The sequence below is a fragment of the Candoia aspera genome, chromosome 1, assembly GCF_035149785.1.
Source record: "Candoia aspera isolate rCanAsp1 chromosome 1, rCanAsp1.hap2, whole genome shotgun sequence".
NCBI lineage: Eukaryota > Metazoa > Chordata > Lepidosauria > Squamata > Boidae > Candoia > Candoia aspera.
The window spans coordinates 281,838,618-281,963,635 of record NC_086153.1 but is presented as its reverse complement, the minus strand read 5'-3'; the positions used below and the strand labels follow the sequence as shown (position 1 = coordinate 281,963,635).

Sequence of the window (125,018 nt, the reverse complement as noted above, 5' to 3'; positions counted from 1 at the left end):
TCAAACAATGGGTGCAATATACAGAACAGCTTCCTCCAGCAGGACATCCTTCGTATGTAGCTGACTTCAATTCCTAGATGACGGGAGTGCTGTCTGAGAAGGGCGCGAGTTATTATCCCATACCTCTAAAACGATAAGACTGGTTACTTATTCTCAGGTTCTTATTGGTGTGAAAATACGAAAGACAACTCACTTAGTAAATAGGAATCTAAATACTATATAATATTGAACCTAAAATTAGCTGTGACCCATCCTAAATAATACTCCAGAAATAATTCACCAAATTTAATTTTGTTCTGAAGGGTATCAGACTGGGAAGGCTGACAGAGAAAGCACCAAGATCTTTCATTGTGCTGAATGGCTACTGACATACTGTAGTTCTACTAGCTCTTGCACAGCTAGAATAAGTTGGAAATGCTCTTGAACTTACGACCTCCTTTCCACTTTCTACACTAAAATTATATGGCATACCACCACAAAATATTAAGAATGTTTGCTTCTTAAAATCAAAATGGCAACAATAAAAACTTCATTAAAAACATTGATGAAAATACAAAATTGAAGGTTCATTATCATCCATCCAAAGCTTTAATAAAATAAAATAAAATAAAATTGATAATAAAAGGAAGTTAATGTCTGCATGAGACATGTATTTCTGCAGAAAGCATGCCATAGTTGGAACATTATCCTCAGGAACACCTTAGCTTCTATCATGAGCTTCATGTCATAGAGAAGCACTGGTCACAAATGCACATGTTTCTGCCCTAAATATTTGAAAATAAACCCTAGTGAACACATTCAAGCCAACTTCCTAGTAAACATGCATAGAAAAGATTGCCTGTGCCACATTATCTCTTGAGGATAGGACTTCCAGTGCCATATTTATTTATTTGCAACACATCTCAAGAGGGACATTAATTGTAATAGACTTTACGCCAAACATGTCTTCACTTTAATTAAGGATGACCCAGAGAACGACACTTATTGAAACTCCAGAATGAGTTGATTGTTTTTTGGATTTGTTGGATCTCTACTGAATTGTTTAGAGGTGAATTGCCTGAATCAAGAATTCCCAAATGAAGACCTAGTTTAGATATTCATATCTGTTCTTCATAATAAAGTCATCATGATTGATTGCAGCCTTCAAAAATCTGCTAAGTGAAAAATATAGTGACATGTTTATAGAACCCTGTCAAGTCAATTTGCCTATATATTTCACCTGCTTTCTTAATTTTCATAACTTCTTTTGAAAGCTTCACAATAGAAAGAGCCATTTAACTTCAAGTAAATATTGCATTATCTTTTTGTCAGATGGTTTATTTTTCTGTGGAACCCTAGTAAGCAAGCTTGGATCTGTCAACTGCTGTCATTATAAACCAGCAATTCCCCATATAAACCAGCAAGTTTATCACTTAAGCAAGTTAGAAAGCTTCTTTTGCTTGAATTCAATGATTGGGACAAATTTCTCATCTGCATCTTCTAAGTTGTGGTTTAAAACTAACCTTTTCACTCCATCATATCAAGTACAATCCTATGAACACTTATGGGGGAGGGAGAATTAGGTCCTGTTGAACTCACTGGGATTTGCATAGAAGGTATGCAAAAGGGTGCTCTCTGAATCTTATTATCTTATTACCTTAGAATAAGAAAATGTTCAGTGTGGCATAATAGAAGGGCTTCTGTTCTTTGCTATCTTAAGACTTCATTAAGAAAGGAAGGGCTTACTTTAACTGCAAGTGAGTTGCTAAGTTTTCACAGCTCCAATAGTCTGAAAAATCTTCCCCCATCAGTTGTGGATTCTCAATGTATGAGGAACAAGGACAGCGCTCTTGTCAGTAGGGAGTAATGCCAAGGACCCAAGAGCTGCAGCTGCTATCATGAGACAGAGATGGTAAAATCAAGATGAGTTTTGCTATTGTTCTCAGGGCATCTATATTGTCCTCATGCATTGTGAGGACATACTTCCTTATTGTTTAATCTCTAATCTTGTAATAGAAAACTACTGTTTTCTGGCTAGACTTCAGATAGATTTTGCATTTTGTTTTATCCTGCAATCTTACCTGCAAGAAATATTCAAAAACCGAATCCATCAAAATGTTTTAAAGACTGAGATAAAAATGATACCATTACAGGATGCACAATAATTGAAAATAGTAGAAAAACATATTTTCCTTTATGCTTTCCTTGTTACACAGTTACATGAAATGGAACATTGCTTTGTAAGAAGCTTGACCAGCCTGGCACCTTCCAAATGTATTGGACTACAAACCCCGTTATGCTAGTCAATACAGGCAATGGGCATGTAGTCTGAGGCCCAAGGGAGATGTCCTTTAACACATATAGAGCTTTGGGTAGGAGGATCCTACTGTGGACCCATCAATAGGGCCAGCCTCTTTCTCTTTACAGCTGTTGGACCACGTGGCCGACTCGACCCGGTCTCCTCCTCGATCAGGTCGCCCAAGATTAGCGCACGCGCCGTGTCAGTGGCGAGAGTCGCTGCTGCGGCGTTGGAACGAGCTTCAGCACCGCGGAGCTGCGGACAGCGCCTTCCACCCGCCCTAGCTGCAGCCCCCAGAGACGCCGCAAGAGCAGAAAGGGTGCGAAGGGCCATGGAAGGCGCGGCTGGCTCCCGGGCGCTGGTCCAGGCGACTGCCGGCCAGAGGGCAGAGGCAAAGCTCCCTGAGAAAGAGTCCTGCTCCTCCAGGTATGGCTCGAGTACTGGGCGTGAGCTTCGCCTACTAGGCGGTCAAGGAGGTGGTGGGTTTGCACCCTCCATTCCCCTGGCCCTTCATCTCCCTGGGGTTCGGTTTTCCTTTCCAAGGCTTATCTTGAGCTCCCTTGCCATCCACTCCTTCCCTGCATCGCTGTCAATAGCATCCCCCAAGCGAGCCACTCATTTCCCAGACAATGGAGGCATCTCCCTTGGGCAACGGAAGATGGTGCAGGGGGGGAAGGGAACCTGTTTTTTCCAGCAATCTAAGCATCCAACTGGTACAGCTTCCCTGCCAGGGCTCACACACACACACACTCCACCTCACCAGACCACCCTTCCTTGAAAAGTTGCTGTTGCAAGATGCAGGGTTGGTGAGGAAAAGCAATGAAGAATGTGCTGCCTTTGCACAGCTGGTCAGAACGGGCCATTGAGAAGGTCCTGCGACTGAGTACAGATGATCCTTGGATGTGAGATCTCTTTCTTTTGCTCCATTCTCTGGGTGCAGAAGAATAGACAGCTGCAAGAGACGCTATCCAAAATGCACCTTCTGTCCCTTTGGGAAGCAATATGCAAACAAGCCTCCTCTTCAGCCAGCTAATGTCTAAGCTTGTTTTCTTACACTATGAAATGAGCCCCTTTGCTCATCTATCACCAGGGTGATGCCTGCCTTCTTATCCTCAATGTGATGACACACACATCCTTGAGATAACTGTCACTTGTGTCAAAGAACACTTCTTCCTACAATCCAGCAAACAACAAAACAGTGAGGTGAAGCCCTGTGCTGTGGCACCACAAACAAAGAAACAAGACAAATATTTTTGCACAGAAACTCAAGCTTGTTAACTGTTTAAAAGGTGGAGCCAAGGCAGGACTGGACAGATTTTTCTTTTCTCCTCTTTCTTTCTCCTCTTCCTCCATTTAACCAAATTAGTTCAGTGTCCTTAATGCTGGTGGAAGAGGGGAAAGTGCTGATATATAACAAGCAATAAACATTGCCACCTGGAAAAATTGCATTCTTAAAAATATTTTCTCCCTTTAGGAGAAAAATGAGATATTGTCAGAAGAAGGTATCCTAACAATAGTTCTAAGAGAAGAAAACAATATGTAGGGTTTGAAAACTTTCCCTGTTGGGTTACCTTCATACAGTACTCTGTTGCTAGCTATGAAAGAGCGTTATTTTCATAACCAATGACGGTAAGTCCTAATAGCTGGGGCAATGTGAATGTCAGTCCTCCCAATCTGACACATTCAAAGTATGTTGGGACAACTCCAAAAATTCCCAGCTGGTTTGGGTAGGGTTAATCTTGATACAGTATTCTCAGCTGATTAATCATGTTATAACTAGGCATAATGGAGCCCTCAAAAGATCCTCAAAGCCACTTTCCATTCTAGATGGTTTCAAATGATTTGGACTGATGTTCTGGATAGCAGAAGCCACACAGTTAAGAAGGGTTGAGGTTTCCTTACCATTGTCTGAACCATTTATTGGCCAAAGAAATGGGTAGTCTGCTTTATTATCTTTGCTCATACCATTCCCAAATTGGACATTGCATTCTATTTTTGCCTGTATATAAACTAATGCTTAGAGTTTGGTGAAAGCTAGTTTGGTGTAGTGGTTAAGGCATCAGGTTAGAAACTGGGAGACTGTAAGTTCTAGTCCCACCATAGACACAAAGCCAGCTGGGTGACCTTGGAACATTCACTCTCTCTCAGCCCTAGGAAGGAGGAAATGGCAAACCACTTCTGAAATTTTGCCAAGAAAACTGCAGGGATTAGTCCAGGCAGTTGCTAGGAACCAAGACTGACTCGAAGGATATTATTTTCTATCCCGCCTTTATTATTTTTATAAATAATTCAAGGTGGCAAACATACCTAATACTCCTTCCTCCTCCTCTTTTCCCCACAACAACAACCCTGTGAGGTGAGTTGGGCTGAGAGAGAGTGACTGGCCCAAGGTCACCCAGCCACACACACACACACACATACTTGAATTACTTTTGTAGAACACAAAAGTTTGAATAAATCCTTCCTTCATATAATATATTCAATAAAAACAGTTGTTGTTGGATTAATACTTATTAGAAATCACTCCAGGACAAGTATGAACAATCCACAGGTCATGGGCCTCATGGAACCCCACAGACCTTTTTGTCAGTCCTTGGAATTGTCCAAGGTCACCTTACAAAATTTCAGTAGCAAATTTAAGAATATGGAAGAATTTTCTACTCTTTTTTTCTAAAAAAGGAATAAAAGAGGTGTCCAACAAGTTTTATCCTACCAATTTATTTTAGCCCTGCCCCTTCCATTTAGTAACATGTGCATTCTGGCCTGAAGCACTGGAAATGCTTAAGAAGCAGTCCCTGAGCATTTCCACAATGTAGTTGTGTCTCTATTCTAACCTGCTATGCATTCTTACAGCACAATCATTAGTGAACAAGCCTCAAATATTGCTATTGTTGGCTCTTTCTCCACTGGGCTCCTTTAATTTTCTTCATGCTTAATCACAACTTGACTTGTGGAAAGTTGGACAAAATTTGTCCTACTTGCTAATATTTATCCACATACCAGCACTTAAACACTACCAGATTTTTGTGAAATGAGTTATTTTTCACTCAAAGAGGAATTTTCAAGAAGCATGTTCACAGGAGATGTATAAAACTGTGGGGGAGGGGTGGACCAGTCTTTAATATGGTAAAAAATATGTGATAGCTGAGCATTATACTATAATATTATATCTTATTATGCCTTTGGCTGCTTCCAAATGTTGCAGCTTGGGATAATTTTGTATGCAGAAGACAGGCCAAATAAAATCATTGGTCTTGGGAGCACTTTAAGTCTTGGCGGATATTTGTGCCTTGTGTAAATCTATAAATCTATGCCCCAGATGTTCCTCAACTATGATTGATTTGGTTTGAATTGCCATGTGAAGTTTCAAGTCTGTCATCCAAATCTAATGAAAAATTGATGTGCATATACTTATAGCTTTAAGTATCATCCAAGAAAGAAAACTGAGAACTATGACTGTAGTACTATATTAAAAGTCAAAGCAATTCCACAAAAGGATGCATAGATGTAGGGGGCCATATTGTTAGCATAATTTCTGTTGCAAAACAGTTTTCTCCTTGGACTTTATGCTTAAAATGTAGCCCCATCGTATCAGTGTTTCACTGGACGAAATTATTCTTGCTTCATATTGAACCCTCTCTATTTCAGGTGTTGCACTCATTCCATTCCAGAAATCTATCATTTGTTTCTCTGTTTTTATAAATTCCATTACAAAGTCCCATTTAGAAAGTTCTGCCATAAATCCCTTACTCCAGAGGGGAGGGAAATCATTACATCTTGGCCAATAATGCAAAGCTGTATATCAGCAGCGCCTTTTTTAACACTGAGGAAATAATTATCAACATCAATATATGATGAGGAATCTCATTGCAGAGAGAAGCCAGTTGAGAGGCAGGGAGGTGACATATTAAAATGTTGCTGTCAGTTTTGGGGATTATGATAAAAGGCTTTTTTTTTAAAAAATTGACTGGCTGTTGTGATTACAAAGTTGTAGTCATTGTTTTAATCATAACAAGTTTGGCAGGCCAGAATACATCATTGTTTTTTAAAAAATGGAACTGCCAGGAATTGAATAATTCACAATCAGTTTCTAAATTGCCATGTCTGGAAGAAGAGATTGGGGTGCAAACTTAGGAATTTCTGGATAATTAAGGTATTTACCAGACCGGCTTCAAACTTAGTTTGAATATTGAAACGGTCCTTCTAGTAGTGAATGGCTGACTCAGTTGATTATTTTGATAATCTGGATGTCAGTCCCACTGTGACTTTCTGGCCAATTAGATGAAAAAGAGGAGGAGAGACCATATTACAAAAGATCCATTTCTACCATTTAAGAAAGAGCTAAAGGGCTGCTGCCTTGCCCTGGGAATCATGCCTTAAGAAGTTCCACAGAGTTTCCTTGTATCTTCCATGATTTTAAAACATCTATACATGAAACTAGGGGAGATTTGGAATGGTGTGCTATTTATGTTCAGCTTTATTTCCCCCTCTTAATAAAGATGGTTGTCATGGTAGAACCCCTAAACAATGGCTGGAATAGAATGGAAATCTAGTCCAGACAAGATAGATAGATACTCATTGTGGGAGGGCTAACAGTCCTGTAAAATACCGCTTTCTCTTTACGTATTCCATTCTCTTTGAAGAGTCATGCACACAAATTTGAGGATGTTTATGGATATGGCACTGCTTCTGGTACAGAAAAAAGAAACTTCTTAAAATTCCTTTAATGACAGGTTGAAACAACAGCTGCAACCATTCTTAGCAAATTGTGAACTAACTACCATGGCATATGTGTGAACAATGTCTAGTTTCAACTACTATAGCATGTTTGATCTGTCTTGAAATACTGTTCAAAAATGTCAATTAATTCATACTATGACAGCCTGCAGACTTGAATCAATGGGAATATTTAGGGGAGTATATTGAAAGATTAGCATTGCTTCCCATTTGGCTTCAGGCATTCTTGCTCTAATGTGTTATCTTCTGAATGAGCTAAAATCTTCAGAGGAAATCCTGCACTTATTTTTTTCTGAAATTAGGGGACTGATAGAAATGAGGAGAGAAGCTCAACAGGATGCCCATGTTAAGTTATTCCAACCTGGGGGGCTGTATTTGATATTTTATTAGATTTTGAGCTCTTTCAATATTTTAGGTATTGTATGAATGGGTATGGTCATTGTATTACAGCCAAGCAGCACTACAGCTGGCATATCCTGTACTTGAACTGGGGTAAAAGAACAAATTGCAGATGATTTCCATAGCAGCTCTGCAATTCCAATTGTTTGTGCATCTTCCCCCATCCACCACTATCTTCTCTTTCCTTGTTCTGCTTCTCAGATTATTTCTGGTTTCTGGTATAGACAGACAGTTTTTCTGCTTATGAAAATGATAGGGGAGACAAATCAGGGAAAGCACTCAAGCAGCTGCATTGCCAAATTTGAATTGTTATCTCCCACTTTTTCTTCTGTGTTGTCTGCTTCGCTGATTCTCTTGTTTCTTGGCTGCAACCAGCTGGGCAAGACAAATGAAGCTGTGAGACCAACATTTGAAAGCTGCTGCGGTTACTATGCTATGAATGGGGGAACGTTTCAGCTCGTGCTACAGTGTCAACATTATTATTGCAGGGCGATAATAATGGGAGACCTCACTGTCCATTCAGATCTTTTTTCGTTGCTCTTTGTGATAGGTCATTACCCACAAATTAATGGATTAATTTAAAAATGACAATCTGAGAGGGTAATGAAGGCAATTGTTTCCTTTGGTTAAATGGAACTTGCATATGATCTGTTGTTAAAAAGTCATCCTAACATGACACCCAAAGGAAAGAATATATAGATTGCCTCTGACAAATAGTCCTAACGGCATTACTATTTTATGAGCTAGAGAGAAAAAGTTAATACTTTTAGCGTGCAGTTTAAAAAATGGGTTTGATGTTTTTCTTAAGGTATGAGAGTATTGTTGGCCAACCATTTGCTATCAACATGTAGCCTCAGAGATAAGCCATATACAGTGTCAACCCTATTGAAGAGAATATCTGTAGCTCAGGGTTGAACTGGGAAGTCCTTGGTGCTCTCTGAGCCTAGTTGTTTTCTTGCAGACGTTTCATTGCCAGACTAGGCAACATCTTCAGTGGGAAGAGGGAGTGGGCCTTGCTCTCAGTTTATATACCATGGCTTGTCTACTCCCTCTTCACACTGAAGATGTTGCCTAGTCTGGCAATGAAACATCTGCAAGAAAACAACTAGGCTCAGAGAGCACCAAGGACTCCACAGCATCAACCCTTTCTGGCATTTTCCCCTGATTCACTAATTGGGCTGCCCTTATCACTCACACACCTTTGGCTAAAAAGGGAAGCATGAAGTTGGATGGGATCTGAGACCATTATAAGAATCTAAAGAATATTTTTAATATACACATCATTACATCAATATATCTTATGACATTATACACAACATGGCATCTTAGCCACTGAGTGCAGTTCATGAGAAGAACAGGAAGGGCATGTGATATCAACCAGCAGGTGAAAGATGGGATGTTAGCATTTATGTGTAACATGAATAAAGATACTGATCTACCAGAGTTGAATAAAAAGTAATGCCTCCACCTCCATAATTTTAGTTTCTAGAGATAGCTTAATAAATGAAACAGGAAAGTAATCCTTGAAATGAGCTCTGTTGTAACCTGTATTTACTTCTCCACACAATACTATTTCTATACACTTCTGCCAGCAAGGGAAAACTGCTTAAAGCCATCATGAAATAACTTCACACTTTGTCTCTTTAACCAAGTCCTGACAGTCCTTTCTGCCTCTACATTTGAGTCAGATAGATGCCATGAAGGTTTTCCTTCAATTTAGGAAAAAGGTAAAGTTGCATGGCACCAAGTCTGGACTGAATGGTGGATGGGGTAAGATGGTGAGATCTAATTGTGCAATTACCTCTTAGGTGGCTTGTAGATATGAGAGCCAATGTTCATCATGTTGCAGCAAAATTCCATTCTTATGTTTGCAAACTCTGCTTAATCAATATTTTAAAGTTTTGTGTGTTGCAATGTAGCATCCTGAGTTGATAGTGGTTCTAGGTTCAGGGAAATCCATGTGAATAACTTCATCTGTTTCCTCAAAAACCTGTAACCCTTAGTTTTCCTGCCAAAGCCTAGGTTTTGAATTTTTTTTTTCCTGCAGTTGAAGCTTTTTGATGATACTTCATGGACTGATGCTTTGTTTCTGGGTTATAATGATGAGCCCATGCTCCATCAGCTATCAAGATGCTGTGAACAAGTCCCTCACTTTCATTCTAGCAGCATGTTAGTGATTGCTAGCAGATTTCAACTCCTGAAGCTTTCAGCTCTGCCATCAGCATGTGAGGAACCCGTCTTGCACATTCCTTCCAGTAAACATCAACAATGTGACCCACACATTCCTGTGAAATGCAACTGACAGCAGTTTCCCTTTGAATAATCCACCTATTGCCCTTAATCAGTTCATCAACCTTTCTCATGTGAAACCTATTGGTTGTTGTTATAAGTTATCCACTTCATTCTTGATCACACAGATCAGCTCTTCCCATTTGTCATCTCTGCATTTTCTGTAAAGCAAGGCGTAGTACTCACATCAACACAGTCACCACCATAATCAACCTGAATCAATCATGGCACATTGCTTAGAGCGCACTGATGAGAACACACTGTAGGTTTCTGTTCCACAAGCAATAGCAGCACAAACTTTCCTCGCAGCAACTTTCTGTGAATTGAAGTGAAAGTACAGAAGCTACAGAATACTTCAGAGCTTCTAGCACATCAGTGCTGCCACCTGCTGGCAATTTACGATATTGGAGGTATTACTTTTCATTCAATCCTCATCGTTTATCTTTCTTCAGAAAACAGTTCATTTTAATTAATGATCATTTAATTAATGATCATCATCATTGTATGCTTTCCTTCTATGAGCTTAAAGTGGCTAACTATCAAGAATACTGGTTAAAGGTATTGTGTGTTCACTTCCAGTACTGTATAAAGCAATTACAGAACGGGTGAAATAAATGATTTTGGTGTGGCTACTTGAAAAATCTACTAACTGGACTCATTTGACTCATCTTTCTCTGGATTCAGAAACCTAGGTTTTTAAAGCATTGACAGTATATATTTGTGAATGATAATATTTGCTAATTATTTTGATTTTCTCTCAAGATGAGAGGTGCCTCCAGATTTGAGAAGTCACAACAAAATTGGCTTGGGCAGGGGGCGGGGCTTGCCTCTTGATTACCCCATCTCTTCTCTTCCACTGTGGATGCTACAGTATTATTGCATTCTCCTGTTCCACCACTGCTGCTGAATCCTTAATCCTTGCCATTGCCTCCTCTTCCTCCAGAGTGTTTCCCACACACACATCTCCAGAACTTCCTGCACCAGTCAGACTATGGAGGCTGCAGCTGTGTCATTTCAAAGTGCAAATGTGCACAAGTGTGATTTATATAAAAAGGGTCAGACATGACTCGGTGCTTGCACAGGGGGCCTTTCACTTTTTCAGGTATATACATACTCTTTACTCAAAATATAAATTGTCTTGGGATAAAGTTAGTATAAAGGACAGGGGAAGTAAGGTTTTTCCATGCAGCAATTGACTAGGATGGCCTGATGGGAAGACTAGAGTCAAAGGAGGTACACTACCATCTCTGCAATCCCATTCTTCAGTCATTCCATCTGAGGAGCAAAGGATTTGGTTTGGAGCCCTGCTGCCTGCATAGTACAAGTGTAAAAAATATACTGGTGGAACACGTCTTGATGGTCCTACGCTAATTGTGGAAGATCCAAGTCAATTCATCCAATGTTTAATTAGGTCATGACAACTTTTATTTTTACGTGAGGGATAATATTAATTGTTATATATTGTGTATTATATCATTTATTTCTTGTAAGTACATTTTGTGTGAAAAGTAGATAGAAACAGAAAGGCAAAAAGCAAAGTTAACATTCTTCTTCTTGCAGAGATAAAGCAAACCCAGAGCTTTGTCAAGCCTGTCTTAATGTACCAGAGATCAGGAAGGCTGAGTCAAGCCCCAGTGGAATTTCCTGGGAAAGGAGATGCCCGGTCCATCACTGTCTGCTCAATGCTTCTCCCAGCACAGTGAGGTACCATCAGCCCACTTCCAGTCATATGCTTGCACCCATCTCCACTCGGTCCAACGGCCAGGTGCCAACTGGATCTCAGGACGCCTTCCAGCCTCACCTATATTATCATTGCAACCACCAAGAAACCACCAGAAGCAGCTATGCCTTGCCCCCTCTGCCAGGACATGGGGACCGAGCTACTCTGTGCTCCCATCATTCGAGTGGGGATTCAGTATCAACTCCCCGACATGAGGTTACTGAGAGTAGATGGAAGCAATGGCCACATGACCAGCAGCATTTACGGCCAATGCAACACCATGTTGTAACAGTCAGGTAAGAACCACACACTCTGGCAGCTCAGAATGTCTCTATAGAGTGATGGGCCTTGTGGAAGGCCATCTGTTCTGCCTTACGCAGGATAGTCTGCTATATGAAAGCATCCTCTCTTTTAAGGTCTGTCTAGTAGAAGTCTGCATAAAAGATAAGAGTTTAAGAAGGGGAAGGAAGGTAAGGCTGCCCATCCATGGGTAGCACCAGACAGCAGGAACTTATACCACCTGCTCACAGTCTTCCCACTATGGTGAGCTGTACTTTATTTTTAATGAAATCATAGTAGGTATGTCTACATGTGTATCTTTACAGATAGATTTCATGCAAGTTCATTTCTTCTTTGAACTTTTTGGGAGGAATGGATGTATTTTTTTCTAAAATGGCCTTTCCATATCTATCTTAATTTTAAAAGCTCTTCATAAGTAGCTTAATTTTAGAGCATGTACTTTACATGCAGAGTGCAGTAGCAGTTGAATTTTTTGAGACTTTGGATGCTGGTACCAGTTCAAATAGCTGAAATACTGAGTCAGGTAAACAATCTGAGTAAATATAGTGAAGATGTTCCAATTTCCTTTGGAAATTAGGATTGAGTATGTCTCCTTAGCCAAACTAAATTCAATGGTAAAGCTTGAATTTGACTCTACAAAGAGTATGAAAAGACCCTCAGGATTCAAGACGGTTTATAGGTTGGCCTTATTCTCATTTAATAACCTTCTCCTTCATTAATTTCTCATTGGACCATACATAATGACAATAGACATTTTATTTTTATCCAAAGGCAACGTTAGTTGCTAAAGTTTAATGATCCCTTTCCTGGCATCAGGCCAGCCTAAGGGTTGCTTGTTGTGTTATTTCTAAGCATTAGTGCACCCCTGGGAGCTAAGTCTACCTCTAATCCTCCATGTATCATAAATCAATACATCTGTCTTCTCCAAGTGGTTTTTGCAGTTTTATTCCTTGTGTGTTTTCACTCCAGAGAAAGTTCTGTACATTTTAGCTTAAAGATCATACTTTTATGAAGTTTTAGAGGCAGAAACTAATTCTGGAATATTCATTTTAATTTTTAGGATGCTGTATGTAATATGTGGCTACTATGGGCTTTTCTCCTGGTTGTGCAAGCAATCCGTTTCTATTTTAGAATAAATTGGATAGGGAGATTGGGAAAAGAAGTTATTTCTCTTGACAAAATTCTAATGGAAAACTTCCTAATTTGAATGCAATTTTCAACATTCTCAATTTCAGATCTTGAATGCTGGTGTTTTTTAAATAGGTACAAATCTCAAGCTGGAAAGCTGATATTTATCTTTTTATCTTTTAAAATATTTCTATGCCATCAATAATACTGAGCATTATCCCTTTAACATTAAGGAAAATGGTAAATCCAGTTTTTCACCAGCTTCTTGGCTGTTCCCTAGCATGTTCTGCTATGTTTGCATAATCTTCCTCCCATTCATCCTCCTGCTCCCCATAAGCCCTCCTATTTCAAGCAGGGTGCACAACTTTGAAGGACATTGTCCATAAAGATATGGTTTTGGTTTGCTCATGGTCTACCTTCCCCAAGCTGGTGCCCTGGAGAAGTGGTGGACTGTAACTCCCACCATATCCAGCCAGCATATACCCTACTGGTGAAGAATGATAGGAGTTGCAAGGCACCAGGTTGGGAAAGCTGCCCTACATTTTCAATCGAAATGCTTGTGATTATATTTCAGAAGCAACATTTGATCACTTGATTCAGAAATCAATCAACTGATTCAGTCAAATCTTATATCTAAAATGGTGCCTATATTTTAATGTGTATCATATTTCACCTCCACTCTAACATAAAAAGTTATGTCAATATTATGGCAATAGTATAGCTTGCAAATTCTTTGAACTTTTGTTCATGCCTGGCTCTTGGTAGAGGTCTTGGCAGCAAAGACTTCTTAGTCTGGACGTTCTTTGTACTTTTCTTGATCTATAAGGAAGTAAGAGCTGGGTATGGGGAGGCAAGATATTATGAATGAGTGTCATGACCCATCCCCTGTATCCCTCTTCTGAGGGGCAATAACAGGAGTTGATATTTTGCCTTCTTTCTGGTCCCCACCAGAAAGACAGATGTTGCTGTCTATGGCCTGCTTTGGAGGCAACTGCAAGTCTGTGGCAAGTATCAAATGTCCATTTGAGAAGTCTTACAAGGCATTACCTTAGGGAGAGGTGGGATCCCAGCAGTCTTGACCTCTCAAAGTTATAGAACAGAAAGAGATCCTTGGAAAGATCCTGAAGACTAACTCCAAATCTACAGCAAAATTCAAGACCACAGAAATTGTATCTCTAAGAACAACAGAGATTTGGAAGTGAAAGTTTATTTCCAAAGAAAGTCTTGTTGAGTTTGAAAATCTAAATAAACCCTTTAACTAACACACACACACACACACAGAGAGAGAGAGAGAGAGAGAGAGAGAGATACAATGTAATTCACCATAAATATCATGATGAGTATTACATATAAATTGTCTGTATTTAGTATGAGTTTGTATTGAATTTAACACAGAGAGGGGAATAAAAAGGACTTTTCCCTTGGATTAGCCTTTGCCATCTTGGCACTCACCAGATACGTTGGTCTAAAATCTCCACCTTAAACCCACTAGAAAGTACCAGTTTGAAAAATGCTGCTGATTTAAGGCACTCAGCTGCTGATCAGATGAATAAATTTCATTCCTGATCAGGGTAAACATAAAAGTAAAGATGCTGCCCATTAGGGTTTATTGACTGGTGCTACATCATGGAATTTTGATTTTGTACTTTTTCTGTTCAGAAAAGTAAAGGGTCACGTCAATAAAGAAGTCTGCTTGGCATGAAATTAATAAGCCAATGAATATCTTTCTCCCTACAGACATGACAAAGTGTTCAGGATGCCAAAGAGGTAGGTTAAAATCAATTATTTCCTGCCCTTCTATTATATCACCTATTTATTGGGATCCTGCCTCCATTCCACTTTGCGGTGGATGTATTTTGCTTTCCTAATGTACTAAACTAAATAGTAATCCTCAGTTCATGGTTTGGGCTTGGCCAGCTGCTTCTCTTTGGATGTAGGTTACAGGACTTATAAAACAAGCCCCTGCATTTTTACAGAGAAGCAATCCATTCAATGGAGCATAACTCCTGTCTATTTAGGACATCAGTTTAAGAACAATTTCACATAGTTACCCTACAATCAGTCCTGATGCTGCATATGGCATTGAATTCCGGGTGGGTGCGTGGGTTGCATGCATGGTGTTTTGTTTGTTTGCACTGTTTTCTTCCATGCCATGGCTCAACGTTTCTCAACCTCAGCAGCTTTAAGATGTGTGGACTTCAACTCCCAGCATGCTGGCTGGTGAATTCTGGGAGTTGAAGGCCATACATCTTAAAGTTGTCGAGGTTGAGAAACACTGCCCTAGCTTGATAATAAGCATACCTGGAATAATTTATGGCTCCCTCAGGGTTTGGAAGTGGGAGAGGGGTCATGCAGCCACCTTGTATTGGCTGAGCTACATGGTTTTTTCACTTTACTCTATCTAAAGCAGACAAGGAGACTGCAAAAAATCAGCCCCATTTTTTTTAAAAAAAAAATAGAAACTACCCACAAGAGGGCATGCAAATTTGAAGTATGCCTCCACAATACATCTGGTCATTTTTCATCATTTCATCATTATTTTTCCTTATTTATTCAGTTTGGATTTGGCTCTATTAATGTTTCAGATTCTTTGTTTAAAGGCTCAAGATTCAGTGTATGTATCTCACTGACATTTTTAGTCCACTTTATCCTTTGCTAGCTGATCTTGGTTTTGTTTTTCTTTTAGCCCTGTGGTAATCTACTGTTTCCTTTCACGGTTTTGTACATCTTCTTACATTCAGGCTTGAGTTATACTAAATTTGTCCAAATACAGCTTCTTATGCTTCAGACTCCCAGCTACGTAGCTAACAATCCCAGTGTCTGGCCGGTGGACTGGAAAGTCTGGAAGCTGCAGCCCTAACAAAACTGCCCAATACTGGAACTGAGAAAATTGTTATGCTATGATGAAAACTGAGGCTAATTGGAGAATTTATGACCCAAAAGTTCCTTTTCTCTTTTATAGAAAAAGGATTGCATCCTGCTGAATATACTACAAGGCTGTCTGCAGAATCTGGTCAAAAAAATCAAGATGGCAGCCATGATGGTGTGTCTGAAGCTCCAGCTGTTTTTCATGTCTGTCACAACGCATGTAAAAAACAAGTGAAGCTTCAACTGCACCATCAAAGCCACTATGTTAACTTTTTGTTACCAGATCCTGCAGATACCCCTGACATACTAGACTGAACATCTTGATTCACTGTATGAAATGAGTCGTGTCTTGACTTCTGCATGCTTCAGCTTCCAAATGATGACAATGTTTATTTATCACAGTAAGGCATCCACTATTAACAATGTAATGTCAGATTGAAGGACTGCACCAACAACCTACAGTACTTATATTTCAGGAAAAAAGAAAAACAAATCTCAGACAATCTTACTTCAGAATTGATGGAGTTTTTAAAGGTTAATAAAAGAACTCCAAGCAGCTAACAGCAATCTTGCAGAGTAGAAGCGTGAACCAATAAAAAGAACTTGCACATTAAGCTTAATTATGTTCAGAAATAAATTCAGTCTTCACACTGTAGTTAGATGAAGAAAACAGAGACAGCTTACTTTTATTCAGTAGATCTGGATACAGGTAGGTTCATAGTAGAAAGCACTTAATCATCACTGGTTCTTTGTAGACACCTTCTATGGGGAATAGAAAGTCTGTGTGCAGGCAAGATGGTAGGGGGAGGGCTGCGTTCCTGCAGCACCTCCTGCTTGCATGTGTGCCAGAAGGGTAATGGAGAGTATTAATTCCCAAGCCCAAGAAGGAGGAGGAAGTGGAAATCAGGTGGCCCATGTGACATCCCACAAGCACAATAGAGATGCGTTTGCTAGAGAGACCCCCTTATGCTTATGAGACAATGCTGAGTTGGCCCCTGATAATTTCAACAAGAATATAGGTGTGTGGAATGTTGGAATATTCCCCAATAATGTAAACAAAAACTAGAAAATCCTCATACATACGTAGAGCTTCAATGCATTTGGAAGTGGTACCTAGATGCCAATCTCCGTTACTGTCCATTTGAGCTTCTTGAAAACATCTGGTTGACGATTGTGTGGGAAAATGCTGGACTAGATGGATCCTGGACTGATCTAGTATGGACCTTCTTATGTTCTGGGTTTATGTAGCGGGACAAGAGAGGCCAGCAAATGTGATCAGATGGGGGGGAAAACCACTTATCTGTGAAATCCTTAAAACAAAGTAAGAGTGTTCCCCAAATCTAGTAAAAGACTGCATCAAAGGAAGGAAACATGAGAGACTGGAGTTAGTTCTCACAATGCTTTTTGCTTGTTTGCTTCTGGGTGACTAGACATCCATTAAATTTTGTATGATAGTCTGGTGCAACTTCCTTGATCATCTGCCCTGCAGTGTGCTATCCTCGTAGCTCCCATCCTATGGGGATTATAGTAATTGTAGTTCAGTACAGATAACAGACACTTGCTTGGGAAGGCAGGTGTGGGAAATAGCACACTTTACTCTCTTTGCAGAGAAGTCATCAGATGACATCACTAGATTTTTTCAAACTCCATCTATTTGTTCTGTTTGTCTATTTACTCTTCTATCCTGTGACAGATAACAAAATCAAATAAAATGGAATAGAAAAAGAAAGAAAAGGTAGTTGCTTGATTTTCTCTTGCTTCTTTTTAGTTTATCCCAAGTGATTGCTGAGTGGCCAGTTGCTGTCTTAGCGTTCTGTTCAGTGACTGTGTTGGTCTGTACTTTGGTGGGCCTGTTAGTAGGAAATGTGCCAGATTTTTCTGAGCCCTTGTCGGTAAGTTCATACTGATTACGTGACTTGGGGTTCATTTGTGATTTCAAAGAGCCATGCCCAATTCGATGCCTTCCAGGCTACAGTTGAACTACATTTCTCACTTTCACAGGGCTGGGAGATGGTGGGAATTTTAGTCTTTCAGAGTACCTCAGCTTGAGGGTGCTTATTTTAAAGGTTTGCTATCTCCTCCCAATGCAGTAGCATGAAGAAGTAAATCTCAGGACAACATTTCATTTCACCATGTTATCCCAGAAATTTGATTTTAATGATTTCTAAATGCTTTAGGATTCCATAAGCAAAAATGTTAAGGGAAGGGCCATATAGTTCTGTGCTTTGTATAGGTGCTAAACTCAGTTACCAGATAGAACTGAAAGAATGTTTGAAAGCCTTTGGTCAGACTAATTAATACTGAACTAGATTCACAGTGCTTACTTCTTAAGTTCTTGTGTATTGTTAGCTACCTAATGCATTTTTCCCCTCTTCCTACAGGGTATCAATGAGAATGCTTGAAAAAAATAGAGATACATGTCCTTTATACATTCTGGGATAAATTATGGGCTTTTCTGTATGTGAATGGGTCCATTATGTAAGATTCCTTGCAGGGTGGCATCAACACAAAAGGTGGTCAGAACAGGCAAGATGGAAGTTGGGCAGCACAGTTTAAGTCCTGCCCACATGTACCCATATAGAACAGGGCCAGGCTTGGATTGTGCCATCCTGACTGCCATCTTGCCTGTTCTGACCCCAGCTCCTGAAGATGCCACTGTTCTTGCCTAAGACCCATTTGAATGAATGAGAGTCACATGGTCTGAAGTGAAAGAACTGAAGGTTATTCAAAACCTTTGATGATAACAATAATGTCTAAAGACCCACTGAAAATCTTGATTAGAATGGAACAGAGCTAGTTTTTCCATCCTCATGAGTTTGGGATCATAAGGCTGTACATATTTTAAAATACAAGACTGATTTGATCATGTACCAAAATACCTGCTGTAGATGATAAAATATCATGCTTTTTAAAAGTATATTTTAAATGTTTTTTAAATCTTCTTTTCTTTGTTACAAATAGGGTTTTGAACCACGAGACACAGAGATTGGCAGAAAGCTCACAGTTTGGAAGAATATGAAAAGCCAGACAGGCTATAAAAAGATGTTTTCTCTTTCTCCCTTCAATGACAACAGGTTGCTATTATTATTGTTATTCTGGTGACAATAACATAATGACATGCATCATATTAGTGAGAAAATTCTTCCCTCCTACCCCTTTTCTGTTAATTATCTTTTGTATCCTGCTTCAAAAGTCCTAAGGCTATTGCCTGAGAATTCTGTGGCTATTAAATGAGTGCAGACCTTCTTATTTTGGTGGATAGGCTTTTGGAGTTGGGAAGGACCTGCATGGCATTCCTTGAGAGTGAGGTACAAAATATATATTGGTGTTGATTATGATGACTGCAGGAAGCATGGATTAAGGATTGCAAATGTAAGTGTAAGTGGTTGCTACTAGTAGGCACCATCGAGCCCATGAACAGTTTCTCTCCGTCAAATGGAACTTATGATTTAAAAACACTAACTGGCTAAAATGGCTGCCCAACAGTTAGGTGCCATCTTTCAAACTTACTGAATATTTCTGGGCCCCGTATCTGCATTTGAGAAAGTGTGTAAGCATGACAAACTTGTTCTTGAGAGATCACTGAATTTTGAAAGAGATAAAAATGACTACGACGAGTATGGCTCCAATATGCCGAAAGTGTGGGAGGAAAGGCCATTCTTAATGAGAGAGAAAATGGTGTGTTCAAAGCCTGACTTAGTATTTTGAGGCTCAGAACCCACTTTTGCTGTGCATTCATTTACTAATTTTTAGTTATATTCATTTGCCTTTTTGTCGAACAGGTATTTTACAACTGTCCACATCCTTCATGACAACCAGTGTATGAATGGGCATCCCTATGGTAGCCAGTTTTGATGGTGCTCACTCACAAAATTGTTGCTCTTGTTTGCAGAATAGATGCTCATATATCAGAAAAGCCAATGGCTGTCCAATATTGACTATCACATTATTGCATAATAATGCGGATACACTCAGCTATCAGAAATGGAATATAAAATCCTAACACACTACGTAATTACTCTAATTACATTTTTATCATAGCACCATCAGTATTTATTAATACATGATACTTCCACACTCCAGATGTAGCATGTAGCTCCATATCAGTTTTCATTTTAGTTAAGGCATGGAAGACAACAAACATTAACCAAGAATTGAGCATGCAGGAGAAAAGGCTTAATATTTTCTTTTTTCAATTAGATCAGAATTAAAATGCCCACTATTAATGGAGTACAATGTTGAGGAAAAAAGGGGGCTTTTCTCCCCACTTAAAAGACCTTGCTGCATGATAGAAGTCACTTTCATTTTGATTGTGCTGGAAGCTACTTCTATACATCCAGTATATTCTGAGGAGGATTGCTGCCACTCACATAGACCCTGTAATTAATTAATTGAAATAAAAATAAGATACATGATGGCATTCTATGTAATTGGGCAGTTTGGCCCTCACATTCCAAGCCAGGGAGATCATTTGGATTAAGAATAGGAAAGCCATATCTTCCATTTCTGTGTAATGAAATTATGTCAGTCAGCTGAGCTGGTGGAGAAGATGCTCAGTTCCAGAGCTTCATAAAGATAGCCTTATCTCCTTTGTTAGCTTTGGAGATCTGGGCATCAACAGAGGGCAGAGATCTTTACAAGGAGAACGAGAAGCAAGAATGAGGAGGATGGTAGAGCCAGACCACAAAAAAGATGGCTTCTTCTGTAGCCCGCCAGGTAAGGATAATTTTAAATGAGACTTCAGAATACAAAACAGCAAGAATGGAGATGTTTTACTTAATAAAAGAATCCTAGCAATGAAATATGCCATTTAGGCCATTGAACTACCCCCCTACTCTATTCAGGAATTCAAGGTAAAGACCCTGGGCAGATGGCTGTCCGTTCTCTGCCTGAATACATCCTGTGAAGGAGAGCTCAACATCTCCCTCAGGAACCAGTTCCACTACTGAACTCCTCCTCTTTGTCAGTTTTATTTCTGACATTTAACTGTAACCTGCCATTTTGAAATGGAACCCAATTACTCTGCATTCTGGACTGACAGGAAATAAGGAGGATGGTAAAACCAGTCTGTCAAAAGAGTATCTTTTTTTGTGATCCCCCAAGAAAGTGTTGTAGATTGGTCCTCCAGACCATGAAAAGGCAAGCATGGAGGACATTTATTTAATACAAGATGCTTTCTAAGAGTGTCATGTACCCATCCAATAGCATTTATCTTGTATAAAAGCATTTATTCATTTATTCATTTATTTATCATATTTTTATCACCGCCCATCTCCCCCACACGGGAGATGGATCTATATTTAAATATAGATCTAGAACCAAACAAATGTTACTGTTTCCTAAGTTACAAGCAAAGAAACTAAGGGAGAATTTGCATGCATATAGAGGAGGAATCAATATCAGAAGGTTTTGTCTTTTCCTTAGTTTAAAAAAAATATTGAAAAGTTGATGGAATCCTTTTCTTCAACTGCACCCCACATTTGAAGGCCCCAAGCAAGGCGCTTTGAGAGGCCTTCCACAAAACGCCTCCACTGCCACTTCCTCCAGCTTACTTGCCTGATGTCTCCTGTCCCACTCACTTGCCCATTGCTACCTCCCACACTTTACTTTGCCTTCACTGGATTTGTATAAATTTTGCCTAGCAGACATTATCTCTACCTCTGCTACCACCATTAAAAGCAATAATTCCTGGAAATATAAAGAGCAGTAAAAGGTTTGGGTGCTTAAAGGCAGTGAAGTACTGGATGCATAAGGGGTTGGGTCTAGGGCTGCTCATTGTGCATTGGTTGCCCATCCCAAAAGGTAGCATTTGAATGGTTCAGCAACAAACCATTGAGGTTTCCAGGCCCAGTAGTCTGCCATTATTTCTTGTCTTTGGGGTCTTCTTGGACAGTAGAACTCTGATCCAGCACCTCTCAAACTAGACATAAGTGTGTTTGTGATCCCACTTAAATCCAGGAACATTATTTCAATACTAACCCACTTCAACAAGAAATGACTGCACACACCTCCAGGTTCTGGATCGTATTTCAGCAATGATACGTATTTTTTCATGCTGATAACACACTAGGTTGTATATGTGCATGCTGGACTATTCTAATTAAAACCAGCATTATTTAAAAATTTAAAAACCTAACATTTAAATGAAGCAATTTCATAATCTTTCCATAACTTGATAGCAGTCCTACCACCGTTATCTATTAATAATTCACTCAGGTCCTCAATAGCTAAAGTAGGGCTACTGGAGGAAAAAAGGGGAAGCATCAGCCTGTTTAAGAGGACCTCAGTGTTTTTAGCAGGAAGAAAACTCTAAGGAACCACAACAATAAAAATCATATCAAAACAGCTCAGTTATGAGTGAACGCATGCAGTGAGCAGAAAACTCTCTGCATGATTCTATGTGGATATGGTAGGAAATGGAATAATGTATCCCAGATGAGAGCATGGCTGGTTGGCTGGCATGCAAATTTCCACTTGTATTTTAACATTTTCAAACGTTTCTCATTTTAACTTGCTTAGATTGCTAACACTGCTGTTCTCAAAACATTCTATGGCAATTCCAACAGGACCTTATTCCAGAGGCTGTCTTCAGATTTGGGTGTAGAGTGCATAACTCACTCACTCACTCACTCACTTATTTATTTATTTATTTATCTATCAAATTTGTCACCGCCCATCTCCTCCAACCGGAGGGACTCTGGGTGGTTTACAGCACAGAATAAATATACAATAAAAACTCAAATAAAAACACAGTAAAATTCCAATAAAATGCCATTAAAAACCAAAACAATTTCTTAACTACCCCAGCTCATAAAATCCAGATGGCTATGATCTCTTCAACCATCATGTAGGAGGGGCACTTCAAGGCACCAGCCAACCCCAAATATGTCGATTCTCCTCCCTGCCCCAAGCCTGGGGGCAAAGCCAGGTCTTCAATTCCCTCCAGAAGGCTAGGAGCGATGGGGCTAATCTTACCTCCGGTGGCAAGATGTTCCAAAGGGCGGGCACTACTGCCAAGAAGGTCCGCCTCCTGGACCCTGCCAGATGGAATTCTCTTATTGACGGGGTCCAGCATGCCCTCTCTGCATGAATGGGTGGGACGGGCTGATGATACGGGGAAGAGGCAGTCCCTCAGGTAACCTGGTCCCATGCCATGTAGGGCTTTAAAGGTGATAACCAACACCTTGAATTGGACCTGGAAGCAAACTGGTATCCAATGCAGCTCACGTAGCAAAGATGTTATGTGCGCCCTTCTAGGGGCGCCAAAAATAGCCCGCGCAGCTGCATTCTGGATCAGCTGAAGCTTCCGGATACTCTTCAAGGGTAGCCCCATGTAGAGCGCATTGCAGTAGTCTATATGGGAGATAACAAGGGCATAAGTGACCGTCCGAAGGGCTTCCCGATCCAGGAAAGGGCGCAACTGGTGCACAAAACGAAGCTGTGCAAAGGCCCTTCCGGCCACGGCTGCCACCTGCTCTTCGAGCAGGAGCCGTGAGTTCAGGAGGACCCCCAGATTATGCACCGGGTCTGTCTGGGGCAGTGCAACCCCATCCAGAGCCAAAGATGATGAAGTCCCAGATATGGAAGAGCCATTAACCCACAGCCACACCGTCTTACTAGGGTTCAGCTGAAGCCTGTCGTTCCCCATCCAGACCCCTACAGCCCCCAGGCACCAAAAGGGGGCGGTCATGGCATCACTTACCTCACCCAGGATGGAGATGTACAATTGAGTATCATCAGCGTATTGATGATACCTCATCCCATGGTGACGGATGATCTCACCCAGCGGTTTCACGTAGATGTTGAAGAGGAGCGGAGAGAGAACTGAACCCTGTGGCACCCCACAAAGGAGGGGTCAAAGGTTGGACCTCTCACTCCCTATCACCAATGGGACCGGCCCTGGAGGAAGGAGCTGAACCAGTGCAAAACCACGCTGCCCACCCCCAACTCCCTGAGCCGACCCAAAAGGATACCACGGTCGATGGTATCGAAAGCTGCTGAGAGGTCAAGAAGAGCCAGGATGGATGCACTACTCCCATCCTGCTCCCGCCAGAGATCATCCATAAGTGCGACCAATGCCATTTCTGTCCCATATCCTGGCTTGTCAATGTACCAAGGTTTTTTAGAAGTACTTCTCTCATATGCATTCAAGCCTATGCACATACATATAGAAATAAATCCTACCAAGATCAAGGTGATTTATTTATAATTAAAGGTGTACAAGAATACAATTTTGCCCTGGTTTTATTGTTGCAATCAATAGAAATAGATATAAAATATAGCAGCTATGTACTAAAAGGAAAAGGAATGCAAAGAAACATACAGTAGGACACACACTGCACTAGGAAGGTAACTGCATTTAAATGTGTCACTTTGTGTTTCTTTGTCCATTATATACACTCCTCTAGATTTTCTGGTAGCTAGATCAAAAATTTGAATTTAATTAAAAACACAAGTAACAAATACTATCAGTAAAGGCAGGAACACTGGACATACTTTATATTTAGAATATGAAACAGCTCTGAGTCATTGACTTCTAAGAACAAATACACACTGATAAAGCTACATTAAAACAAGCTATATTTTCTAGATAGTTCTTCTCTTGAAAACTGTTATCTCTACTGATAAGGTCCAACAACAGTAACCATTGTTCAACTTTGGAAGAGCTATGGAGGATTCATTTTTTCACTAGTAAGGATACTCAATGATCTTTTTTCCTGCCTTTGCCAATGAACTAGGCAGCGGGGGCATAACCCAAGCAATAACAACAACAACTTGCATGCTACCCAACCTCAAGGGACGTAAAGATTAGTTCAGAACAATGATGAAGTTTCTTCTTCAATTAATTCTTCACAAAAGGGAAGTTATGCAAGGGCAATCAATGTAGTGTCAGAACTGCACTTTCATCGCAATCCTACTTCCCAGAGACCTTCCCTCCTGAGGAACATTTCCATTTTAATGCTCCACGCCATATAATTGTGGTCACTGAGTCGAACTAACGGAATGCCACCCATCACTGCGAACGCCGCCTCGGCTTCTATGACTTTTGCTGCCAACACCAATGTATGCCTTCACCAGCACGAAATCAGGAATCAAACGCCAACCTCTAGGCCCATCACCTGTCAGAGCTGCGCTTTCACCGCAATCCTCGAGTGGAGCTGGAAGAAATCAGCTTGAGACCCGTTCTTTAACTATTTACAGTCTTTACTATATACAGCACTTTACAAGCTAATTCTTACACAGCAATTATACATGGCAAATTCCTACTCACAGAAACACAATAACACTCAACACCACCTACACTATCCCCAACACAGAACTGTTCATCCATACTACTTATACAACCAATATTATGTGCCGAGTCACTTTACAGGTGTTGGCAGTCACATCTCGTGAGCCTTCTTCCCTGATTACGTACTGCTCTCAGCTGTACAACAGCCTTGGCATTTCCACATTCCCACAGTGAAATTCCTTCAACCTTGGGTATACCCTGACAAGCAGTCTATTATTACTATTACTATCATTATTTCTTTGTGTGCAGTGTTATGCTTATTTCAAGCAGTTTATGAGGTCTCTCCACCTTTATTATTACATGTATTTTGTTTTCCTTTTAGGGAAGAATTATTCTCAGCTGGTTTTCATGTCTACAACTGCTGGTAGCTTATGGAACTTGCAAGCGATACAATCTATGTGTCAAATGGAGCAGAACAAGGTTTGTAATGCTTTGGGGAATAGACACAGTGACAGGTTCCAGTTTCACACTTCTAAATAACTTATGTAATCTATATGCATGTACACATCTGTACACATGCACACAAAGGAACGAGAATCTGGCATCCTCCAATACTGAATTTACAACAAACCATAATGAAGGAATTCTTTTTTTGGTTGATCAGAATAGATTTCTGAAAAAGAGAATATTTGACAGAGAAAAGATAGGCATATTGTAGTAAAAATGTACCATGGAAGTCATCTAGTCTAATTGGGCAGCCAGTAAATTTAAATAAATCTATCCATCCATCCATCTCAGTTCTAGGGAGCAAAACCTTGTAGTTTTAGCAGTCCTGGCAGGTGAATCTATTTATTTATTTGTTGGTTGGTTTTTCAAATTTTGCCACTGCCCATCTGCCCCCAGAAGAGGGACTCTGGGCGATTTAATTATTAATTAACCAACTGTCTCCTTTAATAATCCCAGAAGAGAGCATCACCTCAATCCTACCTAGGCAAAAGAAGACAGAAAAGATCTGTTTTGAGTTTCATTCTGAAAATAAGATAAAAGCACTAGCCATTCTTAATATAGGAAATATCCACTATCAAATAATGCTATTAAAAGAAGCAGATTAAACAAGATCTCTCACCAAATACTAGTTTATTGGCAGAATTTTTTTTCAAGTTTTACTGAAATAGTCCCCAAGAAAATTACTGATCTAGCCATACTATCAACCAGCAAAATATTTTTTAATTTTTAACCAAGCATCACCTATATTTTAATGACTTAGTCATTTAATTAATAAATAAAAATTTGGGCACACATCACCTATTCTTCTAAGTTAAAGAGATTTTTAAGGAAAGATGGGAATGTGATTTTTAAAAAGCTAAAACACATTGTTAGATCAGTGCATTTTTAATTTTCATCCCAAGCCTCAGAGAAATACACCTTTAAAATTCAGTGCCATCAAGTAAAAGTAGCCAATATTAGTTTAATAAACTGATCAATACCATAATTTGTAGTCCAACAGTGAGCTATTCAGAATTAGCCAAGATTGGGACTTCCTTTTCAGTAAGTGTACTGTATATAACATTGCGTTGTAAAGCTTGCAGAGCTAAAAATCAGAACAGAGCATTAACTACAAGAAATGCAGGGGAAAAGGAAAAGGAGAGAAAGAGAAGGAAAGTTAGCCTTTTGATTCTTGGATATTTTTAAAGCAAAAGATCTAAATTTGGGGGTAATATTAAACTGAAAGTACATTTATGCTTTGTGAAACATTTCAGTATCAAAGCTTACGTTATTTCCTGCTTAATGAAAAGTTAAGAGAAACTTGAAAATGTCCATCACTGAAGTGCTCGATAGCTTCTCTTTAATCCTATTGTTCTTGTATTTGACTCTACAAACTACAGGTATATATCTAGTATAAAAGGCAGTTGTCACACGGAATAAAGGCTGCAGTGGTTGTGTTTCTTAGCCCAGGAGAATAAACACCTATTTTTTGCAAGTATATCATCATCGCCATCATCATGATCTGCTGCTTCATGTTTTCTTCTAATCTGAAAGCAGCAAGAGAAGAGGGTAGATAGTGAATTGGTTCCAGCTCTCCCTCCTCTATTACCATCAAAGAAACTTCTGACGGTTTTTGCACACTGATTTCAGTTGCTAACCCCAAGGTTATTTGATTCCATGTTGTCATCAGCACAGCAAAGCCATAGAGTGAGAGGAAATGAGAGTATTGGAAAAGATAAAAGAAGAAAGGAAGAGAGACTTGGAAAAGCCTAATGTCTTATTTTCCTTTTTGGCTATTTTCCAGATCCGTTCACATCCACAATTTGGGAATCTGTGTCAACGTACTGAAGCCAATGAATGCTGTCCAAGCTGGTCTCTTGGGAACTACATTGCTGCCCTACACAACCGATCTTCTTGCTTCGATGTTACCCAGGCGGATGTTTCCCACACCCTGACCCTCCTACGTTCTTGTGCCCCTGACTATCATAAAGGCATTCTTGTTCCTTCATGCATTGGTTTCAAGACTGAAAGAGACAAACATTTGCAGTGTTCTAAAATCCCGGAGAAATGCACTCGGTTTCATGCAGTTTACCAGCTCCTTCATTTCTTAGTGGACAGAGATTTCCTCAGCCTGCAGACGGTGGGATACCAAGTGCCAACCCTGAAATATAGCCTATTGTTTTTGCCAACCATGAAGGGAGCATCCATGCTGGGAATCTACCTAAATAACCTTGAGTCAGGGGACTTGTTTGATAATTACACGTCCATCACAGGGATGGACTTGGGCCTTAAGCAGAAATTATTCCAGCACTACCTTTTCCTGGATACCGTGTATCCAGTCATGGCAATACTGGCAATATTTCTAAGCATATTTTGTTATTTACGCTCGGTCTTTATCACTTTTGTCTTCATAATGATTGTCTTTGGTACCCTGATGATTTCTTATTTCTTGTACAAGGTGGCCTTCCAATTCTCCTACTTCCCTTTTGCAAACCTATCTGCAGTGATCATTCTCAGCAGTATTTGTGCCAACCACACCTTTGTCTTTTTTGACCTCTGGAATCGTAGCAAGAGCCAGAACCCATCTGCTGGGCTGCTGCAGTGGGTGAGAACAACCATGCATCATTTTGGTTACCTCATGATGGCATCCTGCCTGACAACTGGTGCTGCTTTCTACACAAGCTACATGAGTTACATTACTGCCATACGCTGTTTTGCCATCTACATGGGCACTTCTGTCCTGGTGAACTTGATATTTATGTTGACGTGGCTTCCTGCTTCGGCTGTTCTGTATGAACGATTCATAGCAAGGAAATGTGTTTATAAACCAGAACACTACTGGAATAATACGGGGCACAAGAGGGTCATTCTGTCTTTCCATCACATCCTCCAGAGTATCCAGTCTACATGGCATGAAACTTCCAAATTATTATTTGAGAAAGTTCTTCCGTGTGGGGTAATCAAATTCCGTTATATTTGGATCTGTTGGTTTGCTGCCTTGGCTATAGGTGGTGCCTACATTTCCTGTCTCAACCCTCGACTGAGACTCCCAACTTTGGACATGTCATCTGTACAAGTGTTCAGGTTAAGTCACCCCTTCGAGAGATATGATGCCGAATACTGTAATGAGTTCATGTTTGAAAGGTCAGAACGAGAAGACATGCACATGCCTATCACTATTATATGGGGTATACTCCCTGTGGACAATGGGGATCACTTTAACCCCAAGAGTAATGGCACTCTGGTGAGGGACTCAGCCTTTACCATTGAAGATCCTGAAGCGCAAAGGTGGCTGCTGGAATTTTGTCAAAAAGTCAAGAATCACACTTTTTACTATGCTGACATGGAACAAAAATCCACAGTTTGTTTCATGGAGGAATTTCAGCGGTGGATGGACAGCCGACAATGCTCTAAGAGAGATCACAGCTTCAACCTCTGCTGTAATCACTTCTCCTTCCCGTATGGCAGAGAAGTCTTCCTTCATTGCATCAAGATGATGATAATGGAGCAAAACAGAGAAGAAGCTGAAGCTCGTGACTTTGGTCTCCGATTTGATGAGAAGGGAAATCTTATTGCTCTGGTGCTAGAGTTTCAAACAATTTACTACTACAGCTCCAACTATAGCAAGGCCAAACATTTCTACAATGAGCTTGGCTTATGGATAAGACAGGAGATAAAGGTAGCCCCCATGGGGCTTCAGAACGGTTGGTTCACCAGTAACTTGGAGCTCTATAATCTCCAGCACAGCACTGACACAGAGACCATGGTGGTGCTGGGCTTGTCAGTAGCCCTCTGTTTTGTGGTTCTCTTGCTCACAACTTGGAATGTCCTCCTTACTGCATTCTCTATTATCACTATTGCAGGTACTGCTCTAGTAACTGTTGGGCTTCTGGTTCTTCTGGAATGGCAGCTGAATGCTATGGAGTCCCTCTTCATTTCAGCAGCGGTGGGCCTCTCTATCGACTTCACAGTGAACTACTGCATTTCCTACCACTTGTGTTCACATTCCGATCGCCTGAGCCGTGTAGCCTTTTCCCTAAAACAAATGAGCTGTGCCACTATCATGGGAACTTCTGTTTTGTTTTCTGCAGGTGTTCTTATGTTACCTGCCACTGTGCTGGCATACAGGAAGCTAGGCATTTTTGTGATGATGATCAAATGTATCAGCTGTGGTTTTGCCACATTCTTCTTCCAATCTCTGTGCTGCTTCTTTGGGCCAAATAAGAACTGTGGACAAATTCTTTGGCCATGTGTTCATATTCTGAAGGACTACTCAGATGGCCCTAACTCTTCCAACAGAACTTTCACCTGTGGAGGAAATGAGAAGCAGAACCGATTACCAAAAGATCAGGAATCCAATGGTGCAAATGAACAGTACGAACTCCAGCCTTTGGCCAGGAAGCTTAGCGACAGCTTTGACAATAGCACTTCCACAAGCAAACTGTCCAACCGTCCATCTGTCTTATCTGAAGATATTCAGCTCCAGGACAACCGGTGCCCTAGAATGGAAATTCACTCATCCTTTGAAAGAGACAAACAGAAGCTGGAGCAAACTGAGGGATGCCACATATCTCTTTGTCAGTGCCCTGCCTTGCAAACATCTTCTCCTTACAAGCCTGGAAGTAACTCAGGAACAGAAGCGGAAAGTCATCAAGACTGCAGAGACTGCAGATGCCAAAAATATGATCCAAAAGCCTGGGAATATTCCCAGTCAGCCAGCACAATAGATGACAGACTGCTAAATAAATCTCATTATTCAAGCAATGCCAATCAACAAAAGTCAGATTATACCTCAGAAAACAGTAATCTGCCAGAAGCTGAACTGTATGATCTTCACAGATGCCTTTATTCCACTGGCAGCTCTTTCAGTGTTCAGAATGTCTCCAGTGAGACCTCTCTCGGTGATTTTGAACCCAGCATAAAAATTGTGGAATCAGCCAGTTCTTGTCCAGATCATTTAGATGTGGTCGATTCTTGCTGTTCTACTCAGAGAGGTCACCTGAATGGAAAGAGAGACACCTTGAGGCTGGACCTGAGAGAGACTGTCTTTGACACTTCTGCATCAGCATCCCAGCAAAACAGTGGCTTGAGAAAAACACAGTTAGGAGGATTTGGAGGCGTGGATCCAGTTGTTCTACCAAACAGCAAGCCTGATATGCCTGATGTTTGGATCAAACGGTCTGGGGCACAAAACTCTGGCTACTGAAGGCAAAAATCTCAAAGTAGAACAAATGCTATTTCAGGGGCATGGAAAATAAATGTTCAGCTCAAATAGCAAGTTTGAATCCCTTCCTTCTTCAACATGAAAATGAAGTGCATTATTGCAGAAGTGAAAATAACACTTTTTTAAAATACTAAGCCAGCCAATCAGAAGTAGATTAGAAGCAAGTGTTAATGCAGTGTCAGCTAATCAACTGCCTACCCTTGCCATGGTCTCAATTATATTCATTTATCCTTGTTAAGGTTTATCAAGCAAGAGTTATTTGTAACTGTCTCTGGTGTTTTGCAGTATCACTTGATTTTGGAAGCAGTGGAGAGTCCTAGGGATTACAGAAATAAATGACTTAATAATTACTGAACAACAGAGGGGAACTTTATACCTTGGAGCATTTGGTGTGATGAGTCACTAAGATCTTGTATATTGTTGATGTGACAAAAACATTTTAACTGAATCTCTTTCTACCATTATTTATGCAAATCTCTTCAAGAAATTATATTCAGATAGGGAACAGAAAAATATCTCTTGGTAATTTTTCAAATAATCACCAGTACTCTTTAAAAGTAAACATTATTGTTAACAGTTTAATTTATTTCTAACTTAGAAGTGTGATTAAACTTTTTTCTCCAAGGAGAGTATGCTTTAAATTTCATCCAACCTTTTCATTATATCTTTTTAATTCTCTGACATGAGTAATTTGTATTTCATCAAATACAATACATCTTTCGATTTGTATTAATGTTCATGCTAGGTATATTTTATTCAAAGATGTTAGTTTTCAAATTAATTATTTTTCATTCAAAACTATACCTATAATTTTAGCTTAGTATTCTGTGAAACTAACTGACATTTAGTTTCTTTCCACCTTTGCTATGTCACATTCCTCTCCATCTTTTTATGGTTTATCTTGCATCTGGCTGTTAATAATATCCTGGCATAAAAAATAAATAGTTTTTCTCAAAGTGGACTTTTACTTTCATAATGAATACTATGATTTAGAAGAAGCTTCTCTCTATAGACCTTGGAGATTCTCCATGTTCTCACTTGGGTTATACCAGTCCCTCCTTCACTACTTAAATAATACTTAACAGACATGTGTAGGTCAGGTACCACATCAGTTCCATCTCCTGCACTCCCCTTTTACTTAGACCGTTCTCCTTCCTAAGAATGTATCATGGTTACGCTGTTTTTTAAAAAAGCCACCTCTTGAGTCTCCCTTTAATGGTATGCGACATAATGTATTGACAAAACAATTTGTGAGCTTAATAAAACTATATAATTTATGAAGATATGAGCTTCAGAGCCCCAACCCTAAGATATGTGGTTTGGGTACGTGTGTGCAGATATATGGTCGTCAATTTGGCATTTCACATAATCCTTGGAACAAAAACCTCCCCTTTGCTATCCATGTGCTACATTAACTCAGGTTAACAGAAATACTTCCACCTTTAAAGAAAAAAGGTTAAGTTGAAAGACAGTAGCAGAAAGTGGGTCCTCACCAGACAAGAAAATGCTACTGGGAAGAAATGATGATGTAGAAGGAGAAAGACCCTTCAGGAGCCTGAATGCTGATAATGCTTATGACGAACAGAAACGTCTGGGGTGGAAGAAAATAAACAAGACTGGTACATGGAAGATACAAAGCATGAGCCCCAGGAAGCTGGCTATCATCAACAAAGAGAAAAGACAAGGCCCAAAGCAGGCACTCTCAGCACCAGTAAGATCAACTGCACTGCAAATGACTACTGTCAGTCAGATGAATGTATAGTGTACTATTCTAGAAGTGACAACATCAGAAAGAATGGAATAACACCAATAACAAACAAGGAAGTCACCAACTCAGCTGAAGTCTGCCTAGCACTGTATGACAGAATAATGGCTGTTTACATGTGAGCTATACTTCTGACTGTCACCATTTTCCAGATTGATGCACTAACCACAGATGCTTCCAAAGAAGAAACAGAATAGTTTTATGCCAACATTCAAGAAGCACTACAACAAATGTGAAGAAGAGATATAATATATATTATGGGAGATTTCAGTGCCAAAACTGGAAGCCGAGAAGCAGCGGAAATTGTCGGCAGCTTTGATTTAGGAGAAAGGAATGAAGCAGGTGGCCACTTGGTACAGTTTGGTCAAGAAAACCAGCTGGGGATCACCAATACATGATTTATTTAACCCAAACACCACTTGTACATGTGGACATCTCCAAATGGAATGTACCACAACCAGTGATGGAAAAACACTGTTAAAACTTTACCTGGTAGCCAAAGTCCACTTTAAATTCAAATCCTGCAACACCAAAAGAATATGTAGCACTTGGGACATATATTGAAAAAAAAGTCAACTCTGTAACACTCAAGTACACTTAACTTAATGAACTATGGGGAGAAATGGAAAACATTATCAATGAAGCAGCCCAAAAACATATCCCATTCCAAAACGGAAAAAAAAATCAGTGCAGACAAGCAAAAACCTGTCAGAGGAAACCATCCAAATTGCTAAACAGAAAAGTAAAGCTAAAGCCTTGAGTAATCGAGATGGAGCAAGGAGGCTGAGCATTTCAATGTAAAAAAAAAAGTACTAGAATGAGCATTACAAAGAAATGGAGAGAAGAAAGGACACACTGGAGTTCTTTTTGCCCTAATAAAGAAAACATTAACTACACACAAAGGAACAATAAAGGGCAGAGACAGGAAAGAACTGAATGAAAAGCAAATGGAAAAATAAATGAAAGGAATACACTGAGGAATCATATATGTCTAGCAACATTCTTCAACTGCATAACAAACAGAAATATGAAGTACGGTCAGAAATACTGAGATATGAATTAGCCCAGGCACTGAATCAGCTGCCAGAAAGAAAAGCCCCTGGAACCAATAGCATATTATTAGAACCAGTTCCAAAATTATGGCAAAAATATGAGACATCTATGAATGGCTGAAGAACTGGAAAAGGTTAGTGTTCATCCCAATCCAAAGAAGGTTGAAACACACAGCTGTTTCAATTATCACACAATCGCCCTAATATCACCTGCTAGCAACATTTTGTTGAAAAATCATACAAAAATGATTGGGCCCAATCACGGAAAAAGAACTATCTGATGTACAGGTTGGTTTTAGAAGAGAAAGAGGCCCTCGAGTCCACATTGCAAATGTTTGATGGCTCATGGAACAAGTCTGAATTTCAAAAGAATGTTTGTTTATGCTTCATGAAGTTCAGCAAAGCCTTCAGCTGCACAGAATATGGACAGTTATGGAAGTGACTGAAAGAAATGGGTGTTCAAATCATAAAATCATTGTATAACAACCAAGAAGCCACTCTCAGAACAATTAATGGAAACACAAACTAGTTCAAGACTGGAAAAGGTGTGTAGCAGGGCTGTATTCTATCCCCCTTTCTGTTCAATTTATACTGAGGCAGTTCTGAGAATAACTTGCATAAATAGGAAACTGGAATAAAAAGTGATGGCAAGCAACTTATACAGACCACACAGAATGTGAAAAAAACAGGATTGCAGCTAAACATTAAGAACCCTAAAGTAATGGTAACAGCTGGAACTGGTAGCATCAAGATAAAGATTGACAATGAAGAAATTGAATCAGTCCAAACCTTATTTTCTTCAGTTCCAAAACTCACTGAATAGGAGACACTGGACCCGAAATTAAATGTAGAATGAAGTGACTAGAATTGAGAAGATCTGGAAAAACATGGATGTCAGTCTTAAATGCAAAACAGTAAATGCTATTGTTTTTTTCTATACCTTGTGAAAGTGGACAATAAAAAAAACTGATAGAAGAAAACTGGACTTCTTCAAGTTATGTGTTTGGAGAAGGTTACTCCACCTACCTTACGACAAATAAAATGAGATTTTAGATCATATCAAGCCAGACAGCACAGTAAACTAAGATTAACAAGTTAAGGCTGTCTTATTTTGGTCTTGTTGTGCAATAAAAATCTTGAGAAAAATCAGTTATGCTAGGAATGGTTAGAGGTACTAGAAAATGAGGCTAGCAAAAAATATACTGAATAGATATTATCAGGCAAGATTCTGGTTTAAACCAAGAAACATTAAACAAAGTTGTAAAGGATTGGAAAGGATAGAGGGAACTAATCTATAAAATCTCTGAAAAATGGATGTGACTGAACAAAGGAAGATTGATGTTTAGAATGTTGAGAGCATGCAGATGACATAAACCCCAAATGGCACTAGGAAGAAGGTTGTATGACCACCGAAAGGCTGACCAATCATAGAACAAGCATCTACTGGAATGCAAATAAATGGCTTACTCCATACCACCTCTTCCAGTCTGTAAGACTGATGCTTTTCCCTCCTGACGTGTGAATGTTTCTGGGTATATTGGCTCACTTTCAAACAAAGCAATGAACTGCAGCCTCCCACCATTTTTATTCTTTAAGAAATCCTGTGTGGTCTCTATTCATTAAAAAAATTCAAAAGGATACAAAAATATGCAGCCAGTTGAGACAGATATATGAGATAAACCATGGAATTGGATCGAGGCTGATCTAGTTTCTGCTGCCCTCAGATTCAGAACTTGAAAGGAAACATTAATTATAAAACCCAGGGCAAATCTTAAGGAAACAGCAACTGTAATGTTGCAATTAGGCTGCTATTATTACTCATTATGTTCTCAGGTTGATTGGAGATCTGAGGTAAAACCTGTGCAATTATGCTGGTTGGAAAAGATTGTAGCTTACCTATTTCTTGAAAGCTAAACTCCTCCAATTGTAACTGATAGTGGAGAGAGAAATAATAGTGCTGTATGAAGCATCATCTTGACTTGATGGCAGAAAATGACTAGGCATCTGTTTACTCACTTAAAAATTGGCTAAAATTACATCAAAGAAGGCAAGAATGGCTCTTCCTTTCTTGCCCGACAGTGAGTTTCATACATTAATTGATTATGTCTGCTTATTTTACACTGTCTCACACCTTTTTCCCCACCAAATGGGTCAGAGTTAGGGTTACTGATTGATAGTTGACAGTTACCTCTGCAAATGTATGTACTCATGAAGTAACACAACAAAGATATTGCACCAACTGATTATGACCACAGTGGGCAAAACTTTCAGACAAGAGATTTTAATACTAGCGATGGGCAAAAAAAGGAACAAGAGCTGGAACAAGAACGGAAAGAGCAGGGCCGCAACAGGGGGGGCAAGGGGGGCATGTGCCCCGGGCGCCGTACTGGGGGGGCGCCAAAATGAGCACTGGGGGGGTGACAAAATGGGCATAGAATCCATGTTTGCCCTAGGTGACACAGACCCTAGTTGCGGGCCTGGGAAAGAGCAGAAGTTTTCAAAATATTAGCAAAAGAAACAAGGTTTCCAAGTGGCAAATCCTTAAGAGTTTCTTGGAAGTTTGAAATCTCCTGAAGCAGAGGAGGTCACAGTCAGGAGAAGTGTGCCAAAGATGAAGAAGAGGCACTGAAGGATCTGATCGACCCTTCACAGACAACCTCTGATAGAGGTCAAACATGATGGAAGATGAGACATGTCATTAGCCAGAGAAAAACTGGGAGCCAGGCTGACTGACACAGAGACATTGCTGGCCAGTACTGTATCTTTAATTCCTTTCTTAATTCTAGATTATAATAGCTACAGTATTTAGAAACACAGAGGGATATATATATATATGCTAAGCTAAAGGTATATCTTGTGAACATAAATTAACTTGAACTGAAGGCTGGTAAGGGAAGATAAAAGCATATAAAATCACACATGACATGAAAAATGTGGACAGAGAGGATTTTCTTCCTTTAGAACTCAGGGTTATCCATCAAAGCTAAATGTGGTGAGAATAAACATCAATAAAAGTATTTCCTTACACAAAGCATAGTTAAAATGTACAGTTTCCTGCATGAGATGTAGAGATGGCCACCAATTTAGATGGCTTTTAACTATATCAGCTTTTTAAAAAAACTGGACATAATGTGGGAAGATCTGGCTCACAGGCTGCTTGCTCCTCCTCAAGTCATGTTCAGGACATCTGCAAGGGATCAACAGTGGAAGAGGACTATTGCTTGTGAGCCTTCTCAATGCATCTGGTTCGCCACGGTGGGACACAGAATGCTGGACCGTATCAGCCTTTAGCTTGATTCTTTCTACAGCTCTGGGTGTTGCACTGCATAGCATGATTTTGTTTTTATACTTTGTTTTTGTAAGCTGTCCAAAATCTGACTGGGGTGACATATAAATGTGAAATAATACACACGCATCTGAAGACCGCCCATGTATAGTGCAAAATGTGACATAGGGATTTTCTGCGGAAAAGTTAAATCTCCTAAAATCCTTTCTCTACAATTATTAAAGCAGTCTGAGCTATAAATCAAGTTTTTCCTAATGAAGAGAAAGCAGCAGAGTTTAAGGGTAAATAAGGGTTAGAATGAGAGATTCTCAAACTCTGGCCTGCAAGTTCCACTTAGCTGATTAAAATTTCTCAGTATCTAACGCTATCCAGACTTGGCCCTTCATTTGGATTTGGTTTTTTTTCCTTTTTCCCCAACAACGCAGATAATTATCAGTAAAGCTATGTGAGGTCCATACTAATAATTTAACATTCTCAAACTATGCAGTGGAACTTTCTATGACTTATTCTCTACTTCTTCACCTCTTAATGGTGTAGGCCTAAAACCTGAGATATTTATAATGCAGCGTGCATTCTGAAAATGAAGTCAAGTTGAGAAAAAAAGTTATCCAGTGCTCTATCTATCTATCTATCTATCTATCTATCTATCTATCTATCTATCTAATTTGTATAGCCACCCATCTCACAGAAAAGCAACTCCCTAGTATTTTCTTATTACTATTCGTATTTCTTATTACTATTGCTTTGCACATGCAATGGATTTAGTGATGGGAACAGCCCTGCTGAAAATTTGACCTGTTGGAATAGGATGGTAAATAGCCCCCAGCTAATCTTCTCTAGACCTGGATTAGGTTTTTCCTTTGCAGTGAAACTTAGGCAGATGGCATAAGGCTGCACCTGTTGAATTTGGTAGCAAATAGAAATTCAACAGGGGCAGCCTTCCTTATGGCATCTGCCTACCGGGGAAAAAAAATGTTTCACTGCAAAGGAAAAACCTAATCCAAGCCTACAGCGGATTAGCTAGGGGCTATTTACCATCCTATTCCAACTGGTCAAATTTCAGCAGGGCTGTTCCCATCACTAAATCCATTGCACGTGCAATTTCGCCTTCTAAAAGGCCACTAAAACAGCCCTCCCAACGGCTAAAGATCCATCCAGTTCAGCCCATCAGGAGACACGACGCTGGTGCAGCGTGTTTTCAAGAGCCCGGGCCCCTGTGCTGTTCTGAACCGCCCCGATTCCAGTGTAATCGGAACAAAGTCGCATGGCTCAGCTGATTTAGTACGGACTTTCTTCTGAATAGAGACATGATAACCGCTGTATGTCCCGTTTCCTCAACACATTATACGTTGTTTCAGAACAATACTTCTTTTTCGAACAAAAGCAAAGGAATTAAATAACCCACTCTAAATTAACCACACCCCGTAAAATGATGTACCCAACTTTCTCCTAGAGCGCGTACGCAAACCTCGTTTTCCATTCTGCGCACGCGCTTGAATGTCTCGAGGAAGACGTTTGTCCCAACCTAGGGGCTGGGCGTTTGGTTATTCAGCGCATGCGCCTTTTCTTGGCTTTTTGCTGTCGCGCTATCTTGCCCTGGGGTGGAAACGCCTTTTCTGATTCAAACGGCGGCGGGACCGCTGCTGTAGAAACAGCGTTGGTGGATATGCCGGGAGCTTCTCTGAGTGCCGTATTTCACAGGTTAGGAGTTTCGGGAATCAGATTTGGGCACCACCTGAATGATTGTGTGCGTATGTACCTGGTTGGTGGCTTTTCTGCTGAAAGCCTTTATTTGAAACTAAATAATTCTGTATTCACAGCAGTTGTTTCTGTCACGTGGAATCCTGACTGATTCCTTACTTGGAGACCAAACCACCGCAATGTGCTATACAGAGGACTGTTCCAGAAAACTGCTTAGAAAGTGTAAATATTATAGTATGAAGTCGCTTGCATATGAAAAGACAGTGCAGTATATCATGCTGGTCTTTGATGTCTTTGCTTGGTTTATAAAATATTTTTTACTCATCGAATAGTATGCAATCTCAACACACTTTAGAAAATCTTCTTTTCCAGTCCTGTCTATCAAATGAAATGAAATGAAAGCTGGCTGGGTGACTTTGGGCCAGTCCCCCTCTCAGCCCAACTCACCTCACAGGGTTGTTGTGGGGAAAATAGGAGGAGGAAGGCATATTAGCTATGTTGGCCACCTTGAGTTATTTGTAAAAATAATAAAGGTGGGGTAGAAAATAAATAATAAAATCCCATGAAATTGAATGGGATGTACATATTTCTATATAAATATCAATTACATTTACACAACATAATGCATCAGAATGTGGTTTATTGTGTGTTCCTCTAATACAGTTTGTACATTAACCATTGTTATTCATAAAGGTGTAAGTAAGTGAAGTGTTCAGTGTGCAACATGAACACAGCTATTTTTTGATGAGAGAGAGATTTGGAGAGAAAAGGGTTAATGACATAAATAAAAGTGCTGCAAATTACTTTGAAGGCTGTGAGAAATATTTATCTTTTTCCAAAACAGAACCTAGAACAAAAACAATTCTATTTTCAGTTTCTGGAAACGGGGCTTTATAGCCTGTTCTGATTGTAAAATCAGATTTCTAGAAATCCAGAATGATGACCATCTGGAGTTTGAATAACACCCTAAATCAGAAAGCTTGGTTAAAGTGCAAGGCACAGTATAAACCAGTGTTTCTCAACCTTGACAACTATAAAATGTGGGGACAAGGCTGGCTGGGGAATTCTGGGAGCTGAAGTCCACACATCTTAAAGTTGCCAAGGTTGAGAAACACTGGTGTAAACCAAAAAGATTAGGTTCACACCATATGTTAAGCCCAAACCAGAACAAAATATGTTACGGCTTCCTACAGTATATGAACTCGCCAATAATCAATACAGACGAGCAGAACTCTTTGAATTGCTCTTTCTCCCTCTGTCTGTACAAGGATGTTGTGCCTACTAAACTCTTAGCAACCCCTTGGCTTCATGCATACTTTGCTATTGTAGCAGCTGGTGATCTGCAGTACTTTATATCTTTCAGACTATAAATATTATGGAGACTGAAAAATCCAAGATCCCTGTTTACACTTCCCAACAGTCCAAAACAACTGGTGTTCTAAAAGGTCTGTTAACCTGTCAAGATAATTACTCTCTAATTATAGGATAACTTATTTTTTCCTGAGTTGCAGAATCTTTGTAAAGACAACTTCAAATGATTTCCTTAACTATGGTAGCCAAGATTAGATTACCTTGATATGAATTAAAATTTAATCAGAATGTACAGTCAGCACTATGTATCTAGACCATCACTGATCCTTTGAAGTAATGCCTGGTCAGGTGAGAGAGGAACTTTGTATCAAGGTAGTAAGTATCCTGTTATCCTCAAATGTTTTGGACTGCAGTCCTTACGTTTACTTACTGTTCGTCAAGCTGGGTAGAGTTTTTGGAAAATACTATTCAAAATATCAGGAGGGCATCAGGTTCTCTGCACATGTTCTGTATTAAGTTTAATATTGGTTTTGGTTTTGCATGTTTGAGAAAAGGCTTGAAATTCAAATTCAGGCCTTCAGATTTGGTGAAATATAAGAAGTATCTTTGCTGAAAATCAGAAATCAATTAAATCAAGCTTTTGTCAGTGGACTTGAGGAAGAAGTGATGTCTTCTCTTAATCATACAGGGATTTAAAGAAGGGAAGAAGCAATAGAAGCTTTTCATGTTGTCTCTTCCCTTATCCAAAGCTCTGCACAAATTAAATAAGAGTACAGGGCATTGGGAAGAAAGATACAATCTTTTTTTCTTTTCTAGCCATGAGGATGCAGGTCTAGAAGAAACTACCTTTTGGCTGGTGGAATTGAGAGATGGGAGAGGCAGGTGGATATTGTCAGGCATATTGCCTTAATCCATAATATCAAAATTATTTTATTCCTCTGCTATCCCCTTATTCCATTTACTTCCAAATTTCATCCCGCTCTTTCTCTTACTCCTTTGTTGTAATACCTTCCTTTCACATTAGTTCTCATCCTCAGCTTCTTCCCTTTAACATTCACCTGAGGGCAGTAGCTTTGATTAATAATTTGCCCGAATTTGTCTTCTTTGCAGATGTGCAGCTCTGTGATTATTCAAAGCAGCAAAACCAGAACAAAGGGATAGACCCAGAGCCCCTGAAAGAGCCTGTTTTTACTTTTGGTGCAAACAATCCCACCACAAGTGTTGCCTTCAAAGACCCGAATCAAAGGTAAAGGAAAATGCATTCTTCTGCTATGGCAGCAAAAGTATCTACTCCTAGGGCAGCTCCATTCCATATACCAGCAGTTCCATATACCTTCCCTTTCAAGAGAGGGAATTTGCAGCTTCTCTTCTTCCCTTCCACCAAAAAAGAAATTTGGCCTAACATGTCAGGGAGGCTAAAATTAACATCCTTAATCAAAATGCTTTATTTGCGCTCTCTCGTTCTCCATAGTGTTTGTTGTAATAAAATGCTTAGATTTAAAATCCTTACATTGTTGCAATATCTATTTATTCCTCTCATCTTAAGACTCATGAAGACAGGGAAAAAAGCACTGCCACCCCCTCCCAAGAAGGGAGTGCCCACAGTGACACGATCGTGAGTACTTGCAAACAAAATGTCCTGTTCTTTTTGTTTTTCTGCCTTCCCACATTGTGGCAGAATTCCTTAGAATGGTCTATACAGCAAAACATTTTAGGTTTGCAATGTTCCAAATTTCAAATGTCCCCTTTAGATTTGAGAACACTGTTCTAGCTTTATTGGAAGTATTTCAACCTCAAAACAAACGAATCTGACAGAAATTGGAGCAGTCTATTTTGAGAAGAGAACAGGTTTAGCAAGATTGGAAAAGCCTATACCATGAGTAATAGAGCCCAAACGCTGGACTCTGAAATATTTTCTTAACCTCTAATTCTTTATAAGAATGCATTTAACTTAAATTATTGAAATTTCTATTTTATTTTGAAAAACCAAACTGCTATAAGAGCAGCATTCATTATGTAAAATACATAATTGCAGACCATAAATTATGAAAATGTCACGCAGGCTAGGTTAGATTGGTACTGTAGAGTTTGTATCATATAGATTTGCATTATTGTGTGGATGTACACTACAGTTTCCAGGCACTGCTCAAAGTTGGTTGATGAATATGAAGTAGATGCTGATATAGGCTGATCAAGTAATTGTGCTTCTGGATTAAGGCATTACATGGTGAATATCTTAAATTTTAATAATTTCTGTACATTCCTCTTTTCCATCTGTAAAGTAATGAATGTTCTTGATCTGACATTAAATGCAAGCGAAACTGCCATCCATGATGCATCACTAATATGTTTGATTCTATAGCCCTATGAACAGATACAGACGGGAGGTAGAACTCAGAAATAAAAACAAGTTGCTGGAGACTGTTAAGTATGAACTGAGTTTAAAGGTGGAGGAAATGCAGGTAGGAAGCACACTTGGCTTTTATTGTTATGACATGAACTAGGTATGGCATGGGCAGTTCCTATCATTTTCTACAGCCTGTAGTCTAGATTAACACTTTGCATATGTAAGCCCAGTCTTTCTTCTGCTTTGCTATTTTCGTCTGTAGAGTAACAAGGGCTTTGCTGGTTGTACACGAATGGTAAGCTGGAACTACTTTTAAGGTTTTTATATCACCTCACAGTATACCATTTCAGACAGGGTTAAAGTCTTTTTCTTCCATTTGGTGTGGGAAAAATTTGTCTGTGGGTTAATACCTTCTACGACTTGGAAGAAAAAATCTATGAAACTTTATTCTCTATTATCTCTCTGTTAATTAAAAGTAGAGGGAATAGTCTATGGGCTGTTCTTCTTTTCTTTAGCCTATATATTTTAAAAATATGTTTCTTTATATTTTATCTCATGGTTCCATGAATGTAGCGCTGTACAGATATGTGGACTTCAACTCCCAGAAATTCCTAACGTTATCATTGCTGAGAATTATGGAGTTGAAGTCCACATATCTGGAGGGCCCCAAGTTTGGAGAAAACTGCAATCTTCTCTCCTCAGCTCTCTTTCTTGATAGCTCCCACTGCCAGACATGACCAAGGACAAAGAAAGGAAGCATGATAAAATATTTTGCCTCTGTACAGGTAGCTTTTGAAGGAAGATGCTCGAACACATCTCACTTGCTTTCCAAGTGCAGTCCCCTAACCCTTCCTGGGTACTATTCAATGTTTGCATGGCCTCCGTTTGGATATCTCCCTTACCAGAAGGAAAGAGAATTTGGTACTTGCCATTAAGATGTGAGGGCATCCATGCATTTTCATACAGTGTGTCTGCCTTCAGTGCTGAATTACTCAACCATGGGACATGCCCATTTCTCACACTTGAAATTTGCCTGCCTGCAGATTCAGAGATTTATTTTCTTTTATCCCGCCTTCATTATTTTTTATATGGTTAAATGTTTCCTACCACTTCAAGCTAGTCCATAAAACAAGGGAGGAGGGGCTTCCAGATAGAAGCGGAGAGTAGAGACAGATCAAGCCGTCTCATTTCTACTTTCCATGTCATAACACCTATTCCCAAAGTGTGATCTTCTTCCATACCAAAACAAGAATCTTCACAAGGTATACCAAAGTTCCATTCTCCACCCACATTTTGGAAATGATGTAACACAGGGGTAGGGAATGAAATTCAGCCATGGAGCCAAATCCAGCCACCAACATTAAACTACTGTTTTGTGAGGTTAGTGGAATTCCACTTCATGTAACACATTTTCTAAATAATAGTCTAACAAATCAGCTTTTCATCATTGCTGATTTCAGCAATAGCCATGAGAGAACATGTCAGCATTTTCCCCCCAAATAAAAAGTTTCCAGGCACTGCTCTGGAACACAAACTGTGTTATTCTATTGCACAGTTCTTTATCTTTTCTTGCATCCTTATTTATTTCTTGAAGGCCTAATAGAAATAAGTGCCCTTCTTAATCTACCATTTGGTTTGGTCTCTGCAGAAGGATATGAAAGATATGAAGGAGCTTTGTGATAGACTTGAAAAAGAAAATGATAAGCTGAAAAAATTCCAGGAAAGCTGCCTGTTGATATTAGAAGCCAGGAATTGTGACCCAGGTAAATACTACAAGCATTCGTTATTCTGTGCTAATTGTAAACAAGACAGTCATATACTGTACTATTTCTGTCACTATTTTTCCTCCAGCAAAGGACTAAAACTCCTATGATGGTAGGGCCTTCTTTGTGTAATTATGAATGCCTAGACTAATGTTTTCCAAAATGTGATCCATGAACCATCGGTGCTCTATGAAATTTCACCAGGTGATCTGCTGTTGGCTGTTTTTCACTACAGCCCTACATCCCCTCCTAAACTGCCAATCACCTGGTCAGTCTTTCTGATACGAAAGACTCACTGTTCAGAGATATCTGCTGAAGAACGTTCTCAACTGGAAAGTTTGTGCTAAGAGTAGCTGTTACCATATAGCATGGTATACATACAGTAATAAAAGTGATCAATAAATGTTTAAGTTTAGGTTAATTTTTAATACGTCTTTTTAAAAATGCTTTACTGTAAAAATGGAGGGGATGGAACACCATATACAAATGCAACTGTAATAATTGTCTCATCTGCTGAAAACATCCATCTTCCTAGAGATTAAAACACAGGGAGGAAATTTAATTATTTAACTGGCTGGAGCCCACATTTTCCAGATGTTTATTTAATGGTCTCTAAGTGCAGGAAGTTTGTGAAACACTGACCTAGACTACAGTATGTGGTTCAAAGTAAGGAGATGTTGCTCTCCACTGTTTTAGTTATGCATGGACAAAGTTTTAACTTCATACTAAGCCACTTTAAAGTTCAACCACTGACTAAATTACCTATTAGATAATCAGTAATTCTGATTATTAAGCCCAGGACAAGTCTTTCCTATTTTTTGCTGCCTATAATTGAAGGTGTGATGGTTGAATGCTTTTTTCACGCAGGGCATATGCTCTGTCTCTGATATATGATCCCTTCCTCATATGAGATCATTCTGATTCATTTGATACTATTCTGAAACAGATGTTTTGCAATCTCTTACCAAAGGAGACAGCAGAACAAGTTGCTTGCCTTTTATGCTTCCAGTTGAATGAGAAGAAATATAGGCTATATATTTGAAATACAGTAAAATATTTGAAAATCAGTTACAGGTGAACAAATCTTGAAGGAGGAAGAAATGAACAAGAAAATACAGACTGAGATAACGGTGAGAATGTGATTCTGTTTCGCAACTCCTGAAGAGAGAGATAACCTAATCTGAGGCAGTCCAAGATTTTGTCATTGCCTAAAGCAAAGGACAGGGTGGCATGGCAGCTAGACTAATAGTTGAATCTTGTTTCCACATTAGCAATTGTTCTTGAGGGCAGTAGGCTAACGTAGAGGGTGCAGAGTTAAGGCTGCATTTCATAAGGGTCTCTGAATGCCTTTCTGAGTGTGCCCCTTTCCAGCATTGGTTTCTGAGGTGGCTTCTCTATTCTATTGTTAAGGCAAGTTCAGACTATTTATTCTGCTGAATTTAGTTTGTGAACCTAGTCATGGATATAAAATACCTGAAGCTTTCACTTTTAATTATGAATTAGAAGTTGATATCATTGCTATTTGTAATGTCTTTGCCTTTCAGGTTTTGTCAGAGAAACTTAACGCTGATCTTGAATTGTTCATCCAAATGGCTAAAGAGGAAAAAGAAAATCTTCAGGTAAGTCTAGGGTGGTTTTTCCTCTCTGCCCCTTCAGATACATACCTGCACATAAATGCCATACAACATCCCTGCTTAACATTTTTAATGCTTTTATTTTAACCCTATTCTAACAACTTCTATACATCTATAGAAAAAAAAAAACTCTGATTTTTCTTTTGGCAAAGGCATTTATTTATATTTATTGACCACCCAACTCCAGTGGACTCTATCACTTCATCCTGTACACACAATTTCTGACAAAGATTTTGCACCTTACTGACAAACGCAAGAAGGAACAAACCTGTTCCGTTGAAACTGAGGACAGAAGAAGAAGCAACAGGTTGAAACTAAAAGAAAGGAGATTCAGATTCAATACTGTACTAGGAAGAAATCTGTGATAGTAAGACCTGTTAAGCAATAGAACAGTACAGGTAGTCCTCAACTTACAAACACAATTGGGACTGGAATTTAAGTGATGTGGTCATAAAGCAAGTCGTCATATGACCACATTGCTTAGTGACAGCAATCCTGGCAATTCCCATTGCCATCATTAAGCGAATTTCACTGGTCATTAGGTGAGGACCCACCCTGATCCAAATCATTCCAGGCTTGGTCCCTCCCAGCCCCAAGCCTCAGTAAGGTAAAGGACTGCCTTTTCTTTAATTCCCTGCACCCACCTATCTCCCCCACATCTCTTCCCTTTTGGCTGCCCTGCACCCTGCCTTGTGGGATAGCAAGCAGCCCCAGAATCGCATTGCAGAACCATCTTGCCCAGGTCTTGCAAGGAGACTGCCGTGCACAACCTGGGGAAGAAAGCCTCATGTGGCCAGCAGCTGCCTTGCGAAGGGCCGGGCTGGGCATGCTTGGTCAGCAGTGGCAGCAGGAAGACAGTGAAGGTCAGCTAGGGAGGCAGGGGCTGTGGAGTGCAGGGGGCCAAAAGGTCATAGATCGGGGTAGATAGGCAGGTGGGTAGAGTTGAAATGTCACCGCTGTTGTAAGTGCAGGTAGGCTGCCAAATTTTGATCACGTGACTGCGGGGGTGCTGCGACGGCCACAACTTTGGGGACTGGTTGTAAGTCCCTTCAGCGCCGCCGTAACTGGTCGCTGAACAAATGGCCATAACTTGAGGACCTCCTATATACCTAGAACAATAATGGCCCATAGTTGCCTTTTCCTGGAAGTTTGGATGGCCCCTTGTTGGGGTTGGATCAATGGATTCGTGCACAAAGCGGGGAGTTGAACTAGATGGCTTATAAAGTCTGCTCCAGCTCCTAAGCTGTGATTCAGTTTTCTATATTTTAATTTTAATCACTGTAGAGTTTACTAAATTTAATTTTAATAAATGTAGACATTGCTACTTTCCATTTTTTCTTTACAGAATGCTCAGACAAGATGGAAGCAGATAGAGGAGGAAAGAACCCACTTCTTAGAGCAGCAGCAGTCTTTTCATAGAGAAATGGAAGATCTGCTTGCTGCCTTAAATCAGGAAGATGACTTCTTCAATTCATCGTAGACTTGGGTTGAGATTTATTTCTGGTGGCTCTACTTTACTGTTGAGCACAAGAATATAAACCATGCTATGATTTTGGGGGGTAATTTTTCAGCAATATTTCATATTGTCTACTGGATTTTAGACAAAAAGTAGATTGGATTACTCCTTTTAAATTTCAGGGTTGTTTAAAGGTTCTGTCTAGAACATTATTTCTGTATTTGTCAGAATAATGATGTGGAACTGAAGTTTGTTTTATCATCTAATCAGCTTTAGTTTAATTTCTACAGTGGTATGTGTTCATACATATCCTGAAAAATATTGCTAAAATGAAATGGGATAGATCTGTCAGTAGCTAAAGGAACCAAATGTAGATTCTAAATAAATTGGTGGGTATAATCAACAAAGAAGAGAGTCAAGGAGTGAAACAGTGCAAGCTTACCACTGGTCATTTAAACGATAGTTCATATTCTCCAGAGCAGCTAGAAATGTAAGAAGGTATGAAACTTATGATTAAGCTGTACGTACAGAGGAATTTAAACAATACTGTTTGTGTACATTTTCTATGGCTCTGGGAGAAGCTAATTTAGGTATATGAGATGTATGCTCTGTTATCCTACACCGCTTCAATTTTCTGTCCCAGAAAAGGACCATACTCCCCAAATCCTCATTTACAGGCAGTTGTTCATTCTCCTTTTTTATCTGGGTTGAAGTGCTTGTACATATGTCATGTCCAGGCAATTGCTCTTCAGATTGAATTTCAGCTTTCATCAGCCCTAGTTAATATGGGTGATGGCAAGAGACTGGAAGTTGTTTTCCAAACTACCTGGAACACTCCCTAACTACTATATTGTAAAACCTGTAGGCTGTTCCAATTGGCAGGCCATTTTAAAATAATGGGTGGCAAACGAGTATTTCAGTATTGTACTAGTTTAATGTTATGCTCACTCAGACATACTGGGATTATCTGCAATAGAGCTAACAGTAGGGAAAAAAATATTGCCTTATCTTCCAGGCCCTTGAGCCACCTGCACAAACCATAGGTTTGAAAAAGTAGAATATCATTTCTTAATCTTTCTACTGTTCTTAATTCTTCCTGCATAAATCTATGATCTGCTTTATAAATAGACAGTTGCCTTTAGGAGAGAGCTGACCAATGGGAAGAGTGGTTTTTTGGAGGGGGTCTTTTTTGAGGGAATAGAAACCAGCTCTGCTACCTTTAATCTGCAGGCAGTGTCCAACTAAATTCTGAGTGGTAGTCATACAGTTTGGCTCAACGGGTGCTGTATTTATGTTTTTTACTGGTCTGGGTATGGTTGATGTTTTAAGTAAGTTCTTGATGTTTCTGGCAGTAAACAGTTACTGTTGTTTAACTTCTAATTACTTAAGTCGCCTGCTGTCTCTAGGGAGGGATAGAGAACATGTTAGGTGGATACGCTTCTATTTTAATTTCCTTCCTGAACGTATTTTTCTTTGTGGGAGCTTTCTATTCAGCTTGGTTAGGAGAGAATACGTTGTCATATTTTAGAGATATGTAAGGTTTTTGAAGACTTGGAACAATCCCCTTTCAGCTTCTGTTTCAGGTATAAAAGCATTTTATTATTAAATTACATTAGTTTTTATTATTACTATATCTACACAATTATTGTCACCATCTTCTGTAATTGGACTTTTCAATTATAGATACTTTTCAAGTATCTACAGAGTTTGCCCAGGAATCAACAAAATAATCTAGAAAAAAAAATCTAAGCCCTTCATTTAAGTAATGTGAAGTTGTTCTTTTTAGTCAACCTGTATAGAATTGTATTATTGGGCCATTCTGCTGCCAGCAGGGGAGGGGACTCCTAATTAAAATCTGTCGTTGCCTACTTACGAATACCTGGCTTTTATTTACCGGATTAATTTTCCTCCTTCAGTTTTTAAAACTTTAACCCGCCTTCTGTGCTCCCTGTTCCAGAAATGGCGCTAGAAAAGATGCTTTGCTATGTCTTTGGGGAAAAGTGGGAGGGAGAAGTTATTTTAAAAATCATCGCTGAATTCTCGCAGAGGAATCAGGCGGAAAGCGGAACAGAGGAGAGTGACTCCAAGTCGGTCTTAGCCCTTGGGCGGCGCACGCCCGTCAGCCTGGTGACTTTCTTTTTCAACCTGGCCGGGCGAGGAGGCGGAGAGGGATCGCGGCTCTACGCGCGTGAGAGGCAAGGCACCTTCTTGGCGGCGATTGGCGGATTCCCTTCCGTTCGGGAGTTCCCAGTGGACAGTTAAGCCTCGCCCCTCTCGCGGATTGGTCAAGAAGGAGGTGGGAACGCGGCCAGAGCCTGCCGGCCTGGGAGGTAGCTGCAGAGTTCGTGATGGCGGCTGCTGCGCTGATCCGGAAGGGCGCCTCCAGCTGCTCCCGGCGCTGCTTCCTCGGAGGCTTGTTGCCGCTCTGGCGGCGGGGCTGCGCCGGGATCCCGGTGGATGATACAGTGAATGGTCTGAACGTGGAGCAGCGGCAGGTATAACTGGCAGCGTCCTTTAGGGTTAGAAAACAAGCGTCCTGCTTTGCTTCCTTCTTGCAGCCCCGTCGTCCCGCTCCCGAGCTTCCCAACTCCTGTCGTTTGGGGGATTTCTTTGCTTTGTGTGGTCGCGTAGGGATCCTTTTCCATGAGCGGGACCAGGCCTATTCTGGATCCCAGGGCTCCGCTCTGGAGCATATGGGAATAAGAATCCCAAAGACGCGGACGGGATCCTGGATGAAAACCAGTATGCGGCGGCGATGAGAAAAGCATAAACCCTGTCGAGGCCATTAAGAGAGCAATCGAAAATAAAATTGCTCATATCATAATGGCTTTAGATAAAACTGTGGTGCGACTTCACTTGGAATCCTGCATCTCATCACCTTACCTCAAAAAGCTTATTGTAGAATTCGAAAGAGGCAGGAAAAGATGGTCCAAATATCCAAGATGCTGGAGTAGCTCAAGATATGAGAAATGGTTACAACGTTTGGGGATTTATTTCCTTAGAAAAAGGTGACCAAGGGGAGCATAATAAAGACATAGAAAATTATTCATAGGATAGAGAAATTGGATCCAGAACCATAAAAGCAGTATTCAGGATGATTTTATGAAGCTGCCCCACAGGATTCAAAACAGATAAAAATAATTCCTTCCTGTATATAGTGCATAAATCTGTTACGGAATCTGATAACTGGAATGCTGGTAACAACCTCTAACCTGAATGTCCTTGAAGGGTTATTAGACCTATTCGTGGAGGATAAGGTTATTAACATTGCTAGTCACAACAGTTACATTTAGTCTCTAAACCTGGAGACTGTTCTGCGTAATATCAGCTGTTTGGGAACACAAGCAGCATTGTGTTACTGCTTGTGACTGTCTGTTAAAGGAATCTGAATTGAGCACTGGGGAATAGAATGCTGGACTATTAAACTGTCAACCTACTGCCATCAGATGGGCTGATGGATACCAGTTTAGATAGTTTTTAAAAAGACTAAACAAATGCAAAAAGTAAAGGGCTATCGGTCATTCCTAATTTTTGATGGCTGTATGTTACTTTCCAAATCATGAGCAGCACACCATAAACGCCAGCTGTTGCAAAGTAGCAGTGGAAGAGGGCAATCAGCTTTCTGTCTATCCCATGAGTTTCCCAATGCACTAGATGAGTGGTGGAACTATTCAGCAGGGTGACCTTTGCTCTGCTTGAACATTCCTCTTATTCTGGGTGTCTTGACTAATCTTACTTTTGCTACTGAATTGTTGTATCCAGGTTCTGTATTTACAGTCTGTTAGGGCAGAGTATCTACACCATTAAGTCTAAAAAATAAGCTAGTGTAAAAGCATTTTGCATGCTTTCTTTTAAGGCAGTGTGCAGCTATTTGATTTTAACTGGCTGTTCCTTGTAGTTCCATAGTTGTAAGGCAGGTTGGGCATTCTTTATTCTAGAACAAAAGCAGTCTGTGTGGGATTTTAAACTATCTGCTGCAGACACAAACTTGCAACTTTATTATGTCATATTAGCTGTCATTCTTAGTTCTTACCCAACAGTCACAGGAGGCCAATCTAATCTCACCTGCCCCCCAAGATTAGATTGGCTCCAACCCTATCAGCTTTTTGGAAGGCTCACCCAGGGGGTGTTTCTGGGCATGGGGGGCAGGTCAGAGTATTAGTCAGACCCTGTGGTGTGGTTATTACTTGTTTGGACTATTTTGGCTTCTTGGCTGTTGGTAATGTTTTATATTTTATAATATTACTGTATCGTTTTTAATTATTGAAGCCACCTAGAGTTGCTGTTGTGAAGTGAGTGGCTACATAAATTGAATAAATAAATAAACTTGCTTCTCTCACACACACATTCCAGCTCCATCCCTGTAGTTCAGCAACATCTGAGGGGCTTAAGTTTGCCCACCCTCCAAGTAAGCCATTAGGATGCAAAATATCAAAACATATTCTTGAGTCAATAGGATAATTTCCAGACTGAACTACAGAGTAATTTAATGTTATAAAATGTCAGGTAGCAACAAATAGCAGTTTTGATATATAAAAGGGATATGTGTTTTTGCTGCAGGGGGTTGCCTTCTTTTCTTTTTGCATACATGCACACACAAACACACAATTTCTGATTAAAAGCGAAGGCTATTTTCCCTTTTGTTCTTTCAGTTTAAAAGCACCTAAGGAATATTGACATGCTTTTAAAGAAAGGAAGTCAGATTTTACAGATTTATTTTATTCCTCATTGCTCACTTTGCAAAAGTAGTTTTTTCTCATTATTACCTAACAATAGAAAGCTAGTTTGGTGTAGTGGTTAAGGCACCAGCCTAGGAACCTGGAGACTGAGTTCTAGTCCTGCCTTAGGCATAAAGCCAGCTGTGTGACCTTGGGCCAGTCACTTTCTCTCAGCCCTAGGAAGGAGGCAATGGCAAACCACTTCCGAAAAACCTTGTCAAGAAAACTGCAGGGACTTGTCCAGACAGTTGCCAGGAGTCAGTACTGACTTGAAGGCACCAAAACAAAAAAATCCCTAGCAATAGCCCTTGTAACAGATTTAAAATTTGCAAGGTAAGAGAAGAAATGTATAAACTTCAGATTGGTTCCTCGCTAGTTTTCTTTTATACTGATGCCCTTATAGTTCGCCTTTCCTCAGCAAACTCTACTGCAGTCCTACAATTTCCAAATAAATGAGTTTTCATTTGATACTGTTTTTACTCTGTCTTTAGGGCAAGCCAACAACACAATAAGGTATTTAAAAAACTAAAAGGTTAAAAAAAAGAGCATCATCTGATAAAGACATACGTGGAGTGACCAAGAAAGCAAATAAAAGGGTTGTTGTAATTATATTAAAAAATAAGTTTTTGGAATGGATTCCAATATTTACATTAATGACCTGGATGGCAGAGATGAATTTTACAACTCTGTTTAAGGTCATTTGAGTTGTCATTGCTTATATTCTAAGTTCATTTTTTGGTGGTAGAATCTGTGAGAGACATTCAAAATTGGCAAGGTTATTAAATGGAACTTTTGGTGGGCAGGTGGGCACGGATGGTACATACAGTGGGTGGGATTAGGATTTTCCTCTTTTTCTGAGTCACTATTTTTTAAACTGTTTATATACCTACTGTTGGCAGATTGCTGGGAAAGCCTTTGGCCCAGGGGAGATCAGAAAAGTCACACACCAGGCATTTCTATAAAAATAATTTTATTTACAGAAAGCAAAACATACTTAAAAGCTGCTGCATTTTTACAGGCTCTCAGTGAGAACTGCTGACTCTCTACATGCCTACACAGAAGGGAAAAAGAAACTAAAACAAGTCCAGGCAAGTTGTTCCCCCCAGGTGCAAAAATTAACATTCGAAAAGGGGACAGTTGAATTCAACCTCTTCACCCTGCCAAAATGATTAGTTACCATAGTAACTTTAATCTGTAGTAGAAAACATTAACACTCCCCTTTTTATACTACAGAATAAGATGCAAACCAATTTTCTTTGTTAACTCTTTCTTTCCATTCACATTATTTTAACATTATCTCCCCTTTGGTTTAACAGAAAGCTACCATCCTTCTTCCTGTGTATTTCTAAACCTAGGTTATTTGTTACAGTTCCAAGGCTTTTTAATGTGAAATGGCTTTTCATGCAGGCTTCAAAATCAAGCCTTTGTTTTTCTGTTGGTGTGAACAGCAGCAAATCATCAACATAAATGCACAGATACATACAGCCTTGTTTGTCTTTCTTCATATATACCTGTGGATCTGCTTTTCCTTTTTCAAAACCAAAATTCTGCAGTTTTTCATCTAATTTTTGGTTCCAGGATCTAGCAGCTTGTTTTAACCCATAGATTGACTTCTGCAGTTCACAGACTAGATCCTCCCCTTTTTCGTAGCCAGGGGGTTGCTGCATGTATAATTTGTGGTCTAAATCACCATAGAGAAATGCAGTTTGAATGTCATAGTGGTGAACTGACATTCCTTTGAGTGCAGCAATTGATTCACCTTTAGTAACTGGTGCAAAAGTCTTGTCAAAGTCTAAATCTTTCCTTTGAGTGAACCCTTTTGCAACTAACCTTGCTTTATATTTTTGGATTTTGCCATCAGCATCCCTTTTCAGTTTGAAAACCCACCTACAACCCAGACAGCGTTCATTGGGAGGTAGATTTACCAGTTTCCATGTTTTATTTTCTTTCAAGGATGCTAATTCCTGTTGCATGGCAGAATGCCAATTTTGTACAATCTCAAGTGGTAAAGCATTCACTTGTTCTAAAGACTCAGGTTCTGTGAATATGTGAAAGGCCTTTACTGTTTCAGCCTGAAAACGTGATGGAGGAATGCCTTTATTACTCCTCTGAGATCTGCGAGGTAATACAGGGCTTAAATTTTGACTCCTATCACTTTCCTGAGAAGCATCTGTCTCATCAGACAGATCTTCAGTTTGCTTTTCTGGTTAATGTCCTCATCAGGCAAAAGATCACCATCAGCAAGTCCTTACTGTTCTCTTGTGGTGGTCAAATCAACTGGAGAGCTAGAGTTTAATCTCCCCCAGTTTTGTTCAGCAAAAGAAGCGCTTTTGCTAATTATTAATTTCTCTCCCATTATGAACCTGTAGCTCCTTTGGCTTTGTTCATAGCCAACAAAGATGGCTTTCTTTGTTGTGGGGCCTCCTTTCCTTCTCTGCTGTTTTGGAATGTGAACCCATGCAGTGCTACCAAACACTCTAAGATGGTTTACCTTTGGTTTCACACCATAAAACAAATGGAATGGAGTGTCCTGAATCACGGAGTTATACAATCTGTTTTGTACATAACAGGCAGTAGATATTGCCTCTCCCCAATACTTAAAAGATAAAGTGAATCTTTCAGCATGCTTTCTATCGCATTTTGCAAGGTTCTGCCCTTTCTTTCAGCAACACCATTTTGCTGAGGGGTGTAAGGGTTAGAAAGAATTTGTTCTATCCCCTTTTCCACTAGGAACCTTTTGAATTTGTGAGAAAGGTACTCTCCTCCTCTATCACATTGGAGTGCAGATACAGGCCTAGGGAATTTTCCATTTGTCCATGTCACAAAACCTTTAAATTTCTCAAATGCCTCATCTTTGTTTTAAGGTGTAGATAAATGTGTATCTTGAGAAATCATCAATGATGGTCATTGCATACCTTGCTTGTCCAAGACTTGGAGCAAAAGGACCAATAATGTCAGAGTGTACAATTTCCAAAGGTCTAGTTGTAACTCTGTCACTGTGCTTACTCACAGGAGCTTTTAGTGTTTTGCATTCTTTGCAAACTACACAATCTAAGTATTTATCACAGGGTTTATCTTTAGGTCAGCACACAGCTGTGGCATTTGTGCTATATACTTGAAATTAGCATGACCAAATCTCCTATGCATCAGGTGTACACATTGGTCATGATATGGAGTGTTGCCAACTGCAGCCTTGCAGCTTGGCTTCCTTGCATTTTGCACAATGTACAAGGAGTCTTTTAATATACCAGTAGCACACAATTTCCCATTTTTTCGTATCTCACAACCATTTTTCTTAAATGTTATGACATACCCTGTTGCAGCCAATTGTGCCACAGATAAAAGGTTTGATTGTAAATTTGGCACATACAACACACCTTTTACAGTTTCTCCCAAGCAGGATAAATACAAGTCACCTTGTCCCATAATTTTGGTCACAGACCCATCAGCCAAAGATACACTTTCTTTCAGTTTTGGACAGTGACACAAAAGAGCTTTTACAATTACATACATGACAATTGGCCCCAGAATCTAACACCCATACATCAGAATTACCCTTCTCAGCAACTTGTGCAATTTGGCTTGTCTGAAGAGCCTTCTTCTATGTTGCCCTTGTGTTGTTCTTCTCTGTCTTTCGAGTCTTGGGTCTCAAGGCCCAGTCTTTCTGCAAATGTCCAGCTGAACCACAGGTGAAGCATCGCTGGCTGGCTAGCGCTGTGGCCTCAGGTTCCTTTCCCTTCTTTTCCTTTGTTTTCTGGTATTGCAGCTTTCCAGAAGAGATGGGGTGGGATCTTTCCTCTCTCTCCTCCCATTCAGCAAGTAAGCGCTGTGTAACATACGATGGGGTGAGGTCTGCTTCAGGCATAGCCTCCAGGGTACAAATCAGCGTGTCTCACGTTTCATTCAGTGAGGACAGGAGGATATAGGATTTTGTGAGAGGTGTAAATTCCATTCCTCTCTCCTGCAACTCAACAAACAGCTGCTGAATATAATGCAGGTGCTCAGGAAGGCTATCGCCTTCTGCAAGGTAGGCTTTGTACAGCTTTTTTGTCAGGGTAACTTTACTCCCTGCTGTTGCCTTTACATACAAGTCTCTCAAAGCGTCCCAAACTTGCTTTGCAGACTGCATACCTCGCACATGGACTAGCTGATTGTCCTCAACTCCCAGGATAATGGTGGCTCTAGCCTGCTCATCCTCAGCCATTCAGCACTGGGATTTTGGGGGGTTTGCTCACCAATTGGCAGCCAAAGATTCTCTCTGCGAAGATACATCTCCATCTTCAGGGCCCAATTCAAATAGTTGGTCTCTGATAGGCGCTCCAGAGGCATCGCTGAGGGCTGGGAGGTAGCCATGGCTTCTTCCTTCTTTTGCAAGTCACCTCAGCTGGCTTCTTTGTCCTGTAGACCGGCAGTTGCTGGAAAATCTCCAGGTGGCTCCAAAGAAAATCTTCACAGGTCTTTGCTACCTGCCTTTAAATTGTGCATGAGGTGTGGAGCTGATCTCTCAATTCTCTCTGGGTTTTACTGAGCTTACTGGGCTGTTTACTGGGCACATAACCTGTTGGCAGATTGCTGGGAAAGCCTTTGGCCCAGGGGAGATCAGAAAAGACACACACCAGGCATTTCTATAAAAATAATTTTATTTACAGAAAGCAAAACATACTTAAAAGTTTCTGCATTTTTACAGGCTCTCAGTGAGAGCTGCTGACTCTCTACATGCCTACACAGAAGGGAAAAAGAAACTAAAAGAAGTCCAGGCAAGTTGTTCCCCCCAAGTGCAAAAATTAACATTCAAAAAGGGGACAGTTGAATTCAACCTCTTCACCCGGCCAAAATGATTAGTTACCATAGTAACTTTAATCTGTAGTAGAAAACATTAACACCTACTTTGGGACTTAGTATGATTTTCATGAGTTTCTTGTCTCAAGAAGGCAGGAAGCTGCCCTGTCAATTTTCAGCAACTGCCCTGAGATGGATTCTGGGAACGACAAAAAGCAGGCTCAGACACCACAGTTGTTCCTTGTTCTGCGGAACTATAATTTGACATTGTTTGGTTTTGGTTTAATATATTGTGTAAGTCTAGCAATTGTGGTTTGTAAAATGTGGTTTATGGCTTAGCCAAAATTGCTTTATTCAATTAAAGATGGTTAAATAATTCATTGCTTAGTGCAACCTGCAAATAAGTCGAAGTGCATAGCACAGTATTCTAGCTTATCAAGTAGCCTGCTTTGAGCCAGAGATTTGGTTTTTGCAATAACTAAGCCTGCCATGCTGCACCATTTCATTTTAGCACACCTCATAAATTTCATTTTTCTCTTGTGGAAATACCTTCAATTACGAAGGTAAAAAAAAAAAGATTTTTGGATTTAAAAAAAAGTCTTGGACATGCCCAAGTTATAGATTTTTGTAATTGGTGCTACTAAATCTCCTTATTTTACAGTACTATTAAGTATGTTTAAGTGCTTAAAACATGCTAGGCACTAAACAGTAAACCAGATTTCTCCTATGATGGATTTGTTATGCAATCAGCATGGTACTATTATGCATATGTTTAACACTGCATTGCATTTAGGTACTTAGTATACAGTCCACTCCAGCTGAGTATCTGGACTGGACTGGACTGAAAAGCAGCTGTCATTTATGGATCTCTTGAAGAACTAGCAACTTCATTTGCAGAATTATTTATGTATTTACTGTGGCTTTTATGCTGCTTCAGTCCACAGTCTCCAAGCAGCTGACAAATTACTGCTTTCGGTAATTCATTCTAAAACAAAATAAATAATGGAACAGTAGTCAACAATAAACAAACCATCACAAAATCAATAATACAAATACGGAATAATCACCGTAACCACCTATCTTGAAAACAACAATACCATATTCAGCCATGTCCAACTCCCCACCCACCAAAAGAAACAGGTCTTAACAGCCCTTTAAAATTCTGGGGTTGGGGTTATCCATGTATATAGGGATAAGCTGTTGCATATGAGTATTTTCACATTGTGTCTTCATTTGTCATCTGACTTGCAGTGATGAAGACAAATGTTCCCCTCAGCAGACTTGAGCTACGTCTTCTATATGGCTGTCTCTGGAGTGGCTCTGTTGATTTTCTTTTCTTGGGTTTTTTTTTTAAGAACACATTTAAAACAGGTTGCTTGCTTTGTTTCACTTTGTTATTGTTTCACTATATTGCATTGATAGGTTATGTTGATTGCTACGAATTCCAGTGGATTTTCTCCCTTTTTTTTTTTGTATACTCAAGCATAAAGTTAAGGGAATTATAATTACAATCTATACTGTAACTACTTAGTGATAATAAAAATGTTGAACACTAGGTAATGGATAAATGATGAAAGGCAGGATTGAATCAGCTTTAATGTATCTGTGAATAAATGCTTTGACAAAATCTTTTCTGTCCTCTTTTGATTCTATTTAATAAGAAAAAAATACCAACAATATAGTGGTGCAAACAAAGACAGTATAAATATGAAGTAATATTAACAACCTGTTCTATATTAACAGATAATGGTATAAGCATCCATATATAACAAAATTAAAAGAAAAAAGATCATGGAAATTTATATCAGAGTTGAAACAATTTCAGAAAACTTGACCAGTTTGTTCAAGAGTCTTATTCCTTTGTCTTCTCTCCAAAGTAAGACCTAATCAAATAGCACATCTCAACAATCCACTACAAATTAGGTAAAATTAACCAAGGATGGACAACCGGGTGCCCTCTGCTGGTTGACTCAGGGTAGATAGGAATTGAGATCTACAATAAAATATCTGGAGAGCACAAATTGCCTATGCATGATTTCACAAGTACCAGTTGTCAACATAGCTGGGCCGAGCCATCTTGTTGCTCTCCTCAGAATCTCTACCAAGTCTAAAGCTCTGAAAAAAGTAGCATTCTTACTACTGGGACAGAAATGAGTGTGAAAAGCTATCTGGGTCTCTCCCTCCTGACCATTTCTACATTCATTCAGACAAATTATAAAGTCACCCATCTCACTGAGGTAACTCTAGGCAGCATACAAACTTATTTAAAAAAAAAACACGACACAAATTATAAAACAAAATACAAAAACTACGGTATTCTACATGCTACCACATTCACTGAAACAACAAAACAAACACCCAGTGGGGCTTGCTTAACTTCCTGGTCCAAAAGGCTGTGGGAACATCCAGGTCTTTAACACCTTATGAAAGGACCATCCAGATCTCTGGGGGAACACACCCATACACGCTTAACACTGGGACTGCATAGTTTCTGTGATGCTTAGGGGACCTGCTGGGAGACCGGGGGCCACCAGCTCCACTATTCTCTTTATGCTTTTTTCTCTCTTAATTGTAAGCCATCCAGAGTCTTTGAGGCAGTGTTTCTCAACCTTGGCAACTTCAAGCTGTATGAACTTCAACTCCTGGCATGTTGGCTGGGGAATTCTGGGAGTTGAAGTCCATACAGCTTAAGGTTTCCAAGGTTGAGAAACACTGCTTTAAGGAGTCGGGTGGCCTGATAATTGAATAAAATAAATAAAAAATAACTGTTTGCCTGTCATGACTCTGATGCAGGATTTTCCTTATGTCAAAAATAGCCTGCCTTGGGGGATACTAGGTTATTCGGAGTAGCTCTCCAACATGATTTATTCATTAGAGCTTTTCTCTAACCTAAGAAGAGGTTGGAAGAAATTCAGTTTCTCCTGTTGTATCTGTGACAACCTTCCAGGACCCCTACAGTTGGATCCTAGGTAACATGCACAATAAATAAATAGAGTTTCTATGGCATTGTCTCATAGTATGCTTGAGATATCAAACAAATGCAGTACAGCTAGGACTGCATCATAAGATCAAAATCCAAATTTCTCCTAGAGGAGGGTTCAGATAACCACTCAGGGACAACCCCTCCCCCCAAGGAATTGTGCAGGGAAACACAGAATATTGGAATAATAGCAGTTTCAGGCTTCCCCTAACATGGACATGCAGGTCCCACTGGAACTGTTGTTGCGCATCACAATTTTTCTTTTTCTTTTCTCAACAACAAGTTCATTTCCTTTTTTTCAATAATAAAATTGTCCTTGCCATCAAATAATTCACACCAGTACAAAGGGGAAGGCTCTTCCCCAGCTGATAATTGCCTAACATTGCCAATGGGGAGACTTTAATGTTATGCAAAAAAAAAAAAAGGAAATTAACTGTTGGTTTCTAATATGTGTTTTTCATTGTATGTTGGACAGCTTAGGCAAACCATGACCAAATTCTGTCAGGAACACTTAGCTCCAAAGGCTCAAGAAATTGATCGGGAGAATGAATTCAAAGATATGAGGGTAAGTACTTCCAATATCCATGCATTTGGCTCAGTGATATAGCTAGTATTTTTCAGTAATTTATTTCCTTAGCCTGATGCCCTTCAGATATGTATCCATGTTGGCATGGAGTAATAGGAGTCATGAAATCTACACATCTGGAAAGCATCAAGTTGGAAAGAGATCTAAGATTTTAGGATGTAAATAACTTGAATATAGAAATACTGAAGAATCAAGTTTTATGAAATTTTACTTGTTAGAATAAACCTAACTAAGTGTCTAAGTAAAGTCTTTCTTGTAAACTCAGTCTGAATACTGACAAAAAAACCCCACTTTGGTTATTATTTTTGTCTTATTTTGGAATTTATTGCAATTTAAAATTTTTTAAAATATATAAAATGGGGAGTGGTTCAGGTTATGAACAATTTAATACTAAAGGTGTTAATATTCTAAAACATGGAATTATATCTAACAGTGCTTATACATTTGATAAGCAAGAGCTATTTTATGAGGCATAATTGTACTGCTGTGCTTTTATTAAAGCCCTTTAGTGTTTAAAAAGCTTATACTTCAGAATTTTGTATATCTCTTCTATTTCCTGGATAAATTTATTAAAATGTGCTTGTTTATTTATGAAATCAATTTTGGGTACTCTATGACCATGCAGATGTATCTTAAATAATAACCAGTTCTTGGTAGCATAGAATGTGACACTGGTTACTAATACAGATCAATGTATTTATTTTTGTGGAAATGCATTCATACCACTTGTAGAAGCTTAGCTGCATGCAGTAAGCTTCTCAGTAAGGTTGTTCTATAAATAAGCCAAGCCAAGATTACTATCCTACCCTCCACCCCCACCCACAAAAAAGCTACTAACCTGCTAAAGGTTATGGGGCACTGTCCCTTTTCAAACAACCTGTTGCATTTGCATGCTGGGGACAGAGGAGGAGCTACTGCTATTCCACTTGCTTTCTGCACTTGGTTTTCTCTCCTCGGGCCTACTCATGGTAGAATAGCTCGTTGTCCTCCCTTCTAAAATAGAGGCACCTCCTCTAGAGTCTGTCAAAATCGCTCATGGCTAGGATCATACCATCCTGAAACAGGGCAGGTGAAACAGTGGCTCAGCCAGGAAAAAACTTGTGATACCTAAAAGGTTGGTATAAGGCTATTTAAATCATGGGATGAGGATGAAATAAGGCCAGTGTCATGTGATCAAAGGGAAATATGCCAGGGTTGTAAATGGAAGAAAGGGCCATGATCGTTGGAATGGAAATGGCAAGGGATCATGCCCATCTGCAAATTGAGGATTAAGTGCAACGTGTTTGCTAGCAACCAGGGTGGAAAATAAATCCCAGTTTGAGAAGCTTATCCTAGTCCATGCCTGTGGTTTGCCTTTTGTAAAACTTTGAAACCTATATGTTTAATGCTGGTTTATCTCACTAAAAGCTTTATATCTGATTTCTTAGGATATTCATGTATTTTATTCCACTCAGTCATTTCAACTAACAATAGCCTGGTACTCTTCCAGGACTGTTACTGAAGGGTATCAGCATTCACTTTTTCTTCATCTTCCTGTTCTGTTTACCCACTCAAATATTTCTTCAGTAGTTAGAAAAAGCAACACATAGTTAGCTTATCTTTTTTTCCTCTTGATCTAAAAGACCCAAGGGAACAATCCAGATAGCAATCTCTCTTCTTTCTCTAGCTGGGGATACGAGTGAAAATATTGCTATTCGTAGGAGGTAGGTGACAGTAAGTTTTTCACTCATTTGCTCATTATTCTAGCAAGTACATACAAGAGTAGCAAATGGCACTTTTAGACACTTGAATTGTATGGCATACGGCTTTTTCCAGAATTAAGTAATATATCTGTTGTTTAGCTGGGGGAAATTTAGCTGTCATGCCCAAAACAGTGGGAAAGAAAAGAATTCATTTCCCAGACTCTGGTGTCTGAAAGCTTGCTTTGTTTTGTGGAACCAAAAGTTTTCCATTAAGAAGTTTGCCTACAGTCTTTGGTAAAGGCAGAAGTTCTTCCTGGATGCTGAAGATGTGATAGTAAGTTCAAGCTAATATATAATATAGTTCATTTTATTTATACTTGATTGTAATTGCATATGAGAAGTACTTTGCAGTGGCTGAGAATATTAAGTGAAGGCATTTGGCATGCTAGGGGGGATTATGGGAACAAGTAGCTGCTTGGAAACAAAACAGACAAACTTTATCCATTAATAGCTAACTATTAAAAGTATACTGTATTACTTGGAAGAGTTCTAAGTTTAGCTTTTCTTTAGCAGAAATGAGTAAGGCTTTTCAGTCTGTTTTTTAAATACATTATGAGTTAAGTTATTATATCAAAGATTATACTTACAAATATGTATTAGAGTATATTTTTTTACCAGTACATTTTTGATATTATAGAGTGCATATGGTGTTTGATTTTTCATATATGTTGAAATGCCATTTGCACTGTTTTAGAATGTCTGCTCCCCAATGTCAGCCTTTTATGTAGGTGATATGTTCTTTGATCCTAAAAAGTAACTTTTCTTCTTACATAATGATTTAAATTGCAAATGGAGCTGGGAGTTCAGGGAGAAGCTTAAAATAATTCTAGGAATAGAAGTCCTAACCTCCCACCTCAAATCAGGGCAGCAGAGTGCAGCTAAATTGTAACAGTAACGTGCATAGCTCAAAAAATGTTCACAGTGTGAATGAAGCCACATACAGCGGAGTATGTCAGTTCTGCCACTTCCCAGAGTTACTGTTCCTCTAATCTAAAAAATAAATTCCTTCCTCATTCTATACATACTGTAAGCCAAAATTTGATCCAAGAATTCTTTCTCAAGGGAGGGATGATACTCAGTAATAAAATGCAAATTCTCCTCGGAGACACTTCTTGGACTAAGTTACTGTAAGTCTAGCTAAAGAATTCCAAATAGCAAATCTGGGAGAAGCCTAATGTATAAACATTACTGGCTTGAATGGACCAGTTGCAGCTTCATATTGGTTCCAAATAATGTTAGGTTGCATGTTGCAGGATATAGATCTTCCGAAGGGAGTTTTCAGCCCCACAAAAACAATCTAAGAGAAGGCTACAGAAAATAAGTGAGTTTTTAGGGCAAGTTTAAAGGCCTGTAGAAAGCCCAAGATCTTCCTGTGGAATTTAATTGGCACAATCCTATTCTGCTTAACCCCTTTTTTTCTATTGGATCAGTTCTGAAAAAATGAATGTAAGAAAAGCCCTTTTTAGCCCAACCAATTGCTGCTGATACAGGTTACGATCATTCAAGTTACAATCATTCATTCAGTGACTGTTCAAAGTTAATGGTGGTGCTGAATGAATGGTAGTTACGCCGGTACCCAAAGTTACGGCCATTGTAGCAGCCCCGCAGTCACATGATCAAAATTCAGTCACCTGGCAGCCCGCCTGCACTTACGACCACAGGGACACTTCAACTCCCCCCACCTGCCTATCTCCTCCCCCATCTCTGCCCTGTTGGCCGCCCTGCGCTTGCTGGCCTTGCCAGCCTTACCGCCCCCAGCTGACCTTCTCCGTCTTCTTTCTGCTGCTGCTGCTGAGGCACGCCCAGCCTGGCCCTTCACGAGGCAGCTGCTGGCCACACCAGGCCTTCTTCCCGAAGCTGTGCCTGCCCTTTGTCCAAATCATGCATGGCCTTGTCCAAATCACGTTCAGCCTCAAGGGTTAGAGCGGCAGGGCCAGCAAGCACAGGGCAGCAAGGCCGGCAGAGGCGGCAGAGTACAAGGCAGCCAAAAAGGCAGAGATCGGGGGGGAGATAGGTAGGTGGGGGGAGTTGAAGTCTCTTAACATTACCAAGGCTCGGGGCTGGGAGGGACCAGGCCGGGAGTGACTTGAATCGGGGTGGGTCCTTGGCTAATGATTGGTGGGATTTGGTTAATGACAGCAACTGGGACTGCTGGAATTGCCATTGCTAAGCAGTGCAGTCACGTGACATCACACTTTACAACCACATTGCTTAGCAATGGAAATTCCAATCCCAATTGCTGTTGTAACTCGAGGACTACCTGTAGAGGTGTGTCAGAGGTGCTGCTTTTCAACATAGTCCAAATTCAGGTACTTTTTCCCTTTAAAGATAAATAATCCAGTCAGGGAAAACTTCAGCACACTGCTGTTCACTATCTGTCTGTTACCTTCCTGCCTAGAGATAGTACCACAATAGGGAGAATGACACTTTGAAGAGGAAGTTTTAATTTGCCATTTAGCTGCTTCGCAGAACAGAAGTTGCTTCATTCCACAGGCAAATAGTTTGTGGCAAATTGAACTTCTGCATTGGTGCAACTCCTTTGTGCAACTGTATGCAACAGATATATATAGAGAGAAAGAGACCGAGACCGAGACCATACAGTATGAGATAATGTAACATATTGTGTCATCTGAACCCATAAATATGGTAATTTTGTTGTTTCCTTCTAGTTAAGGCTGTGACCTTGAATCCAAACTAATGGTTGGTTTATGGTTGAACAGCCATTAGTCCTTAGGAAAACTGTCCTAAGAGCCAGCACAGTGCAGTGATTAAGAAGCTGGATTAGGACTGGGGAGTCCCTTGTCCAAGTTCATCCTCAGCCATGGATCAGTCATATTCTCTCAGTCCAATCTACCTCACAGGGTTGTTGTTGCAGGGTAAAAATGAAGGGAAATGGTCATGTAAGCCACTTTGAGCTCATGGAGAAAATGCGGCATCATCATCATCATCATCATCATCCATGAAGACTGCAAAGCATATCTGCTTTTGCAGCAGCATCTCTTGAGCTCCACTTTTGTTTCTCACTTTTAATAGTGTTTAGGATGTTGTTTTTCAAGCACAGGGACTGGAGGAAGGATTAATCTTCCCTTATCTTGTATGTGACAATCTTGGTCAGATCATTATGACTGATGTTGTTTGCAAAGATAGGAGTGTGGGTATAAAAGAGCCAGGTGCTGAGATATGACCAAAAAGGAGGAGAACTGGCAAACTGCATCTAGTTGCACTTTGTTCTGACAGATGGGGTGTGATTACTAGGCAAGTACCTTCACCACGTTTAATGCTAAGCTGGGCAAACATAGTCGGAATTAGTAAGCCAAATACCAACATTGAAAAACTGGTTGTAAAAATTTTAGTGTTCCACATGCTTGTAAATTAATTATTTGAAGTCCAAAAGGGACTGGGGGAAAGACTTTATAGAGTTTTCCTTCTTGAAGTTTTTGGCTGTTCTTACTTGCCACAGATTAACCTGGAAAATAATCATTCTGCAAGTGAATTCTAAACCTGAGATATAATCTTACAAGGCACTTCATATTAAAATGATCTTTCAATGCAGAGATTCCACTTACATACTTGATAAATAACGTCAATTTCAAGTTTTAGCTAGTTGGTCTCACTTCATGGAAAATCTACGCTTTTGATCTTAGTGAGCTAATGCTTACCTGCAAAATGATGATAAAGTACTAGTTTAGACGTGTGCCAGACGGAACTGGAAATGAACCACACTCCAACCAGCATAATCCTTTATTTGTAATTTGAGGCAATGGATTTTTTACCCAGCTTTTTGTATTTGTATGGAGGGTAAGTTGGGATACTTAAGGAACGTTGCAAAACCTGAGTGGCCTTAAGTTTTGGCCTTACGTTAGGCCAAGATCTTGCTGATGGCTTTGTTCCACTGTTTGTAGGAGTTCTGGAAGAAGCTCGGGGAGCTAGGAGTTCTTGGAGTAACTGTTCCGGGTAAGTCAACGTATTCAGCATTAAGCAAGCCTTCGTGGCCTATGGATTTGTAGTATGTGACTACGTGGATGTTTTGGGCTTAGGGCAATTAGTAAGGTTGAGAGGATAAACAGCTTAATTATAAATATTTCTCTTCTACCCTTCCACTCCCCAATTCCTTCTAGCTGAATGTGGTGGATCAGGGATGGGCTATCTGGACCACGTACTGATAATGGAAGAAATATCTCGAGCTTCAGCAGCAGTTGCATTAAGCTACGGTGCTCACTCAAATCTGTGCATCAATCAGTTAGTGAGGAATGGCAATGAAGCACAAAAAGAGAAATATCTGCCCAAGGTTTGTAGAAGTAAACTTATTATATCAGTAGAATAAGATGCATGGAACAACTTGAATTTGATTTATACATTTTGTTTTAGAAGACAGCAAATAACATTTATTTTACCTCAGTTCTTTTATTTAATCTTTATAAGCTGTATTTCATTTATGTATGTATTATAAAAAAAAAATCGATTTAAAAACATCTGGACTAAAAGCCTTTTTTCAACTTTCATGTCTGATTTGTTGCTAAAAATAAATAAGAAAAAAAGAAAACAGTCTTAAACCGGCAAGGCATGTTTACTTGGAAGTCCTTCTGGGTTTGAGAGACCCTGTTTATCACTGAGTTCAGGATTGGTATCTCACAGATTTAGGCAGCAGATCTATACCCACTTGCCTGGGAGTAAGCTCCACTGAACTTAGGAGGGCTTAATTATGAGTGAACATCTATAGGAGAGCCCTGCTTTTGTTGAACTAAACTGCAACACATGCATAAAAGAGAAGAACGCTGGAAAATTCAGAGTTTTAAGCACATCCTTTCCTTTTAAAGTATAATATATTTCCCTCCCCTCATCTGGTTGTCTCTCAAGGTGTCATGTTCACTGTTTCAATGTATAGTATGCATCGTAACGTTTCACATGCCATGGCGCTGACGGGTGTTTCTGTTTGAGAGGGAGCCGCTGTGAAACCTTGTACCAAGCTCTGTATCTGTGTTCATTACAATGGAATGTGTTTGGGTCATGTTATCTGTTCAAGGACTTTTCCCGCAGACCATCAGAAACAGGAGCACCTGGGATTGTGAACTTGGGAAGATTCTGCGGGGGGAGGGATCTCATTTACACCGAGGGTTTTTAGTTTGCATTTGGCGCGCTTTTATCATTCTCAGCTTTCTCTGTGATCCTGCATACTATTCTTTAATAAATCAGATATCTTTGAATTCCTGCTCATGAGTCTGATTGTCATGAGTAAGGATGGCGAGCAGGGGGCTCCCTTCCAGACTGTTAAGCGCATACGTAGCACTGAGGAATTGGTGAGCCATTCCAAGAGGCACAGATTGGGACCGCCTTAACCTGCGAGGTTTATATGGCTGGGTTTTCCCACGTTTGTTCAGTTTGTTAGGATTACTGTTATGTATTAGCAATAAAACATTAGAGACCAGTTCCCTGTCTCAGAGTGTTTCCTGGGAGTCAGGACACTGATAGTGTTTTAGAATAGGCAACCATTACATAAAGCTGAGAATCACCAAAGTTATACCGTTAGCTCCTACCAAGATTAGTTTCTTGTGAGGGAGAATAGTTAACAATGGCTGAGTCAAAAACCACGACGGGGGACTCGAGGAGACAGCTAGCTTGATGCCCGAGTCGACGGTCAAGAGTAGAGAACTGAATCTCACCCCAGAACCTTCAGATTTCCAGGAGGAATCGAGTTCCAGTCCTGAGGTAGAGGAATCTGACATTGGGGGAGAACCAGAGCAACCGGCACCCAGCGAATCGCCCACAGAGTTGATCACCTGGGATGAAATGGGAGAACCCCAGCCAGGGACGTCCCAGGCGTCCTGGAAGTATCAGTTCCCACTGACCCCAAACATAGAATCGACCATGGTATCAACAGAGAGACAGCCGAACACGCGAGGGAGGGAGGAATCTCAAACCCCTGAAAGGCTAAGAGTGATCGAGGCCAAAATAAAATCGATGGAGCATATGCTAAGAAACCTGTCTCTGTCATTGGGGGGACAGGGGAGGCACGGAGGAGATCCCAGCTTCACGCAACCATCCCCCATCCTCCCATCCAGACCGCCGGCGGAGCGGGGCTGGAGACGGCTCCGGGATGAACCTCCACCCCGCAGAGCCCGGCCATCAGTACCCCCACCCCTTAAGGGGAAAGCTACTGTAACCTGGGGCCCAACCACTCAAGTTCCTGCTGGTTCCACTCCAACCGGAGGCAGAGTGAGAGACTTTTCTGTCAAATTTGATGGGTATCCAACAAAGTTATCTTTCTTTTTAACTAATGCTAAAAGTTATATGAGGCAGTTTGAGGCATGCTTCCCTTCCGAAGAGGCTAAAATAACTGCCATTGCCACCAAGTTGAAGGGTCGAACGGCTGACTGGTATGTTCAATTAGGTGATGCTGACTTCCCTGCACTTGATTATTTCGATGATTTCATGTGGGTGTTAAAGCTGCATTTTGAACATCCTCTGGCCAAGGCAAGAGCTAAGAAGGCACTGAAGGATCTTACCCAGGGCCAAATGTCAGTAGCTGATTACGCCCTAGAGTTTAAAGCTCTGGCTGGGAAAATCACTGACTGGTCTGAGTCCACTCTAATAGAACGTTTTAAAGAGGGACTCAACTGGGACTTCCAGCATTGGGCGTTCTGTAGAGACGACCCCGAGTCATTGTACGACTGGATCTGTCTGGCAGGAAAGGCTGTGCACGCTCAGCATACCTTCATGCAAACTAGAAAATCTGAAAAACCACCCACCACCATGAGAGGACCCTGAAGTGCTGCGACTGCTGCCCGGCCAAGCTATAGAGCCTGGGATGAGGAGAGAGATCAGCGCTACGCGAGGGGTCAGTGTCTCTGATGCGGAAAGGAAGGGCATCGAGCAGCTGATTGCCCAAAAGCCCAGGCTGGAGATCAAGCGGGCAAGCTGCCAGCCAAATCACCCCCCCCCCTTGCGGCGGATGACAGCAGCCAAGGGCTCAGCCGACGCTGAGGAAGTATTCTACTTCTTGGGAGAGGCTGAAGATGACTCTAAGGAGCCGGCGGAAAACGCCAGCCACCTGCCATGAAGAGGCTGGTGGAGGAGGATGCTATGGTGAGTGCTGACTGTCCCACTTTAGCAGTAAAAGTGAAATTGGGCTCCCGCACAAAAACTACAGAGGTATGGGCTTTAGTTGACTCTGAGTGTTCCAGGTGTTTAATTCACCCTGGTATGGTTGCTGCTTTGGAACTGCCTAGTTTCCCTCTCCGGCATCCTTTGATCTTCACACAGTTGGATGGTTCAACAGCGGGGGGTGGGCGGCAACCCATTTCACTGGAACTGTCGCAATGCAAATGGGCAGCCACCATGGGACTTTAAAATTCATAGTAGCACCTGTTGGCAATCCCTTGGTAATTCTGGGGATCCCCTGGTTGACCTATCGAAGCCCATATATAAACTGGGAACACAGAACTGTGACTTTTAAAGATGGGTTTTACCAAGCTCCTACAGCGGAGAGAGCTGCATGTGCAGGGGTTGGAAGGGCTGCGGCCGCCACACCGCGCCCTAACTTGGCACATTTAGAAGTCTTGCCTGAGCGATACCAAGACTTTGCAGATGTTTTTGGGGAAATGGAAGCCGATCAGCTACCCCCCCATTGGAAAACTGACTGTGCAATAGAGTTGGTCCCCAATGCTCAATTGCCGAAGCCAAAAATTTATCCAATGGCTCAGAAGGAGCTTGAGGCATTATGGGACTTTTTTGACAAAAATCTGTCAAGGGGGTTTATTGAACCTGCAAATTCCCCAGTTGGGGCCCCTGTGCTATTCCAGGAAAAGAAAGACGGCATGCTTCAACTCTGTACAGACTATTGAGGGTTAAATTCCGTCTCAATTTTCAATAAGTACCCTCTGCCCCTCATGAAGGACATGTTAGCTCATTTGTCAAAGGGCAAGATTTTCTCCAAGCTCGATCTTCGTGACGCCTATTTCCGCATCCGCATACGAGCTAGAGATGAGTGGAAAACTGCTTTTAATTGCCCACTGGGTTCATTTCAGTACAAAGTCCTCCCTTTTGGGTTGGCAGGGGAGACAGCTAGCTTGATGCCCGAGTCGACGGTCAAGAGTGGAGAACTGAATCTCACCCCAGAACCTTCAGAAGTTGATGCTTCTGACTCCTCTATTGGGGCTATTTTGTTACAAAGGGATTCAGAAAATCACTTAAAACCCTGCGCTTACCTGTCCAGAAAATTTTCTGAAACCGAACGCCGGTGGCATGTTTGGGAAAAGGAGGCATTTGCTCTAAAAGCCGCTTTGGAAGCCTGGCGTCACCTCCTTGAAGGCGCTAAATGCCCTTTTGAGGTTTGGACCAATCACAGGAATTTGGAAGCCCTCCACACCCCCCGGAGTCTCAGTCCTAAACAAATTAGCTGGGCTCAGTTTTTCAGTCATTTCAACTTCCAGTTAAAATTTATCCCAGGAAAGAAAAACTTTCTGGCTGATGCTTTGTCGCATTTACCTCAGGATTTTGACCAGGTGGCAGATGTGGTTCGGACTGTTCTCACTGAACCACAACTGGGTTTGGTTGCTGTCACTCGGAGCCAGACCCGTGCGCAAGCAACCCCGCCCCCAGCCCAGTCTGGGAAGTGGAAGGTGCAAGTTCCTTGTCAGTTACAGAAGGACTTTCTCCAGGCGCTGAAATCTGACACTTGGTTGCTAGCTAATAAAGACACAGTTTCTTTTGAAAACGGTCTGGCGTGGGTGGAACACCACCTTTATGTACCCGAAACTTTAAGAGCTGAGATTTTATAGCATTCCCATGATGATAAACTTGCTGGGCACTTTGGTTTTGTCAAAACATTACATTTGGTTCATTGTCAATTCTGGTGGCCTACCATGAGATGCGATGTAAAAGACTATGTTGCTTCCTGTCCTGTTTGTGCAATGTCAAAACATAAGGGAGGGAAACCACAGGGGCTTCTACAGCCCATGGCCAGCCCGTCCCGTCCCTGGGACGAGATTTCTATGGATTTTATTGTGGATCTTCCTCCCAGTCAGAAGAAAACTCTCATTTGGGTTGTTAAAGATTTTTTTTCCAAACAAGCACATTTCATTCCATGTGCATCCATCCTGTCAGCCCCGCAATTGGCGCGCCTATTTCTCATCCACATCTACCGCCTCCACGGTAGCCTCTCCCGTTTGGTCAGTGACCGCGGGACACAGTTTACTTCCCAATTTTGGAAATCATTTTTAAAATTGATTGGCACCAAACAAGCGCTATCCACGTCTTCCCATCCTGAGACTGACGGTTCTGCTGAGATTTTGAACTCAACTCTTGAACAATTTCTTAGAGCATACATTAACTACCATCAGGACGATTGGGTGGAGTTACTCCCTTTTGCTGAAGTGGCTTACAACAATGCTGTCCATCAAAGTACCGGACAAACCCCTTTTCGTGTGGTTTCTGGGCACGACTTTGTTCCCATCCCTGAACTGCCACAACCCCCTTCCCAAACATGTTCTGCCTCTGACTGGGCTGTTAAACTGTCTGATTCCTGGCCAGTGATTCAACAAGCTTTGGCTGATGCCCAGGCTGCTTACAAGTTTCAAGCCGATAAGCATCGTTCCTTGCAACACGACCTCAAAATTGGGGATCAGGTGTATCTATCTACCAAATTTATCAAGTCACCACAACCCTCTAAAAAACTTGCTCCCAGGTTCATTGGTCCTTTCCCTATTGTTGGGCTTATGAATCCAGTTACCGTTAAATTGGACCTGCTTCACAATTTGAAACGCTTGCACCCTGTTTTCCATTGCAGCTTGCTCAAGCCTGTCCACCACTCCTCCCGCTGGCATCCCCAACCTCCTCCTCCTGCTCCGATCATGATTGACGGCCAACAGCACTTTGAAGTCGAGGTTGTTGATTCTCGCAAGCTTCAAGGCACCCTGCAGTATCTGGTCCAATGGAAACACTTTCCTCATGCTGAATGGGTGTCTGCTCACCATGTTAATGCTCCTGATTTAGTTCACCGTTTCCACCTTGCTTACCCTTTGAAGCCTGCTGCTTAGTGTTTTCTTTCTTTGGGGGGGGGGCAGTATGTCATGTTCACTGTTTCAATGTATAGTATACATCGTAACGTTTCACATGCCATGGCGCTGACACGCGTTTCTGTTTGGGAAGTAGCTGCTGTGAGACCTTGTACCAAGCTCTGTATGTGAAATCAGTACAATGGAATGTGTTTGGGTTATTTTCTCTGCTCAAGGACTTTTCCCGCAGACCATCAGAAACAGGAGCACCTGGGATTGTGAACTTGGGAAGATTCTACGGGGGGAGGGATCTCATTTACACTGAGGGTTTTTAGTTTGCATTTGGTGCACTTTTATCATTCTCAGCTTTCTCTGTGATCCTGCATACTATTCTTTAATAAATCAGATATCTTTGAATTCCTGCTCATGAGTCTGATAGTGTTTTAGAATAGGCAACCATTACACAAGGCTGGTTGATAGATCTATTGGTCACTTGGCAAATGAGCCACCACAGAGCAAGCGCAGTTGGTGTTTCATACTTCATATTGTCCCTCTTCACCTTGAATGGCGTTTTTTCCATGAACTTAGTTCATATACCCAGTTGTCAGTCTTTTAAGTGGCATCCAGGAGTGTGTGAGTTTGTTCTGTATGCTTCTCCAGGAGCAGAAGCTAGTATTTCCACCTGTAATAATCAAACACATAACACTGCAGACCCCTGTGGTCCTCCCTCATTTCCTTTAGTGCAAGCTAAACACCTTCCAGTGTTTTGAAGTGCACTTCCCACACAAGGTATTGATCGGGCTACCTCCAGGTTTATTTCCTGCCATAGCTAGCCTGCAGCATAATGATGAAGAGATGGTACTTGATATCCATAGGAGGCTTCCACAGACTGGAAAGAACAGGCTCCCAAAGATCCTGGAAGCCACCTTCTATTGTGCAAGACCATCGAGAAAACAATACAACCCTTCTGCTAGGTTATTTCATCCTTTCATATTATGGCACCGGAAGATACTTCTTTTCTCTGATACCATGCTAAATTTCCAATATGAGTGTATTTTTAAAACAATATTCTATATCCTAAGCAGTATGTTTCCAAATGGTGTCTTTAAAAAATGTGGAGTCTGGAACATGAGATTTTTAAAAAGAGCGATCAAGAAGGCAGTACTAAACAAAAAGTTCTTGTTCTGACTGCTGCTGCTCTTTAAAGGTTCCTCAGTGACTTAATGGCAGCCAGTTGTAGCTTCTGGGCGGTCTTCGGGGGCAGCCCCATATAGAGCCAGTTGCAGTAGTCCAAGTGTGAGAATGGTGAAGTTAAAACTGTTCATTTCTCAGGCCTTAGGTCAAGTATGTGAGTTTTTGAAAACCAAAGGCCTTGCTTGGCTTTGAGGTGTTTGTCAAGGGCCTTTACTCCTATATATGTCAGTTGTGTTTTTTGTGGTTCATATGTGGATGTATATGGGGTTGTTTCCCCTACTTTTATTGTTTTCTACTCTTTAAAGTGTAAGCGACCTCGAGTTACTTTGGAGTTGGGTGGTGTAATGGTCGCCTATTCTAAAACACCATCAGACTCATGAGCAGGAATTCAAAGATATCTGAATTATTAAAGAATAGTATGCAGGATCACAGAGAAAGCTGAGAATGATGAAAGCGCGTCAAATTCAAACTAAAAACCCTCGGTGCAAATGAAATCCCTCCCCCTGTAGAATCTTCTCAGGTTCACAATCCCAGGTGCTCCTAATGGTTTCTGATGGTCTGCGGGAAAAGTCCTTGAGCAGAGAAGATAACCCAAACACATTCCATTGTACTGATTTCACATACAGAGCTTGGTACAAGGTCTCACAGCAGCTCCCTCCCAAACAGAAACGCGCATCAGCGCCATGGCATGTGAAACGTTACGATGTATAAACTACATTGAATCAGTGAACATGACATACTGCCCCCCCAAAATGAAGAATACATTAAGCAGCAGGCTTCAAAGGATAAGCAAGGTAGAAACGGTTAACTAAATGAGCGTTAACATGGTGGGCAGACACCCATTCAGGATGAGGAAAGTGTTTCCATCGGACCGGATACTGCAGGGTGCCTCAAAGTTTGCGAGAATCAACGATGTCCTTGACTTCAAAGTGTTGTTGGCTGTCAATCATAGTTGGAGCAGGAGGAGGAGGTTGAGGGTGCCAACGTGGTGAGTGGTGCACAGGCTTGAGCAAGCTGCAATGGAAAACAGGGTGCAAGCGTTTCAAATTGTGAGGCAGTTCCAATTTAACAGTAACTGGATTGACAAGATGAACAACAGGAAAAGGACCAATGAATTTGGGAGCAAGTTTTCTAGTGGTTGAGGTGATTTGATAAATTTAGTAGATAGATACATCTGATCCCCAACTTTGAAGTCGTGTTGTAAAGAACGATGCTTATCAGCTTGAGACTTGTAAGCAGCCTGGGCATCAGCCAAAGCTTGTTGAAATACTGGCCAGGAATCAGACAGTTTAACAGCCCAGTCAGAGGCAGAACATGTTTGGGAAGGGGGCTGTGGCAGTTCAGGGATGGGAACAAAGTCGTGACCAGAAACCACGTGAAAAGGGGTTTGTCCGGTACTTTGATGCACAGCATTGTTATAAGCAACTTCAGCAAAAGGTAACAACTCCACCCAATTGTCCTGATGATAGTTAATGTACGCTCTAAGAAACTGTTCAAGAGTGTAATTTAAAATCTCAGTAGAACCGTCAGTCTGTGGATGGGACGATGTGGACAGTACTTGTTTAGTGCCAATCAATTTTAAAAATGATTTCCAAAATTGGGAAGTAAACTGTGTGCCACGGTCAGAAATTAAATGGGAGGGGCTACCGTGGAGGCAGTAGATGTGGTGGAGAAATAGGCGCGCTAATTGTGGGGCTGACGGGATGGATGCACATGGAATGAAATGAGCTTGTTTAGAAAAAAAATCCTTTACAACCCAAATGACAGTTTTCTTCTGACTGGGAGGAAGATCCACAATAAAATCCATAGAAATCTCATCCCAGGGATGAGACAGGCTGGCCACGGGCTGTAGAAGCCCCTGTGGTTTCCCCCCTTTTCGTTTTGACATGGCACAAACAGGACAGGAAGCAACATAGTCTTTTACATCACGTCTTAAGGTTGGCCACCAAAATTGACGGCGAACCAAATGCAAGGTTTTGACAAAACCAAAGTGTCCAGCAAGTTTATCATCATGGGAATGCTGCAAAACATCAGCTCTTAAAGTTTCAGGCACATAAAGGCGGTGTTCCACCCACGCCAGACCGTTTTCAAAAGAAACATTGTCTCTATTAGCTAGCAACCAAGTGTCAGATTTCAGTGCCTGGAGAAAGTCCTTCTGTAACTGACAAGGAACTTGCACCTTCCACTTCCCAGACTGTGCTGGGGGCGGGGTTGCCTGCGCACGGGTCTGGCTCCGAGTGACAGCAACCAAGCCCAGTTGGCGTTCAGTGAGAACAGTCCCAACCACATCTGCCACCTGGTCAAGGTCCTGAGGTAAACGCGACAAAGCATTGGCCAGAAAGTTTTTCTTTCCCAGAATAAATTTTAACTGGAAGTTAAAGCGACTGAAAAACTGAGCCCAGCGAATCTGTTTAGGGCTGAGACGTCATGGGGTGCAGAGGGCTTCCAAATTCCTGTGATCGGTCCAAACCTTAAAAGGGCATTTAGCACTTTCAAGGAGATGGCACCAGGTTTCTAAAGCTGCTTTTACAGCAAACGCCTCCTTTTCCCAAACATGCCAACGGCATTCTGTTTCAGAAAATTTCCTGGATAGATAAGCGCAGGCTTTTAAGTGATTTTCTGAATCCCTTTGTAACAAAATAGCCCCAATAGAGGAGTCAGAAGCATCAACTTGGACCACAAAGGGGCGCTTAGGATCGGGGTGCTGTAGAATAGGCTCAGCAGTGAAAAGGGTTTTTAATTTCTCAAATGCTGCCTGGCATTCAGGCATCCAATTCAGCACTGCCCCAGGGTTTTTTACTTTGCATGTCTCCCCCAAGCCCTTGGTACGGAGTAAATCAGTGAGGGGCAGAGCAATCTCAGCAAACCCCTGGATAAATTGGCGATAGTAATTACTGAACCCGAGGAAACTTTGTAATTGCCTCTGGGTGCAGGGACATTCCCAACTCAAAATCGCCTGAATTTTTGCAGGGTCCATTTCTATAACCCGGTCAGACACTCGATAGCCCGGATAGTCAAGTTGGGTTTTGTGAAACTCACATTTGGAAAGTTTGGCATAGAGTCTGGCATCTCTAAGTTTGCATAACACCTGTCTGAGGAGGCGTTCGTGTTCCTCCTCGGTTTCAGTGTAAATGAGAACATCATCTAAATAAACCAGAACCCCTTTAAACAAATAATCATATAATACTTGATTTATCAATTGCATGAAGACTCCGGGCACCCCTGCCAACCCAAAAGGAAGGACTTTGTATTGAAACGACCCTAGGTAAAGGTAAAGGTTTCCCTTGACGTAAAGTCCAGTCGTGTCTGACTCTAGGGGGCGGTGCTCATCTCCGTTTCTAAGCCTTGGAGCCGGCGTTGTCCCTAAGGACCCGTCCGTGGTCATGTGGCCGGCATGACTCACGGAACGCCGTTACCTTCCCGCCGAAGCGGTACCAATTAATCTACTCACATTTGCATGTTTTCGAACTGCTTGGTGTGCAGGAGCTGGGACGAGCAACGGGAGCTCACCCCGCCGTGCGGTTTCGAACCGCCGACCTTCCGATCGGCAGCTCAGCGGTTTAACCCACAGCGCCACCGCGTCCCTTGAAACGACCCTAGTGGGCAATTAAAAGCAGTTTTCCACTCATCCCCAGCTTTTATGCGAATGCGGAAGTAGGCTTCGTGAAAAGTGAGCTTGGAGAAAATCTCGCCCTTTGACAAATGAGCTAACATGTCCTTCATGAGGGGCAGAGGGTACTTGTTGACAATAGAGACAGAATTTAACCCTTGATAGTCCGTACAGAGTTGAAGCATGCCATCTTTCTTTTCCCGGAATAACACAGGAGCCCCAACTGGGGAATTTGCAGGTTCAATAAACCCCCTTGACAGATTTTTGTCAATGAAGTCCCGTAATGCCTCGAGCTCCTTCTGAGTCATTGGATAAATTTTTGGCTTCGGCAATTGAGCATTGGGGACCAACTGTATCGCACAGTCAGTTTTCCGATGGGGGGGGTAGCTGATCTGCTTCCATCTCCCCAAATACGTCTGCAAATTCTTGGTATTGAGCAGGCAAGCCTTCTAAATGTGGCAAGTCAGGGCGCGGCGTGGCGATCGCTGCCCTTCCAACCCCCGCACATGCAACTATCTCCGCTGTAGGAGCTTGGTAAAATCCATCTGTAAAAGTCACAGTTCTGTGCTCCCAGTTTATATAGGGGCTTCGATAGGTCAACCATGGGATCCCCAGGATTACCAAGGGATTGCCAACAGGTGCTACAACAAATTTCAAAGTCTCATGGTGGCTGCCCATTTGCATTGCGACAGTTCCAGTGAAATGGGTTGCCGCCCCCCCCACCCCCCACCCCCCGCTGTTGAACCATCCAACTGTGTGAAGATCAAAGGATGCCGGAGAGGGAAACTAGGCAGTTCCAAAGCAGCAACCATATCAGGGTGAATTAAACACCTGGAACACTCAGAGTCAACTAAAGCCCATACCTCTGTAGTTTTTGTGCGGGAACCCAATTTCACTTTTACCGCTAAAGTGGGACAGTCAGCACTCACCATAGCATCTTCGCGCCCATCCTCTTCCACCTGCCGGCTGGCACCCTTCATGGCAGGTGGCTGGCGTTTCCCGCCAGCTCCTTAGAGTCATCTTCAGCCTCTCCCAAGAAGTAGATTACTTCTTCAGCGTTGGCTGTCCCTTTGGCTGCTGTCATTCGCCGTGAGGGGGGGCGATTTGGCCGGCAGCTTCCCTGCTCGATTTCCAGCCTTGGCTTTTGCGCAATCAGCTGCTCAATGGCCCTCCTTTCCGCATCAGAGACACTGACCCCTCACGTAGCGCTGATCTCTCTCCACATCCCAGGCTCTATAGCTTGGCCGGGCAGCAGTCGCAGCACTTCAGGGTCCTCTCATGGTGGTGGGTGGTTTTTCAGATTTTCTAGTTTGCATGAAGGTATGCTGAGCGTGCACAGCCTTTCCTGCCAGACAGATCCAGTCGTACAATGACTCGGGGTCGTCTCTACAGAACGCCCAATGCTGGAAGTCCCAGTTGAGTCCCTCTTTAAAACGTTCTATTAGAGTGGACTCAGACCAGTCAGTGATTTTCCCAGCCAGAGCTTTAAACTCTAGGGCGTAATCAGCTACTGACATTTGGCCCTGGGTAAGATCCTTCAGTGCCTTCTTAGCTCTTGCCTTGGCCAGAGGATGTTCAAAATGCAGCTTTAACACCCACATGAAATCATCGAAATAATCAAGTGCAGGGAAGTCAGCATCACCTAATTGAACATACCAGTCAGCCGTTCGACCCTTCAACTTGGTGGCAATGGCAGTTATTTTAGCCTCTTCGGAAGGGAAGCATGCCTCAAACTGCCTCATATAACTTTTAGCATTAGTTAAAAAGAAAGATAACTTTGTTGGATACCCATCAAATTTGACAGAAAAGTCTCTCACTCTGCCTCCGGTTGGAGTGGAACCAGCAGGAACTTGAGTGGTTGGGCCCCAGGTTACAGTAGCTTTCCCCTTAAGGGGTGGGGGTACTGATGGCCGGGCTCTGCGGGGTGGAGGTTCATCCCGGAGCCGTCTCCAGCCCCGCTCCACCGGCGGTCTGGATGGGAGGATGGGGGATGGTTGCGGGAAGCTGAGATCTCGTCTGCGTCTCCCCTGCCCCTCCAGTGACAAAGACGGGTTTTTCAACATGTACTCCATCAATTCTATTTTGGTTTCCACCACTCTTAGTCTCTCAGGGGTTCAAGAGTCCCCTCTCCTTCGTGTGCCCGGTTTCCTCTCAGTTGACACTGTAGTAGTGTCATGGTCACCATTGCAATGTTCGCTCCATCATAACGATTCGCATGCCAGAGTGTTGATACGTGTTCCTGGCTGGGAGGGTGCTGCTGATAAACCTTGTACGGGGAGATGTGTGGGGCTGTGCCAGGAAGGAATGTGTTTGGGTTATCTCTTAAATGTCAAGGTCTTTTTGCCCGTCGATCAGCAGAGCTCGTTAGGAGCACCTGGGAATGTGGGATTGTTCTGTATGCAGGGGGGGGGGGTCGTTGTTGGAAACGGAGCTATTTAGTTTGAGTTTAGGCACGCTTTTCTCATTCTCAGCTTTCTCTCTGTTTGCACTCTATTCTAAATAAAACCAGACCTTAAACTTAGATTTGGAGTCTGAGCATTTTATTTGAGTAAGGCAATCATTACATAAAGCTGAGAATCATTCCACGAACAAACCTCGCTAGTCTCTACCAAGAAATTTTCTTGCGAGAGAAGAACTTAACGATGGCAGAATTGGGGAAGGAGTCAACGGGGTTTGGGGAGGCGACTAGACAGCTCTTGGAGACAGCATTCCTGAGCAGGGACTCGAGCCCCCTCCCAACCCATCCCGCACCCCATTCTAGAGATTCAAGCTCCAGCCCGGAGGTGAGGGACCCGACGGATGATTGGCTCGCCGAACACCAACAGTTCCTGTGGGATGCCATGGCAGACCCCTGGCCGGGGACATCTCGCACCACATGGAAACTACGATGCCCACAGACTCCCGAGAGAGAGTCCACAAAAGTGTCGGGGAGTCAGCAACCTGAAGTGCCAGGGCTGGAGGACTCCACCACGCTGGATAGGATCAGAGTCCTTGAGTCCAAAATCAAATCCATGGAGTACATGCTACACTCCCTTTCAACCGCAGTGAGTGACCTGGTAAAGGTTGTTACTGGTCCGGGGGCAGCAGGGGTCCCAGCATCCCACCTACTCCATCGCCGGCTCCGAGGGGAAGGGGCCGGGCACGGGACTTTTCCCCGGCTCTCCGTGGTTCCACTCCGGTGGTAGTTACCCCGGCTCGTCCACCAGTTGGGGCGCCTCCGAGTGGCGGGGTAGCTAAGGACTTTTCAGTGAAGTTTGATGGCAACCCCACAAACTTGTCATTCTTCCTTACTAACGCGATGAATTACATGCAACAATATGGACATTGTTTTACCTCGGAAGGGGCTAAAATCATGGCTATTGCCACAAAACTGAAGGGCAGAGCTGCTGACTGGTATGTACAGTTATCCGAATCAAGAGCCCCAGTGCTGGCTGCCTTCGATACCTTTCTAGCCACTTTGAAACGGTATTTTGAGGATCCCCTTGCTAAGGAAAGGGCTAAAGATGCTCTGAAGGAACTGGTTCAGGGACAAAAGTTGGTTGCTGATTATGCCCTAGAATTCAAAGTTTTGGCAGGGAAAGTTCCCGAATGGTCAGAGGCTACCTTGATTGATAGATTTAAGGATGGCCTCAATCGGGAGGTGTTGCTGTGCAGAGACGATCCAGACTCACTGCATGATTGGATCTGTCTTGCCGGGAAGGCTGAGTGTGCCCAGCGCACCTTTATGCAAGCTACGAAAGGAGACAAGCCCCCCTCCAGTGGGAAGGGGCCAAGGATGCAGTCTGACTCAAGCTGGGCTGAGGAAAGGCAACGCCGTTTTGCCCGGGGCCAGTGCATCAAGTGTGGCAAAGCAGGTCACCGCGCAGTAGAATGTCAAAGACTTAAGATGGCGGATCGCCCCTCTAAACCAACCCAAAAGATACCACAAAAGGCACCTAACCCTCCTCGCCGGGTGGCGGGGGCGTTGGCGACCGCGGACGAAGAGGATGATGTATACCTTACAGGAGACGCTTTGGCCATCCTGGAGCAGCCAGTGGGAAACACCTTCCACCTACCTTAAACAGCGCCGCTGGGCAGGTGGTGGAGAATGGGTGTGATACCAACATAGTGAGTGCTGATTGCCCCATCCTAGCTGTAAAGATCCAGTTGGCCTGCCGATCCAAGACCGTCGACGTCTGGGCTTTGGTCGATTCAGGGTGTTCCAGATGTTTAATCCATCCAGACCTGCTTTGGACTTGCCCTGCTTCCCTCTCCCAAAACCGCTGATTTTTCAGCAGCTCGATGGTTCCACGGCGGGAGCGGGTCTGGCCACCCAGTTTACTGGGGAGGTTACATTGCGAATGGGCACGCACATCGAACTGATCCAGTTCATAGTTACCCCAGTGGGCAATCCTTTGGTGGTTTTGGGGATTCCCTGGCTAACCGGGCACAACCCATACATCAATTGGAAAACCCGTACTCTAACGTTTGAGGATGGGTTCTACCAGGCTCCTGTTGTGGGAAGATCCCTCACTTTGGCTGCGGGGAGGGCTGAAATTGTCGACCCTCGAGCTCCCGCTCTCCCCATGGAGGGGCTGCCGGCAAGGTACTCTGACTTTGCTGACGTCTTCGGGGAGGAGGAGGCTGACCAATTACCCCCCCATTGCAAGACTGACTGTGCCATTGAGCTTCTTCCAGACGTTCCCTTGCCCAAGCCGAAGATTTATCCTATGACCAAGAAAGAACTAGAGGCGTTGCGGGAGTTCATTGATAAAAACCTTGCTAGGGGTTTAATTGAACCGGCAAACTCCCCGGTTGGGACTCCCGTTTAATTCCGTGAGAAAAAGGATGGCACCCTAAGACTGTGCATGGACTATTGTGGGTTAAATTCCGCCTCACTTTCGAACAAATACCCTCTGCCTCTCGTAAAAGACATGTTAGCTCATTTGTCCACTGGTAGGATTTTTTCCAAGCTTGACCTTCGCGAAGCATACTATCGCATTCGCATTCGGGAGGGGGATGAATGGAAAACAGCTTTTAATTGCCCCTTGGGTTCGTTTCAATATAAGGTTCTTCCTTTTGGCCTAGCGGGAGCCCCAGGGGTTTTCATGCAGCTGATCAATGAGGTGTTACATGAACATTTGTTTAAGGGGGTTTTGGTTTATTTGGATGATGTTCTCATCTATACCAAAACTGAGAAGGAGCACGAAAGTCTCGTTAAACAGGTTCTCACCAAGCTCAGGAAAGCTAGGCTTTACGCTAAACTTTCTAAGTGTGAATTCCTTAAGTCTCACTTAGATTACTTGGGCTACAGGGTTTCTGACAAAGGCATTGAAATGGATCCTGTGAAGGTTCAGGCGGTTCTCAACTGGGAGCGCCCGCGCACCCATCGCCAACTTCAAAGTTTTTTGGGGTTCGCTAACTTTTACAGGTCCTTTGTCCAGGGGTTCGCAGAGATTGCTCTGCCCCTGACTGATTTGTTGAGCACCAAGGGGGTCGGGGAGACACGCAAAGTAAAAAACCTGGGGGCCATGCTCAATTGGACTCCTGCCTGTCAGGCTGCCTTTGATCGATTGAAAACCCTTTTAAAAAAGCGGAGCCCATTTTATCCCACCCTGACCCTGAACGGCCTTTTGTTGTTCGGGTTGATGCCTCTGATTTTTCTATTGGCGCTATTTTGTTGCAAAGAGATTCTGCTGGGCTCTTAAAGCCTTGTGCGTATCTCTCCCGTAAGTTTTCTGAAACGGAAAGGCGCTGGCATGTTTGGGAAAAGGAGGCTTTTGCAGTTAAGGCTGCGTTGGAGGCTTGGCGTCACCTTTTGGAGGGGGCTACTTGCCCTTTTGAGGTTTGGACAGATCACCACAACCTAGAGGCGCTCCACACGCCCAGGTGTCTCAGCCCAAAGCAGATACGCTGGGCTCAGTTTTTTAGCCGTTTTAATTTCCAACTTAAGTTCATCCCGGGGAAAAAGAATTTTTTGGCTGATGTACTTTCCCGATTGCCACAGGACGCAGAGCCTATCTCCGATGTTATTGGGACTGTGCTAACAGAGCCACAATTAGGTTTGGTCGCTGTCACCCGGAGCCGCGCTCGGGGGCAGCCTCCTCCCCCCTCACAAACGGCTCCGGCGCAGCGCTCTCGTGCCCGCAGGCAACCGCAAATGCCTAGTGGGTTGCGTGCAGATTTTGTCTCAGTTTTGAAATCTGATCCCTGGCTCCTTGCTAACCCTGACAAGGTTTCACTTGAGCACGACCTGGCTTGGGTGGGGGGGCGTTTATACATGCCTGACTCTCAACGAGCTACAATACTTGCCCGTTCTCATGACAGCAAGCAAGCTGGTCATTTTGGTTTTCTCAAATCCCTCCATTTGGTTCGGCGACAATTTTGGTGGCCCTCATTGAGAAAGAATGTCAAGGCTTATGTTGCTTCCTGCCCTGTCTGCGCTATGGCTAAGCAACCGTCAGGTAAACCCCAGGGGCTTTTGCAGCCTGTGGCTGACCCTTCTCGCCCTTGGGAAGAAATCTCCATGGATTTTATTGTTGACTTGCCCCCCAGTCAAAAGAAAACTGTCATTTGGGTGGTCAAAGACTATTTTTCTAAGCAGGCCCATTTTGTTTCCTGTGCATCCATTCCATCGGCGCAGCAGCTGGCAAAACTCTTTTTGGTGCACATGTACCGCCCCCACAGCTGCCCCTCTCATTTGGTGACCGATAGGGGCACACAATTTACCTCACAATTTTGGCGGGCTTTTAGTAGATTCTTTGTCTGGGGTTAGCGGGAACCGATACTTCCAGGACATCCCTGACGTCCCTGGTTGGGGTTCCCCCACTTCATCCAAGGTGATCAACTCTGCAAGCAATTCGCTGGTTGCTGGTTGCTTTGGCTCTTCCCCGTTGTCAGATTCCTCTGAATCAGGATTGGAATTCGATTCATCCCTTGACAAGTCTTGGGATTCTGAAGGTTTTGTGGTGAGATTCAGTTCTCCACTCTTGACCGTTGACTTGGGCATCAAGCTAGCTGTCTTCTTGAGTCCCCCATCGTGGTTTTTGACTCAGCCATCGTTAACTATTTTCCCTCACAAGAGACTGATCTTGGTAGGAGCTAACGGTACAACTTTGGTGATTCTCAGCTTTATGTAATGGTTGCCTATTCTAAAACACCATCAGACTCATGAGCAGGAATTCAAAGATATCTGAATTATTAAAGAATAGTATGCAGGATCGCAGAGAAAGCTGAGAATGATGAAAGCGCGCCAAATTCAAACTAAAAACCCTCGGTGCAAATGAAATCCCTCCCCCCGTAGAATCTTCTCAAGTTCACAATCCCAGGTGCTCCTAACGGTTTCTGATGGTCTGCAGGAAAAGTCCTTGAGCAGAGAAAATAACCCAAACACATTCCATTGTACTGATTTCACATACAGAGCTTGGTACAAGGTCTCACAGCAGCTCCCTCCCAAACAGAAACGCGCGTCAGCGCCATGGCATGTGAAACGTTACGATGTATAAACTACATTGAATCAGTGAACATGACAGGTGGCCTCTAAATAAAATCAATAAATGGGTATGAGCACAACAAAAACTGGATTTGATTTAATTTTTAATTTAACATTAAAATTTCCCCTAACATACAAAAAATTTCCATTTGGTGGTAACTTTGGAGATGCCCCATAGAATCTGCCTTAGACATTACTAGCCCTTCTGCAGGCTCTTTGTGATCTGGTTCTGTAGTTTTCAAAACTGGGTTGAGCTGCAATTGCAAAACTGAAATTGGATCTAACCTTTGCAGTGAGGGTGTTCTACCTGTGGTCTGTTGTGCTTATCCATCTATGAAACCATCCTTACAGCTCTGAGGTAGGTATGAGATAGAATTCTAGACATTGCTCCTCTTAACTCATCAGAAAGGACAGTTCGCAGCTCTAATGTGCATGCTGCCTACAGAAGAACTTGAAGAAGATGACAGCTTTTCCCTTCCTTATTTAGAGGATAAGAGAATGAATGTCTGATACAAAGAGGCTTTTGACTTGATTAGTCTCCTATTCTTACCCCTCAGTGCTCATCACTGATACTGCAGTGAGGTGACTGCAATGACTGCCCAATTGATGTGAAAGTGAAATATCTTCCATTTGCACCATTGCATTTGTCACTTGGAATAGGAATATAATTTTTATTTTAATTTAAATCAACATTCCCCAAGTCAGCACTCATTATTGCAAGAGAGTAATTCATTAAAAACAGCCTTGTATTAAATAGCAAGTGCTAGAGCTGATGAACTAACAATACTTTAAATACAAACTAAATAAGGATGACAGTTTTCCTGTGGTGGATTTGGTGATATTTAAAAGAAAATGCGCTCTAACAGTTAAAAATTCTTAGTTGTTTTCCATTTATTGAACTCTGGGCTGGAATGGTAAGGTACAGCCCAATTTCTGCATTCTGATTCTATGAAACAAAATCTTTTTTATACTATACTACCCTCTCTCCAATCAGTGAAATTATTTTCACCCATAATGCTGTTAAAAAGTGGGTAAAATTGTATGGTTTATCTATTTCATTCTTCTTGAAAACTGTACAAGTTTACAAAGCATGTCACTGTCTTAAATTGAATGCTTAAAGTGATATTAATCTGTAGAGTGGTAATCAGATTGCTTCACTTATTCAAGTGTACTGAACAAGCTTGGAAAAAGAATAGGTCTTAATATGAGGTTGGGGCAAGGTGGCGGGGGAGAGAAAAAGGACAGAAAGCAAGGGGTGAGAGGGTTGTTGTGCCAGGGTGGCATAAGTGAGCACTATTTATTATTCTATTATGAGTGTTATTAAGGAGTATTGCAGTTTTAACATATGGCCTGACACTTTGGCATCTTGTTCCAGACCCATGATTCTTTTCAGATCTCTAAACCCTTGTTTTCAGTGATCTGGACATTTCTCAAGTATGCCTCAACATTCTGACCCTTTTTGGTCCTGTTTTCAAAAGGTAGTTAGGGAGAGGACATCAGTGATATGTAAAACTATTAACACTTTTGTCTTGGCCCCATCTCCTAGCTGTAAAGTCCATTCCCAACAACATTTCATTGCTCATTTGCTGTATCTTACAGACCTACACTTTCTTGTTTTGATGTGATGGTCTGCACTGTATTGGTAAAGCTATTTGGAGAATTCTGCCAGTGATAACCACTCACCATTTGCAGTTCCCCAAAGCATGAAAGCCAGATTCTTGTGAACTTTTTATAAGTAAAAAAAAACCCAGTAATGACTGCAGCAAAATATACTTCTTTTTCATCTTGTTCTCCCAGTTGATTAGTGGAGAGCATATTGGAGCACTAGCAATGAGTGAAGCCAATGCTGGTTCTGATGTTGTCTCCATGAAGCTGAGGGCAGACAAAAAAGGTAAAAATTATTGTGTATGTCATGGAAAAAAATATTTGTAAAAGATATCCTGGACCTCCACTTTAACACGTTAAGCTTTCCTAGATATTCTGTTGTGTCCACACATTATCAATACCAGTTCTGATGTAAGTCTGAGCATTTCCCAAGCCAAAGGGATGGAGAACGGATAATGCTGATGCAAAGTGCAGGTGAGCAAAAGAGGCTGATGAGCTGCCACAGGTGTGGAGTCTGTCTAAAGCATCTGTTGCCAGGAAAAAAGCAGCTCACTGTGTCACTGTTATCCAACCTGGATTTTTATTGCCGTACCCTCAATTTCTCTATTTTCACTGCCAGTCACATCAGTCAACCTGCATCCAAGCTGATTGATTGTGAGTGCTGTGCCCATGATTTTCCCCTTCTGCAGCTGTCCCCAGTGCCTATTCCATTCTGTTCAAATAGCTCCATCAAGTTTCAAGCTTTGGGTACAAAGTAGGAGAAGCCAGGAAATCCTCATTGCTGAGGTGGAACAGTACAGGAGTATATCCAGTAGAGCTGAAGAAAGTTTCCTTGGGAGGATGCAAAGAATATCAAATGCAAATATTTCCTGTTTTTTCTGGACTCAAACACCCCACCCCCCATTTTTTAGCCATCCTTGCAGTGCTATAGTATATCCAGCTGAAGTTCATACAGTCCTTTCAACTTTGAAAGGTGTTACACCCATCCAGTGTATATGGATATTTATTTTAAATGTCTTTCTTTCCATTTCTATGTCTTTATGAAAACCACACTTGCTTTCTATTACTTCAGATTTGAGGATTGGGTTTACCATGGGTTTGCTGAAAGGCAGGCATGGGGAACACAGGTTTCTGATTGTTTCAACCACTTTAAGCAGAAATTGTGTGGAAGAGTTGGAAGATAAAATATTGAACAGATGTATGAATGAGTCATAACTTCACACTCTTTGAGATACGCTGACCTGTGGGCCAGTCCTTCTATCTGACTAATCCTTTGAAGACTTGTGTCGTATGTGTAGGACAGCTCTACTCTTTTTTCAAGGGAACTGGCTGATTATGGAAAGAGCCAGCTACAGAGCTAAGCTATATCGTGATTCTCTGTATACAACTATAAAAATGATATAGTGAACATAGACATAAAAGCAAAGATGTGTCCAGAATTTGAAAATAAACACTCATGGAAATTTCAGTTGTCTTGGGGAGTATAAGACTTTCTGGAAATGCATTGACGTTGGGTGTTTTGTGAACCAGAGAATTAAGCAGTCCATCCTTCCTTTCCAGGGGATTATTTTGTTCTGAATGGGAACAAATTTTGGATTACTAATGGGCCAGACGCTGATGTTCTAATTGTCTATGCTAAAACAGATCCCAGTGCTGTCCCAACTTCTCAAGGTATAACAGCGTTCATTGTGGAAAAGGTAGGTTTCCAGGGTTGTGAAACGCTCTGGCTTTCTTCTTCCTTGTAAGAATATTTTACGGATATTTACAGGTATTGTGTCCTTTCAGCTGGATGTGAGAGAACTTATTTGTTAGAAAGTGTCAGGGCCAGCCCAAGAACGATGAAGAAACAGTCCATTCAACCTCAGTTCTTTATTTGCTCACACCACATAGACAGAACCTTGCCAGACTAAAGCTACAGTAGTAGTCAGTTTACCAAATCTACCAAAAAAAGTATGAGGCTACGTGAATTGAATATGCTATACTTGTAAATCCACATGATTATGCATAGGCTGAGTCTGTGGTTCCACTTCTATTGAACTGAGTGGTTAAATTTTTGGAACAATTGTACTTAGCTGCCTTAATTGTGGTCACCTTAAGAAATGTGGAAGAGGAAAAGGTAGAATGCATGTTCTTTAAAAAATACTCTTATGCACATTTTTTTTAAAGTTAGAGGAGATCCAGCATTAAATGAGTAGAAGGTAAGCACATGGAATGGAACGTCAGAAATCAGGAATCTGGAGCAAGGTTCCTTCGTTTCATATCAGACCCAAGAGACACAGCCAACGGTCTCTATAGTTCCAAATCTTGCCCTTCAGAAGAGGTTTTTTTAGTGGGGAGAGGCTGCTATGCAGGGCAAAAAGTGAAGGTAAAAGTCTGCTGTATGAGCTGTCTTCTTGCATGGGGTTGGATTTCACTGACTAGAAAGCATACAACCATTGTAAACATCTCATGAAAATCTGGCAGGTTAACTCCCTGTCAAATAAAAGCATAATTACTGCTTTTCATTCAAATTATATGACAACCCTAATTTATTTAGAGGGCTATGTTACCTTGGGTTTTGGGGCAAGGGTGGGGAGAAATTAGCTCAAAGCTAAACTTGTTTTGGCTTTACAGTAAGAATTGTGTGCATAGATGTTAATTTGTGGTCCCTGTTTCACTTGCTATCTCTGTAGGCTGTTAGACATCTTTCTTTACACAGATGATGCCATTGATACACTTTGCACGAGTCATTTCTGTGTGATTAGCTCCTATTCAGTACAGACGCTTCAGCTGGAGGCTTTAAGGACTGTGATTTCTTCTAACTTCTAATGGAAGAGGGTTTTCCCTGTGCATTTTCTACCTCTTTTCTTCAGAATATGCCTGGTTTCAGCACAGCACAAAAACTGGATAAACTGGGAATGAGAGGGTCAAATACCTGTGAATTAATCTTTGAGGACTGCAAGATTCCTGGTGAGTGACACAGTAGCGGTGCTATTTTCAGCTGTACATGACAACTCCTCTCTTTCTCTCTCCTTATGTTTATCTTTCTGAATGTTAATATATTCAAAAAATTGAAAAAAATCAAGTCAAAAATTGTCTTGTCTATTCCTAACCCTTTCTCTATCTGAATCTCATCTTCCCTCCATCATTTCCCCCCTCCTCCTCTCTTTCTGAAAACAAGTGTTTGCTTAAACAGACTCCTTCTTCAGGACATATTGCTCACCTGGCAATGATTTATTGTCCTTTAAGGTAACACTGGACAACCTACAGTTTATTTATGGCCATTCTAGTCAGTCTGTCTGTCAGCTGACTTTCATAGCAGTCCTACCAATTCCCATCCCCATTTCCTTGTCTTCCTATTCCTCCACGTATCCATAAAATCTCTCTCATGGGGCTTGCCTCCACTGCCTGATGAAATGAACATGGTCCACTAACTTATGTCTCAGTAAATTTTAAAAGTGTTAATAATTAAGGTGCCACCAGCCTCTTTATGTTTATGTTAAGAACGTTCAGTAGAACAGCTCATGATTAACATCAACAAGTTTATCTCAGTGACTCTTCAACACAGGATACGAGATTACAATTTCCTGTATTTGATTTCAGTGGAAGAAAAGAAGTATCTTTTACTTGGTTTTTTTTCTCTGTGGATCCATTCTTTTCCATATTTGCTCATGTTGGTGAGGAACTGCAGAAGAGATCATTTTTGGAGTCTTGAAAATGCACCTTCTCAATTTTCAGATTTTATTGGCAGTAAAGTGGATGCCCAGGTTCCATCAGCACTGGCCATTTCTTTTTGTGAAAATAGACTCCATTTCCTCAGCTCAGTGGAAGAGAACGGCAGTACCACTAAATGCCAGTGTTCTTGTTAAGCTTCCCTGATCTCCAGGGTCACTTCCATGGTTGTACAATATTGAGCTGTTCCAGTAATTTTCTGAGCTTTTGGAGTTCTTTCACTTGGATCAAAGTGTATTTTAGTGATACAACTCTGTCAGCTGTGTAAGTTCATGGCTTTGTGTCACTTGTACTCTAGTGGGTGTAACACAGGTTCCTTTGATCCCAGGCAGCATCCACAGAACTATATTCTTAGGCAATATAGCAAAGGCCAACAGCAGATTCAGAAGGCTCATCTTGTATTCTGCTGGAGGCATATTTATTCAAGGTTATTCTCTGAGATACACTCAGGGAATTAAGATACTGGTCTTTTTCTGCACTTCACAAAGAATGCATCCACTCCACGTAATTGCATTATATACAGTTTGCAAGTGCTTCTTACTTATGCAGGTGGGGTGGGGGGAGAAGACATCTAAGTTAGGCAAATAACACAGTTGTATATATTGCAGAATAACATCAATTCCTCAGGCCTGTGTTTCACCTTGTGATTCCACAGTTATATGTCGACACAAACAATGGGTACAGGTACACTTCCTTCACTGTCACTGCTTTCTTTGGTATGTTTTAAAACAAGGTTGTTAGTAGTCTTTAATATTAATTGATGCCAGATTAGACACAATGGGTTTCCATTATTGCTAATTTATTTATAATTTGATTTGCCCCCATGGCAGTGAGATCAAATATTAGGTCTTGCAAACGGTTTACTTTTTTTGTCAACGTATGTAAGAAACTGGGTTTGTACTGGTACTTTGTCTTTGTTGCTAGAAAATAGTATTGGTTAAAGATGTAACTCTCTATACATCCATGCACTGGTATACCTTATGTTTACATAGAACCAATATGTGGTGCATTTCTTATCAGAGCCAGTGCTGTAGGTACGTGAGTAACCAACTTTTCTTTGTCTCTTAAAGCTGAGAATATATTGGGACAACTAAGTAAAGGAATCTATGTGTTGATGAGTGGCTTGGATCTAGAGAGACTCGTTTTGTCTGGTGGACCACTGGGGTAAATATGGGTTTATTATTCGGAGAACATTGTCATACTTTATCAGTTCTCTCAGTTGGTGGTAATAATTCTTTATGTAATTAAAAATTACATATTATTCACAGGAGAAATTATTCTGGCATTTCAATTGGTCTTTTTACTTTACTTTTCTTACATTACGTTTCGTTACCTTTAAAATTATTTTTAAGCAACCTGTTTATACTAATCCACAGTTGTTTCCCTCCCCCTTAATTATCTCCAGGAGCAAAGGAACCATCATTGTGATTTTTATAGCTTTGAGGTGATTTATACAAATCAGTGACTTACAAGTGCAGTTGTATTTTTGCTATTAAGACATGTGAAAACAGTGGCTGGGATAATTGTGCCATTTCTGGTGGTTGCCAACATGACAATTCATACAAATAGAATGTCTGTTTCTCTAATAACTTGAGGGGAAGTTAAGTTCATGAATTGCCCATAAAGCTGGTCCTATACTGTCCATTACTTTTACAGAGGTGGACAACATTAAAGGGCTGCATTTTCTTTTTTTTTTTATTTTAATACGCTAAGGGTTGCAGAATGGCATGGAAGTAATGCAGTGATCATCAACAGAGTGAGCTTCCACCAAAGTGACACTGTCACCTTAAGTATTATTTTTAAAGGATTAGATTAAGAGATTTGTGCAATTATGTTACTGCTTGGATCGAAAGAAAAATCACGCTGCCAAACATAGCCCCTTTTCTGCTGAACTTTGGCAGCATAATCTGCCAAAAGCGAAGGGGGTGCAAAAATGACCCTGGGAGACAGGAGGCAGTATGCAGGTAGACCCCTAATATAATGCATTAAAAGGGAAGTGGTGTCTAATCTCCTTAAAATACAGCTACATTCTTCTTTTTCCAGTGCTGGATTTCTTCATGCTGTTCAAGGAGCCCTGCATAGGACACCATAACATAAAGTATTTTAGGTCAAATTTGGATAAGATAAGGTTCATCTAATTTATTCTTCTCTGCAGAGTAATGCAAGCTATCAGAATTCTTGCTTGCTGCCTAACCAATGAATCTTAATACAGTAATGCTGTAGTTCAGCATTCCATGAGCAGAATGAAAGCCACATGAAACCAAGTCTTCTAATGAACCATTATATAGGGAAGCTGGAAGCTATGATTCCCTCCTCCTCCACCCCACCCCCAGCATTTGTTTTGCCTCATTTTCCAAAAATTACTTTGTGTTGCATTTTTAAAGTTTGTGTAATGTTTTTATGAGTAAAATGTACTTCTATGGTGCTTACTCAGCAGACATAAAAAATACATTTTGGTCCCAACTTCATAATCATTTTTTAATTACAGGAGATATTTTACATCATATGTTAAAGATATAAATATTAATTATTTGAAATCAATATATCATTAAGATTCCCTTCATCCTTCCTAATGCACATAAACACCTTTTCTATTCCCCTAATTTATCCTGATGAAATTGAAAGTTTGCTAATTTAATATATTATTAGTTAATCATAGGAAAGAAGGATCATACTATCTAGCCAGGTAAACTGTGCATCTTAGTCTTTTGTTTTGTACTCTGGTTCAGAAGACTTTCCCAAGGTGTGATATTTGATTTTTTTTTTTAACTTCAGTGAAGAAAAGGCTATCACAATAGCCTCCATCCTATTACAATTACCACATGTCTGAAATGGACCAACGCAGTTTTGTTTAGGCTCTGTAACTTACAATGTTTCCTTTCCCAGGATATACTATTATACTGAAATGCTTAAGTGGACATTGTAGGTCCTAGGATGTCTTAATATTTGGTCAGTTTCTTTTTATCACTTGTTACTACTCATCTATATCATTTTTCTTAATGCCCTTTTATTTTTAAAGTGTTCTGGATTCAGTGTTTTTCATTGAAGTTTTATAGGCCATCTTTACAGAGATATGATACAAATTCTTAAAATAAGTTTTAGTGTATTTGTTTCCCTTGCAGAATCATGCAGGCTGTCCTAGATCATGCTGTTCCATATTTGCATATGAGAGAAGCATTTGGGCAGAAAATTGGCCACTTCCAGGTAAGCATAATGAAAGAGACACCAATTAACTTTCAGGGCAGAATTCAGTATTTGGCTAGCATCTGATCATCAATAAGCACTTTATTAAATAGATTTTGGATTAATTGGCTTTTAATTGTTTCCACCATAGCTACTTTGATATTTGCATGCTAAGAAACCAAGTACAAAGCTGTTCTACTTTTCCCCTTACTTTAATTACTGGGTGATTATAAGAAGTAAGAAAATATGGCATTTTACTGCTAGAATGTCAAGATATTCATTAAATTGAAATTTAATGTCTGGGAGAAGCAGCATTTGGATTGGATTTGCTCAGTATGCTGCCTCTGTACACTAACCAGCCAGAGTAGTGGGAATCAGACAGCATATAAATTTAATAAATAAATACATAAAAAAACTATTTTAGTTTACAGCTCCCTTTTGGAGAACAAATAGAATTTGGATTTTCAAAGTGCTTTGGCCCTACAAAGTACTATGATTCAAGTGATGTTGGATTTTGACCAACTACTGTTATCTCCATATTCTTCTGGTAATAACTATTCTTTCAGCAACCTTTCACTAAGGCTTGCTAATCCAACATAAGTTGTTCTTGCTTCTGTTTCACTTTGCATTTTGATTTGTAGACAGCAGCTGGAAATGTATTACTTCTGTCTTTTATACACCAATAATGAGAAAAACATCTTTTTCCTTTTTTACTGCCGTTATAAGTCTGGGTATAGCTATGTTCATGCAAGTTTTTAGAGAGAACATTTGAAAATAACTTTAAACATTTTACTTTTTTCACCTCTTTATACTGCTGTGTATAGTTGATGCAGGGTAAAATGGCTGATATGTACACCCGGTTGATGGCATGTCGGCAGTATGTATATAATGTAGCAAAGGCTTGTGATCAAGGACACTTCAATGCAAAGGTGAGTTTGTGGGGAAATACTTGTGGAATTGGGTGCTCTGTTTTTCTTTTATTTTAGCTTTTATGTCTTATATTTCTATTCATAGACCTCAAGCTGAGAAACAAAAAGAATAAAAGCACAATAAAGCAGTAACAATTCATAACTCTCTAACTTACTAGAAAAGCAGATTTTTTTTTAAAAAAACCAACAATTTAATGTTTGATTCACTAATTATTGAATGGATTATCTGTTCAAAATAATAACCACTTTTGCCCATCTTTCCAAATGACAGATTGAGCTTTCCCAGAATGTGAACAACCAGCCTACTCATTTTATTTTTAATCTCCACACAACTTCTCCTGTATTTTGTTTTGCTAAGAGGAGGTTAAGAATTAGTATTACAGGAAATCGAGAAGCAAAAACTATAACATGTTTTAAATATTGTTTTCCATTTTAACTGCAAGAATATTTTCTTGCCCATCTACCAAAGGCTTTACTTACAGCTGTAGCATAAGAAGTCACGTATGTATGTATGTATGTATGTATCACACTTATATTCTGCCGCAATCATATGCAGACCTTTGGCATCTCAAAGTATGAAAAACAATAATAATGAAAAGTTTAAAAAACTACAAAAGCCAGCAGTATAAAATGCACAAACATACATTCCAGATAGCATCTGTACGCAGCCCCCAAAACACCCTCTGGGAAAGATCCATGTTTGGAAGCCTCCAGAAGGTGACTAGAGTTGGGGCCAAACACACTTCTTGCAGAGGGCCATTCTAGGGGGCCAGCCCAATGACAAAAAAAATGATTCTAGGCCTCGACTGCCGTGACCTCCCAAAAATGGGGGACAACCAGCAGAGTGTGGTCAGGCTGATTCCAGCAGAGAGATGTGGTCCTGAAGGTAACCCACTACCAAGCCATAAAGGGCTTTGTAGGTTACACTGTGCCCAAAAGCTGACAGGAAGTCGGTGCAGGACCACAAAATAGGTATAATATATGTTCACCAGCAAACACCAGTGAGCATGTGGGCCACTGCATTTTGTACCAATTGCAGCTTCCAAGTGGTCTCTAAAGACAGTCCCATGTAAATTGCGTTGCAATATAGTCTGTGCATGTGATGATAAGGTCATGAGCCACTGTAGTCATGTTATTACCATGGTATTAAAAATAATTGGATCTTACTTGAATATACACACAATAATGCATCTGTTTTCTCAATGACAAGTAAGTAAGACAGTTGTTTCCATTTAGGAAGCTACAAAAGGTAAAGGTTTTGTTTTGGAACCTTGTAAAATGGAAATTCAGAACTTACTGTTACAGATGTGTAACAGTTCTTTTTAAAAAATACAGTTTTATTAAAGATTATAATTGCAATAGTAAAATTAATACAGAAAGAAAGAAAGAAAGAAATGTCTTAGAACTTGATTTCTTTTCATTTCTTTTTTACCCCTTCTCACAAGATTCATCTAAGCTTTAGCAAACCTCTTTTGTAAATCCAATATAAAAGAATTATCCAGGTCACTCTCTTGGTTTATTATTTGCAATTCCCTTTTGATTTATAAGCATCAACCAATTTCCTTTGTATGCCCAATGAAACATCTTTTTCCATGTCATTCTTGTAGCCTATCATTTGTAGATCCACTTTCAGTGTCAACTCTGTCTCTGTCTTGTCAAATAAAACTTGTTCTTCATCTGCCATTTCTTCCAAAACATCTTTTGGACACAGTCTATCCATAGAAGCAAACATCACTATTGACACTGTGGATACTAACTTCTGAATCCATTTTTCAAAAGTGTCCTTCAGTATTTCCAGTGCTATAATATTTTGCACCATTCTGTAGTTGTTAATCAGGTTTGTGTATGCTTCTCCCTTAATTAAAATCTTTAGTTCACTCTAGTGTCCAGTTTTTAAAACTGTTTATCTCTATTATGTCTCAGAAAAAATTCAAAACAAGCCAGCTTTCCCATGGGAAGGATTCTTTATAATTAATTCCAAAATCTTATTTCAAAATTATCTGGACCATTAATCCATTTATAACTTTCTAAAATCAAACTCTTAATTAGCTTTTTGCTGTTTCTTTCAATTTTTTAAAAGTTCTTAAGCTTGTAGCTAAAATTTTCTTTCATTAAGGATTGAAGGCTGACTTCCCTGGCAACACCTGGTGTTTTCAGGCTTGTCGATCCAAAGGCTTCTAATAGCTGAAAAGTAGTTAATAAGCAATTTCCAAATGTGATCAGAAAAGTATGCAGACTTAGTGTCCTTTTAAAGGTGCCAACTGCAGTTTGAGCAAGATGGCTGATCCCTCGTCTCCCAGTGCTCAAAACAGGCCAGAGACGGCTGTCTTGTGATCTCCTCACAAGGAGCAACTGTCTGGAGCACTTGTGGGCGATCTCCCATCCTCTCTTGGTCTGGAGAGGTTCAGAGAGCTGGTCCACTTCTTTCTAATAGTCACCGACCAAAATGCTTCATTCTTCACTGCAGTCGTTGGCTTTGCTTTTCGCAGAGCTGTCTTTGGTCCACCATTTCTTCCTCCAGAAGTCCAGGTATACAACAGTTCTCTGATAAGAAAAAATGAATTTCGCTATGATGATTAGATATATTTAAATGTAAGTGGAATATGGAAATAAATAAGCAATTCTGCTGGTTTATTTTTGCAATTAGAATTGCTGTGCATCCTTCTGTTTCAGTGCAAGTGATCTTGTCTTCTTCTTCAGGACTGTGCAGGAGTGATCCTCTATTCTGCAGAATGTGCTACTCAAGTTGCTTTGGATGGAATCCAATGTTTGGGTAAGAGTGGAGATATCTGTGACTGTTCTACTAGGAGACAAACTATCTTTAAAGTTTGCATGGCATTATATAGCTGTGTCCTTGTCATCTTATACTGATTACCATTGTGTATCTTATAATTTTCATTTCTTTTCAAATGAATTTAACATTAATTAGCCTGCCAGCTCTCTCTGCTCATGCATACTTTTAATCTACCTTCAGGATTTCTGTCCCTCATTTAACATTTAGATCTTTTCCTTATATTTCAGGGGGAAATGGCTACATCAATGATTATCCCATGGGGCGTTTTTTGCGTGATGCCAAATTGTATGAAATTGGGGCAGGGACTAGCGAGGTGCGAAGAATAATTATTGGTCGGTCATTTAATGCTGCATTTAATTAATAAGACTGGTGTAAAGAAGAATTGAACTTCAGACCAAGAGGCCTTTTCTTTCCAAACTTTCAACCATGCACAACTGTTGTTCTGCACCTGATACCAGGATACCCACCTCCATTTGTCTTTTTTAATAGTATTATTATTATTATGCTGCTAAATTTGTTTAAGAACTTGTGACTGTTAAAGTTACAGTGGAACAGAACAGGCAGTTCAAGTAGGAGATGTGAATAGCTGCCATCAAGTTGTCTTCTAGAGGATTGAGACTTCATCCAGTTTGAAACATTACCTGTTTGAGAATCACTGAACTAGATTTTTCCATCTAACACGTCACTTTTATGAATGGAAATAGCTAGTGGGGTTCTAATGCATCCCACTTCCAAAATGCTAGCAGAACACATGGAGATCTTTTATTACTGTATTTTGTGAAATTTTAGGTATATTTTGAATATTAAAGAGGCTGTTATTAAAACATTGTCAAAATGTGAGGTAGTATTTCTGTGTATTCTGTCTCAGTGCTAACTGAAATACATTAGCACCACATGAAGCTTTCAGTTATTTGATGGACTGCCATTTTATGCTTGATTCATTTACAGTGTCACCATCCATCACTCCAGAAGCAATTAAAATATGAGGCAGCTGCATGACTAGGAGATTGTTGGATCTTTCTAAAGTTTCTCCTTGATTAATACAGGATATCACAAGTAGGGAATAGGACCAATGTTGTGAGCCATGCCAGAATACCTATGGGACAGGCAAGAAAAAGTCTGTATTAAGCTCAAGAAGGTGGTGCAAAAACTCCATGACAAGACAGCCAATCTAACTAAAGAAAAAAAAATGGTAATTAATTCTTTTTCCAAATCCAGGAGGCATCTTTGACCTATACCAACAGCACAGGATATACATTTTTTAAAATACCCATATCCGATTTTTCCTTCTTAACCAACTTGTAAATAAAACAGTATTGTTCCTGCTGTTCTAACCTATTTTTGATTGCAGTGCAATCCACTTGATTGAATTAATTCTACATTCTGGAAATCAGTGCCTAACTTAAGAAAACATTTGAGAATCACAGTGGAGCAATTGTATGTTTCACAGGCTGTATATAGGATGCCTGAAAATGTTAACTTGTAACATTTTAAAGGGAAATATTACACTTGAAGATGAGGGTTTCCAGTACAGTTAAATAAGTTGTCCACATCTGACCTCATCATCTGGGCACATATTGCATAACAATCCAGTTACAGTTTTTCCAAATCACATGTGAGCCTATGAACTTTGGGTTCATCTTTTTAAAGTATTAAAAGACAAATATGCATCATGGAAGCAATTATTCAATGTAGAAATTGGGTTCTGAAGTGCAATAGTGTAACTTTCTCCTATATGTTGAACTCAAATAATCAATTACAGCACTTTTTCTTAAAGATCATAGTGTTATCATAATGTCAGAGTTTTATCACCCATACTGAACTATTGTAATGAATATAACCAACTACTGTAATGAATATAACCAATTAACCAAGGGATATTATAATATAATTAATAACCAAGGGATTATTAATAATTCAAATCAACCTGGTTCCAAAACTTGCCACATGGTACCTAGGTTTTTAATCAATCTTATGCGAGTTTTCATAAGTCATTGTGAAGACTATATTGGTCTTTTTTATACAAAGGGTCCTTTCTATTCTTTTAAGCTGCTTTTGTTGTGGTAAAACTTGGGGAAATTGCTGGTTAATTGGTGGCTTTGTAAGCTCACTAGTATTAATAAATTATTATAAAATAAAGACATTGCTTCTCTGTCTATGCATCAATTGTTAGCATATTCTGTTTCCTCCAGCAGGAGGCAGGTAAAAACTTTCTACACTTATTTATATTACATCATCATAAACAAAAGCTTGATTCCTCCCTCATCCTGTGGAGGCAAAAGTTGTTCTTTCTTCAATATTGTCTTACAGTCTTAAAAGTTATTGGAATATTGGGCAGATTCTGAAACCTTAAATCCCTGGGGGATTTCAACTATCATTTGAAATTGTATCAGGTCAAATTAATCAATATCTCCATTATTGTACTACTTTACAAGAGAGACATGGCATATTCATACATTTAACTCAAACCTTTTTCATGGTTTAGATCTTTTATTTTTATTCTACGAATTTGAGGTTTGGCTTCTGGTTTTCTTGTACATTATCCTGAAAGCTATTTGTTACAGGGCAACCAATTTTAGAATAAATGTATAAGTAGATTGGGTTAAGTTGTGCCATATTTCACATGATACTCCATCATAATAATTGTGTTCAAGATGATAGGGACGTAAGGAGTTAACAGTGTCATCTACTGTATTTAGTATTTTTAGTTTCTCACCTGGTTTTATACAACATATGCAGCAGGTCCTTTGGCCTATAAATGCATTTTAAGGTACAGGTCGATGTTGGGTAATTTGCTAGCTCACAGGCAAAATTTGTAGCCCATCACATGAATGAGTTCCTTGCTTGTGATTTAGTGTAGCACTAAAATCCTCAAACAAGATTCTGAATCACTCTTCCAGAATATACTACTAGCAGATAAAAGTGAGCTACCAGAGTTCATCTGTTTTTAAAATATCTAGTGAGTTCTCTGTACTTCACAAACTGATCACAAACTTAGTGTTTATGATACTGTCTAATCAACCAATTTATATTGGTACAATGCTAAAATACATATAAATCATGGTTTTGATACTACTGTAGAAAGGAGATAGAAAAGTCCCAAATAAAGAAATGGCTAGAATATTGCCTGCACATCATTTAATCTAATGTCTTGTCCCACAAGAGCTTTTAATTGTCTCGCCTAAAGCATATAATTATATTGTTTCAAAAGTAGTAGGCTGATCCTAACCATGTGAGGCAAGTTGTGCTCCTTGTTTTGCTTACGAGAGCAAGTATGGTTGTCCAAATGATAATCAGTTTGTAAGATACCTGACGTACCAAATATTTGGTACTGCAAGGCTAGATGGACAATTACACAAAAAGCTAAGAAGTCTTTCTGTATTTGAACCAGCATTTTATCATGGGAGCCCTGCCTAAAGGACTATTTAGAATTTTAGATTGCATATATACATTTATATACTCAATTTCCCATTTTCCCTATTAAGGAAACTGACCTTAAAGTTTAATAATTTAATGAAATCTAGTACACTTTGTTTACTGCATTTGTCTTTATGAACTTTCTTCTGTTGTTTGCTTCTGTTGTTTTAAAAGACAACCAACGGGCAGGTCATGGCTCTCCTCACCCAATTTTTGCAAGAGCAGGCTTGTCCTTTAGAGCAGGGTGCTTGCAATGGCTGTAGCTTGAGAACATCAAACAGTATCTTTTCTGAGGAATCACTACAGAAAGATTGGGAAGGCATGTCACTTCGGTGTAAAGGAATTAACAACTGAAGAGCAAACAAAAACATCTTTCAGCTGAGCAGACTGTATTGTGGAGATGGGAAGTAGTGTGGGGATTACTGTTAGCAGAGTTAGGATCTTTCCACTTGCACCTGCTGTTCTATGAAAGGCTAATGCTGAGGCCCAAGTGTCAGACTGAATGAAAAAGCCTCTGCTCTGGTTGGTTCTCCAGCTGAAGGAAGCAGGAGGCAGGCATCCTGTCTGTGCATGCAGGGCACAGAGCAGTGGAAGGGCAGGGAGGTAAAATGGGTAAAAGTGAGATGACGGGCTGCACGATAATACACCATTCTTAAGCATCAGTCATATGGGGAAATATCTGCTGCAGAATGGATAGTTACAGAAAGAGGATGGGAGAGGACAGTATTTGAAGCAGGATCTTTAAGCAAACAAGCTGCCGCTTTTGTGAAATTAACAACTAATCAAACAGATATCCTAACACCTTCTGCATATAAATATAAATGAGGATGTTCCCAGTTCTTGCCATGAACTCACTAGAGAGACTTGCACATACCAGCTCAAACATGTTAATTTGCTACGCATGCCGCTTGCTTTGTGCCTAAACCTGACTGCAAGCCAGAGTCCAATCTAGCACATGCATTTTAGATCTAGAGCTAAAGCAGATGCTGGTTCAGAGATCCTAACCCCTCCACTACCAGCATGCATAAGCCACACATCCTCCTCTTCTCCCACATATCCATGCCTGTAGTCTCTCACACTCCAATTTCCAGTCCACTCTCGAAAGAAAAGAAGCAATGAAGCTTCCCTTTTTTCGTCAGCAGGGGAAGAAAAAACGGCTGCGTTCTCAGTGGCTGCCATAGCAAAACAGCAGTGATTCTCAGTTTCTCTCTTCCCCTTTTCCTCCAGTAAAAGCAGTTTGGAGGTCATTGGAAGGTCAAGAACAGGTCCCACCAGCAGCTGCTTGCAGCCTGCAGATTGTACATTCTTGATATATTTTTGTTAATAAGATTTTACAAAATCTATATACACAAAACATCTGAATCCATGATACACAATTGCAGAATGAACAGCATCCCTCTATAAATGATGCAAAAACTTTCTGGTATAACAGTCTTAAGAAGTACAAGTCATCCATCCATCCATCCATCCAATCTCCATCCCCAGTTGTATGCTATGCTTGAAGTAGGTGATAGATACATAAAAGCAAACTCCAACTAATTACCTAATAGTAATAGTTCAATTTATTTGTTATACAGTATTTATTTATTTAGATCTATGAGCCAGGGCAAATTGGATGTGGTTATTGGTGAGCTCTCAAGATTCAAGATAGACATTTTGGGCATCAGTGAACTGAAATGGACTGGAATGGGCCACTTCACATCAAATGACCACCAGATCTACTACTGTGGACAAGAGGACCACAGAAGAAATGGAGTAGCCTTCATAATTAATCGTAAAGTGGCTAAAGCAGTGCTTGGATACAATCCAAAAAACGATAGAATGATCTCAGTTCGAATTCAGGGCAAGCCATCTAACATCACAGTGATCCAAATATACGCCCCAACCACAGATGCTGAAGAAGCTGAAGTAGAGCAGTTCTATGAGGATCCGCAGCACCTACTGGGCAACAGGCCTAAAAGAGATGTTATTTTCATCACAGGAGACTGGAATGCTAAGGTGGGCAGTCAAATGACACCTGGAATTACAGGTAAACATGGCCTGGGAGAACAAAACGAAGCAGGACATAGGCTGATAGAATTTTGCCAAGACAACTCACTCTGCATAACAAACACTCTCTTCCAACAACCTAAGAGACGGCTTTATACATGGACTTCCCCAGATGGACAACACCGAGATCAGATTGACTACATCCTTTGCAGCCAAAGGTGGTGGACATCTATACAGTCGGTAAAAACAAGACCTGGAGCTGACTGTAGTTCAGATCACGAACTTCTTCTTGCACAATTTAGGATCAGACTAAAGAGATTAGGGAAGACCCACAGATCAGCTAGATATGAGCTCACTAATATTCCTAAGGAATATGCAGTGGAGGTGAAGAATAGATTTAAGGGACTGGACTTAGTAGAGGGTCCTGGAAGAACTCTGGACAGAAGTTCGCAACATTGTTCAGGAGGCGGCAACAAAATACATCCCAAAGAAAGAGAAAACCAAGAAGGCAAATGGCTGTCTGCTGAGACACTAGAAGTAGCCCAAGAAAGAAGGAAAGCAAAAGGCAACAGTGATAGGGGGAGATATGCCCAATTAAATGCAAAATTCCAGAGGTTAGCCAGAAGAGATAAGGAATTATTTTTAAACAAGCAATGCGCGGAAGTGGAAGACGACAATAAAATAGGACAAGAGACCTCTTCCAGAAAATTAGAAACATTGGAGGTAAATTCCAGGCCAAAATGGGTATGATCAAAAACAAAGATGGCAAGGACCTAACAGAAGAAGAAGAGATCAAGAAAAGGTGCCAAGAAAATACGGAAGACCTGTATAGGAAGGATAATATCGGGGATAGCTTTGACGGTGTGGTCAGTGATCCAGAGCCAGACATCCTGAAGAGTGAGGTTGAATGGGCCTTAAGGAGCATTGCTAATAACAAGGCAGCAGGAGACAACGGCATCCCAGCTGAATTGTTCAAAATCTTGCAAGATGATGCTGTCAAGATAATGCATGCTATATGCCAGCAAATTTGGAAAACACAAGAATGGCCATCAGACTGGAAAAAATCAACTTATATCCCCATGCCAAAAAAGGGAAACACTAAAGAATGTTCAAACTATTGAACAGTGGCACTCATTTCACATGCCAGTAAGGTAATGCTCAAGATCCTGCAAGGTAGACTTCAGCAATTCATGGAGCGAGAATTGCCAGATCTACAAGCTGGGTTTAGAAAAGGCAGAGGAACTAGGGACCAAATTGCCAATATCCGCTGGATAATGGAAAAAGCCAGGGAGTTTCAGAAAAACATCTATTTCTGTTTTATTGACTATTCTAAAGCCTTTGACTGTGTGGACCATAACAAATTGTGGCAAGTTCTTAGCGCTATGGGGATACCAAGTCATCTTGTCTGCCTCCTGAAGAATCTGTATAACGACCAAGTAGCAACAGTAAGAACAGACCACGGAACAACGGTCTGGTTTAAGATTGGGAAAGGAGTACGGCAGGGCTGTATACTCTCACCCTACCTATTCAACTTGTACGCAGAACACATCATGCGACAAGCTGGGCTTGAGGAATCCAAGGCTGGACTTAAAATTGCTGGAAGAAACATTAATCTCAGATACGCAGATGATACCACTTTGATGGCTGAAAGCGAAGAGGAACTGAGCCTTATGATGAAGGTGAAAGAAGAAAGTGCAAAAGCTGGCTTGCAGCTAAACCTCAAAAAAACCAAGATTATGGCAACCAGCTTGATTGAGAACTGGCAAATAGAGGGAGAAAATGTAGAAGCAGTGAAAGACTTTGTATTTCTAGGTGCGAAGATTACTGATGCTGCAGTGCAGATGCTGACTGCAGTCAGGAAATCAGAAGACGCTTAATCCTTGGGAGAAGAGCAATGACAAATCTTGATAAAATAGTTAAGAGCAGAGACAGCACACTGACAACAAATGTCCACATAGTTAAAGCAATGGTGTTTCCCATAGTAACATACGGCTGCGAGAGCTGGACCATAAGGAAGGCTGAGAGAAGGAAAATAGATGCTTTGGAACTGTGGTGTCAGAGGAAAATTCTGAGAGTGCCTTGGACTGCAAGAAGATCAAACCAGTCCATCCTCCAGGAAATCAAGCCAGACTGCTCACTTGAGGGAATGATATTAAAGGCAAAACTGAAATACTTTGGCCACATAATGAGAAGACAGGACACCCTGGAGAAGATGCTGATGCTAGGGAGAGTGGAGGGCAAAAGGAAGAGGGGCCGACCAAGGGCAAGATGGATGGATGATATTCTAGAGGTGACGGACTCGTCCCTGGGGGAGCTGGGGGTGTTGACGACTGACAGGAAGCTCTGGCGTGGGCTGGTCCATGAAGTCACGAAGAGTCAGAAGCGACTAAATGAATAAACAACAATTTATTTATTTATTTATTTACTTACTTTTGTTTGTTTGTTTATTTATTTGCCGAATTTTATTACTGCCCATCTCCCCCGCAAAGGAGGGACTCTTTTGTATATGTATATGCCACCTTTCTTCCAGGAGCTGAGGGTGGCTTACTTACATAGGGATCTCTCTTCATTTTATCCGTACAACAATTCTGTCAGGAGTTTGGGCTCAGAGAGAATGACTAACCCAAAGCCACCCATGGCTAAAAGTAGACTGGGCCACCTTAGTCCTTGTTGTTTCTCATTTCTTACTGTTTCAGTGGTGACCCCTATTTAATGAAACACTTGCCCTCTGCAGATACAGGCACCCCTACTCTACAAGTATTCTGAAAACAAGCACTGTTCCAGCAGGCATTTGACCCCTAGATTAATTGAACAGTGCCTCTGATGCCTTTTTAAAAATTATTTATTTTTATTATCCACATAGGTTCTTTAAATATACTTCTTTGGACTTCGCTGTATCCCACCCAGAGTCTGTTTGGATTGGGGCAGGGTAAAAATATTAAAAATTAAATAAAATACAGTGAAATCCATGCATGAAAATATCAATTTCAAGCTTTATTGCTAATAAAGTACATCTCCTTTTTAATAAATGTAGGTCTCAAAAAGTCTCTGTTTCTACAAATTGCTAATTGCCTTCCATTAATACTCTTTAGAAAGAAAATTAATATATACAGTAGGGTAATGCATTCCCTAGTACTAGGAGAAATATTAGCAAGGGATCTAGATAAATTGAAATTAACCTTACATTGCAGTAGGAGGTAGTACTGTGTTTGTCAAACGATTATTTAATTTACAAACACACATACTAAACAGTCGTTATATTGTTACATAGGCTGTCACCTATGAAGGATGGGATCTTTAATGCAGCTTTTAGCAGGCCATTTATTATCATTAATGAGTGATTCATTTAGTAGTATTGTACTGTGATTCAAGCGGATAATTTTAAATAGCCATTATCTCACAGACTCATAGTTTTTCTGTCATGTGGGTCTTGCACCAAAACAAAAAAAAAGTCCTGTGTAGCTTCAGCTATGAACTATGAACTCCCTAACTGTAGTATCAAAAATTGGAGCAACAACAAAAACAACATTTATGCCATCAGAGTTTGGTGCCACAAAGCCTAGATTATTCAAAACAACTGAGATTGACAACTGAGATTATATTCCATATAAAGTTACATGGAATATGCTGAACCAAAAGCCATATCTTCTAAAGATATATACTAGTTTTGTGCTGTTTTGTGCTGAAAGTAAAAGTTTTGTATTGTATTGCATTAGTATTGGGAGTGCTGAGTTAACATGAACTATGAATTCAAAAGTCTAGTATGCTTTGTATAGTTTTGTGCTATAAATTGCTAAATTTTGCTCTGCAATCCCCTTCGCTGCATGTGCTCAATGGATCTGAAAGTATTTTAAAGGCTCACTGTCACTTCTCAAAATTGTAACTTTTAATCAGTATATGCTTCTCTATAGAAGCTAAATGAATATTTCCGTATTCAGTATGAATTATTACTGTACTGAAGAATACAGCAACAAGAAATCATTATCCAATAAAATCAACTAAATCATTTGCCCTGGCTGATTTATAGTACATAGAAAACATGCAAGCTAGGCACTACAGTAGCTGAGTGTGCCCTCCTGAAGCTGGCTTTCAAAATAATCATCTGAATGTAGGAGGGTTTTTTTTCAATGAGTTAACTCATACATGTGTATGTGTGTATTCTAGATAAACATGCCTTTTCCTGAACATTCTACCTTCCATAGAACATTCTTCCATACAGTATATTATCCCTTCTTAATAGTGTTAATAGTTTTTCACTTGAAAGTATGATTTTTTTTATACTTTTGCCTTTTAATAATGATAGCCTCATCCCTTATTTAATGCTCAGAAGAGCTCCAGTCAGCCAAGCAACATCTTTTCAATGACACTCCAGTATGAGCTCCCTCTCACAGTTCTTCATTCATTTATGCTAACCACCACAATGTTGTATGACTGTGAACACAGATAGTACTTCTGACTCCCAAATTATTCTAGTGGCTTAGTTTTGCAAACCTCGGAACTCCCCACATAAAGTATGCCAATAATTTCCTTTGGATTCACAGTAGCCTACTTTATTTATATGGCTGTCCTACTATTACAAATTAAAGGAAATGTTGGAAATGTATTTCATCTCTAGGCTTAGGGGTTTCTTAATCAGTAATTAAAAATACATTCTGTTCCTACCCTAATGGACGAATTATAAAACACTACTTTGAACAAAGTTGGAGATACTGATACCTAATGAGGACCGTACTGCAAGTATGAACATCCATAATTGTTAGTGGAACTGTTTTCCCCAGAGAGATAAATAAATAAGAGGTTAGACTTAAAACCCCCACACAGCTGAGTCGACATCTTGATTATAGCAGGGTTACACCCTGGCTTGTTCTGCATAAACACAGAATGAGCTCACCCAGCTTGTGAAGATTTAGATGAGGGTTTGGCTTTCACAAATCAAAAGCTGCCTGGCCAGCTAGGCCAGAAATAATTCTGTCCTTAGTAGACAGTTCCTCTTTAAGAATTCTTCAGATGCAAAAGCATTTTCACTGCAATGAAGTGAATCTTGACACTCCACAGGGAGGACACTGCCAGAGAAAGATCTGATGACAATGCAGAACTTTTTACGTATACTTTCCCTCCTTAACTAATTCAGGCTTCTCTAGCATTATGTCCTATATGTTGACTGGAAATCCTGAGTTATATATTCCTACATAGCAGAAGAGCACCTGGCTAGGAAAGGTTGAACTAAGTCAGCTGCTTTGAGATGCTAACTGATCTCATTCTCCATTGCCCCCTATTTTGGCAGATCCCTTCTTGGGATCTTACACTTATTGTGCAGTACTAGAACTGGTGCTTTGCAAATAACAGCTTTAAATGCTAAAAGGAACACTTGTATATTTTAAGTGTAGAAGGGGGAAGGGACTTGAAGGGAATATGTTATCTACCCTAATGGAATGGCCCACATTTTATGACACAGCTTTTTCTTTTTAGATTTATATCTTGATTTTTCTCCAGAAGCTGAAGATGGCATTCATAGTATTCCTTCCTCCAGTTTTATCCCCATAATATTAGTCCTGTGAAATAAATCGTTTTCACAAAACATGCCAATCTACTGTATGGTTAACTGATTCACAGTGTTTTGAATGAAATCAAATTGCATAAGTTTGTACAGGACATTGAAATATCAACTGACCATAATGACTGGATTCACACAACACCTCAGCCACAAGCTAGCTGAATGACCTACTAAGCTGTTGTCAAACTCAGCTATACATTTCCTGTACAGGTAGTCCTCATTTAGCAACCCCAATTGGGACCAGCAACTTGGTCGTTAAGTGAACCAGTCACTAAGTAAAACCGTGACTGTGCTTATGATCTTACTTCAGCTTTCCTTTGCTTTACAGACCTGTGAAGGTAGTAAATGCAAGGATTGGTCATAAAGTTACTTTTTCATCACTGCTGTAACTTTGGTCACTAAACGAGGTAGTCACTAAATGAGGACTGCCTGTAATACATTTTATTTGAACAAAATGTTGCAATTAATGTTGCAGTAATACATTTCATACAGTAAACAGAAACTGTCCTGTTGAACCCCTGGACGATTCTCATATAACCCTGGGGTTCTGGGGAAAACAGTTTGAATACCAGGGCTTTAAAGCAATAACATCTGTTTTCTTCAAGATCATCCAGGAACCTGAAAAAGGTCCCGCTACTTCAATTAATAGCAGACACAAGCTCTGAAGCAATTCTAATTATTTTTGAAGCATGCACAGCCCCAGGATCTAGTACTTGAAGGAGAATCACTGTTCCCATATCAGGAATGGTGACCAGAAACTGACCATGGATCAGAGCTGAGGGATTCCCAAACCTATGTGAAATGCCCAGAGACACCCCCTTCTGGTGGTCTTGCCTTCAGGATAAGGAGTGGTGATGCTTTACACATTTCACAAACCTTTAAATTGGTGTTTCTTAACCTTGGCAACTTTAAGATGTGTAGACTTCAATTCCCAGAATTCTCCAGCCAGCATGCTGGCTGGGGAATTCTAGAAGTTGCAGTCCACACATCTTAAAAGTTGCCAAGGTTGAGAAGCACTGCTTTAAATTGTGGTGGGACAACATGGGGGGGGGAAGACTAGATGTATTCCATTTAAGAGGGAACTGCAGACTGCTTAAATCATGGACTGAGGACGAGCTGAGATCAAGGAAGACAACCTGCCAGGGCACGATGGTACCCCACTAGACAGCAACTGGGCACACAATGTACACAGAAAGTACTGGCAGCAGAATGATTCTCCAAGGATTCTCTGCAAAGCCCATCTAACATTTCTTCTTTTATTTGCTACAACACAGTATTTGAGAATTGTTGACGTAAGATGCCAAGCAGTTAAGTGGCCTTATAACTTGGCCCAAGCCCTTGGATGACAGAACTAAAAAATAACTGGTGAATAATAGGAGAGAGGCGGGAAGCGGTTTCCCTATTAGGGCTCCGCCGCTCCCAGCCTGGGTCTCGGCTCGCTTCTGAGCGCGCAGCTGGCGCGTGAACGAGGCGGCCTCGAGCTGCCCGAAAGCGCGCTGGCCTCCAGCCGAGCCGCGGAGGGAGCCCCTTCCCTGCAGGCCAACTGCGCCCCTCCCGCTGGGCAGCCACCGCTGGGCGCCTTTGAGGAACGGCCGTGCCTCACGCGCTTTCCCAGCGCTCCCGCTCCAATCCCTCCTGCGCCGGGCGCCCCTTCCCAGCGCTCATGCCATAATCTGCATGACAGCGGGAGAAGCCTGGAGGGCAGCCCTGAAGGAACGCCGCCTCCCCTCCCGGAGACTGGCGGGGCGGGGAGCTGGGCTGGGCTGGCTCATTCGGCCCTGAGAGAGAGAGAAGCTGCCCGCCTTGAAGGCTGGATGCTTTTGCATCCAGGCGGCGGCAGGAGGAACCGCCAGACGACCGTTTCGCCGCCCCAGTCCCAGCCGCCCGTAAGGAGCAGCGTCCTGAAGCCTGGGAATGGCGCACCGGGACTTCAAAGAGACGTACCGGCGGAGGGCGCAACTTAGCTGGGGTGGGAGGATCCGAGGATGTGCGACACCACTCCGCCCCTAATGGCGAACGGGAGTTGTATTTAAGGAGCCGGCCGTCTCGTTTTCTCTTTCTCGCTTGTCTTGCCTGCAAACTGCAGAGGCCCTCGGCACTATTTGTGCGCGGAACGGAGCCGTTATTGTCATCGCGCAAGCATCTGACCACGAGCGTTATGTGGCATCCAGGCCTCCCGCAGTCAGCAGTGATGTATTTGATCACAGCGCTGCGCTGTTTAACAGACCGACTAGATCAATCTGTTTAAAATACTTTTAATTGACTACAATTTGCCCCCATCAATCAAGAAGCAGTTTTTAATTTTATTGGTTCATAAAAGGACATTTTTCTTAAAAAGAAAAAAGTACTCCTTTTTCTCACTTACTTTGAAGGTAACATTCACTACCACACTTCATCATCAAAAACAAAATATGTAGCCTTTCCTCACTTGCAATTTACACCAGCACTAAAACATCCTAACAGTCCCAATTTCCCCCTTAATCATTCAGTGCTGACACACAATGCTATGAGATCCAGGAGGAACATGGGCTCTAGCAAGGGAGTCTTCAAAATATTCACCCCACCATCATTTAGGACAACACATGGCAACAAGTCAGAGTTAGTACATCATTACCCCAGGAAGGAATAATATTGAAACCTACAGTGTGGCATGAGAAATGCCACGAGACCCTAGTGAGGAAAGGCTCTGCATTTGGCTTCAGAAACTGTTTTAACTTTACCTTTGGGTTTGGTTTGGGTTTTTTTGTTTTGTTATTCTGAGAAATGTTTGAGATAAATTTGAGTTTCTACCTAAAGAGAGAGCCAGTTTGGTGTAGTGTTTAAGTCACCAGGCTAGAAACTGGGAGACTGTGAGTTCTAGTCCTGCCTTAGATATGAAGCCAGCTGGGTGGCCTTGGGCTGGTCACTTTCTCTCAACCCTAGGAAGAAGACAACCGCAAACCACTTCTGAAATCTTTCCAAGAAAATTGCAGAGACATATCCAGGCATGCACACAAACAAACTTCTAGCTAAAGAGCTTAGACCAATACAGTTAATACTGTAGGGTATAGTTCTAGACAATGGATTTTGGTGTTCTGTAGCAGTCACTATAAAATAGTATTTTTAAATGTCTTTTACTTACTTCAGTAGTGGAGTCTAGAAGAGAAATCAATCTAGTCTTGCACTGAGGATGGAATTCAAATCACTGGAATCCTGGTGGAACTTCAAGCTCTTATCCATACACCCTTATAATAAAGATATAATCTTTAATAATACCTCAGGTAAAGAAGCAGCTTTGAGGGACAGAAGTTGAGAACACTTTTTTTTTTCTAAATCAGCCATAATTTGAGATTATGTGAATACATATAGTGGTAATATTGATCTGGAGAAATGTGTCTTGCCCCAAAATAACTGTGGGCAAGTACAAAGCATCATTGCTTAATAGCTAGTTATTAGGGACAATGTTCCTGATGATTCATAATCTAACCTGTTGGGGGATACATTGTTTAACAAAGGATGTTCTATTGATGCCCAGAATGGAACCTCTAGGGTTGACATATGTATTTTTGGTTTTAAATACATTATACAAAATGCAGAGTCAAGAGTACTTAGATGTGTGGAGACTTGCCTCTTTACCTTCTGTTGTTAAAGATGGTAACAGTCCTTTTTTTTTTTTTTTTGCCTCTTGAATTATGATGCCAGAGTTGTATCTGGGATTTTATTAACCAAGCTGTTGTAGTAAATGATGCTGTTTGCTGATTACCTTGATTCAGGAACTGTGTACAAATCTAATCCAATGATTTTGCCATTTGAAGGAATCCACAGAATTCTTTTTATAGTGTTGTTTTAAGGGCATTGAACTGAGGTTTGCTGGGAAAATGGTAGTTGTGTGCTGGTGCCCTGATTAATGTCACAGCAAAAAAGAAAAAACAGTGATGACTCAAGAAAATGAATCTTGATAGAAAGGTAGGGACTATGAATCAATTCTTCAGTATCTGGCTAGAAAGAACACAACAGAGGTAGATGAATTCAGGTTATTTCTGTTATGTCCAGGGAGGATGTATTCTAATTTAGACAGCTTGATTTTTTTTTCTTTTTCTAAGGAAAAATACTTTAAGTACACTGCATTATTTGCATTGTAGAATTTCTGCCAGGTGTCAGACTATGTGGAGTCTAAGTAGGTGTGCAATCTGGGGCGGCCCAAAGTTAATTACGGGATACAGTACTTCAGAACTTCAATTCTAGTTGTCATTTGGGGTTAAATGTATGATTGGGTTTTTTGCACAAATATTAATTTGGGTTAAGAAGTATTATTATCCAGAAAATCACACTATCCCAATCATGTTAGTTCCACTATCCCACTATATGTTAGTTCCATATTCACTTACTGAATTCTCTTGCAACATTTCACACAAATAAGCATCCGGAAAGTAGTAACCAAACATTACAAGGTTGCTAGTGTTGTAGGTCATGTTCCCACTTTCATCTCATCAGGGCAGGAACATGCCCTGGCAATCTTTTTATTCGTATGATATTGTCTTCATCTTATCCTCGACCGATGAGTAAGACAACCTTAAGTCATCGTTAGCTGTTATAATTTTAATCTTAAGGCAGCAGGAACCCACAGCAATGGCCAAGACAGGTAAAATACGATATGCTTTCTTGCCTATTCTGTCAGTGGCGCAGTCAGCTCACTTGGAGGGGATGGGAAAAGCCCATGCTGCTTCAAGCTGGTGTTGACACACCCCTTTCCCCTGGATCCCAACACTCTCTTCTACACCATTCCTTTTTTATCTCTCCTGGCAGAAGGTGCTAGGCACAGCAGCCAGCCCCCATTCTGTTCAGAGACTTCCATAGGTGGGGATTTTGAAAGAGCTCAGTGAAGAAGTACAGTAATGCTCACCCTTTCAAAATCCACAAACTCCCCCAGGCTGCCCTCCAAACAGCTGTTCAGTTCAGGAAGGCTGGGACAATTGCTGGGCTTTGGGGGCATGATTAGAGCTTTCAAAATTCTGCACTTCTGGAAGCCTCTGGGCATTTGAGGTTTTCAAAGAAAGTTAAATCTACAGCTAAAACAAGCCTGTTGAACAGTGGACATGTGGGATTGATGAATTGGGACAAGAACATTCTCCTGCTTTGATGCTGCTCATAATAAAAAGCAGGAGTGATGGGTCAAAATCTCTACAGCCCAACCTCCAGCCCTGTCTTCATTTGTGGACAACTTCCCAAAAGTTGGAAAACTTGTTCAGAAAATGGAAGGACTGGGAAACCAGACAGTTTAACGCGGCACTTTGCACATGAACAATTAGGACACCACCATTCTTTGGCAAGACAAAAGAGAGGCAACGGATGCAGGATATGAATCAGAAATGGAGATAGCAAATTTTACACTGGTAGAGTTTTCTGCCAGCTCAGAAGGATAGCACTTTAACTGAGCAGTAGGGAAGGGCCCATAATCATCATTTATCACTCCCTGGGCTCTGTGAGTGCCACTTTTAATCCTTAAGTAACAACTGGGCAGATATCTTCTATGATCTTATTAATTTCTGTAATACCAACCTCTTTTCTTAACGATAACTATGAAAACAACTCTCTTCCTCTCTTACTCCTGTCACCACTTAGAGATTTGAGACATCTGTGGAACACCTCAAGCTTCTGGCATTCTGGTTAAGACCAGAATAAGAATTTTAATTCTTAGAAGAAATATTAAAAAGTTAATTTTAATATTTTAATAGAGAAGTGATATAGAGCCTCTCTTTGGAGAATATGAGGCAAGGCAACGAACAGATGATTCAAACAGTATTTATTCTGTATTTCACAAGTCTCGTAAGTGTAATAATTGCATGACAATCAGTTTGTGTGACTATCAGTTTGTGACTTTGCATAACAGTTTTATGTTTATTCATTATTTATCCATCTCTCTTGTTTGTGCTTTGTTGCTTGTAGTAAAATTGATATCCATTAATTGATAGCCTTGGATGTTGTCAGAATAAAGGGAGAATACTGCTTTATCACCAGTACAGTCCATGACTGAGGCCATGTAGCTGAGGATCAGATAAAGGCAACATCACAGACAGACACCCGGAAAAGGATGTTGTCAGGACATACTTGTGCCCAGGTTTGTTGCGACGAGGGAAAGGCTCTTAAAAACATACTTATTTGCCTAGAATTTCCTAAAACAACTCTCTGAAGTAGAGTTTTAGTTTTCCTCACACTGCTAATACCACTACAATTTCTGAGCTGCTCTCTCAGACCAAAAACTCTTCTTTCTCCCTCAGATTCCTTGACTGCACCTCCAACAGACTCCGCCACATTCTGATCAGGGGTCCCCCTTTTGCCAGTTGCTATCCATCAGGCCTAATTATGTCATCTCTCCCCAGTGCACAGATACACAATATCACATCTAACTCAATTCAAAACAGGGTATTATGCTGCTCTCAAAATACAGTTCCCAAGGAATATAATCCTTACAGCAGGATGTGCTGCAAATATACAAATGATGTATTAACACTGAATGTTAAAGCAGAAACATGTTTTGGCTCCTTAACTGGAAGTACGTGGTTTCAGTGTCCAAAGAACTAGACCAGGGTTTCTCAACCAGGGTTCGGTGGAACCCTACGGTTCTGCGAGAGGTCATTAGGGGTTCCCAGGGAGATCATGATTTATTTAAAAAATTATTTCAAATTTGGGCAACTTCACATTAAAGAGGTAAATTTCATTCTTTATTTTTAGTTTAAGAACATCGTTAATGTATATATATACAGGCCAACACATGAAACAAATATAATAATTTTGTAACTTCTGGTGTATATTTGAGCCTGAATGTGCAGGGGTTCCCCAAGGCCTGAAAAATATTTTAAGGGTTCCTCCAGAGTCAAAAGGTTGAGAAAGGATGATCTAATGTATTTGCCTGCTGAAAAATCATTTTCCCTCTTCATCTACATTAATGACACACACAAATATGCTGCAAATACACACCTACACACTCACTCATACACTCACACTCACACATCTGGTACTCACTTTCCAATTTCAAAAGGTTGAGAAAGGCTGATCGAGACGTTACTATGCCAAGCCACAGCTTTCATTTTATTTTCCTGAAAGTTACCCATTTTGGAGAGCAAAACAATATTAGAATTTTGATCAAATTTGCATTGTAAGCACTTCTCTCTTTTCTCGTGTATATAATATGAGCCAACATGTAATCTGACCCTAATGTGATCCTCCATCATCCATCCTCCGCTCAAAATGTGCTCTGTTTGGCAAGCTACAAATCCCCCTTATACAACAGAAATGGAATTCTTCACTATCATGCCTTTCTTGGGGTAATTAAGCTCATCTGGGCTAGGGTTTTACAGGAGATGCAAAAGTCCCTAGGAGACTGGCTGCCAGTCATTTATCGCTGTTCAGCCAACAAGGCTTTGGCTCTGAAGTTGTGGCCATCAGTGTTGTAGGGGTGAAGCTAATGGAAATGATTGTGCCAAAGATACTACCTGCTTATGCATAAGCTGCACAGAACAGAACAGAGCATCAATCAAGCTGCAATGCTGTACTCTCCATGGGGATATAGCCAGTGGGATCCCTAAAATGGAACTGTCTAATGTAAGCTTGGTTGGAAGAACTGAAAAGCAATTAATTGTTGCAAACCACCAAAAGCTATGAGATGTGGTGATGTATTTAATAAATAAATATCCTCCTTATTTCCTGCCATCTCATTGACTTGTTGCCCTAGCAGGGCAGCTAATATAAGGTAATGTAAGTGTCTGGACTATTTCACTGATTTGTTTTTTCCCCCCACAGTATATGCATCCTGCAAGTAGCTTACATCTATTTCTATTGCTTAATCTTTAATGAAGACATTCTGGCTCCTTTGTTTTTCTCTGATGGAAAAATATTTTAATGAGTTAGTTCTCATTTCCATCAGAGAAGTGTTGTGCTATTTTTCCTGTGTTCTTGGGTGCACAGCAACAAAAGGTTCACATTTTAAATAAAGCTCCATTCCCATTTGCTGTTATACACTCACTCTTCCAGCTACAATCATCTCAGAATATTGTAGTGAGTTCACATAGAAGCTTCCTTAATATGCATTTTTTAATAAGTGTGTCATCACACCAATTTTGGTCTGTGAGTAGCCTACTGAATGACATTTCAAATGTAGCTGTTAGGTACTTCTGATACAGACACTGAGGCAGTAATGGGGAGGGGGCAGACAAAAAAGGTGTAAGAAGACTTGTGATGAAAGGAGCCACAGTAGAGTAAGAACAATGGGGAATAAGAACGGGATTAAACTACCCTTTTCCATTCAGGAGACAATATATGAGTCTCTACTTATTGGGCTCTATGACACTGATCCTTGCTTGTTCGTTAAATAAACCATTGGGATAGTAATGGTATTCACTTTTCTGCCACATTTGGATAAAGGTGAAAGCCGTTTCTTCACTAATCCAACTTAATGGAATCCATTCATTAATGGAACAGCTTGTCACCACCACAGTGATGATTGTATCACATTGTACAATCAGGGATCAGATCAGGAGCTTTGTTGGCTCCACTTTGAATAGAAGCTGAGAGAGAGATTCTGAAGATTTTCAAAGCTGAGATTACCATATTCAGATTGGCACAATCTGATGACCATGATAATGTTGACATTGATTTGATTTTTTTTATTGAGTTTTGTCTATACTGTTTATGTTTCTATCACTGTAAACCAACCAAATGTTTAGATTCTGGCAATATATAAATATGAGAAATAAATCACAACTAAGAAAGTAACAATAGGGTAGGCAATCAGCTCTCAACACAACATTTTTCTTAGTGGAGTCGGGTAAGCCATGGTATATAAACTGAGAGCAAGGCCCACTCCCTCTTCGCACTGAAGATGTTGCCTAGTCTGGCAATGAAACATCTGCAAGAAAACAACAAGGCTCAGAGAGCACCAAGGACTCCACAGTTCAACCCTGAGCTACAAATATTCACTTCGATTTTCCTTAGTTTTTTTCTGTCTTTAAATTACTAGCAGTTTGGACATTGCTATAGGCAAAGCTTCTACTGTAACAGCACTTTAATATTTATGAACTATCAGTAACTCCAAAGTAGGTCTTCTCTTATTTTTTACCTCTTTTCTTCAGCTATAGTTTTTTTTTTTTCTTGTGTTTCTCACTTTCTTAGTTTTTTGTAGGGTTTTTTTTTCTTTTTTGTAGTTTTTATCTTTGCTTTAAAATTAATAAATTCTTATTAAGAAAAGCTATAGTTCTTCCATGATGATCCCAACAATTAACGTTGCATCTAAACCTTTCCTCTCATTGAATTTGCTATCATTGATTTAAAAAAATGCCCTTTGAAAATGATAGCAACAGAGCCTGTGTTACTATTAGTATGAAGTGACCATCTCAGGCAATGAATGTTGGGAGGAAGAAAAAGTTAGTAACCTGTTGGCCAGAGCTGGGTGTGCCATAAAAATTCACCTGGCTTCAGCCACGTACTTTAAGCTGCAGGCCTTAGCTGGGATAAAGATTGTTATCCCTCTACCAGCGTTGAAGATGATTATCTTGTAGTGGGAATGGAGTTTCATCTTATCTTTGCTTGGGCCATCATAACGTTCTGCCAGTCCTCAACAGGAATATGACCATGCTTTGTTCTACCCCGGTCATATTTCTTTTCACACTGCAAACTTAACATTTGGGAAAGATTCTTTATACTCCCTCCTCTTCTTTTTTGCCAACGTGTGATGGCCCCTTTGGGGATAGTCTAGGAAATAAAGAATATCTGTGGCTTTCTTTCTGTCTTAAGGCTGAACAGGGGGATTCCAGCATCAAAAAATCATGTCATTTTCCCATTAGTGGCAGGATATCATTTGGGTGATAAGAGTCTGACTCAAAGCCTTCATGTAAAACAGTATGTTCCAAATCATTTGGGTATTTCCTCTATATTCAGGGTATAGGATGCCATCTTTTTGTCCTTTACTGAACTATAGTATTATGAATGAGAGCCAGCTTGGTGTAATGGTTAAGGCACTAGGCTAGAAACCGGGAGACTGTGAATTCTAGTCCTGCCTTAGACACAAAGCCAGCTGGGTGACCTTGGGCCAGTCACGCTCTCTCTCAGCCCTAGGAAGGAGGCAATGGCAAACCACTTCTGAAAAACCTTGCCAAGAAAACTGCAGTTGCCAGAAGTCAAAGAAAGAGAGAGAGAGAGAGAGAGAGAACACCTCTCACCTGGTGTGTCAAATTCTATATCCAAATGATTCTGCGTCAGTACATACTTCTGTATGAGGCATGTATGCTTGGGTTCAATGACTAGGCCATAATTTAAATCACTTGCATCTGCTTCTCAATTTTCCATGCTTATTTTCTTAGTAAAATACAAAATTTGTTTCTTTTTCTAGCATTAACCTGTAAATCCAGAAGCAGTGAACTGATTTTTTTTCTACAGACATTGCAGTCTACTGCTTAGTAGAACTGTTGCATCTTAGAATAATTTCACCTGGGGTTAATATGTTTGTGGTGCCCCACGTATGGTTTGTTATTGCTATGGTTGTTTAAGCCTGAGCTGTCTGTGTTGTATGTTTTTAATTGTTTTTAATTGTTTTTATTGCTTTTGGATTTTGTAAGCCACCCAGAGTGAACTGGAAGGGGCTGGTATAACAAATGTAAATTAACAACAACAACAACAACAACCTCCATCCCAAACATACACACACACGGCATTTTATAATTTTACAAAAAATATAAAGACTTCATCACCAGATACAGATTGGATTCACATATTATGCTAAGCCATCATGTGATTTGTGAACTCAACTTACTATGGAAGGCAGTCCTTTCAAGTACTGCGCTATCCCAAACTAAAAGGTATTAAATAAATATGGTTGTAATTTTACAAGGCTATAAGACACCCAAGATGAAAATCCTTCTGGAAAAGGTTACCTGATAGAATGATGAACTAAATGAGGCTGTCAGTGAGGAAAAATGCATTTACAGCCATGTGAAAAAGTAAGTACACCCCATGCAAAGTTTTTTTTTCCCTTTTTTAACATATGTGGACATATTTTATCTTCATTTAGAGAGTATATAAAATAAACAGGATGTAACTGAACAAAAACAACTATGAAAATTTGACCTTGCAATAATTTATTCAATAAAAAAAATTAACAGATATGTCATTTCCTTCTGAGGAAGAAGTAAGTACACCCTTGGTTTTTATACCTGGTATAGCACCCTTTGGCAAAAACAACTTCAAACAGGCATTTCTTATAACTGTCCATCAGTCTCTGACATTGCCTGGAATGTTTTTCCCACTCCTCAATTTTTTCAGCCGTCCGATGTTTGAAGGGGTTCTTGCATACACAGCCCACTTCAAATCACCCCCAACATCTTAATGAGATTTAGATCTGGGCCTTGACTTGGCCATTCCAGAACCCTCTTTTTCAGCCATTCCTTGGTGGGTTTACTGGAATGTTTAGTGTCATTGTCATATTGCAAGGTCCACTTTTATTATTTATTATTTATTCATACTTATATAGCTGCCCATCTCACAAAACATGACCCTGGGTGGTGTACAATAAAAACAAACCATAAAATAAACAATATTAAAAACATTCTGCAATTAAAAAACATCGATATTAATAAAAGACTAGGAGAAACAATATACAATGTTATAGGCAATGTAGCCACCTCACTAGTTCACCATTTCCTTGAGATCCCCAAGCCTGTTGACAGAACCATGTTTTGAGGGACTTCCAGAAAGATGCCAAGGATGGGGCCAGTCTCACCTTGAGGGGGAATGATGATCCACAGGGCACATGCCCCAGCAGAAAAGGCCCTTCTCCTGGGTCCCGCTAGATGCAACTCCTTAACAGATGGGACCCACAACATACCTCTTCTGCCAGATCTGGTGGAATGGGCAGATGTAATCAGGGAGAGGTGGTCCCTCAAATAATCCAGCCCCATGCCATGTAGGGCTTTGAAGGTCAAAACCAGCACCTTGAATTGGAACCAGAAGCAGACTGGCAACCAATGCAGCTTGTGGAGCAGAGCTGTAACATGTGCCATTCTAGGGGCACATGTAACTGCCCACACCACTGCATTTTGCATCAGCTGAAGCTTTCAGGTACTCTTCAAGGGCAGCCCCATGTACAGCACATTACAGTAGTCCACCCAGGAGGTGACCAGGGCATGAGTGACCGTGAGCAGAGCCTCCTGATCCAGGAATGGGCACAACTGGCACACATCAAGCTGTGCAAAGGGTCTCCTAGCCATGACTGCCACCTGCTCTTCGAGCAGGAGTCACAAGTCTAGGAGGACTCCCAGGTCTGTCTGGGGCAGTGCAACCCATTCAGTACCAAAGATGGCATAGTCGCAGAAACAGAAAGCCCCAAATCCCAGAGCCATTCAGTCTTGCCAAGGTTCAGTTGAAGCCTGTTGTGCCCCATCCAGGGCCCCACAGCCTCCAGGCACTGGGACAGGACATCAACAGCATTGCTTAATTTGCCAGGAGCAAAGATGTATAACTTTTGGTTGAGCTTCAATCTTCTGACAGATGGTCTCACATTAGCCTCAAGCACCCTCTGGTACAATGAAGAATACCTAGTTGATTCTGTGATAGTGAGCTGCTCAGGCCCTGATGCAGCGAAGCAGCCCCAAACCATAACATTTCCACCACCACGCTTTACAGGTAGTATCAGGTTCTTCTGGTGAAATGCTGTCTTTGGTTTTTGCCAAACATGTCTTCTAGTACTGTGGCCAGATAGCTCTATCTTTGCCTTGTCTGTCCAGAGCACATTGTTCCAGAAGTTCTGGTCTTTGCCCAGGTGATCATGAGTGAACTTTAGTCTTGCCCTGATGTTCTTTCTGTTCAGCACAGGTTTCCTCCTGGCACACTTCCCATGTATATCTAATTTGTGCAGTTTCTTTCTAATGGTAGACTCATGCACTTTGACATCAACAGTGACAAGAGGATAGTTAACATTAAAAGAGGCAGAAAATGTAGAGTAATTTTAATGGAAATTTTAAAAAAAATATTAGGAAATGGGTGAAAATAGCCAAACAAGGAGCCTCAAGTAAAGTGAATAGCATTAAGAATAACAGTGATGGCATTATGTTATTTGAAATAAAAGTGAGTGGAAAGCTGGAATGCAAACAGTGAGGTTGAGTGGTTACAGGTAAGAGCCTTTATTAGGACTTAACCTTGTGATGGTAAGAGCAGCAAGGATAACTCACTTCTGAGAGAGGCCTGAGGAGCCCTTGTAGGGCTGCTGTGAGAAATATTCTTGGCATCTATTGGGCAAAGTCACTCAGCTCCATTTAGAATTGGACTCCGGCTGAACAGGCGTTACGGAGGTGACCAAAATACATCTGAATTTGGTTATCTGGGAAGAGTCTGAACTGATTGATCCTGAGGAAGTGGACAGGATCCTCACTGCTGTGAGCTCTGCTACCTGTGTTTTGGACCCATGCTTTATTGTGCGATGGGGTGGTACTGCCTTCCTTGAAAGAGGGGGTGGTACATCCCCTTCTCAAGAGACCATCCTTGGGCCTGACAGTGTTGGATAACTTTCATCCAGTCTCCAACCTTCCTTTTTTTAGAAAAGATGGTTGAGAGGGTAGTAGTTGCTCAGTTCCAGAGGGCCCTGGATGAAGCAAATTATCTGGACCTTTTCAAGTCAGGTTCAAACTTGGTTACAGAACTGAGACAGCATTGGTCACACTTGCAGATGATGTCTGCAGGGCTCAGGTTATGGGTAATGCATCTGTCCTGGCTTCCTGGATCTCTTGCCAGCTTTTGATACTATCGACTATGGCATCCTTCTGGACCAGCTTCAGAAGTTGGGAATGGGAGGTACTGTTTGCAGTAGTTCTCCTCTTTCCTCTTTGACCAGTTCCAGCCAATGTTGGTAGAGGGCAGGAGGTCTAACCCTAGATCCCTGCAGTGTCAGGTGCCTCAGGGTTTGTGTATCACCACTCCTATTTAGTATCTACATGAAACCACTGGGCAAGGTCATTTAAGAGCATGGAGTGCAGTATGATGACACCCAGTTATACATCTTCATCCCTGTCTGGCCAGGTGATATGTTCAGATACTGACCCAGTGCCTAGAGGCTGTGAGGGTCTGGATGGGGAAGAACCAGCTTGGACTCAACCCTAGCAAGATGGAGTGACCCTACATTTTTGTCCTCCCCACCCCTGGATCTGGTGAGGTGTTATCCTTGACTCTTAACAGGGTAGCACTCCCCCAGATAGAGCTTATGTGCAATCTGGGAGCCCTCCTGGACTTATGGTTCCTGCTCAAATAGGTCATAGCTGGGGCTAGAGGGCCTTTGCACAGATTAATTTTGTATACCAATTGCACACATTCTTGGACCAGAAGGCTTTGCTCATGGTCACTTGTGTCTTGGTTGCTTCCAGTTTAGATTACTACAATGAGCTCTACATGGGGCTGCCCTTGAAGACCATCTGAAAGTATTAAGGACATGGGCGGACATTATGTTCAACTCACCCTAGGCCCACCAAGAAGGCAGCCTGATTTTTTTTTCCTACTCCAGCATTGTCTATGCCATCTGGTTTGTCTGAAGTGGCCACATGATCTGGAGGCCCATTTGCCTTTTGGCAGCAGGAGTCAGGGCTCTGCCACTGTACCAAAAAGCCATCTCTTGCACTTTTCTTGCCAAGCCACAAATGGCTTGAAAAGCAGGAACAGGAGGAGGGTAAGCAGGTCCATTTGGTGCCAGTTCTCCCAGCATGGAAAAGAAGAGTGCTGCACATGTATGAAGAATGTCCCCTGTAGCTTCTATACCATGGGGCAGGGTTTCTCAATTTTGGCAACTTTAGGAAATCCACACCTTGAGAAACATAGCCATGGGGGAACCAACTCAGTTGAGAAACACTGCCATGGGGGAGCCAACTCTTCAGCTGTGGCCCCCATAGCCAAGCTGCCGATAACTCACAAAGGAAGGGAAGTGGACGAAAGGGGATCTTTAGTTGCCCTGTCTCCCCAGGGGGAAGCAGCTCTACAGCCAGCCCCCACACAGGTTTAAAGTCCCTCCCTGCAGATTACACTGCAGGAGAATTTATCCATAGAGTGTCCTCAAGAGCTGGTTTCCCCAGCTTCCCTTCCCACCTTCCATTCTGTTTCTGAAAACAAATTCCTATGCTTGGAATGTGCTCAGAAACAGAACGGAAGGTGGGAAGTGAAGCTGGGGAAATCAGCTCTTGAGGACACTCTATGGATAAATTCCCCTGCAGTGTGCCTTAAAAATATCAACAGTATTGTAAAGACTCTGGGTGAAAGGTCTTTGGGTTCCTTGTTAAAAAAACAGATATGCAACAAGCCTATAGTCTATCAGTCACTGGAAATCTTGTTTGTAAAATTCTATCCATGATCTGGAATGCAAATCCCATTTAGTGCAATTCTGGTAAGACTAAAAAGCTATCATTTTCCAAAAGAGCAGTGCAGAAATATTCTCTTTGAACAGACCAATTTCCAGTTTTACAATTTTATAATTTGACTGTTTGTCCTAAAACTGTTCATCTATTTTTCCCTATATATTTTTCTTTTTCTGCTTTATATGAGTAACCTTACCCTCTGTATCTATCATATACTCATGGAATCCACTTATCATCAGTAATTTGCTAATTGGAGGTTAGTAATCTTGTTTAAGAGAAAAGAATAGTACTATGAATGCCTTTATTTCTAATTGCTAACAGAAACCTTTTAATACCTGTTGAATAAATCCTGCTACTGGATCTGGGCTGCAAAAATCTGGACAACCATTAGATGGTAGCAAAGAGTTCTTGTTTGGTGTACCACTCTGCTGCCATCTAGTAGTTGACTCAATTTTTGCAGCCCAGATCCAGTGGTCTTAGACAAGTGACGTCTGTCCAGTTTTGCTTTTGATGCTCTCAAATGGAATACTCCAAATGCATTACAGTTTTTTCCTCCTTTAACAGACTTTACCTAGACAGCACAGCTAAAGAAGCAACTACTGTAATTATTTTATGTAGCTTCCCAGCATCAACCAAAGTTTCACAGAATTTCATTTTACATAGCATTCTGTTAATTTGGGTGGACATTAATAACACAGATAAGCATTTGAGTTAGACAAACTTGTACAGTATTTTGAAAACTGCTATATAAAATTATAGCCAGGTCTCACTGAAAACGACTGCTTCTATACAAATATTCTTTAATTCCGCTGTAATACTGCTTTTCTGCAATAGACTTGAAGTAGAGTTCCCAGTAACCACTTAATATAGTGCTACCTTATATTACTGACTGCTCTCATGATCTTTATTCTTTCAGAAAAGTTCCTCTGAAACTACTTTTTCTGCCAGCTTCTGACCTTCTAATTGCTTCCCATTCAGCTAGTATGCATCATTACAGAACTGTCTGATATTACCACTAAATCAGCCAGTTCTTATACCTATATAGAAGAGAGAGGATTTTAGTAAGTCATTTCCTCTTTTTATTTTTTTAAAAATGTAATGTAATGTGTTTTTAATTAAAAAAGAAAAACAAAAATACATTCTGGGATAGATAAAGAGTGTCTCTGCTGAGAGGAAAGCAATTACAGGCAAAAGCTGCAACAGGAAGCTTCTAATTAAAGGCACAGGAGCTCTGAAAAGCTGCAATATATTCTGTCACTTGCACAACATAGGTTGGTACAGTAATAGCATTTCAATTTTTTTTAAAAAAAATAGTAGTATCTCTGAAATAAAGCAACACCAATACAGACTGGGTTGACATGTGACACCATGGTTTCTTAAATAATCACAATGGCTAGATTTACATCATTCTAATCTATAAATGATGGCTGAAAACAGATACAGTAAAATGGTTCACAAATGTCAATTTAAGGTTAAAACATAAGTGGAAGCAACCACATTTTGGGGGGGAATAGCACAAACAAGACAAACAGCAGTCTGAATATTGTGTATGTCAGACAATCTGTGATGCTTGAAGCACTTCTACACTTTTCCCCAAAATATCAGTAAGAAAATGTACTCCTCCCATCTTTGCAAAATTAGAGGGTGTGTCTTTCTTAGACTTGAAAGGAAAAGACTCATCATACTGCTCTATCTTAAGAAAGAGCTAGAACAGAAATTGACCATCACAGAAAGTATTGGTCAAACTAGGTAGTGGAAAAGTATTATGTTCTAAACAGAGAAGAGATGGTAGCAAATACACCACTAAGATTTGAAACATAAAAATACAGTAGGCAAGGGATGGTCTTGTTTCAGAGGCTTCCACATTGGCAAGTCATAGAGGGTGAATGAAGAACAACGGATAATTTAGAATATAATGTAGAAGTAGGCAACTGGTGCCCTCCAGGTGCTTTTGATGGTCTCATGCAGTTGTCCTTGCTGGTTCTCCAGGTCCAAAAGACCTGGAGAAGGTCATGAGTTGCTTGTCCCTGAGTTAGCTTATACAGAGAAGCTATCCTGTATTTTTACTAGTAGAATAATTCAGGAATCGCTAACCCTTTTAGGCAAGTGAGCCTATCTTGAATTTTGAGAATATGTTGTATTGAAATAGCTTGCCCATTCACGAAATGGCTTGCATGTATTTTCAGTCATAAGGCACTGATTTACCAGAATGATACCTGGTCCACTCTCTAGCCCTCCCTCTCTTAGAATTCTAACCCTACTATTCTTTTTTACCTTTGTATTTTTTCAGGGCACATGGACACACCTCCAAGCAGCCACCCAGCACTTCTATTTATAAGCCACTCAGCTTATGCAGCAGGGCAGAAAACCTGGGGGACTCCAAGGAAGGTTCTTGTGCAGGTCTATTGGCAACTCCAATGCCATGCTGA

The 125,018-nt window shown here is 40.9% G+C and overlaps 3 protein-coding genes across 3 annotated transcripts; all 3 read left to right on the top strand.

Annotated features, from left to right (window-relative positions):
* The first annotated feature begins 1,543 nt into the window (after positions 1 to 1,543).
* DISP2 (dispatched RND transporter family member 2) lies at positions 1,544 to 30,835 on the top strand. Its single transcript, XM_063288748.1, has 9 exons — positions 1,544 to 1,595; positions 2,407 to 2,704; positions 11,264 to 11,719; positions 14,589 to 14,618; positions 17,488 to 17,611; positions 18,681 to 18,793; positions 20,317 to 20,435; positions 25,334 to 25,431; positions 27,242 to 30,835. Exons 1-9 carry the CDS (start codon positions 1,544 to 1,546, stop codon positions 30,641 to 30,643), a joined length of 4,692 nt encoding a protein of 1,563 aa, XP_063144818.1. The 3' UTR covers positions 30,644 to 30,835.
* A 7,514-nt stretch (positions 30,836 to 38,349) lies between these two features.
* LOC134490420 (small kinetochore-associated protein-like) lies at positions 38,350 to 47,842 on the top strand. Its single transcript, XM_063293451.1, has 9 exons — positions 38,350 to 38,465; positions 39,829 to 39,910; positions 40,887 to 41,022; positions 41,323 to 41,391; positions 42,139 to 42,238; positions 43,772 to 43,886; positions 44,955 to 45,016; positions 45,431 to 45,505; positions 46,866 to 47,842. The coding sequence occupies exons 2-9, from the start codon at positions 39,841 to 39,843 to the stop codon at positions 46,998 to 47,000; spliced, it is 762 nt and encodes a 253-aa protein (XP_063149521.1). The 5' UTR covers positions 38,350 to 38,465; positions 39,829 to 39,840; the 3' UTR covers positions 47,001 to 47,842.
* Positions 47,843 to 49,295: 1,453 nt separating this feature from the next.
* On the top strand, positions 49,296 to 98,409 carry IVD (isovaleryl-CoA dehydrogenase). Its single transcript, XM_063289962.1, has 12 exons — positions 49,296 to 49,471; positions 59,929 to 60,018; positions 65,684 to 65,735; positions 65,900 to 66,069; positions 85,846 to 85,939; positions 87,214 to 87,350; positions 88,506 to 88,602; positions 90,435 to 90,528; positions 92,487 to 92,568; positions 93,372 to 93,476; positions 96,177 to 96,249; positions 96,498 to 98,409. The coding sequence occupies exons 1-12, from the start codon at positions 49,325 to 49,327 to the stop codon at positions 96,629 to 96,631; spliced, it is 1,275 nt and encodes a 424-aa protein (XP_063146032.1). The 5' UTR covers positions 49,296 to 49,324; the 3' UTR covers positions 96,632 to 98,409.
* The last annotated feature ends 26,609 nt before the right edge of the window (positions 98,410 to 125,018 follow it).

Coding starts and splice junctions, on each gene's coding strand:
- IVD (XM_063289962.1), top strand. CDS start 49,325: ATGGCGGCTGCTGCGCTGATCCGGAAGGGCGCCTCCAGCTGCTCCCGG. Junction 60,019..65,683: donor ATGAATTCAAAGATATGAGG/GTAAGTACTTCC, acceptor CACTGTTTGTAG/GAGTTCTGGAAGAAGCTCGG. Junction 96,250..96,497: donor GGATGGAATCCAATGTTTGG/GTAAGAGTGGAG, acceptor CTTATATTTCAG/GGGGAAATGGCTACATCAAT.
- DISP2 (XM_063288748.1), top strand. CDS start 1,544: ATGGGGGAGGGAGAATTAGGTCCTGTTGAACTCACTGGGATTTGCATA. Junction 1,596..2,406: donor CACTGGGATTTGCATAGAAG/GTATGCAAAAGG, acceptor TTCTCTTTACAG/CTGTTGGACCACGTGGCCGA. Junction 18,794..20,316: donor TCTCCCTTCAATGACAACAG/GTTGCTATTATT, acceptor CTCCTTTGTTAG/CTTTGGAGATCTGGGCATCA.
- LOC134490420 (XM_063293451.1), top strand. CDS start 39,841: ATGGAGACTGAAAAATCCAAGATCCCTGTTTACACTTCCCAACAGTCC. Junction 39,911..40,886: donor AACAACTGGTGTTCTAAAAG/GTCTGTTAACCT, acceptor TCTTCTTTGCAG/ATGTGCAGCTCTGTGATTAT. Junction 45,017..45,430: donor AAATACAGACTGAGATAACG/GTGAGAATGTGA, acceptor TTTGCCTTTCAG/GTTTTGTCAGAGAAACTTAA.